The 123,748-nt window shown below is 43.2% G+C and overlaps 3 protein-coding genes across 6 annotated transcripts; 1 reads left to right on the top strand and 2 right to left on the bottom strand.

Annotated features, from left to right (window-relative positions):
• Nucleotides 1-15,006: 15,006 nt before the first annotated feature.
• On the bottom strand, nt 15,007-15,670 carry ARL14 (ARF like GTPase 14). Its single transcript, XM_065845037.2, has one exon. The coding sequence runs from the start codon at nt 15,589-15,591 to the stop codon at nt 15,007-15,009; it is 585 nt and encodes a 194-aa protein (XP_065701109.1). The 5' UTR covers nt 15,592-15,670.
• Nucleotides 15,423-23,759, top strand: B3GALNT1 (beta-1,3-N-acetylgalactosaminyltransferase 1 (Globoside blood group)). Of its 4 annotated transcripts, none has more exons than XM_071812740.1 (4): nt 15,423-15,739; nt 16,209-16,350; nt 17,240-17,480; nt 22,028-23,759. In XM_071812740.1, the coding sequence occupies exon 4, from the start codon at nt 22,105-22,107 to the stop codon at nt 23,062-23,064; it is 960 nt and encodes a 319-aa protein (XP_071668841.1). In that variant the 5' UTR covers nt 15,423-15,739; nt 16,209-16,350; nt 17,240-17,480; nt 22,028-22,104; the 3' UTR covers nt 23,065-23,759. The 4 variants fall into 4 exon arrangements, with proteins under 4 accessions (XP_071668841.1, XP_071668840.1, XP_065700434.1 ...); XM_071812739.1 differs by having other exon boundaries at nt 16,202-16,350; XM_065844362.2 differs by lacking the exons at nt 15,423-15,739; nt 16,209-16,350; nt 17,240-17,480 and adding an exon at nt 18,833-18,904.
• A 122-nt stretch (nt 23,760-23,881) lies between these two features.
• Nucleotides 23,882-114,512, bottom strand: PPM1L (protein phosphatase, Mg2+/Mn2+ dependent 1L). The gene is made up of 4 exons (XM_065844361.2): nt 113,618-114,512; nt 48,535-48,709; nt 35,714-35,875; nt 23,882-30,262 (listed from the first exon to the last, which is right to left on the bottom strand). The coding sequence occupies exons 1-4, from the start codon at nt 114,014-114,016 to the stop codon at nt 29,916-29,918; spliced, it is 1,083 nt and encodes a 360-aa protein (XP_065700433.1). The 5' UTR covers nt 114,017-114,512; the 3' UTR covers nt 23,882-29,915.
• Nucleotides 114,513-123,748: the final 9,236 nt, after the last annotated feature.

Raw genomic sequence — 123,748 nt, 5'->3', positions numbered from 1 at the left:
TGAAATTGCCCTAGCTGAACATACCTATTGTAATCACATAGTTGATACGATGGAAATCGCATTACACTGCCAACCACGCTCTAACAGTTTTTGCTGAACCACAGCTTTTTACATAACGAGGGTATGAAATCCAGAAAGAGATACCTAAAAATAACAAAGGTTTAACTAAATAACTGTTACAAGAGATGTGGAAATTCAGGATGTGGCACTATGAATCTGTTATTCTGACTGGCTCACCTAGTTGTACATTTAAAGTCCAACTCCTTCTGAGGACGTTATGTGCCAATTTGAGGAAAGATGAGAATTTTAATGAGTAAATTTGCTTTGCAATCTTATGTACAAATATAAATAAAAGTATTGAAAAGTTACTATTACATAATGACATAAGGTCATTGTTCTCAAAATTAAAAGGTATTTTATAGCTCTATCAATAATTTGCTGGTTAGTTGTAGCATCACTTCCTTTGAAAAACAATTTTAGTGTCCCTGAGAAACATTTTTTTCAGAATGAGTTTTAGAATTTTGTGACCCCAAAAAAACTTTCATTGTGAGTCAGTCTGGTTAAAGCACAACTGAAGCTCTGCCTCAGCAGAACGTCATTTTTAATAATGAAATTGGACTCTAGTACATTGGTACTAGTGAGTTACATTCCTCACTATATCTTGAGATTATAACTAGTCAGGCTACAAAGGTAAAAAACTATATGGTGTCTCAACCCAGAAGTTTATGAAAGGAAATTAGAAAAACAAAATCAAACATTTTATTTCATCACTGCACTTTTCATAGCTACTTTTTCTGTATGTTTGCTAACCTGAACATGTATGTGCTCATCCCACCTCTACCACCTCCCACTGTGGCCCCTGTAGTACTGACTATGTAGCGTGCAGTTTGGGAAGGATGGAATCGGAAAGCCAGCACATTCTTCAGCGACCAGAACTGACTCAATGCCCTAACAAGTGACAATGACCTTTCAATGAAGTCATTTCTCCATTGACCTTCCCTCCGTGTTCTTGGAAAGCGATTGACAGAGACAAGGGCCTGAGCATTAGTGATGTCATTTTATGAGTAACCATTTGAAAATAACTGAGAATCACCACGTTGTGTTCCTTGGAGAATCTTCTTTCAAATCCAGACTTGACTTAAAATCACATTGCCGCATCATCAGATTTAATGTACCATTCTGGCAGGCACCTTTTTCTTACTCTGTACTTTCATATGAAATACAAGAACACTCTTCGCTCTTATTTAATTATGTATTTTCAGAGGAAGACTATCCTTCAGTGGTCTTTGATCTGTCTTTCTCATCTGGTAGCATCTGAAGAATAATTTAAAGTGTGACTTCAGTCAAGACATAATCAGGGATTAATCAAGTGCATTTTGTTTAACTGTAGTCTAATCTGTTTAGCTCTCAGAGGAACAATTACCATGTTATTTTTGTACTGGTTTGATTTTACCTGCCGACACTCGGAAGACCAATTTTGAAGCACAGACCAGTTCCCTTCTGAATTCATAATTTTGTGCCATTGGGCTGTCTTTAAACAAAACAAACCAACAAAACAACCAGATATTTTTTATTCTAAAGTAGTTTCTCCTAGAAGAACGTTTTGTCTAATTGTAGGTGCCTACAACATAATAAATTATGCATATAATGTAAATTCTATTGGTATGATAATGTTCAAATTTCACATGCTATTGCAGTACAAATTTCTGTATTTTTTCATAGTTTTTCATATTTCTCAGATTGGAAAATAACAGTGATGCAAATAGAAAGATGTGAATTAGGTTCTGCTCACCTTCCGATCCTTCAAGCAGTAACAGGGAAGATACTCAGAGATGTCTTAACCTCTCATTAAGGAGTGGCTCTAAATTGTATTTGCTCCTGAACATAAGGTTAGAGTACCTTGAGGTAGTTATAATTTATGTAGGATTTGAGCTGTCTGGCCATGTGTAGGTACTGGAAAGGAGATACAGTTGGCAAGGAGGAATTTCTCTCCACAATACAAGTTTCCAGTTGGTGTAAGAAGCCAATTTTTCAAAGTTTCGGACACAGAGGATATGCTGCATGGGCACTGCGCTTAGACATACAAAAACTGTGACTTGCCAGGCAGCTGCATCATAGAGAGGCCATTCTTATTGCAACAGCCATTTGGGTCTCTACAAAAGAAAAAAAAACAAACGCAGAATATGTAAATTTGAAATGACTTTTAACCTCTGTTGTTCCTCCCATATACACACACACAGAGCTTGATAGATTTGCGTTACAAATAGTTCTATACAAAGAGGTAACATGTTCATCATTTGTGAACTTTGTGCTTGATTATGTAATTAAAAAATGTGTAAATATCAAGTTATCTTGAAAATCTCTTTCAAATAATAATGAAGACTGATCTGAAATATTTTACTAATATATTTTGTCCTAAACATACATTTAGGTAAAATGAGTTACTGCAAATGGCTTTTCCTAGCCAGTAAACCTATATCCCTATTATAAGAAACAGAATATTATGTAAAGCTGAGAAGATTTGTGTTGCGCATAGAAAAATTCTCATTAATCCCGCGGTTTATCTGCTTTTTCAGACTCAAAATGAAATAGCTAGTATTAACAAAAAAGTAGACCACTGGTAGGATATTTTATGATAATCTTTCATCTGGAATGCAAACACAGCTATTTGTTTTCATTTTACACAGAACGTCTCCAAGTCTGGAATCCAACTGCACTTGCTGGACATTGGAACAGCCGTATCAAATAATACCTAAACTTAAACTGGGATCAGCTGTGAATATTGTGTCAGGTGAAAAAGACATAAAAAAACATCACACACAAACAGTAAATATACAAAATGGAGCTTCACATAACAGGGACTTTGATTTTGAAGGGACATTATTACAAAAAGTAACCTACATAAAATTGAACAGGACCAATCCAAGTAAAGCACTGTGGTTTTCTACATTAAGCACCTCAAGTTCTGTTGCACTTGTTTTCACTTTTCCCCCAAGTTCTCTGCTGTAGCTCCGTAGCATGAAAAGCCTTTTCTAGGAAGAGCTCAACGTGCTGACCCAGGTTTTCTGCTCAGTGAGCGGGCAGGTGGAGGCACAACGATAACAGAGAGTCAGCACAGAACCCTTGGCAGGAGCTCAGCAAACCCCACACTGTGCGGTACTGGGTCGTGATGCCACACTTGCCTTTCAGAATTCCCCCACTGAAGTAACTACAACCACAGGCTGCTTTCAGGGGAGACAAAGACATACTTTTGCAGAAGACAGCACGTTTTTTGAGGTTAAATCTGAACACTATTTCTGCATTTAATCTTATGTCAGGGTATCAGAATGATTTTTAGATGTGTCATTAAGCAGCTACTGCCTCTAGGATGTTGCCTTTTAGTACAGTACTTGATCTTGCCCGAGCCTCTATATTCTCTTCAACTGTATTCTTATTTTACTGTTTGAACTTCTTGAGCCAAACAGTAATTTTTTCACTCCCAGAAAATGTTCCCACAAAGTTAAAATTCCTTCCTGAGCAATTGCTTTGTTAGCGGATTCTTAATTGGTTGCTCAAATATGCTTTGCCCCAGTTGTATGCCATTTTGTAGTGAGAGCCTGTACAGTGAGGATGTGCAGCATCTACAACAAATTGTGCTCATGCTGACATTTCCTTGACTCTTTCTGTGTCTAGAGGCAGGTAAAAACAGCAGGATGATGGACCATTCATTGACGATACATCTGGCGTGGATGCATGTCATCCCTTTTGAGCTAGAAAGACACATTAATACTGCTGTCTTCTTGGATAAATTATTAACTCATAAATTACATCCAGCCTTCTACCCTGCTTCTCTTCGAACTTGGAAAAAAAATTTATATGCAATCATTTTAGCTTATTTTTTAACTTGTTTTTCAAATTGTTACCCTAACCTATTGGTTTAAAGTTGCTTTTTGATGGAAGTTTGCTCAAATCTTTTGGCTGACAGCAGGAAAAATTATTTGGACCACAAACATTTGAACAGGTCTCCTATATTTTGTCTGCCTTCAGTCTCACTCGGGTTGTTCTCTTATGCAGTGGGACACTGCTGTTGTGTTCAAACGCTGTAGAGTTCCAGGGCATGTGTCCCCTTTATTTTTCTGTGTCCATTCAGAACCACTGGTTACATTGTATTTTAGCTTTTTTGTATTCAGAAAAAAATACACTGTAGTTGGAATGGTACTTTATAGCAACAGAGTTTCACAGAGTAATGACCTGCACAGAATTGAAAATCAGCCTAAAATACCTTGAAGTGTCCAAAACAGTAGGATTCGATGCCTTTCCATTTATAGCACTGTAATCATGTTGTACAAGACACTAAAATTACTGAGAGATGTTCTCTATCTTGGTTTCAGGGCCAGCCTGGATCAGATGTTAATGAAGCCAAAGGCCTGTTGATGTCACTAGGCCAATTTAGTTTTAGTGCTCTCACTTGTTTAACACTGTCCCTCGCCAGACTGTGCTTACGTACGGCCTGAGTATTAGAGATGCCTTGAGGATCTCCTCCCACAAGCCCTGTTGGAATTTGAAACACCACATAACGAGCACTTTTTTTCTGCTTAAAGAGCTCTGGGTATTTTTCTTTTTCATTTTTTTGGACGCTACCGTATGATTAATTATAAGATAATGCACAGTATTCTGTTTCTTCAAAAGTAGAGACTGCAAAACAGATCCCCAGATGGTGCAAATTAAAGGTAGTTCCTCTGGCTTCAGCGGCCGTTTGCTGATTCACATCAGCTGAACATCTGCTCCTGTGATTAGAAAATAAACTGAGGGCTCCCACATGACTGCGAACACTAAGCAGGAGGCAGTGCTGTTAAAATTTATGATCAGTTTTAAAGCTCTCTCTGAAATAGTACATGAGCCTACTTCTGATCTCAGTTATTCTGATTTAATATGGCTTTTTATTTAATACAACCTTTGATTGTGGGATTGCTTTTAATTTACATTGGTGACGTTTTCTGCAGTTGAGCCTGTATACGTTCAGTTTCTAATGTGCTAGATCAGACCTTTTGCAGACAAATGTATATATCACGAAAAGACCATTGCCAAAAACATTTCTTGATACTAGAGCTGGAGTTGATCACAAAATCCATCAGCTGCAAGCAGCTCAAGGATATGAATCCGTCATGAATCAGCAGATTGTGGAGCTGCACTTTCCTGCCTTTGTCCTAGCTGCTCTACCTTCCAAACAGAACAATTTCCTACTAAAGGCAAGGGAAGAAAATTTCATTTGAGATAAAAAAGTGAGGAAATGCGTAGTAAAATGACCCATTTTGGTGTTCCCTGCGAGATTCAGAAATATATTGTTTCCATGCTAAAAAAACCCCTCTTCTTAAGAAGCCTCTAGGACAAAGTCATCCTCTGGTAGCACCACTGATTGTAAGACAGTGACAGAAAACTTGTCTTTCGCAGCTGCTTGTTTTGGGTGAGTTCCACGATGTTTCTAAAAGGAAAGGAAAACTTAACGTCTTGTGACAGGCCCGGGAACTCCAATATTCTGGATTCTGTTCCAATTGACTGTCTGCAGAAGGAAAAGTCACTTGCCCTCATATCCTTAGTTCCTCAGGCTTTCAAATGAAAGGAAGATCCTCAGAGCTGTGTTTTAAAAATTAATATATACAATATGCTTAGGTAATTAAATGCTAGTATGAGGTGCTAGGTAATACATGTTTCACATAGAAACACTAATAGGATCACAAAGCCAGAGATATTTACGGGAGCATCTAAAATTTAAGCTGCCTTATTTCTGGCTGTTAACACTGCCAGTGAGCAGAATTTAGCATCTAAAATGGCATCAAATCCACGATGCATTTTTATGCAACGAAAATGTAAATGTCCAGATGCAGATTGCCATTGTGAATGCCGTGTTTCAGGCTAATTTTGCAGGGAAACTGAAATACATGGCTGAATAAGAAATTTAGAAAGGCTGAAGGACTGATATTGAGTAGAGATGTGAAAATACCCTAAATATGCATATCTTTTTGTTACACTGTAATGAAGAAAATGAGCACTTCTGAGCAGCAGCGCTAACGAGGCCCATTCTCATAAGGATTTCTGACTGAGCTCTCCTTGATTTTCTGATATCTGATAAAGGATGATATTTGTTTCAGCTTTTCTTTTTTGGGGGAGAATAATGGCCACATAATTATCCTGAAATACATAGTATCATTGTAGGTTCAGGAACTCTATGGCTCTGTCAGATCACCCACATCAACCCTTTCTTTTAATGTCGATTACTTCTTGTTATGTTACAATCTCCCTTTGGTTCTGAACTGGTATTCAGGGCTGTTATAAATCACTACCAACTTAATGTGAAAAGCAACACGTTTTTTAAGGCTAATGGCAATTCCAGTTTAGGAATGTATAATTATAATCTAATAAACTAAGGGGTAACTTTTGTCCTTTCTCCATTGTGGTAATCTGAGCCTGTGAGATAGATATGATCAAATTTTGTAGTGTTCCTGCAGGAGAATAATGTAGGAGAATGGCAGCCTGGTGATCCTTGATACTGTAAGGATTCAGACTATTTTTTTCAGTAAAATATATTTGAGTAGACTATGAGTGACACTCACCTGCAACTTAGGAAGTAGAAAACTTATGTAAAGGTGGCTTGCACTCCCATCTGTTGCACAGAAGATGTTGAGACAGACTTACCTAACTATAGATATACTCTTGAGCTATAACTGATAGTGTACATTTCAGTTGAATGGTAAATATTGCTTTTTGTAAAAAATAAAAGTGAAAGGACAGAGAAAGAGGGAGAAGGGAAAGGGAAAACTCTCCTCATGGCCAACCAGGAGGAGAAACAAGACGAGTTACCCCAGTTTACCTCCCCTGTGCTCCTCTCCAGTGCAGTGCGTGTTCCTCCATAGAACCTTTCCCATAGAATCGAGGTAGTTTTTGTTTGGACCCTCTTAACCAACTATGGATTGTTCCAGCTTGTGGTGCTCTCAGTGCTGACCAGAGCACACTTTAATCAGGGGCCTTTGTTGCACACTAACAGGTTGTTAAGCTTTGGACACATATATATTATTGAGTTATGCTTATCAAATGTTGAAATGACTATTGTCTGCCTGTTTTTTCCCCTAGTATAAACCAATGGCTGCAAGCAAGAGGCAGGAAAAAGGAGGAAAGAATGGGTGTTTCCCATGCTGGTGGCAATGATAACCCACCCTTGAGAACTCACCATAACAGCCATCTGGGGCTTGAGCGTGACGGCACGAGGATTCTTGCACCAGGGAGGTAAGTTTGGCTATTGTCAGAGCGGGTCACGGGTCACAATGGTGCCATTACAGAACTGATCTTGAAGTCACTAACATGAAATGGTACCATGCACCACTGGCTTAACAGTCGAACATTATCCCCAGCTTTCTCCAAAATTATGTTCAATTTCCATTAACTTCAAAAGATGTTTTGAGTAAATGTCAGGCTTGTTGTTTTGTTAACTGTGGCTCATTATTCATCTTAAGCTACCCATGGTATGAAAATCTCTATTCCTTCTAAAGAGCAAATTGCAGGAGCGATTCCCAGGAGATACAAACACAGTTTTTAATCCTCTCAGCATTTACATGCTGTTAATAAAACAGAACCCTGTGAAGGAAGTAGGAAAAACTTAATACACCTTGTTGTATATTTGAATTACATTGCTAACATATTTAATGGGTTTTTAATTACGCTTAGTGAGGTTGGTAATACCAAGACCTCCAAATCAGAAGAAAAAGCATGGAGAGTGAGGTCCTGATGTAAATAATTGCATATGGAAGGTCTCCCTGTTCCAGAGGCAGTTGTGCGAGCCCCTTTGCCTGTCTGGTGGTACAGTCAACCCAGTGGGTTGGAAATGCTGTGAAAGGATGAAATGATCCAAAAAAAGAAGAAAAAGTTAAGGTCAGAGGCTGTACCGCTGTGATAGCTTCCTCACAGTGAGGGACTCCTTCAGTGCACAATACTGACTGAATTTAGTAGCTAAACAATTTTAGCAGAGGAGCCACAAGTACTCATTGAACTATGGGCCATCTAGCACTATTTTGTCTTTTTTTCAAAGCCAAAGACTGAAGTACAAATTCACAGAATAATAAGAATGGTGTATTCATCATACTAATCTGTCAATTTCTTCAAAATAATTTATCTTTAGAGAAATCTTCTGATTTTTTAAAAAATATTTAATTGCATAGAGGTTCAAGTTGAATTGGAAGGTTTACTTTTTAAGTGACTCACACCAGCATTTAAAAAATCAGATAAATGCAGTATTAAAGCAAATGCATTCCTTTGACACACTTCAAAGAAACAGCAGTTTAACGTCACTCACTGCTTTGGCCCGCAAAATACTGTACTTTTGAAATCTTTATGTGGAATGAAAACAAATGTAGATTTTACCTGAAATACAGAAATTTAAATGTAACAAATTGTTATTGTCAGGTTTGTTAATACTTAATATCTGAAAATAAGTCCCATCAATGTTGTAATTAGCCAGATTTTGTCTGAAAAGTGATGTAAAAGTTTTTTAGCGATGTGGTTTAAGCCTCTCAGAACAGAGAGTTCTCAAGCCTACGTTGTCCCCATTCACATTTCTAATACAACCAGAGTTTCATTTTTATTAACTGCAGTATGTCTTCTACGCCACAAGATGTCTCAGTGCGGAAATGCTAAACTTTATACAAGTGTTTTTATAATATTACTCCATTGAGGTAAAGATTTTCTAGTATTTGGCTTGGGTTTTCCACAGTACTTGACAGGGGCTTGTTAGGAGCACATGAGAAAGACAAGTGCATACAAATTTACCCATTCGCGTAGGCAATAAATGATTATTTTAAATGATCAGTGAACCAAATGACTCATTGGAAAATCTGAATCTTCAAAAGGGAAAGGAGCAATGTATAGCCCTTAATGAGCAGGTGATAGCTGAGAATTGTGAAGAACTAAGAATATGCCTTCCTAGGAAGGTTAAATGGTAGAACTATTTAAACTACTATATTTAATTTCCACAACATTTGGTTTTAATAAGATGTTCCATATTTTCAATTACCCATATTCAGGATTAATATTTTTTACAGTGACTATAAGGAGCCACCTATTTGCATAACATTTTCTCTAAGGTTACACTATCTTGGGGCCTAATGTTACTAAAGTCTATGAAACAGTTGCCTTTAGTCTGTAATACACGTTCAGAGAGAATACACATGAAGTTACACAAGTAGGAACACTCGTCTATGTTAGATGTTTTATTTTAAAATAAGAGAAGGCTTCTTAACGGAGTATTGTCACAGAGGGGAATACAAAAATCGCTCAAGCGTTGTGGGCCGGAACATGTTCTTTTTTTCTTCCTATTACTTTGTGTGTCTGCGTACAGTTAGTATTGGCTTTGCCCTGAGAACTTCTCTCACCTGTTTTTCTTATCTCTATCATTTTCCATTGTATTTCTGTAGCTTATCTTCCCTCACTTCCCCTCCTGCTTAACTCCTTATATACATTTTCTGTAGCATACTACTTCTTATTTTGCTTTACTTTAGATAAACCAGAGTAATTCCATCTGGATTTGTATGCACTCATGTTGGTCTGCAGTGTGTAAATAACTGATAAGTACATAAGCATTCATATTATCAACAGCTATATATATTTAGGCTGAACCTAAATCCTCAACAAAGGAAAAAAACACATGAAAAACCATTGCATTGTGTATGAATACAGCAGTGGAGGTCTGGGCACGAGATCAAACTGATGAGGAGACTAACATTTTATCATATATATATATCTGTTTAGAGAACGCCTTTACATTTTGTTTTGCACCCAAATAAGATGAGGGATTTTCACATGAACCTGTGATGGTTCTAAACTAAAACATAACTTTTCAGAACTATGAATCAGTTGAGAAAACATTGAGAGACTAGCATTCTTTAGTGATTTATGTGTATGCATTAGGTAAAGTAACTGGAAACTATTGATCGAAGCACAGTTACCTTTTAACAGCCAAGCACAATTTTAGGGGAGACGAGCCTTTGTTTGGATCAATGAAATTGCTGCTGTGGTTCCCAGCTATATTTGCTAAAAAGAAAAAAGATACGTGGCTCAAGTTTCAGAGCTAAATGGTTTATTTCAGCTCACAAAATTACTTATTTTACCAGATATTCCATGAGATTTGGGCTACTTAAAGCAGAAGTATGAGGTCTAGAAACTCTCCTCATCAGTTGGGTGGTATATGAAATGCAGAACACAAATATGATCTTTGCACCAAGGAAAGCACATTCTAAGGCTAAAATGGAACAGATGAATAAATATAGGGAGAACAAGGAAATAATAAAAGATATGAGCCGGAGCCTCATCATAAAACTAATAGCTGTTGTCAGGATTTCTGCACACATCACACGAAAGGAGCGCTTTAAGGAAGGACCTGAAAGAAAACAATGACATGGTTTTGCAAACATGCTTGGGTAGTTCCAAGTATAAGGGACAGCGTGAGAGCAAACAAAAACACTCAATGAAAATCTAACAGAAAGACCAGGAAAACTGGCATCACCCTTTTGATAACTGGTGAAGGATGAGGAAAGGGAGAAAGCTCTGCTGTGCAGAGACCTGCTGGGCAGGGGGACACAGATGACAGAGGGTGAGGGAGGTGTCTCTCAATTGCAGCCCAACTTAGCGCTAGATGTGCTACAGGCACACTGCAAACACGAGCAGTACAAGAACATTTGTCACAGCTAAAAACCAGAATATTGTAAAAAATGAAACACAAGCTAACGCACAATTTGTTAAAATTGCATGCGTTCAAAATAAGGTGTGTTTGGGCTTGTTAACTGTTTTATGAATTCATATTTGCAAATTTGGGGTGTGCTTTGTAAGGAGGGCCTCCACCCTCCAGAGTTTACATCCTAAATTACAGAGACTTGTCTAATCTAGCCTGTGTGATCTGAGGTGTATGTCCAGAATCTTTATGCGTGTGCTGAACAGGAATACTTGAGCTAATTATGAGTGGAAAAAGCCTAATTGCAGCAGCACAGAACTCAGCATGGGTCATTTACTTTGGGAGGAAAGCCTGCTTTGAGCAGCTTAATATGCAGACAGCGCTTCAAAGAATGGTCTTCTTTGACAGTAGACAGAGCTTGTTTGATATACGCAAGTCTTTGATTGTTTCAGTTAGCGTGTTAGAAGTGAGGAAGAGATGGCAACAGAGACATTTTGAGTAACTCTCCCAGCTCTACATTAGCTGATTTTGAAAAAGCCTTGTCCTGCATTCCTCATACACTACACTTGCCTTTGATTCTGCAGAGTATTCAGTTATTGGGAGAGCTGTCTCCCAGGCAAAGGACTATCCCAAGTTGCAATGGTTTCTTATGCTGCTCCGCACCTTCCCTTAAAATAGCATTTCATCAGGAACTATGTTCTGTGAGTTCCGTGACAGCCATTTCAAAACTTATAAATCTCATCATGGTCTTATCAACGAATGGTCAAAAGGCCAGTTCCGCATACTCTACATTTGTCAACTTGTAAATTGTCACATCCAAACACGTCCCAGTCGATAATCTCCTTGATAGGGCACAGGATGCAGCATGCCCCAGGTTTCCCAGATCCTACCCTTTGTGTTTCACAATCTCAGATATGTAACATTTATTTCTTCAGGGATGACTGTTCTGTCGTGAGCAGTCTGAAATAAACAGCGACAGCAAACTTTGTGTAAGAAATAGCAGCAGACACTGGAGGACTTCCACACTTCAGCTACGATATAGTTGTCATGCCTCTGCCACTTCATTGCAGTTGCACAAGACTGCCAGTATGCATCAATAAAAAGGGCAAGAAACACCAGGGTGATCAGGGTGGGATTTATTAGGAAAGCTAGTGGAAAAAGTTCCAAAACCTGAAGCAACATACACAGCTGAAGCGGGGCAAACTCTTTAAGGCCCTTTATCCTGTGCAAACTTTGTAACTCATAGACTTCGGTTCCACTGCCAAGGGGGCCAGCACTCTTAATATTCTGATTTCTCACCTTCTCAAAGCACGCCAAATGCTTCAACAATCCTAAAACTGCATTTAGTGAGCAACCTATATAAATATAATAAAATAAACCAAAATGTGTCCAGGAATAAATTATCCTTACAACTGTGGACTGTATTTTTAGCTCAAGTAGAATTCCAGTTTGTTGTGCTCTGAAACATCAAGGCAACTCTGCTCATTATATTGTTCAGCCAAGCAGTCAAAAGATCTAAAACCCTCCATAGCAGGATGAAGCTGTAAAACACGTTTATTGCTTTCTTGCTATTGATTTCAGTTCTTGCAAAATTGAGCCAAAAGTTCCACTTCCTCCACACTTTCCTGCCCACGGAATACGCTTTTTCGGGGATCCTTCTCGAAACACGCGGAGCAGACACGGAGATTCTTTACTCCAGGTGTAGGAAAGAAATTTAAGCAGTGGATTCCAAATCTTCTAACTCCTTATCCTAAGGAAGTCTCCCAGTACCCTACATACTCATGCCTATAGAAAAAGACCAACTAGCTCCAGGAGTAGAGAAACTAATTAAATCTCGGCTCCGTGGATTTATGTCCTCTTGTAGGCTCTCCTGCAGTTAAAATGGAACATTTGTCTCCGTGGGGATTAGTCTTCTGTACCTTATCAGCCTTGCCTGCACGGGGGGCACCACTATGGTCACTTTGCTCTGTCTCACTGATTTTTTTTAATTAAACTTCAGGCGTATAATTCCTTTGAGAACCTGCTCCTCTATCCAACCTGATTGATATTTGTTTTAAGGCTTAAAAACAGTAGGGGTCTCACTGGGCATTTCTTTAGGAAATGAAGCTCTTAGAAAAATCAATTTTTAAATACTTGATATTCTGTAAATTGAATGGAATAGAGTTTATTTATTTCCTTTGAAGAATAATGTAAAAGATTTTCTTCAAGTCAATATAAGTATCATTTAATCTACTTTGATAACCTGGGGAAGGGGCTGTGTGCCTGAAAGCTTATTGTCTTTTTCAGCTATATGAGCTGGTCTATTATACTACTTTGTTTCTCCCTTCAGAACTTGCTTCTTGTCTAATTAGAGACCCCAGTGCACTCTCATTAAATCTCTCAAGGAGTATTATTCCCTGGGGAAGTCCTGAGGCCGGTGAACTAGATTCAGATGTATAACAGACACATGATTAGATTAAACTAGTGGGAGAATATGTAACATACACATGCAAATGTTGATAAGTGTATTGATCTGAAATATTACATCTTTTAACACTGAATTGCTTGGTTTAGAAAAATAATGTGTTCATTTTTGCGGACTTTTAAAAACTTTTTTTTGGGACAGAAGATAATATTTTACATTGAGCCTAAATCATCAGACGAGGCAATGACAAGGCTAAATACTTGCTCTCCTTTTGGAAATGTAGTCTCAACATGACTCAGGATTTAGCCCATGGTAATGACTGTCAGTATTAATAACAGCTTCTCTTGAGAAACCTTCCTTTGTTTACTATTTCAGCAAATTCACCTGATGATTTTTTGTCTTTGAATAATATATGCATGAGACAACAGGGTACGTCTGGGTGCTTCTTGTGCTGCTTCATCCTTCGATAACTTGAAATTCCTGCCTGTTTATTAGTAAGAACTAAATGTAAATTTGTTATGTGAATTACTTGGCATGATCATTTTGTCACGGGAGAAGGGCTCACAAGCTGCCCCTTGTCACAACTTTTCAGAGGGCATAGCTGAGAAGTTTGTTTTGCCAAGGGACTGTTGAGGCACAAAGTGATTAAATGACTGGTCTGGGGTCAAAGATCATCATAGATATTGGGAAAAATAAAAATCCAGCTATCTAAGCAAGCACCTTAACCGCTGGAGCATCCTACATCTGCAGACATTGCTCAAGAAGGCAGAAATAACTGGACTGCATTTTCTGGGACTGTATATGCAATAATTAGATGGGCTCTTTTCTCTTGCTTTTAAAAGAGCAGGCCATATTAACTTTTCAGCCTTAGTGTTTAAACAGTTTTCATGGTTAATACAGTTCAATTAGTCTTCTAGTTATCAAACCTTCGTTGCTTTAATGTCATTCAGAATGCTAGTTCATTCCTTCATGAATCAGGAAATCTGAACAGAAATTCCATTTGGAATTTTTTTTTCTACACACCATAGTAATACGATGAGCAATTTTGTGCCACATGTCAAATTTAATCACACTTAAATTTATCAGGAACAAAATTTCAGGTGGCTTCAGTACAGGCAGAACAGGATCCATCAAAATCAATTTAAAAAATGACCAAGGAGCCAATCCCCTCCATTTCTTCCCCTGTTTATCCCCCACCCCAAAACCAATGGGGATCAGCGCTTGGCTGGACTGATCCCACACTGGCGTCCATCCCTCTGCTCTTGGCTGAGGATCGAATCCAGCAGCACAGACACCAAGAAATATGTGACAAAGGGACATCAGACCTACACCTTACACACAGCACTGGCTCTCAGCTTCGGCTGTGGCAGAGCAGATCCTGTCTGTTAAAATCTATTTGGAGTAATTGGTTCTAGAATGTGATAATATCCAACAACTATTTCAAATTCATAGGTTCTCTTGTACATAACTAAGAGGTTAAGCTCTAAAACGACTATACTTTCACATGAGAAAACCATACATGGAGCATTTATTATGGAAAAACATTTTATCTCCAGCTTTGCTTGCTGAATGAATGACCTTGCTATTTTACATCTTGACAAAATACTCGGTTTAAGCATTTTAAGCACTGCTCACCTATTTTAGCACTTGCTAAAATTCAGAAGCTCACATCCACCTTTTTCATCATTCAACAGCGACGCTTTGGAGCTGAATCACCCCGAGTATACCGTCACTAATAAAATGCTGCAGGGTAGTATCTCAGAAGCATCTGCAGGTATAACAGTATAGTTAAATATTGTCCAAGTTCTTTATAAATATTTACTCATAAGAGTTTACCAGTATTTTCAGATTTAGTCTGTCCAACGAAATACGCTGATTGAAGTTCACCAGAATTTGATGACAGGAATTCTTAGGGTGTTTTGATTTCCTTAAAGACTGTACCAGTCTCCTTTGATCTGCTGGAGTGTTTTGTGAATGTGATGAGTCTGTGGAGAGCTTCTGCCAAACCTTCTCCTGTGATAGCACAACAGGGTTGGACGTACCAGTTTCTGTCACTGCAGTTTTTCTTCACCTTGAATTTCCTGGTTATTTCCTCAGCGTTCAAAGCTCCAGGCAAATCCTGCTTGTTTGCTAGCACGATGACTGGTACGTTCTTTATAAATTCGTTCTTTAAAATGAGTTCAAATTCTTTCTTTGATTCTTCCAGACGTCGCTTATCAGAGCTGTCCACAACATAGAGCAGTCCATCTGCGTCTTCCAGGAAGTCGCACCAAACCTGCCTCATTTTCTGCTGTCCTCCAACATCCCAAAACGTCAAGGTGAAATCTTTCCCCATTTCAATCATATCAACATTAAAGCCGATTGTTGGAATTGTTAGAAAAGCATCATTATACTTGAACTTGTACAACAGCGTGGATTTCCCCGCAGAATCGAGTCCCAACATCGGTATGTTAGCTTGCTTCACTTTGGGGTGTTTGGTGTTCTGGAGGCCCATTTGTGCCGTGGTGCTCTCTGGTAAGCCTCCCAACTGGAATTCACTGCCTTCCGTCACGCCAGTTTTTGCCAGAAAAATGTCGTTCTTCCCCCGTGAGATGTAGCACAAAGAGCCAGGAAGAAGAAGCAGCAGCTTCGTGCTATGAAAAGTAAGTAAAAGCTCTGTACAAACACATGCTGGCTTTTATCAACGTGATAATAGGCAAACAGTATTTATGAATGTTCAGCGCCAAGCCTGTGGGCGGAACAACGATGAGTAACGTACCAAGTGGTCACAAGCGCAAAGGTTACAGTCTTTGAACATGTTTGAACGTTGATCCACACTTACATGACCGTTTAAGAGCTCTTTACATTGTAAAATCGTGTGTGCCTGGTTACGGTCCCTAATGCTGTGATCCGGGAGCTGCCGTGTCCCCTGTTTCAGTGTGTGCCCAGAGAGAAAAGATCCCTTTATTACTGCATCTGCTTTGGAAAAGAAATGAAATAGAAATGCAGGGGAAATCTTATGGTTCGTCCCTACTTAACCAATCCACAAAATGATGAGGTACCTGAATTATCGGTGCATCTCATCTCCCAGCAACAAATTAATCTCGGGACGTTTCTAATGTGAGTCTACAGGGGAACAACCACTCAATAAAACAATGAGCGAACTCCACTGAAAAACGTGCTCTGCTCTGACTGCCTCGGCCTCCATCAGCTGCTCTTCCTCCTCACCCATGCATGAAGTTGTCTGCTTTGATTACGCCAAGTTGTAAACTCGGTGAGTAACTCTGCATGGTGGAGACTAAATGTAGGTCTTACGATGTGGCCATTACTGTGATTCAGCTACTTGAAATTAAAAATTAGCTTCATTATGCTCTATTCTGCTGTTACCCACTGATCTAGGATGAAAATTTCCTTCAGGAGAGGAACAAGAAGGGGGGAAATAACTGAGCCTCAATCAAAAGATCATTTGTAGGGCAGCATTATAAACAGTAGAATAAAAACAGAGGATGTAGAAAATTTAGTGTAATATTATTTAATTCATGTCAAATCTCCATGTTTTGGACAGTTAGTAGATCTACGTTGGGTTGGTCCAACGCTCACCGAATATTGCAATAATTATTTGCCCTTATACCCAGAAGCACTAATATTAGTTATTGCCACTTGTCTTTGCTTCAAAAAGCACGTAATCAGCAAAAAAAGACGTAAAGATCTTCTGGCTGAGTGAGCCGCTGACTGATAGGGTAATCATTTTGATAATTGCGACATTGGTTGCTCAGGTATTACACATGTTGCGTAAAATGAAGGTCAGTCTTGACAGACAAGTTATCATCTGGTTTCTCTTGAAGCTTAAAGGGTTAGACCAGAACTAATTGGGGGCAATGGAAGAGGGCAGTGACACACTCACCGTTGTGCGTTTTTTCATGTTTAATAACGTGTATAGATTACAAGTAGGATTTGCTTCAGGAGCAGCTCATGACGTGTTAAATGAGAGAAGAAAGCATTTGCATTTCTTTATAAACAATGTAGCGCCGCCATTTAACCATTGCTCACAGTTCTCTGCTCTAGACGTTTGCTCCGACTGTATTCGATATTCATGGGCTCAACTTTAAAGAAATGGTTACGCGATGTTTGACTTTTTATGAGCTAATTACATTTATTTCCAGGACAGAACAACTCCCTTCTGAGGACTCCATGGTTTTGCAGTTTTTAACTATCCACATCAAACATGAGTTTGGTTCAGAGCACGATTTTGTGATGCAGAGCCGCTTCCAGCAATGATTTCCCGCATTACTTTGGTGTTTATCTACCAGCACGAGATGGAAACAGAGCTGTCCGCATCTGCACAAGATACAGCAGGACACGGCCTTCCTCACACCGGTTCTACATCTCCATTTGCACTAAGAGGTGAATATTTAAAGAGCAAGAAGTCTTGCTTTCATGTGTCCAAAGGTGTGTTTGCTCTGCTGGGTGAGGCTATCTTGCTTGTGCAGGGTTTGCCTATACATTTGGTTTAAAAAACCCACAGCAATAAACCAGAACTCAGATGATTTTCCATCAACTAATCTGAACTCAAACTTTGCACAACAAACCTTTTCTAAACTGCATAGGTTTACATAAACTATGTAGATTCCCAAGTTGTCCGGGCAGGATATTCCACCATGCTGTGTGCTTTTGTATCGCAGAATGTCAGGGGTTGGAAGGGACCTGGAAAGCTCATCCAGTGCAATCCCCCCATGGAGCAGGAACACCCAGCTGAGGTTCCACAGGAAGGTGTCCAGGCGGGTTTGAATGTCTGCAGAGAAGGAGACTCCACAACCTCCCTGGGCAGCCTGGGCCAGGCTCTGCCACCCTCACTGGGAAGAAGTTTCTTCTCAAATTTAAGTGGAACCTTTTCTGTTCCAGTTTGAACCCATTACCCCTTGTCCTACCGTTGGTTGTCACCGAGAAGAGCCTGGCTCCATCCTCCTGACACTGCCCCTTTCCATATTGATCCCCATGAATGTGGTCACCCCTCAGTCTCCTCTTCTCCAGCTCCAGAGCCCCAGCTCCCTCAGCCTTTCCTCACACGGGAGATGCTCCACTCCCTGCAGCATCTTGGTGGCTGCGCTGGACTCTCTCCAGCAGTTCCCTGTCCTTCTGGAGCTGAGGGGCCACAACTGGACACAATATTCCAGGTCCCTTTCCCCTACACTGCTCTCTAATAGCTCATTCCCCAACTTATACTGGAACCTGGGGTTGTTCCTACCCAGATGCAAGACTCTACACTTGCCCTTGTTACATTTCAACTCTCCAGCCCGTCCAGGTCTCTGGGTGGCATCACAGCCTCTAGCGTGTCAGCCACTCCTCCCAGCTTGGTGTCATCAGCAAACTTGCTGATAGTGCGCTCTATTCCCTCATCCAAGTCATCGATGAATACTTAAGTGGAACCTCCCGTGTTTCAGTTTGTATCCAGTTTGTAACGTTACAAAATATAATTAATGTCATAATTTATGGAGGCTTGCGGGGTGAACCCTCAGCACGATCAAGCCTGGAACCTGCACCAAGAGAGCAAGTTGAATTTGCAAACGCCGGTGTGTTCTTCCCTGGAACCCATATACCGGGATGTGTAAAGAAATGAACTCGCTGGAGCCCTGCGGGGCCACAGCCGCTTCCCGCCCCAGGCGCTGCGGGCGGCCGGGCCCAGCGGGCGGAGGCGGCCGCTGCTCGGAAGGGCCGGGAGGCACCGCCCCGCCCCGCCCCGCCCCGCCCCGCCGCGCCCCGCCCCGCCGGGCTGACAGAGGGAGGCGGTGGCAGCGGAAGCCGCGGGGACAAGGGGGACAACAGCGACGGTACCGGCGAGGGGTCAGCGCGGCTGCTCATGGCGGGGGTGCGGGGGATGGAGCGGCCTGCCGGGGGTGCCTCGTGTGGACACAACTGTGTCTGCGCTTTTTCCCTTTTGAAATAGCAAACGGTTACACGGCTTTTATTTTCCTATATGTTTTCTGCAGTGCGCAGATTTCTTCTTAAGGAATTCGACCTTTTGGGCTGTGCCCTCTTAATTAATCTATACGTTGTGAAGGGTTTCCTGCAACAGAGAATTAAGATCGTTTAGGCAATTTGAAGAGAGAGAAAGTCACTGTTAAAGGCTGTATAAAATACCTTTAAAAGGATTGTTGTACTCGGCTATCACAGCTCATGATCTTGCAAAAATTCCTCTGGTTCTCGTTGGCAGTGACCCAGGCAAAGAACATGAGGAAACAGGAACAGCAATAGATTTCCAAGTTGTTTCTGCTGGTAGCTTAAAAATATTTTTTTCTATGATTTAACGTTATAGATATGGTAGTAATCTTTAAATTAGACTATTCATTAGCTATCGTAATTATTAGAATTTAATCATAATGAGAATTTGCCACCTTTTTCCTGTCAAGGAATTCCCAAGCTCTAGCAGAGTGAGAAATGGATCTGACGTTCTAGAGCATGCTCAGTACACTCTTTGTTACAGTTCATTTGAAGTCAATCAGTTTTATCTGTCAGCACAATCTCAGACTTTGCTGTGTGGTTCCAGCAAGCCGCCAGCTTGCAGGAAAATCACGGATTTCCCTGGAAGGAGCGATTCTTGCCTGGGTGCAACTGGAAGCCAAAAGCTGCTGGGAAATAAAGCCTGGAAGCCGTGGGGACCTGTCCTGGGCATCACTGGAGCTCTGCAGCTGCAGCATCTCCAAGCTAAAGTGCCCGCTCGACTATCAGACCTCACCCCTTCAGCCTCGTTTCTTTAAGCATTTGAAAGAGGAAGAAAAGACGGTTTTCCTGTAAGGGCTGTGGTGAGGGTTTCCCCTTTAATTTTCCCGTATTCTCTCTGTGTTTGAAGTTCTGTGCTTAGTGACGGTGGCATATTCGCAGATTTTTCATTATGTAGCAGATCAGGCACTGATCTCCAGTTCTGTTCTTCAAAATGGCTTTTCTGTCCATAAGGAATCAAGGTCCTTCTAATCAGATTATTCTTCCATTAGGTAGTCAAGAACTGATCAAACTTCAGCATGCTTTAAATTGATCATCGAACCCTGAGAAATGTTACTTATATAACATCAAATATATAAGCACTGATCTATAACTCAGGTTATTTTCTTCCAGTATGTATTTTTCATATTGTTCACTGAAAGCCAGGCTGGTATATACAGAGAAAAACGGAGCATTTTAATTCTTTCGCTCCCATAAAGCTGAGAAGTAAGTATGAGATTGCAAATCTGATTTTTTTGTGGTTATAGCCAAGTTCCCTAAATGTAATCTGAGCACACCCAATGAGTTTCCTCTGCACCTGCCAAATTTATCTTCTCTTTTAACTGTGTTTGATTCTCAACCCAAAATTTTGGAGGTTTTACGTGTCTGTAAGATGGGACGTTGGTCACGTTAGGAAGTGAATCCTGTTAGGACTGAATCGTGTTGCCATGGAGCATTTTTGGAGCCACGCAGCTTTGAAAGAGATCAGTTCTTCTATTTTAGTAGCTGTTTGTGTAAAAGTGCTTTAATGATTTTAAGTGGTGCGCTCTGTATCGCTGGTGAAGGGTGCTCCAAATGCTTCTCTTAATGCATCATTAATTTAAAGTCAGATTGTACACAGAAATACAAGGCAAGTGGGCTCTGGCAATTTAAATTCTCCTGATTTCTAGCATGTGATGTTGGGCTTTGGATTTATTTTTAAAAAATGTAAAACATTTACAAGCCTTGTAGTGGTCATTTAAAATATCAGTTCAATAGTAATTAATTGTGTTTTGAAATGAGACCTTCCATCATCCTTACCTGTATCTTTGTGGATACCTTACAGTGCGGGGTAAATACTGCAAACATTAGAAATCGTTGGGAGCTCCCACAGTGGCAGCTTAATTATTTTGTAGTTATTTTGGCTTAAAGGTACATTATGTTCACAGCCAATGTAGTTCTAAAGAAATACAGCAAAGGCAAGTGCTGCTGAATGGGGGTTGAGGGCTGAGATTCTCTTTTTAAATCTAGTTTTGGGATTGTGTATAGATTTGAATAGTCCTGGCACTGTGGTACCATCTGCAGCGTGGACTCCACGGAGTTAGGCTCAGACCAAGGTTTGTGTCCCAGGCCAAAAAGCGGCTCGGCCTCATCTGCATCACTTGTGCCCGCGGGTGCTTTCAGTTTGTGTGGCTTTGCTGATGGAGCTGAGTGAATGTGGCTTTTCTTACAAAACTTCTTGAAGATTCAAAGCTCATCTGCTGCAACGGATTCCCTGCTGCTCCCGTTCTGTCAGCTGTAAAGCTGCTGCGCCAAAGTCAGTTGCGATGCCCCTTTGTTAAATCACTTGATTTATTTTCTAATATGTGCCTATTAACCCATTCCCGTATCACGCTGCGTGTTGCGGGAGCCGTTTCTCTGGGCAGCGCAGGAGCCGAGTCTGTCACGACACGTTGGTGTTTGCGGCTGCGGCTCTGACACTGCTCGTCAGGATGTGGCTTTGCTTGTTCTCAGTCAAAACTGAGGCCACGGGGCTGCTCCACCCTTACATGAGGGACGAAATAGTTCTTTGTACTTTTCTTTCCACCTGTTTTCTTGGCTGATCTGCTCCAGCTTATAAAAACCACCAGTTTTTAGAACTTCCTTTCTTTAAATCAAAACTTCTGAACGTCAATTTGATGAACACTTTTGTAGCCATTAGATTTTGTGCACAATATTCCCTCCTCGAGACTGAACGGAGTCGGAGATGTGTGGAGATCTCTGGGGTCCCAGTGCTCAGCGGGGCTTGTGCAGGTGAAATTTCTGAGGTGAAACCTCTACGGTTTCAATCAGTGTCATCAGCTCAGTGTTGTGCTCATTCTGTGACGCACAGAGACACGTGGGGTACAGGATGTTGTAACGGCCGCGCCAGCGCGTCTTGGATCTTGGACAAGAGGAGAAAAATATAATATTTGAATAACAGCATTCTGAATGCTACTTTTTCATTTCTTTTTCAGCAAGAGACATGCTGCAGGACTTGTGGTAGAGATTTTGGAGGTCGCTGACGCACTTCTGCAAAGTTCTAGTCAGTGTCATGTATATGCGAGCACTAAAATGGATTCTTTTGTTTCTCCTTGTATTTTCTGTCGTAACAACTTGGTACATAAGTTTTTCCCCCAACGCTGGGATTGAGCAGACAAACCTGATGTATTTCTATGAATACGAGCCAGTTTACAAGCAACGCTACCTCTTCACGTTGCGGGAGCACCTGAAATGCGAAGACATCGATCCGTTCCTGGTCATCTTGGTGACTTCGCATCCCGAGGACGTGAAATCAAGACAGGCCATCAGGATAACGTGGGGATCTCGGGACTCGTGGTGGGGACATCGAGTTCTAACCCTGTTCTTACTGGGGCAGGAGACTCGAAGAGAAGACGACGCTGCTGTGTTGTCAGTGGAAGATGAAAACGTCCTCTACGGTGACATAATTCGCCAGAATTTTCTGGACACCTACAACAATCTCACCTTGAAAACGATCATGGGCTTCAGGTGGGTCACCGAGTTCTGCTCTAACGCCAGATTCCTCATGAAAACCGACAGCGACGTCTTCATCAACACCCCGAACCTGGTCAAATCTCTTCTGAAGCTGAATTCCTCAGAAAATGTTTTTCTTGGTTATCCTCTTGTACATAACTTCCCCTACAGAGGCTTTTCCAAAAAGACGTACATCTCTTATGATGAGTATCCGTTCAAGACGTATCCTCCCTATTGCAGCGGGATGAGTTATATCCTGGATGGAAAACTGGCTCTGAGGATTTATGAACTGATGAGTCATGTCAAACCCATTAAATTTGAGGATGTTTATGTTGGAATTTGCTTAAATATGCTTAAAGTGAACATCAGTATTCCAGAGGATAATAAATTCTTTCTTTATAAAATTGATTTTGATATCTGTAAGTATCGACATTTGATTGCGGTACATGGCCTTACACCAAGTGAAATCATCAGGTTTTGGCAGGATTTATCAGCAGACACTTCAGTTACTTGCCTTTGATTCTGTATTTATCTATAAGCTTCAACCTATTTGCTGTAAAAATGTTTAAAGTCCAGGGCAACGCAACCCAAACCCAGAGCTGCCCATGGGACCTGGACCGCAGGCGGCGGTGCTGCCGGGCAGAACCACAACGGCAGAATTGCCCTGGAAAGTTCCCATATTCCTAAATAAAAACACTGAGCATTCACAATGCGCTTTCTCATGTACCTGCCCTGACGTGAAATGTCACCGAGCAAGAATGTTTATGCCAAGAAAGCAGCCTTGAAGATAATTCCCTAATTCCTAACTGGATTTTTCTTATTGTTTTTGCAACTGAATCATCCTTTGCCACCTTTAGGTGTTTGTTCTCTGCCCAACAACTTCCTTTGTTCAAAATATCAACTTTGATCCTCCCGAGGATTTTACAGCATTGAATTTAAACACGACACACCTCTGGAATTGTTTGCAGTATTACAAACCTGGGGACCCTGTGGGGTCTGCAGAAGCCGATGGGATATGCTGCAAATGTGATGCACATTGCGTGTGTATCTAGGAATGTAGATGTAGAAAACAGAATTGCTTGGGTGTCTGATAATGTTCGCGGGGTGAGTTTGTGTGTGGTGGAGTTATCAGACATCTCGTACATCAGGATAATCGAAATGCACAAATATACATCTGTGAACGGGCCCTGAGAGTGCTGGAACCACACAGGGAAGATCACAACAGATGCATTTAAATTGTGACTTTATATCTGTTTTTACAATAGTTCTCTTCAAATTTTAAAACGAAAAAAGAAAGAAATGCTGAGATTTGTGTTTCTTAAAGAGGACAAACTTCATTATGTCTGTAAAGATGGGTATTTTAATCACTTTATTCATATCTGCAAGGCCGAGTTTTCAGTAGTTTACACTTCTAATAGACAACAATACAGAATTGGCAATGGCATTAACATGATTATTCTTGACACGTCCACTACACAGCGCAGATGCTACAGGTGCCTCCCGGAGCTGCCACCTCCTGCTCCAGCGGGGCCGGTGCCGTATTTACACGGGGCTGCTCTTCACCTCGTCTCTTAGAGACAAATTACACCAGGTGCAGAAACCTCCAGGACCAACTTTGAGGTTTCACCGTGTTTTTTACGTTGTGATTATGGTCAGTATTGAGTTTTGCTCTGTACAACAACTGCACCTGGTTTTGTGATGGAATTATGGGGTGTGTTATTTGGTTTTTAGATATAAAAATGCAGTTTGGGGAGAATTCTCTCTAAACAAGTATTTCAGATGTCAGCGGTCTAAGAATGTATGTTAAGAAGATCAAAGTTTTTAAAAAATAGATTTATTTCGTTAAACTAAATAGCTAACGGTACAGTATTGCATAACTGAGGGCAGAATGCTGCTGTGGTTCTAGAAACGGGTGAAACTCCGGCTGTTCCTGTGCTTTTGGGATCTGTGATTCGGTTGCTGTGCTGTTGTCAGCTCCTGAGCGCTCTGGGAGAGATGTTTAACCCGCTCTTTGATCATTTGTACACCTTAAAAAACCCACCACCTCCTCTTTTTATACGCCTGCCATGTTAAATGTTTAGAAATACATTATTTTCGCAAGAACACCGATAGTCCAGCATGGCTTGTATTGCTTCCTCAAATAAATGTACTGATGAAAGAACCTGGGCAGCTAAAGCAGCCGGTGCTCCTGGCGAGGGAATAAGAACCAGGTATTACAGCAAAAGGGCTGCAAGAGAAATGCACCCACCACCAAACAAGGTGTTTTTAGTATTTGTGCCCCAGAATGATAACACTGCTCATGGTTTTCAAGGCATTTGCATTCATATTTGAGTCTGACCTTATTATTGCTTAAAAAACTGTAAAAATTCATAACTGAGCTAATGTTTCTGCTTTAAGCAAATATCAGGGAAGTTTCTTGTGCGAGCAGCCGTGCAAAGACTGTGAACTCATGTAAGGAAGCATTAAAGTCAGCAGTTGGCCCAAATTTTATTGCGTCTGCCTACAATATTGTACTGAGGATGAAGCTTCAACCACAGGCTGAGATTTCCCGAAATCCAAAGGTTCTTGTGCAAGCAAGTGGTTCATAGACAAATTAAATCAGGACTCCAAGCGCTTGTGATTTGGATGTGAAAAGTGTGGGGCTTTTTACCTTGAAAAGCCTAATAATAATAATGATAATAATAATTATAATAATAATCTCTTGGTCAGCGATATCTGGAAACCACAGCTGGGGGGGGAGCAAAAGGGTTTTACAGGGTAGGATGTCAAGCCTGGGGTGCCTGGATGGTATTTCAGAAGGGTTAAAAGGTTTAAATGTTTTGTGCGTTGAACAAACAGGTTCACAATAAGCCATGAAATAGTACGTGCTGCAAACTCAGGGGCTTTATTTATTCCTTATGATCGGTTCAGTACTAACAGGACATAGACGGTTTGCAACATTTTCCTAAGGTTTATCTTCTATTCCCTCATCCAAATCATTGATGAATATATTGAATAATATCTGCCTCCCTCAAAGTACCAATGCGTCTCCACAGGCTCAAAGGAACATAGGGCTGGCCATATAAACGCAGAAAAAAGTGCTTTATTTCCTTATTGCTCAACTCAGTCAGAGTTCTTCTGTAACACTGAGCTGACCTACTCACAAAAGTGCATTTCAGCTCTCTAGTCCAGAATTGTTCTTGATTTGAGCCTCTTTACTGATGGCTTTAGACGGACTTCGGCTGCACGTTTGGCTTAACGGAGCATCTGGCCTATTGTGTAGAACAAGAGACAACTGATGCCTTGAACTTCGTTACCTAAGGGTATTTTTTTTTTTGTAAACCAGCTGCTTACCTAAGCTGTATATAGCCAGCACTATATAAATGATTTAAAATTCAAATACCTTTAAACTTAATTGTAGCTATCTTTATAGACATGAGTCCTCAGGTGCAGAAGGGTGCGTTATGAATACACGGACACTGCCGAGGGGCAGCAGCTCTGGGCTGTGCGGCTGCCGAACCCCAGCAGAACATTCCCAATGTTAACCTTGCTATTCCCTACAGCCGGACTGCGGGATGGAGGCCTCAACACCTACCTTAGGAAATGAAAGGCTGGTGAGGGGTTTTTTTAGTATAATCACTTACTAAATGTTTCTCTGTAAAATAAGTATCAGCTGCATTAGCAATATATTATGATTATTTAAAGCATGTATTCTGCGAGGCAACAAAACTCCCTTATTTTCAAGATCGAGTGTTTGTGTAGGAAACACTGTTGTTCAGGCTTTAGTATTAACTTCCGTATTCTAAAATGTTCACTATTTTAAGTTTACCACATGTCAATGGTCAAATACTGTAAACACATCAGCAGCAGTTTTGGTACTGACCTTGTGTTCCCATGTCAGCAGACAATACATGATGTCAAATGGGATTTACTTTATCAAAACACTCAATAAAACGGGCTCATTCATTTAAAATTGTGAACTGTGCCAGGGGGATTTTAAGTCACAGGTTTTTCACTATTGACTTTACCAATCCTTCTGGTTATGGTGCTTAGGCTAGCCACTAGACGGAGCTGTGATCCCGCCTAACCAGGCCAGGATCTAGAGCCGGGATCCCGTCACTGCCAGGAGCTGCCAGCGGTGAAGGTCAAAGCCCTTTTGTCAGAGGAGTGAACAAACAGCCTTGTCCGAACCCGCCGGCACGTAATCAGTGATAAACTACCTGCTAGTCCATGGGCAGAATGGAAAACCTTTAACGTGTGCTACAGGGGAGTTAAACTCTTAGTTTACACCACCACTGCGAACAGCCCAAGTTCTTTCAAGTACTTTCAAGGTGACTCATTACAAGGCATGTTTTTTCCTATTAGACCATATGAAAGATGCTCTTTGGCAGCAACTTCATATATCAGTTTCCTGCCATTATAAACCATCATTGCTGGATGAACTGTCACTGATGGAGCTACTCTGGCTTAAACAAAAAACTTCCACAAATACATAGGGCAGGAATTCGGAAGCCACTTCAACCAAAAGGCATCTCCCCTTTTTTTGGGGAGGAGGCCAGGCCGGGCAGCAGGACCAGGATGGAGTCGGGGCTGCCGCACCTTGTGCTCGAGCGCCCGGGGATGTTCCTGCTACAGGCTCCGGCAGCTCCTCCCAGATGTAGGATCCACATTCCAGCAGTGGAGGATCAGACCCCAGATCATTTAAGTTGTGTAAGCAATCCATACACTGCTTAATCTTGTCATCCAACAGCTCTATGCATCACGACGGAATTTGGCTCAGATCAGCATGACTGGGAAGCTACAGGTATCTAGAACTGGATTAAAAACTTCTTAGAGACATCTAGCAGGGGACAGGTCGGCACTGCGCACGTGGAAGACGGAGCCCGTCACCTCCAGCAGCCCACCTTTACACCTATAGTGACTGCAAAGAGTGTTTTAAAGTAATATTAATATAACCAAAAGACCTCACCAGAGCTTACGGATGCCTTGGGCCAGGAGGAAGCTGCTGCCGAGGTGGGGGTGTTGCCGAGAAAACTGAAGGTGCTAGAACAACAATTGTTGCAGGTGCAGACAGTGCAAGGTTGAAGAGGGGCTGGTGCGGTGACTGGATGGGCCTGTGAGTGACGGAGTAAATGAATCCTGGGATAAATATCCTGCCAAGCCTGCCAGACAGTTCCATATCGCTCTGCACGGTGTGTTTTCCTAAGTCCCGTGCCGGGTTAGTGCTGGTGACCCTGCTCTACAGGCGTCCTCTGCTTTAGGGCTCTGGAGGCTGCTGGGGCAAATCCTCCTGTTCCTGGGCAGCTGTTTTACAAACACCTGGACTCCGTCCTACAAAGCGAAGCCAGCAGGACAGAAACATCACCTGTGAAGCAGAAGGGAAAGGCAAACGCCGCACGTACCACTGACCTCTGCCTGCAGTTCCAATCCTGCCGCCGTGGCCTTCTGAGGACGTGATTAAGCGCTCCCATGGAAATACCACACAAGGTTTTCATTTCACAGCGCTCTGACCTCAACTACCTTTTCAAAATAAGGTAACCTGCAGTTATTAACATTTTCTGTTAGCTGCTCAATTTAACTTCAAAGTTACATTTAAAATTCACCGAATGCACTCTTCGAGAGATTTTAAAAGTCCACAACCTGCCATCCTCTGAAGGACCAGAGCAGGGAACGCCGGACACTTGGATCCCTCTGCTCATCACTCGGCTGCTCCTCAGAGTCAAGGGGCTCTGCCGGCGTCTGTGATGAGAGGAGGTGCCCAAGGATCCAAACACGGTTTGAACAGCACTGGTAACAGCAACACATCCAAATTAAGAGCCATGATTATCTCCAAACAAACTAAAGGAGGGGAGCTTGTTGGGGGAAAGATAACCTAGGAACAAAAGTGACTAAGATGGGGATTCCTGCTCGAGCAGAAATTTGTGCCCTTTTGGTTTTGTCTGGAGGGACACCCTGCCCGCTCAGCACAACCACAACACGTGCCGGTATTTTAGGGACCAGCCACTTGCCCAAAACCGTTGCAGGTGGGTGACGAGAGCCAAGGAATGGTTAAACTAAGGAATATTGTGTCTTTACCCAAGAAACAGACAAGGGCAGTTAACGCATTCTATCCCTGATTCACCTTGGGACCCGAATACTGACAACTCCATCACCTTGAAAACACGAGACTCGAGCGGATCGTCCAGGACCACGTTTTGGTGGAGGGAACCCCAAGGGTTGTTGTACGACACGATACAGGCCAGCGAGCCACCCGAAATCCCAACCTCCAACAACAGACTGTCGTCATTTAAACTTACAGTAGTCACAGATTCCAAAATTCAATTAAATACTGGAAGTTAGATCTAAACACTTTTTTATCTAGATTTAACAGAAGCATTTATGTCTGGCATTTACACATTATACCAAAAAATGGTTTTTAAGTGGTCTTCCCCTCATTAACACCACAAATCAATCTGCAGTAGCACAAGGAAGTCTCTCAATAGGCTTCACTTCCATCTAGGTGGCTCTAAGGAACGCGCTCTTTTGTTTTCCAGACAATCATTAATGAAATGAATTTTATCTTGCATCACTTTCTGTACAGGCCTGTGAAAAGTCCTTGCCAAAAACCTGACAAAGGGCTGAATCTCGGTGAATGTCACATTCCTCGAGCCCAGCAGACCGAGGTTTTGATACAGGATCAGGATATTTCGCTGGAGTTTAACATTAGTTGGTTTGAATACAACATGGCATAGAAGAGATGTTTAAATTCGAGTAATGCACAGACTGAATAAACATGTGGCTTCAGGTAATTCGGTAACTCTACCTCATCACATGCTTGGCGGGGATTTATTAATATTTAAGGGGCGGGAGGTTAAACAAAGCGAGAGCCAGTTCTGTGGTAGCAGGTTAAGAGTTGGCTCCTCTTCCTCCTTCGTATCAATAACAGGCCAATAATCACAAACCTTTTCCTGTACAACCTGAGCACTGCAGATTAAAAAAGGAAAGAGACGAGAGACGCGAGAGCATGGTTCCGGAGTCGCGCCCGCGAGCGCCGGCAGCAGCGTCCCCGTCACTCGTGCCTCTGCGCGAACCTTCGACCGCCAGAAATGAGAAGCAAGGAGTCAAACGAAAAGTCTACACGGGATTTGTAAAGAAAACTCTGAAATGGGAGGTTACAGTTGGTTTCTAAGGAGCAGCAAGGTCACGGGCGACGGGTACACGTGAACGAACTGAATCCTTATCATCACTCAGAAAGTATTTATTGTATTGCTCCTTTTGCTAAGCAGGGAACAAAGACCAGAGGGATCTGTTCCTTTTGTGTAGAATCTTAACGGCATTTACTAGAGCTTTCTACTACGTTTAAAATGTACGAGTTTGTTCTAAGTTCAGAGTGCGGCAGAGCCCCAGCGGCAATTACTGTTCCTCTGTTTTGCTGCTATTCCTGAACTTCACCACCATCACGGTGATATTATCAGGACATCCTCTGTAAAAGGACTGTAGGACTATGCTCTTGGCACCAAAGTGCGGCTCATCCAAGCGTTCCTTGATGAACCGCACGGCTTCCTCGTTGCTGAACGCGTCCCACAGCCCGTCCGACGCCAGGATCATGAACTCCGGCTGCAGTTTGTCCAGGTCAAAGGTAAGAATGTCGGGGTCGGGAATGACAACGTTCAGGTTCTTCAGAGGGTAATCCCCCAAGGAGCGGGACATGGCCAGGATCCCCTGCACGCGCCACGAGCCGTTAAAGCTGATAAAACCACCTGGGGAGAAACAGCAACGTTTAGAGCGGTTCTTTTGGAAGTTCAAGCGTTTCTCCGGCTTCCTGCCAGACCCACCCCCAAATCCCCGCTGTGGTGCATGTGTCTTACGGAGCTCAAACTGCAGGAGGTGCGGGATGAGCCGGGTTGGGAATGGCTCCGCATTCAATCGGAGCGGCTCAGTGCTCCCCGTCCTCCCAGCACCAACCACACACAGGAATTCCTGTGCTGCACAAATCCCTGTGCAGGAAGGGAACCTTCAGATAAAAATACTGAAAGCAAATATTTATACGCTCGTGTTAGTAAACACCTCCTTTTTCTGCGTAGTTCACATTTTGCCCGTTTCAGAAGGAAACCCTGAAAACACCCTGGGGGAGGACTCACGTCTCACCTCAAGGCATAAAAAGAAGCAAGTGCACAAACATTCACAGGCTCTTCTGTCAAACTGCCTTGAATGAGCTGGGCCACAACGGGCCAAAAAACCACTGGGAACAAACCCATCGTGAACTTTTACTTCAAGTCAGAAAAATGCAAATGATTTTACCCTAGAAGGATGAAGGCTACTTCTAGCTGGAAATGTATTATTTAGGGGGTGCTTACAGTGAGGGTTTGCACTGAGATCGATGACCAACACTGGTCTGGTTGTACCAGGGAGGGAACTGCGTGGTGTTCAAGGGCAAAGAGTAAACCTGAGGCACCTTCGGTTCCTCTGCAGCTGCTGCCACCGGCCGCACTGCTCCTGTCATCGGAACCTGAACGAAAAGTCACTTCGGGACAAATAATTTGCAACTGTGGAACATTACAACGTATAACAAAATGATATCTGCAGGGTGTCTGCTTTGGTGTTGTTATAAATGTCTTTGTATTAATAGTTATCAGGATGTTTTAGCTGCGCTATTTGTCAGTCACCTAAACCTCAGGACAGCGTTTCCATTCCTGCTTGGCTGATCTAATCTGCAAATTCCTTCTGCTTTCAGCTGAAATCCATTTAAATCATTTAACGATTCCTTGTTGTTTAAAGCTCAAGACCAGCAGAAACCTCGTTCAGCTGCTGCCGAAGGTTCTGAGGGTGCCTGGGCTGGATGTCACACAGCGATGAGGCCCATGGTAAGTGCAGTGTAACCACGTGTACGTATCGGGATGACAGGGGAAGCAAAATGCAATTAAGAAGAGGCAGTTTTAAGTGGATATTTTACACACAATTAGAGGACAGCGATGCCCGCGTCCGTCACTGTTCCTGCCGAGGAGGCGGCTGCTGCTCCCATCTGCATGGGCTGTGCTTACGCACATAAAGTGACTTTTCGGAGGCACCTGGAAATGCCAACAGCACGAGCTGAATTCCTGTGGTTTGCTGAAGTGTCTGCTGGCACTTCTAATAGTTTTAGAAAGCTGATCATAAAGAATACATGAAAGAGCTGATGGGAAAGCAAACATTCTGCAGCACTGGCTGTCACCGGAGAAGAAAAGGCATTAAAGAAACAGAAGCTTTTTAGCAACCGCACAAACATTTTGCACGTTAGTGAGAGCGAAGCTCAGAGGATTATGTTCCTATCAGTGACAATCACCTTATGGCTCTGCAACCAAGTGATTCTTCGCAAACCCAAACCACAGCTGTTTCAAGGCCAGCGTCTTACCCTGATACTATAATTTCTACATCGCTCAAGCTGCCGATCAGAAGGAGATTCCTTGTGTTTCCTGGGAAACCAGCATCCTCGTGTGGCAGGACGTGCAGCCCACGTCCCACAGGAGCGGGTTAGAGTGGTGGGATGACACCTGGAATATGGTGTTTGATTTTGGTCCCCGCCACACAAAAAAGACGTGGACAGGCTGGAGGGGGCCCAGAGAAGGGCTGTAAAGATGGTCCAAGGACTGGGAAACTGCTGTGTGAGCTGAGAGAACTGGGCTGGTTCAAGAAAAGAGGCTGAGGGGAGACCTCAGCACCATGTGTGTAAAGGGTGGCGATGGAGAAGATGGAGACAGAATCCCAGAATCCCAGAATGTCAGGGATTGGAAGGGACCTGGAAAGCTCATCCAGTGCAATCCCCCCATGGAGCAGGAACACCCAGCTGAGGTTCCACAGCAAGGTGTCCAGGCGGGTTTGAATGTCTGCAGAGAAGGAGACTCCACAACTCCCTGGGCAGCCTGGGCCAGGCTCTGACACCCTCACCATGAAGAAGTTTAATCTCATATTTAAATGGAACCTCCTGTGTTCCAGTTTGCAGCCATTACCCTTTGTCCTATCATTGGTTGTCACCGAGAAGAGCCTGGCTCCATCCTCCTGACACTCACCCTTTATATATCTGTAAGCATTAATGAGGTCACCCCTCAGGCTCCTCTTCTCCAGCTCCAGAGCCCCAGCTCCCTCAGCCTTTCCTCACACGGGAGATGCTCCACTCCCTTCAGCATCTTGGTGGCTGCGCTGGACTCTCTCCAGCAGTTCCCTGTCCTTCTGGAGCTGAGGGGCCACAACTGGACACAATATTCCAGGTGTGGTCTCCCCAGGGCAGAGCAGAGGGGCAGGAGAACCTCTCTGACCTACTGACCACCCCCTTCTAACCCACCCCAGGTACCATTGGCCTTCCTGGCCACAAGGGCCCAGTGCTGGCTCATGGTCACCCTGCTGTCCCCAGGACCCCCAGGTCCCTTTCTCCCTTGTTACAACGGGTCACGTGGAAAAGACGTGGGGCAACGGGTCCAAGTCACTCCTGGGGACATTCCAATGGGACACAAGAGGGAAATACCTCATGACAAGAACAATCAGCCATTGGGACAATATCCCCAGGGAAGTGGTGGATTTCCTAGCACTGGGCACTTGTAAGATTCAGCCGGACCAGCTCATCTGGACCTTTTGCCAAGAAAGGCTGGACCAGATGATCCTTGTGGTCCCTTCCAACCGGGGATTCTGGGATTCTGATTCAATTTGCTGCAGGTTTGGGGACCCATGACCTCTCGCTGCGCTGCAGGGATTCTCATGAGAAACATGAGCGCTGGCTCCTGGGCCTTGAGCTGCTCCCGTCACGTCACACTGATAAATGGACATTTTTTTTCAGGCTGTGGGTTGACTAAGACTTTGTACACAGTTACTGGGAATGGGGAAAAAGAGAGGGGCTGAATTTATTCCCCATCCACCGATGGCTGACAGCAGAAACCTCCTTAACGTCCACCCCGGCAGCAAAAAATGACGGATTAGTTTAGACTTGTCACCTCGATGTTAACGCCCCGCTGAAACGCAAAGGCCAAGTCCCGCTTTTCTTTGAGCCGCCGTTTCAGGCTGCCTCCAATTGATTTATATCAAACCGAGGATTGAAGGGTATTTTCTCAACCGTGGCTATACGGATTTCACTTTGAAATGAAATATAATCCTACGAACACAAATGTGCTGTCACTTTATCTACGGGGCACTGGCTTGATGGTGTGATGCACAGCTGGAAAACCGAAATGTAACGTAACGATGTGGTTATTGTCGTTTTCTTCAGTTCTACATAAGAAAGTATCCAGATGGTGGAAAAAAGTCAGGTGCTTTTGTCACAGGAGCAATGTAGTTCAGTTCGAGTATTTTGCTTCCATTTTACACTTACTGTGTGTAAAGAAGGATGTTTCCATATGTAAAAGTATCCATCAGTCCTATAAACTGGGATGTATGTTTTGAACTGGGCTATGAGGCCACATCACTCATGATAATCCAGTGGGGCAACGGGTAACAGAGAAGGGAATTCATTAAGTCTCCACGCTAGACAGAATATTTCTTGTTTAGCTGCACAAAGTTATCATTTTAACTTATTAAAATAATTTCTCCAAAGTTGAAAATCCCTGCAAAAAGTCCAGGTTCCTTTTTCACGTTGCTGTTATAAAGACTCATTTCTACACCAAAAGAAATACCCCAATTTTTTCTTTGTTTTCTCCTATGTGCAGGCTGCCTTTAAGTGAACAACTGCACAGTGGCCCTGGATGTGGCTACGAGGGAAGCGATTTTACAGAATCCCAGAATGGACTGGGTTGGAAAAGCCCTCAGAGATCATCCAGTCCAACCCTTGGTCCAACTCCAGTCCATTGACCAGATCATGGCACTAAGTGCCATGGCCAATCTCAGTTTACAAACCTCCATGGCCGGTGAGTCCAGCACCTCCCTGGGCAGCCATTCCAATGCTGACCACTCTCTCTGCACAGAATTGCTTTCCCATCTCCAGCCTCAATTTCCCCTGGCAGAGTTGAAGCCCATGCCCCCTTGTCCTATTGCTGACTGCCTGGGAGAAGAGCCCAATCCCCACCTGGCTAGAACTGCCCTTCAGGTCGTTCTAGAGAGTGCTGAGCTCACCTCTAAGCCTCCTCTGCTCCAGACTGAACAAGCCCAGCTCCCTCAGCCTCTCCCCATAGGGCTTGTGCTCAAGTCCCTTCCCCAGTCTTGTTGCTCTTCTCTGGATTTAAATAACACCTCTCCCAAGTACAGAGTTGAAGCGAAGTGAGACTGAGATGTTCCTGTTCCTTTTGCTTAGGGTCTGTATATTAATATTTTCTCTTCCCCTTTGGGGAACGTCCATGCTGTGCGTGGCAGCGCAGGGATCCCCGCTGCTCTGACGCCGAAAGCAAACGGAGAGGAACAGGCACGTTGTGCGTACAGGCGTTTAGGCTGCTGGGGGCGTATTGATAAACCGCAGCTTTAAAGATTGTTTTACATTCAGGGAAAAACTTGTTATTTGCACTTTGCAGACAAAGAGTTGGAGGCGGCGCTGTCTCTGGGGGCAACGCGCATCGGTGGGTTTAACACAAACAGGAACCTTTTCTCCTTCATCAAATAATGTGCTGCCGCGGGGAGCCAAACCAGGAGTGGGTTCAAAAGAGAATTTGACAAATTCATGGAGAACTGGCTATTAAAATTGCTGATCCAAATGTAACTTGTAGCCCAGGAGGTCCCTAAACTGACAAGTGATGAAAGCGAGAAGGATTTATTGCAGAAAGGTTTCTGCTTCTTATATTCTTTCCCTAAGCTCTTGCTACAGTTTACATGTTTGTGCTCGTTAGCAGCGACTATATGGGAACAAAAAGCAGCTTGGATGAATTAGAGTCACACTCTGCTTATTTTAGGAACTAAATTCAAACCCAGCCTCTCGCATAAAGGCCGCTGATACGCTTGGGTGTGACGAAGCCTCTAACGCTGCGGCTCCTGCTCATTAATCTTCTCCCTGCAGAGATCACAAGGGAGCTGGAGGGGACGGTCACCGGTCGGTGACGATGAAGGCCGCTCTTCTTCCTCCCACACCACCTCATTAAGGGACAGGTCAATCTGCTCCCATTTCTCTGTCTGCACCACTGAAAAGTGCTGTATTAATAATGGAAGGTTTGATCTGCTGATGCCTCAGCCTGGTTCTTTTCAGCCTCCCCCGGGGGAAAAGTCTATATTATTGACAGAGAAAAAAGATGAACCTTCAATCCAAAGGTAAAATGTTAACGACTCACCGGCTCTTTTAATCCTCTTCCTCTCTTTCAGCTGGTAGGGCTTGTGGTCGTGGGACAGGGGGATGGCGTTGCCGTCCTTGTCACACAGGACTCCTCGCGAATCGCCAACGTTGGCCACCGTCAGTTCCTTGTCCGACAACAGCGCGATCAGACACGTTGTGCCTGGAAAAAATAGAAGGGAATGTGAGGCAAGACAAATATTAATATATGGCAGGGTATATATTTATACATACATATGCATTTGCGATTATACTGCAAGTTTTCTCCGGTTGCTGCCACACAGACCGGCACAATAAGGGACAGCAAAGTTTGGACCCCAAACTTTTTGGTCTTCTGTGCAGGTGGGGAAAAAAATGATTAGCAGGAAAATGTTCTTTTCATTAATAAGGACAGAGAGGGGCTGAGGTGGGAGGAGTGGTTCCCACTCTCCTTTTCCTAATGGCCAAGGACAGTGATGAACAGGTACAAACAGCCCCAGAGCCGGGTCGCTGCTCCATGAACCAAAACTGCTGCAGGGGACCCTGTGTGAATACATCAGAACTTGTTCCCCTCAACAACTGAGATCCCATTTTTTAGGTTTTTGTGTTGAAAAGAGGAAAAGATTTGGCATTTTTACTCAATCTTTAAATACACAGAAATTTTCCTCATTTAACTGATGTGGAATGGAACGAATTTGAGCAAAGCAGACCCCACTAACACCGCGCCGTTCCTGTATTTTCCCCTTCCAGCTCGTGCAAACTGTGTTCCTAAAAACTCCAACTATTCCTTGCATGGTCTTTGGGCCACATGCCACAATTCCATTGATATTTTAGAACAGGCAAGTTTGCAGATCTACACCAACATGAACATGAAAAGGGAACGTGCCTGGCGCTCAGTTGAGATTGCACAGCGCTCTTAGAATGGTGACAAAAGGCAACTCCAGTCCCCTTCGCCAGTCAATAAAATGAACTGCATGGCTTTCTTTTCCTTTTAAGTAGACAAAGCAACACGTCGCTGCTCGGGTGTTTTAATCAGACACGGTTTTAATGAATATTACTGGCAACGGGGCATTCCAGCATCTCCCCCCTGCATTTGCTCCTGGGCAGCTGTATTAGTGTATTAGGGTATAGGGTATTAGGGTATAAATCACTGTTCTGTGGTCTGAAAGTTAAATATTCCAGGCTGGCGCTTGTCTAACTCCAGAGTTGAAAACTACGCTTTGCTGTTTCCATGTCAGTAGTTGAATATCCCATGACTGGTATAAATAAAATAGCCAGTAATAAACAAGTTGTGTTTAGATGCGCTGTGTTCTGAAGATTTATTTTTAACTTAATGGTCTGTCTTTCCCAGCTCTAAACTAGGGCTATTTTTTTTGCAAAACAGGCATATATATGTATTTTATATATATGTATTATTTTTTGCAATTGACTGACACATTGCAGATCTAAATGGATGGAACCCCAGAGGACTTTGTTGTTAAAATACCAGTATCCAAACCACAAAGACAGCGAAATAAGGAGGGTACAAAGCACCGTAGTGGGGTGCAGCTGATCATTTCAGCACAACAAAATGAGATTTAGCATTCGAGGTCACCTCGTTCTCTACCTGAACAGAAGTCAGTAACTGCGCAATGCAGAAAGCTCTGCTTCATCCATAAGAACATCATAGCAACAAACAGCAGCCTCCCTTGGTGTTATTTAGGAAACTTTCCTTAAGGAACATTCCAGCAGGACAACGTGCGGGAGACCAGAGGGCTGGTGTGTGCTGGAGCGGCTCTGACATTCGGTCCAAACTTCGGAGAGAAAAGCAACAGCCGCCTTTGCAATGCGGGTTGAAAACAAAACCCATGAGAGGTGAAACGGGGGCAGAAGTGAAAGAATATGGAATATAGAACCAAAACCGGCTCCGGAGGGAGCGGGACCCACGAGGCTGCAAAACAAACCTCCGGGATCCACCAGCCAAGTGGTGGATAAATCGCTGTGAAGACCTGAGCTGCGGCTTCACCTCCAGCTGATACACGGTCTGTGAATTCAGGGACCCCCCCAGGTTGCATCCCCCTCTCTGACCCCAGCCCAGCAGGTATTTTTCCTACAGGCAGGAGTAAAAATCATACATTTCCTAGTAAGGAAAACACCGTGAATAACATCCTAGAGCCCCGGCACTCAGGAAGTAAAATGCTTCCCAAATAGAGTCATTATTACCACGACTTATATAGAAATAATAACTCTGAACACAGTCTTCTTGGTTCTACGATCTGTGTGAATGAAAGAGAATGAGCATGTGAAGCAGAAGATGATTTGGGAAGGATGGGTGGTTTGACGGTCCCTGATGGACGCTGGGCTGTCCCTAAGTCCCTGACCTCCCTACCGCCTGCCATTATGGGAGAGAGCAAACTTAGTTTACTTTGTTTTCTTTTCCATCTATTTTTATTTCAGTCATTTAACCTTGTGCGGAGTTAGAAAACATGGTGCTCTTGTCAGCCGCCTCAGATTTAATGCAATTGCACAATGGAAAAATTCCCAACATAAAGGGTCCAAAATTGAGAACACATGTTATATTAGTCCCTCGATGCAGCTGCCTGAATAATTCCCCGCTGAGCAGTTTACAAAGGAAATCACCAGAAAATTTAAAACCTGTGCTAAACTGGCTGCAGAGATTGGGGTTTTTTTTCATTTATTTGCCTTTTTTTTTCCCAGTCAGGTGAGATTATTGGTGTTGTATTTTACTATCGGACAAGGCACCTTGTAAAAGTCGAGGCTGCACCGGCTCTATCGGTTTTTAGATAACCGCTTTATCAACAGAAGGAGAAGTCACCAGAGTGCAAAGGAGACTTGATTAATACATCAAAAGGCGTTAGGAGAGCCCAGGCGTGATCCGGCTCAGCCTGTGGCTGCTGGAGATCTTGTGCGTTGTGTGTGGTGTCTAAAAAGCCCACGGACGCCCGGCTGCAAACACCCGCTGGGCAGCTGGGGCTGAGAGCAGAGCTCCTGGCCTCCGGATGGAGGAACTGGGTGAAATTCCCCCCCTTTCCTCGTTTCACCCGCTCCATTTAACTTGTGTGGTAAATCGCAGCAGGTGCTCCCCACAGCCCTTCGTTCACAGCATCACAGGGTGGTTTGGGTTGGAGGGACCTTCCCAGCTCCCCAGTGCCACCCCTGCCATGACAGGGACATCTTCACCAGCTCAGGTTGCTCAGAGCCCCGTCCAGCCTGGCCTGGGATGTCTCCAGGGATGGTTCATCCACCACCTCTCTGGGCAACCTGGGCCAGGCTCTCACCACCCTCAGGGCAACAATTCCTTCCTCATGGCCAGCCTGAATCTTTTAGTTTAAAACCATCACCCCTTGTCCTACCACGACAGGCCCTGCTCAAAAGCCTTTGTTCCCTCTTTCAAAGAATCACACAGAATCCCAGAATGTCAGGGGTTGGAAGGGACCTGGAAAGCTCATCCAGTGCAATCCCCCCATGGAGCAGGAACACCCAGCTGAGGTTCCACAGGAAGGTGTCCAGGCGGGTTTGAATGTCTGCACAGAAGGAGACTCCACAACCTCCCTGGGCAGCCTGGGCCAGGCTCTGACACCTTCACCAGGAAGAAGTTGCTTCTCAAATTTAAGTGGAACCTCTTGTGTTCCAGTTTGAACCCATTACCCCTTGTGCTATCATTGGTTGTCACCGAGAAGAGCCTGGCTCCATCCTCCTGACACTCCCCCTTTCCATATTGATCCCCATGAATGAGTCCCCCCTCAGTCTCCTCTTCTCCAGCTCCAGAGCCCCAGCTCCCTCAGCCTTTCCTCACACGGGAGATGCTCCACTCCCTTCAGCATCTTGGTGGCTGCGCTGGACTCTCTCCAGCAGTCCCCTGTCGTTTGCCGAGTTTTCCTTCTGTGTTCCAAGTCCCTCGCACCGCACAGGTTTCGGGCCATCAACACACGTAACCTGTTCCCTTCCCCTTCCCTTCCACAGACCCTGAACTTCTGCCCATCCCTCCTGCATGAGAACTCCCACCCCCCCACTGCCCTTAGCTCAGGCTTTTAAATTACGAAGTCCCCGGCCAAGGCTTTTCCTCCTGAACGAACGCAGCTCCCACAGGTGCCTTCTCACTGCTTTTTCTAGTCCTCTGTGGCTCTTCAGAGTCTCTTTCTCAGACAAAAATGAGAAGCGAAACTCCCCCCTCCTACGTTTCAACCATTGCTTTCCCATTTGCACAACACGTGTTGGGTGTTCTGCCATCGACCTGCTCTGGTGACTTCACTCATGTCTTCTCACTCCAGCATCTCCATCTGCAAAGCCAAACGTCTCCAACGCTCCCCACCTGCCTCTCCATCCCAAATAGGTCTCTTCTTCTCTCCACTAAAGGGTCAGCCTCTCTGTTTTGCAGATATTTATCTCAACGCTTTCACTGACCATCTCCCAATTTGGATGGGATGACCTCAGGAACAGAGACCATCATCCTTAACTTCAGAGAGACCAACACTGTCCTCTTGGCACCTGGCCTAAAAGCATTAAACCCCACGGGGCTAAAAGTTACATTAATTCCCACACAGGTAGGGCTTGTGAGAGCACCTCTGTATTAAACAGAAGTCTACGCAATAGATAATTAGTCTGATCTCACCTCTGGAGCGATTGCAGGTCAAGGAATTCAGTCCTTACTTGGCTGGACTGACGAAAAAACGAACAAAAACCAACTCAAAAATCCCCTTCTCATCTTTTTTTCCACAGTGCTCACGCTTGAATTCACACAATAATTAAGAACTAGTATTTTTGAGCTTGGGTAATCTCCAGAAGGAAACAGGATTACTCAGAATAGTGCAAAAAGTGGCATAAAAAACCCCATAGATTTATATTTACTCTCCACCAGCGGCTCACACTGCATGCAGCTTCTTTCGAATGCCATTCATTTCCACTTGCCTTACAGGGACTTTAAATCCTAAATAATAAGACTCCAGCAGTTTGGGGGGCAGATATGTGAGGTTTTTATCATTAATACAGCTGTCCCCTGTGCCCATCTGCCTCAGCTTCTCCTGCCGAGACCAGCCACGTGTCTCCTGAATTTCTGCTTTACATGCTCTGCACATACCCCCCAGACAATGCAAATAAAACTTTGATTATATCCATGGAATAGGCAAGATTGTGAAAAACACTGTAACTAAGTATGTGAGGGAGGGTAAAGGAGTCTTTTGCTTCCTGGTCAGCAGAAATATGAGTAACAAGTGGTGTGAGACCCATCAAGATCATGAAACGCCGCCTCCGTGCGCCCTCCAAGTGAACCGCTAATTCTTATCCAAAGCCATAAATCTAATTGCCCGCTGCTTATCTACGAGATAAGCAACGATGAAACGGAGCAGCAGAGGATCACGTTTCATTCAAAGAAACATGACGTTCTTAGAAACGCACTGATATCACTTGAAATCCTTAGTTTAATTTCCATCACTAAACTGCTTTATCAACAGAAGAAGTCACCAGAGTGCCCGTCTGCAAACGCGAAACATTTGAACGTCCGTCTTTTGGGGGGGTACAGGTGCCACCTTGGCAATCACCTCCTGGTATGTGGCTGGGTGAAAACAGCACAGTTTGGGGGAAAATTGGTATGAGATCAGCAAATCCAACAGGCAGCCGGAGCCCAGACCTTTCCATGGATGCACCCAAACTGCTGGCAGACAGCGGCTGAGCCCGTGATCCCAGAGCTGCCTGGAAAACCCACAGGGAGGGAGCAAAACGGACCGATATCCCAAACCCCACGGTTAGAAATGCATTATAGCATGAGGAAGAGCCAGTTTTTGCTTGTTTATGACCAGCTTCTTTACCTTAATGGCTTGTTACAGATCATGGATCATGTTTTTAAGAAACAGAACAGAAAGCTTCCTTTTGTTCTTGCTGCTTTTTTCCTCCCACATCTCCCCATGTATAATTCAAAGCCCAGGAAAGAATGGGAAAGGCGAACAGTGATGGATTGTGGCGTGCAAGGCGGTGTGTGTGCAAAGCTCTTGTGCATGCAAAGCTGTTCTGCATGCAAAGCCAGGCTTAGCATGAGCTGAACGCTGCTGCAAATGAGGAGAGCACAAGGGTAGCAGCACCCTTAGATCATAAATCCTGTGCATGTTCTTGTTATTGTGATATATCTTCTTCTCAATGATTCTTCTATTCAAATGTCTTCAAACGATCCCAAATATTAGCTTTTACATGAGGTACGGCAAAAGTAGGAGCAGCGAGACTGGAGATACTCATTTGAAGACTGAAATTTAGCAATCGCCGGTGTAATGAAGGGTTTTGCAAAGGTGTACGTGGTGATGGTTTCGTGCCGCTCCACCCGCCCGCAACGATGCTGTTGATGCTTGTCCGGGTAATGATGCAGGGAAATGGAATCAGGATCTCCAAAGGGTCTGTCAGGTTTGTAGGCAGAGCAAACTTCGCTGCCTTCGCGGCAGATCCCTCAGGTATTTATCTCTGTGTCCATCAGCGAGCGCCAAACCTCCACCAGGATGGATGCATTTCTGGAAGTGATGCTCTAGCCGCCTACGCTGGATTTCCAGCAAGCTGTGTCTTCAAATGCCATCTCTGTCTACTATCTTTTAAATAAATAATAATAATAATAAAGAGATAAATTCATACACGCACCTGATTGAGGAAGAACAGGGTGCTGACGGGGCCATCTCCAACGATGGTGCACGTCAACTGAATCTAAAGGTTTTCAAATGAAATCTAACAAACACTTATGCAAAATAAACCTCAAATAGTGGTTTTAAATCTCCAGAGCTTACATACTTTTAAAGTCTTCCATTAGGCCAAAGATACAAATGGAAGGTGGCGATCAGCTCACAGGAAAAACAAACCCTTTAAAACCCTTTAAAAAGCAACTTTTCCCAAATGCAGGAGACACCAAACTCCTGCCCTGGGCACAAACCTGACCCAATTCCACCGCAATTTCTGACTGAATTAAGTCAGAACCCAAAAATAAGTTTGCATTTAAGATGCTTTACAGACAGAATGGACAAGTACCCAGAAAGAAAATGGTCAGTTAGTCATAATTAGTATCAAAAACCATTAAAATGTTTAAAGAACATTTTCTCTTACACTTCTGAACCTCAGCACTCTGCAGGGATGCGTTGGTTCCTTCTCTTTCTGTGTGACTTCGGTAAGGGTGGAACTTTAAATTAATTTTGTAAATTACTACGAAGGTATAAACAGGAAAGGGAAGAGTACGTGGCATGTATACGGTAAGACTGAAAATAGTTACAAATGCTTGAGTAGGAACAAAATGCTTCATGTGATTGATCAAAAAACATCCCTAATGTACTGATACAGCCCTGTGGAGTCAGCACTGAACCTACGGAAGTTTTGGCAGGTATAGAAAAATATATATATCTGTGGTTTTACCAAATGCATTTACCAAATACCCTGAATCAAGTACTGCTGGCATTTACGATGGTTCCGAAATCTGACTGCTAGCTGACGAATTTAAATAGTTAAATACCCACTTCAGAAATTGATGGGGAAGTGAAGAATATTTCACAGGCAAGCAGGCACCTGTCACAGCGCTACTTCTGCTCCCAGCTTCTGCTGAAAGGTTATAATTATGGGAATAATAAAAGTGTATTTTAACGGAGGAAAAGAATGCAACACGCTTGGGCTGGCTGGAATCCATGCCTGCTGTTTACAAACACTGCCAATGTTATAGGAGGCTGGAAGACCACAATGTGGGGAATTAGAGTGTTGTATGGTTTGCACTGAAGCTACATCCTAAATGTACTTTAAATGGTTTTATGTCTACACATAGAGACCCTTAGGCTGGCGCTCAGCTCCTAACTAAGCTGCCGACTGGTATTTTATCAGTGAGCAAAAGCTAATTCACAGGCAACAGAAAAGAGCGGTGCCGTTAGGATACGGCTCTTCACACACTGAAGGAAATGCTGAAAATAAACCCACGAATCACAGCAGAAATTCCGGGTTCTTCCCACTGACCATCAAGGAGCTCTAGGAAAGTTGGCCAGAGTTTGATGTTGATAATGCAGATATTGAAAAGTAAGAGAGAGAAACTCTGCCCCTGGTGAGTGCCCGGGATTTCTGCTCCAGGTGCTGGTTCTCTGCAGAAAAACAGAGCAGTGACCGAGTTTAACACGTAGCTTTAATGTGTACGATAAATTAAATATGCCGAAGAAACACCGGGCATAAGGCAGAGATTAGACAGATTCAGAGGTAATTATCTGGCTATAAAGAGTAAAACTCCCTGCTGTATTCTCTGGAAAAAGCGCGACGCCAAGTTCTCACTGCAGCAACCAAGGGGCAGAGAAGGGAGTTGTTTCGAAGCACGTTCTTGAGATCAAATACCTACAAAATCATTTAAAAACGGAACCTGAGCGGGACAGAAAGCCCGCAGAGCGCTCTGCCTTTGCCTTTGCTGCAGAATGAAGCCTCTGGCTGTGTCAACGCGACTGTGACAAACCGGAAAATAAATGTATGGAGTGCTCCATCCTGCCAAGGGGAGCTCCCCATGGCACACAAAAAGCCAGCCTAGAAACACAACATTTACTAGGAGCATCACTCACCTGTATGTGCTTTTTCCTCAAAAAAAAGACATAATTTCTGGCTCTTCCTCACAGCTTTACAGCTCTCCTGGTTTTGTCCTCACATATTCTGTGCAACCCACTGCTTCGCAACTCTTGTTTTTAATCACATTTAGTGCATGGCTTTCCTCCCTGCTCTTTACATCCCTCCTAAAAACTTGTGTAAAGCTTTCCAACCATTTTTTAGGCTCGAGTCATTTCACATTTGGCAGCAGGGTTACTGCTGAGCATGAGCCACCTTGGGATAAACATCACAGCAACGTTCTCTTATTTCATCTTCACCGCGATGCAACATAATGATGACTTTACCTGGGAAAGCTCTTTGCAGTGGGCAAAAAACGATGTTCCCCAGCCAAGTATTTGTTATCCCAAATTATAGGATATATTTCCAATGCAATCTTACTGCTTTAATTTTCTCTCTGCTTTCTCTGGGGGGAAACACCTGCCTGTACTGCCTGAAAGGGAGCACGGTAATTGAAAGAGGAGCAGCATCAGCCCCTCGATGATTAATTTAATGTTTTCCCAGTGCGACCACACTACCACGGGCATTTGTGTGAAGCCGATGGATTTGCCAACCTCTTGGACTGAAGTTTAACCTTGGGTATTTTTGCTTTTCTGTACTTTTGTCCGAAACAGCAAATGCTCACGGGACTGGATCTACATGAGGTCGCAGTCCTGCAGCTGGGATGAGGGTCTGAGCCTTGGGTTTACGCTCAGAGCTGGTCTTCTGCAAAGCAGAGAAATATACTCGGTTTAATTCCTTATCTATTCATTACCTACTAAAAAGCACAAACCCCATCTCATCCAGAGACAGAGGACAGTGTGTCTTGGGGCTAACAGCTATATTTTATCATAGAATCACACAATGGTTTGGGTTGAAGGGACCTTCCCAGCTCCCCCAGTTCCCCCCTGCCATGAGCAGGGACATCTTCACCAGCTCAGGTTGCTCAGAGCCCCGTCCAGCCTGGCCTGGGATGTCTCCAGGGATGGTTCATCCACCACCTCTCTGGCCAAGCACCCTCACCACCCTCAGGGCCAACAATTCCTTCCTCAGGTCCAGTCTGTTATCTCAGCAGACCCCAAATTTTGTTGCTAGAATCAGCGTATTCAGGCAATTTGGGATGTGGACCGCCAGCAGAAAACCTTGCTGTAAGAAACACCGCGGTGCTGAGAGCGAGTGTCTCGAGGAATGGTGCACATCAACCGAATCTAAAGGTTTTCAAATGAAATCTAAAGCAAATTACACCCGTAGGGAGAGGGTGCAGCGTCCAGCCGTGAGCTTTTGGTCACCCCCGGGGGGGACACACATAGAGGACCAGCCACCCCTTGTCCTTGCAGGTGGCTCCAGGAAACGCAGGGAACCCTGGCAAATATTCACTAAGAAAACACATTTGGAGCTGACACCTGGCTCTGGATGCAGTGCCTAAATATCAATATCTCTCATGACTGTGGGGAAAAATGAAATTAATCTGTTTTGTCGCACAATAATGAAACGGAGAGGGACCATCCATTAAAGAAAAACCCTTCGACTGCAGTACAAAACCCACCAGAACCTCCACCTGGCACACCAGAGTTAAATGCAAACTGCCTTTAAATATCCAAAACTTGTATTTGCGCAGAGTAGTCACCGACTACCCCTGATGTTTGGAGATGCTACAAATCGAAGGAATAGGATTAACATCCAATAAAACTTTAGCAGCGAAAAAAATACTCTTGCACAAAATTAACCCAGCCTTAGCTAGTCAAGAATGCCACTTTTTAAACTAAGGGATTTAAAGATTACGAGGGGATTTGTACCCATCTGTCACTTTTGGCCTGCTTTCATTTTCTAAAGCTTCCTTAGTCAAACTTCACTAAAGATCTTGTCAACATTTGACTATTTTTAGATGAACTCATTTTATTTGGTAGCTCTGATACACTGAGTTCCTAACGGGAAAGATTTACAAGAAGAAGACCGGAGGATGCTGAGTTCATGGAAGCTCCACATTGTTAATACTGCACGTTGCTAGAAAGGCCAAATGAACACTCAGAAGTGTCCTGGAAGCCCAAACCATTTTAGTGCAGTTCTGTTTTATTCTGGCAAACAGATGCAGCTGAATTCTGCCCAATTTTGGGAGACATCCCCGGGGTGAGGGGCGTTACCTGTGGGTCAGCACCCTGCAAATCCTCAGAAAAGGCCTTTCCAGGAGGGATGGGGAAGGTTTTGGGGATGGAAAAGTTCTGCTCCCTTGCTGTGGAAGTGCCTCCCCACATGGATCTACTGACCCCTTGTATCACGCACCTTAAACATCTACATTTCTAGTTTCCCTGGCTGACACGGAGGATTCCAACTGCAGACGATCACAGAAATGAAACCCTTGGCCATGCTCTCCGGGCTGGGTTTGGTTGATGTCTCACGTAGCCTCCTGCCAGACAAAGTTGTATTTTCCCCTTACATCACAATCACTTTTATTTTCCTCATTCTGATTTTTCAAGATTGCTTTCTTCGTTTGGTACGTACCACCAGCAGCTCCATCTTCTCATTAAATTGACTTCGGTACAGAAGAACACTAATAAAGGAAAATATCACCAACACAACTGCTCGAGCGCTGAATAGCTGGAGCGGTTGGGATCGCCAACAGCTGCTGCAGTTGTATTTAACTGCCCATTTTCTGAGCTTTGCTCACAATCAGATCTTACTTCAAGAGCAGGTAGCACCATTTCCGCTTTTGTAGCAAACAAGTGACATGATTAGAATGACGAGTGGGCTCCTTCGCGGTGTTTTAATCTCCGGAGGTGTCTCTACCCAGTTGTGAAGCTGAAATTCCAGCTTTTTATTTACAGCAAGCTGTGCTCTGTCTCTGTTTTGAACGTGTGTATACGCTGGGACTTTTCTAAACTAGTTATTTATGTAGCCTCTCATTTCTACATGATTGTTTCAGTGCATTATATAAATCCCCAAATATGGGTTTCAAGCAGTTTTAATCTTGTTGTCCTTTGAGAACTCACACGACTTTGAGCTCCTTCAGTACGTGACACGTGTACCTGCAAACGGCACCGTACAGGGGTCCAGAGCATTAAAGATCAAAGCAGTTTAAGAGAATCAGGCTTATTTAGAATATAATTGATAAAGTAACAGAGCATTGTAATTACTTGAAGTTCCTAAAGCTCCCAGCGCTGTGAGTACCCTGAGCACACAGTCTGTGAATGGCATTTTAAGTTGCTCGGGCGCCTTTGAGATCAAAGTAGCTTAAGAGAATCGTCTCGCTAGTGAGTGGGAGTCTGAGTGGGAGTCTGAACAAAGCTGATAAGTAGTTTGAGCATTTTAACCACTTCAGGGGACTGCGGCAAAGTACAAAGAGGACGAAATAACACCAGCTGGTCAGTGCTTGCTTTTCCAGAGCTGAGATGAGAAACTCAGACGACATTAATTTTAGCAGGGTGCCACCTAAGCGAATAGGAGAGGGATCCGTTTGGGTTGGTGTCCGGCAAACACAACCTCAACAGCATGAAAAACCAGGTCTGGGTTTGAGGCTTCTGCCTAAAACAGCTGGGAGGAAAAGCTGGAGCTGAGTTCAGCTCAGTTCCCCAAGGGCACCATGGTGCCAGATACAGTCAGGGGAAAGATGGGACAACAAAGTGCCACCAGGGACTAAGAGAAACCCAGAAATGGGGACATACTAAGTATAAACTGTTTCTGTAGTACAAGGCTGCCCGAGGCTGGTTGGTAGGGCTGAGGATGAAAGGAGACGGTGTGTTGCAGCTCTCAGCCCCGAGCAGTTTAAAGTATCAGCTACAACTAAGAAAACCTCCACATTATTAAGACCTAAATATCAAAACTGAACCCCGCTGTCACCGCACTGCTAAAATCCCCCCAGCACTCCACACGTTGCCTGGTTTTGGCTATCCGTGGGCATCGTGTCACGTTTAAAAATCAGATTCTGTGAGGACGCATCACACTCTTAGCTCAGTGAGCCCAAAACCAAATTATCGGTGACGGAGAAAGCAGCAGAAACCAGGTTGCAGCACAATAAAGAGGTAGGGCCAGATCAATCAACATCGGTGCATTACAAAGGCCAAAGCAGCGCTAGAAAAACAACCGTCCTTTCAGTTAGTGTTCAATCACTGAAGTGGAAAAGCTTCTGTCTCAACTTGATTTTAGGAGAAAGAAACATTTCACTGAGCCCCCTCTTACCTCTGAGGACAAAGTGCAATTTGCCAGCACAAGCATTAGTATTTGAGAGAAAGCAAGCGAGCATTTTTTGCTTAGCAAAATGTAACTTTCAAAGAAACACACATGTACCTGCTTCATCGTAGGATACAGTCAATTTCTCCAGCATTTCTCGGTCGATGGATAGAATCTGCTGTTCCAGGATGGTCTGGTAGGACAGCACACTGTTCTCTTTGTCCTTCTCGTAGTCTTGCAGGTGTTGTTTGAGCACTTCGGGCAGGCGGGACTTCACGTATTCTGCTGCCGACTGTGCAGAAAAGAGGGAAAGGTTTCATTAATACACTTCCTTTTGAAAAGCTTTATGCATATCCATGACATTCTGTTTAATCTAAAGCATCCTCAAATGTAACTCTTCACAAAAAACCACTCTTCACATTAGTAACTCCTTGGTGCTTCTTCATCATTAACAATTGGGAAAATATAACTATGAAATATAATGCCTTTATTCTAAAGTACGAAGTGACAGAGTGGAATCGCTTCACCTGCTGTTGATACATAACTGGGCTTGGACAGGGAGAGAAGTGAAGCTTTAAGAACATTAAAAATGACATATATATATATATATATATATACACGCACATCCACACCCAGAAAATTCTTCTAAATTCTTTTCTCTGACTGCTGAAGGCCACAAGGGAACAGAAATTAACACAAGGTGGCATAGTTGTGCTGATCTCATGGAGCCTTGTGCAATAATGTCCATGGTAGGAAATACTAAGAGCGTGTGTCTCTGGAGTGGTGTTGTCCCCATATCCCGGCCACAGAGCCAAACACAAAGCAGCCTTCTGGTTTTTAAGCACCAGCATCCCTGTCCTGGGAATATTACACTCCCACTGGAATAGGAAGTCTGGTTTTGGCATGGCAAAGGAAGATGGATAATGGCAAAGGAAGATGGATAATAGCAAAGGAAGATGGATAATAGCAAAGGCTGTTGCTCCAGCTTTCCTGCCAACCTCGGGACGAAAGAGAAAAATAATGATAACAAGGTTATATTATTTCAGGCCAAGAACTGAGCCTAAGTTACCTCTACTCAGCAACAGGCTCTATCTAGGTTTATATTTAGTTTTCCAAAGTCAATTTGTGCTTAAATCTCAACGTTAGAATCTCACCAAAGTTGTGTTCCATCTTTCTGCAAGCTGAGCCATGTGAGACAAATGAAATTACTCCAGGAAAACCAAACTAAGGCTCCACATCAGTGCAGCATGGTCAATGTTACATTTTAATAGCGGCTGGCGTCCAAGGGAAAGCCAAAAATACACTGTATTCTAATTATTTTAGTCCGAGTTCAGTAGTTTGTATTTAATGCTTCTGTTGAGAAGAGGTTTCACTCTGGGGGAATGGAGGTTATTTTTGTCTTTTCCCTACGGTTGCAATTTGAAAGAGCAGAAAACAAAAGAAGAATCTATATATATTCAATTTTGGAAATATGTCTGTGCTAGTCAAGTATTTGTATAGTACTGGCTGTAAACATGTAAGGAAAAATACCCATCCCATCCCATCCCATCCCATCCCATCCCATCCCATCCCATCCCATCCCATCCCATCCCATCCCATCCCAAAGATCTTGCAGCCCAAGCAAAGACCAAGAGCCACAAAAACCTCCTATTTTCTGGCACGGAAGTATCAATTTATTTTATGAAGTTGAAACTGCAGCATCCTCCGTTAATCCGTTTTCAGGCTGAAGCACCCTTCTCCAAATTAAATTAAGGATTGACTTTAATACCTTAAGTGACTTTAGGGTATTTCACCCTACCATGGAAAACTAGTATTTCATATATATAGGATGAATTTTAAAATATCTACATACAATGAAATATACTTGGAGAGTTTATTCTGGAACAATCATATATATCTCTATTCACTAAAAAAAAACCCTATACATAAAAATCACATCAGGAAATCTTGAAATCAGGAAATCAGTAAACTGAACCTCAAAAGCCACCAGCATCCTTCCCTAACTACTGAATCTGCCCACATCTTTTAATTGATGACAAACATATATCCAAAGTCATTTTCTATAAATCACGCTCACTGCCTGCTAAAATTTGCCCCGTGTTTCTGAAGTGCATCCTTATGGGAGCGTCTTTGTAAGCGGGGAAGTAAAGGTCTAAAATGGTTAATTAAAGGCTTCTTTATGAAGTTACTTCAGAATCCAAGCGGTGGCTTGATGATGAGTCTTACAGAGTTATATTGGGTGATTTCGGAAAGGCTTTCAGCACAGAATGGAGTATTTTTGGGTGGAAAACCACCACATCCATAGGGGACAGTTGCGTCCCTGCTCATTTAATCACGTTTTGCAGGCTACTACAGCTCAGTGCATCCCATAGTCTGGCTACACCAACCTGCTCAGCCTTTGAAATCGAGGTTTTCCCCACAGCAAACACCTCCGTGGGCACACGTGTAAAGAGAAGTGAGCCGAATGCGCTGTGACACAACGTGTTAATGAAGACAGCGAGCGTTCAGCAGCTCCACCACCCCGTGAAAAACGAGGATGCAAACAAGAGCCACGACAAGATGAGGACTCTGGCACATCAGCCAGCTGAAGGATCTAATTAGATGGAACATTCATTATTGATAAATACAGATTCCCAATTTTAAAAACCCTTCATCGCCTCGGACCCGCATTCTGCACCAATTGCTGCGATTTACAGGGAGAGGAGGGAAAGCACAAGTTTATGATCTTGATATTCTCAAGACAATTTGCTCTGCCCGCAAACATCCAGAGACGGTGGGAAAATACAGGATCCAGTGCAGAGTGTGGTGTTGCTGGTGTAGCACACACCCCATGGAAGGACTTGAAAAATCATCCCAATTCCTCTGTCACATCTGGCTGCCCCCCCTTTTCCCGTGTTTCCCTTCAATGACACGTGGGTCACGATAAGAAGTTTCCTCCTTCAGAGATGATGAATTGCTGGGCAAGGGCTGAGCTCACCTTACGAAAAAGAGCAATTTCAACTTGGTTCATCTCAAGGGAAATGCTTTCTTAAGCAGGATCAAGTGAGCTCGACAAATAAAAGCCTGAGGTGGGTACAACAAATGAACACGGGTGGAAACCCCGGGGAGGATGGTGTAAAGTGGGGTTGACCTGGGGACCCTGTTAGACGTTGCCATAAGAATCGTGGAGGATACACAAAAGGAGCTGGAAGGAAATGAGTAGAGTTCAAAACGATAATATAATTTGGCAATAAGAAAGGCTCAGTAAATAACTCATAAGACTAGATTGCTAATACAGAGGATGTAATTTACTGAGAAGGAGGCTTTGGAAATAAGAAGTGCTCTGCACATCAGAACAGTATTTACTCTTCTGGGTCCAGTTTGTAAAAGGGAGACAGAACTGCCCAAAGTCATCACATAAAAAGAGAAGCAAAGGGGCACAGCACAGGCCCGCCAGCCACTGAACGAAAAACAGGGAGGCTGGGGGTTTGTAACCGGGAACTGGAACAATTAATCAAAGTGCCAGATGCCATCAAGTGCTGTCACTACTCAGACATGTCATAGGAAATATATCGGAGAGCATGGGTTGTCCAGTGACCTCGGAGTCTGTTGGTAGCAGTAGCCAGGACCACAGTGTGGGTGCGGGATGTTCCAGCACGGAGAAGCCTCCTAAGATAAGGAAGGCAACAGACAACTTGTGTGAAGGTGACGGTTAATTTGTCAGGGAGAAAACAGCATGAAGACAAAGGACTTTAAAGGAAGGACACTTCAAGATCCCTGAGGCTTGACAGTACAAAAGGACCCGGAGCTGCAACTCAAAGGAGAAAAGAAGGTACGAACAGCAAATATTTCATTTGGGAAATGATGGGAGTGAAAACTATCCCAATGCAAAAAAAACCACCCTAGGAATTACCCTGGCGAAGTCATCAGCCGCTCAGTCATCTCAGAATTCCATGTCAGTATCAAAGAAAAACAAACACTGAGAAACAAATGGAGACTAAAGTAAAAAATGACTCGGAGCTAGTAAAGGTAGCAAGGAAAGGACAAGTCCATTTGTAACAAGAAAAACCCTCACAAAATGTTGCTGTACTGCTCAGCAGAGTGGAAAAGCTATTGACAGATGATGCCATAAAAGCTGAAGTATTTAATGCCTTTTTTTTGCTACAGTACTCACTATCTTTACCTTGCTGCATTCAATGGGAAGCTAATATCAGAGGCGAATAACCAAAATCTCAAGACAGAATAGGGCAAGAACATGTTGGAAAGTGCTTATAAAGATGAGATATTTTCCAGCTGGCTGGGCCAGAAGAAATTCACTCAGGTATACACAGGTAATGGGCTGAAACAATCTCTTTAACGACCTCTGCCTTTGAAAATTCACAGAGACGCTATTTGGAAAGAGCAAATGTCGGGGCTACTTTGAAAACAGTATAAAGGGACAGAGACACAGAATTACAGACTAGTCAGTTTAACTTTGATGCCTAAAATTGGGATAAAAGATGAAATGATTTCTACGCACAGAAAAGCACCGAGATTTGAAGGCACGGGGAGCAAAGTGGTTTGTTCTCTGGGGGTGGAAGGAGACCTGCTAAGTCGGTTCCTACCAAGCGCCAACCAGGGAGCAAACGCTCCCTCGCTCATGCCAGCAAATGTGACCGTGCTTAAAAGTCATAGTAGCACTGATCACATCATCAGCACCCCCAAATCTTTCAGGCTCTTCTCTCAAGCCTTAGGGGATCTCAGAGAAATCGCCTCCCGTGTAAATTTGGATGCTGAACCCCATGCAGATTAAACGTTTTAAAGGAACCTTCCAGAATTCAGATGTGACTCCAGAGTCCCCCCGGACCCACCGTGTGTGTGGGTGCTCTTGGGGGGTGGGAGCCCCTCACTGCCACCAACCCACCTTCCATCACGGCTCAATCATTTTGACACTCATAGAAAAGATTTCCACTAGATTTGCTATTTGAAATGGATAACGATCCCATTGGGAATTTCACATTCCACATTTCAGACTCGCCCTCCTTCGCAAAAACACTTTTATATACAGGTTTCTGGACTCACATCTTGAAAAAGAAGAGCAAAACCACCCACACGATTCATTATTGTAGGAATGGTGCACTTACTTAGTTGGTATCTCCCGACAGCATGGTAAAAACCAGGGCATAACGAGGTTGTGGACAAGAAATGTGTTCCAGAGACTCTGTTAGTGAATTTTGTAGCAATGCTATGAGGCTTTCCTGTTTATTTCAAAAAGGTATGGTTCAAAAATACATACATATCTATATCTATATCTATATCTATATCTATATCTATATCTATATCTATATCTATATCTATATCTATATCTATATCTATATCTATATCTATATCTATATCTATATCTATATCTATATCTATATCTCTCTATCTCTATCCCTATCTCTATCTCTATCTCTATCTCTATCTCTATCTCTATCTCTATCTCTATCTCTATCTCTATCTCTATCTCTATCTCTATCTCTATCTCTATCTCTATCTAAATGAGATTGCTAGGTTAAAGAAATCACATCTCAGGATACATAAAAGACCTGAAAGTCAATGTCCCCACATCATTCTGGTCGAGATGTTCCTGCTGCCAGGGGCCACCAGGACAACTTCATGGGCACACTCACCCTGCCCAGTGCAGCAACGGGACTGTTTGTCCCCATTTTATTGTCGTTTCAAGAGTCATTTCTTGGCATCCTGATGCTCAATTGGGTGCTGACTATAGGAAGGAAATAGTTAAAGAACATTCTTTGGGTTCCTGCCTTCCTGAGAGCTCAACTGAGTGCAGACAAACCAGCTCCTCAGCCCATTGATGCTGTGATGCGGGCATGGCTGGTGCTGATTCGAGTGGATATCAAAATTCTGCCTCCAGGCCCACATGTGCCACTTCAGCTGATTCCGGAGAAATAGCGGGTACATCAGCCCCGGCTCTCGCCTCTCGGTATTTAGGATCAGATGCTTCTTCATCAGCACGAATCACGGATAACTGCGCTGGAGTCAGTGGGATTTTGCTGAGGCAAACCTCTTGGAATAAGGACACGAAGCTATGAATAGTTGTTCGAAAGGAAAACATCTGATAGCAAAACATCATCCGCTCTCCAGAGGATAACACAAGATCTACAAACGGCACCAAGACCAACATTTTGCCCTCTAAAGCAAGGAGCTATTTCGGGAACAAACAGGCCAACAGAAACCCATTAGTAGAGTTTTCCTGTAAGGCAAACTTTTAAATAGAAATAATAGGCTACATGTACTAAAAGTATATTTTTTTTCTCCAAAATAAATATTCAAGTAAATAATTTACTATTGATCAACATGTACCCTAGGAAAACCAAACGCACCGTTTAAAACAAGGTTACTAGTAAAAGCGTTATATCTGAAAACGTTTGGGGTACTCAGAAATCCTCCCCTAGGACTTTCAACGAGACCCAACACTGAAAGCACCACGGTTATTTTGCAAGCCCTGTACAATTTATTTCAATAGCAGGAATAATATTAGCCTCACAAACATCTTTGGTTAATCAGAAGCTATATAATCATGAGGAAATTAACCTGATTCCAAGGAGATGTATAAAGTTCAAATTAGTATTCAGGCTGGCTTGTCAGAGATAGATGAAATCCATAATTACAGTAATCCACAGCTGCTTCAACTGGAGAAAATAATGAATTGCCCAGTGAGAACTGGTGTCCATGAAACGGAAAGAAAAGCCCATCTGTTGTGGAGCTTTGCTCTCACTTCATGCTCTGAGGACCCAGAGCTTGATCGGCTTTGACACAGTCTATATGTGGGTTTATGGCTCTGAGCAATCCAAATAACCAAACAGAAAGGCTAAAAATAGTAAATGATGATTATTTATGGCTTTAAACTACGCACTTTCGTTTCTTCCCTGAGACAGCACTTCTCACTCACTTCTTAAATAGACTTCTTTAGATGTCCTTGAATGAGAAGCGAGGAAGTCAACGAAATTTGTAATGGAAAAATTACATGTTCTGTTCTCCCTCCCACTTCCCCTGCCATTAGTCATATAGAAACGTGTGACATTGCAGCGAATATATACGTGAACCCAGGGCATGGACCACGAGAGGTGAGAATCCATGCGAACCAATTCTTTTCCATCCTCCAGTGAGAGAGCGGTTAGTGAAATACTTGTACGAGTCATTTTCTTAATAACTAATTTTAATTAATGAAGTAAAATGAACAAAAGTATGCTCCGTGTGATATAGCCAAGCAGTCACTCGTTTTACAGATAAGGAAAGAAATGAAGCGCAGAGACGGGTTTCTCCAAGATTTCACAGCGACGGGGAGCGCTCTGGAATCTGCGCGCCTAATTAAGAGATTAATTTCATCAAGAGAAGGGGGAGCATTTTGATTATCTTGTCTGGCATCCTGAATCGGGACCATAGGACTTCCCTGGCTCATTGTTTGAATGAATAAGTCATTTTGAAAAATAGGCGACTGTTTCAGGGACAGCAGCTCATCCATAGCGCTTGGCAGTTAATTATCTGTACCGTTAGGGGATAAATTCACATACCACAGAAAATGTTCACATTCTTTCCAACCGGAATCCGCTATTATCTGTGACTTTCAGCCACTGAATCAAGTAAAATGCCTGCTCACCTACATTCTTCTTTCTCATGGAAACACATGCAAATTGATCAGATCACCCCATTATCTTCTCATTGATAAACTCAATAGATGGAGCTCATTGAATGGCACATTATTACAAGTCACATTATCCTGAACCCTTTCTAATCTTTTCAAGCATTCTCCTTTGAACACTCAGATTTTCCAGCTTTCTTCTTTAGGGGTAATCGTCACAGCAAGGCCACACACCACGGTGGAGGACTTAAAATACTAATATCAAAGCCCCTTCCTTACTTTTATTAACCATTTGCATTATGCTCACCATTGCCTTCAGATCTCAGGTACAGCTCATGTAGCCCCTTAATCTTCTTTTATGACCTACACTGTGCAGTACTATATACACAGATTTCACTGAAATGCATGCATTCACCCATCAAATTAGTCAAATTTCTCTGGGTGGTTAATTGAACGTCATTATTTATCACTTCTCCAGCCTTTGATGAAATTATTAAGTCACATCGCTACAAGGGCAAGAGGAAACAGCTTCAAGTTGCACCAGGGGACGTTGAGGTTGGATCTGGGGAACAATTTCTCCCCCAAAGGGCTGTGGGGCATTGGAACAGGCTGCCCAGGGCAGTGCTGGAGTCACCAGCCCTGGAGGGTTGGACAGACGGACATGAGGTTCTCAGGGACATGGGGCAGTGCCAGGGGTGGGTTAATGGTTGAACTCCATGATCCTTTCCAACCTAAATGATTCTCTGATTCTAAGAGCCACAATGGTTCTCCTTGTGAATACACCCACTCAACCACTTCCAGTTATAACTAACCTGAAGTCTATCACCCAACCCAAGTTCAATCCCTTTCATACGTACCTTATTGATTTAAAAGTATTCAAAACAGCACGTACATCACAGCAAAACACACGTTCTCCTTGTAAGTTTTGGCTAACCGCTAAGAAAACTATTATTATTGATGAAAACAATCAAATGCTTCGCTTCATACAGTGGAATCCTACTTGCGAGGAAATCAAGAATATTGTCGGTAATGAACTGGATGATGGGGCAGGGTGCACCCTCAGCTACATGATACAAAACTAGGAGGAGCGCTTGATCCACCAAAAGGATGCGGTGCCGCTTAGAGGGACACGGACATGCTGGAGAAATGGGCCAACAGGAACTTCATGTAGTTCAACAAAGGGAAGCGCAAAGTCCTGCCCCTGGGGTGGAACAAACACAGTCACCAGTACGCACTGGTGCTGGCCTCCCCAGTACAGAGACAGGGACATGAAGATGATGAAGGGACTGAAGCATCTGTCGTACGAGGAGAGGCTGAGAGAGCTGGGACTGTCAGCCCAGTGAAGAGAAGGCTCAGGGGGATCCTGTCCATGGGGACAAACACAACTGATGGAGCCGGGTTCCTCTCAGTGGTGCCCAGGGAATGGCCAAGAGGCAACGGGTACAAACTGAAATACAAGAAATTCCATTTAAACCTCAGAAATATTCAACGGGATGGCTGCTCCACCCAGAATATTTATTCTGGTTGATACACGCACCCAAAAAAAAGTTTAGTAAATATATTAAGAGTAATGAGAACATGAGGAGTTATTACCCCAATAAAAGGAAATGTGTCAGCAATTAAATTGCATATGCACAGACACAAACTCCGCAGCTTAATTGTGCTAGGAAGCCAATTATTATTCATGCCCTTTTTAGGAGAAGAATCAAGATTAGTGAGCAAATTAAACTGAAAATTAGCCACAGACAAAGCGCTTATTTTATAACACCCCCATCAGTTTTAACAACTAGGAAGCTGAAGCTTATTGTAAAGGTGATGTATTTCCTAAGTCCTGCACGACACAAAAGACAAGCCATAATTATGAATACCATATCCACACGGCCATACGCAAAGGACATTTATATTTGGCATTTGAGACTAATATCTCTGCTTGCCAAAAGGCACCATTTAGCTAATGGAACAAAGCAAAACACATTTGAATGAAATGCTAAAAAAAAAAAAAAATAGGTATGTCAAGTTTTAACCCAATTTTTATGCTAATTGGCTGTAACTATTAACACAGATGAGCTCAATATTAAATTAGGACATGTTAAAAACGGTTTAAAAATGCATGAAAATACTTGTCCATTACCAGTTAACAGCGTGGAAAAATCTAGGTCCCAAATTACAATTTCTGGTCGCAAGTGATTACTAAATATAAATCCCTATAGAGCCACACCAGCAGGGCCGGAAAAACTTCCCCCAAGGATGAACAGAAACATTTTCTTACGTTACTGGAATCAAACTTAAGCAATGGGGGATTGTTTCTTTCTATTGGCATAAAAAAGAAGTGAGAGAAGCAGAACACTGAAGATAATGGTCAAAATGTCACTAAAACAACGAACTTTACAAGAGTATTGAACTGCTTGTTTTGCAGGCTGGACACGACGCGTTTTCCGATATAGAAGAATACCGCGTTTTGTATTTTCCTGAGCTTATCGAGGTCAACATGAAGGTGAAAAATCAGTTTTGTAAAATGACTGTGAGTCTTTGCAACCTCCGAGAAGAAAACGAGGTTGAAACCTTTGCTATTGTAACCTTATGTCAATGCGCATCTTGCCATGAAAGCCTTCAGCAGCAATTAAAGCGCCTTAAAGCCACTCCAGGGGATTTCTACAGGTGCTCCTGTGCAGATGCTTCTCCAAACAGCAAGATGGTTTATGAAGAACCAGTTTTACCAGGAGCCTTTCACTCTGCTGCTTTAGCTGAGGGAAAAATGTATTTATAGCCTATTAGACTCAATTAAATAGCAAGATGCATTCTTCTTGCTTTACCACTGTTCTCTCCCTCCAAGCAAAGAACAAGTGAGTAGAGTGGAATATTTTAGTCTAAATGGTCTCTCCTGATTTAGAGACATCACTTTCTGCCAAGCAGAAATCATCACAAGAATTAGAAAGATTCAGTCTGGGCTGAAACACTCCAAGAATGAGTTTGTTACACTGGAGACCAAAAAGACTCCATTTTCACCTGCTTAGAATTTCACCGCAATTCAACCATCTGGTCAGAAACCTGTGTTCTATTTTCGATTCTTCTTATGCAAACACAAATAAAGAGCAGTTCAAATAATTTCATTTATCTAGAGAACCAAGTTAAGGAGCAAGATGTTGCTTTTCCCAGTGTAATAGTCACAGGTTTGGCAAACCTGTGTGTTGAAGATAGGTATCGTGTGTTTTAATAAGCAGATGTATAAGGGGTTTGGGGTTTTGTGATTTAATATGGGAAGCACAGCAGCAGCCACACAGGGGCTGCTCCAGGCACATTTTCCCCAAGACCCAGGTACCAACACTGAGTCCAACACTCCTGAATGAAACATTTATGCAAATGATTCCAGCACAACTACAAAACTTCAGAAATCTTAACGAGTGGAAAATAGACAATGATTTTCAAATAACTGTGGAGGGTCAACATATCAAGTACTATTATTTTGCCTTCCACAGTCACAAATCCCCCGCACGCCACCTGTTCTGTTCTGGAGCAGAAGCTTTGACCAGGTGTTGTCCCTTGGAGCCCAACAGCAAAGTCCTGTCCTGATAAGGCTTCTACTAAACGGGATAAGTTGAATGCTGGAAACAATTCTTAAACTTTCATTTAGGTCCCTGTTCCTCTTACGAATGACCTTAGAAAAATTCTGTATTAAGAAATCCCAGTAATAATTATCCTCATGTTCCACCCAGTGCGGTGATGAGGAGGAGATAAGAATCAAGATAAACCACTTGGGCGTGAGAAAGAAACATGAGGCTGCGGAGCCTGAGGGTTAATCTGAGCGGCTCTGCTGTGCCCCCCGCTCCAGGGATCCATGAATAGATGACACAACCACGATTTGTTCCGGTCGCACTTACCGGGGTCCCCCGCTGCCTCTTCAATAGGTGGAGCAAACCCTGCACACAAATGGTTAATGAAGACAATGTGGCCGTGGAGCCCTTCAAACAATTTACTGCCAGGGCCTGATGACATTTTCCTTTAGTGATGTATATGGAAATTAAAATTTGTGAAGGTAATGACTTTGAGATTCAATAGGCCCTGTTTAAATGGTTCTTTAGCTTCGGTCCTCTCCTTGCTTGGGCTTTGCAAAGCTGCTGTATTGACCCACGTTGCAAATAATGAGCTGGGAGCTACCGAGGAAAGCGCCGCATTCACCCTTTATGTAAAACTAATCCAGTGCCACTAAGAATAAAGCGAACTTTTGTCTCCTCTCCATGGGTGCTACTGCAACACCAGCCTGCCAGGAAAACAGATTTTTCATGCCCCCGTCAGACTTTGTGATCATGTGGGTGATAAGCAGCTGGAACATGAGATTATGGTATGACATAGTGTTTAAAAAGGCTACTGGAATCCTCGAGTGTATAAATAATAATGATTGATTGTAGGCAACTTATTATGGAATTGTTAATGGAAAACTGTGTCTAGTGGGATTTGAGAATGAAGAGAACAGCTGGGGGTTTAAGAAAACAAAAAGGAGACACAATTTTAAAGCTGCCCAAAGGTTCCAGCAGAAGCAGCGAGGACCTGTCTCATTTTCCCAAAGCGGAAAAACCAGAGATGTGTCTTCCACATAGGGGTGTTTGTTTAGTCAGGAGGAAGGTGTCACCCGCAAAGTCTCGAGGAGAACCAGGTTCCTCTGAAATCTCTACCGAGGAGAAAAAGAACCACCTCAGCAGCACCTCAACCCGCTCAGCTCCGTCCATCCTGCTCCACAAAGGGTCCCTACCTCGGGCTGCTGCGCCTCAGTGAGCTGTTTCATCTCCCAAGTTGGACTTAAAAACCGGCATTAAATCAACCACCTTCTTCAGTCAGAAAACAAACCTTCCAGAGTGGACAGAATTGATGACGGAGAGTAATTATATAAACCACTTAATTAAATGGCACAGACTCAAAGACAGGGACTTCATTAAACAGAAAAGCAGCCAGTTCAAATCCATAAATAGTTTCCAACGTGTGTTCATTTTCGAGGGCCATTTCACTACACAAACACAGCGAGCAGCACCCTTGAGAGGAGAAGCATCAATCAGGTCGCCAGTTATTTGTTCCCTCTATAAATGTATGTGGTTAAAGAAGAAAAGAAGTCATTTCTGTTGCCTGTGTGATCTCACTCCACACCGCAGAGCCAAGTTGCTCGCTTGGGTTTTTATGAGAAGTGGCTGCCCCTTCTGCACTGCCCTAAATTCCCATTTTCACCCCGGATCTCCATCGTGCTCCGACGCTTTGCCCACACACGTTCAGAATTGTGTCTCCATTGGGGGGTGTTTCTGTATTGCTCACATCACCTTAGTGCCTCACCAGCCAAATCACACCCCATTTTAAAAGAAGGGAAAATAAAAAGAGATAAGATGTAAGAAAAAAGAGCAAAGGGATACTAATTAAAGGGAGAAGAGTAAGGAAAGGGGAATGAAGTTCGAAAAAGAGAAAATCAATGCCAGGGAAATATAAGTTACTGCTTAAATAAGAGTTTCCTGAAACACAGTTCAAATATGATAGTCCACACTAATTTTGTTCCTCTAGCTCATTAGGACAAGGGGTTGTTAATCGCATTTATTTACAAGGCAAAAGGTCCAGTAGATTTCAGGCTATTTTCATCACGGAATTAGGTGGAGAAATGGGGGCTAAGCAAGGAAACCATCCAAGCAAATGACTTGTTGCCAAAACCCTGTGGCTGGGAGTGGGATCCAGCGTTCCAGTGAACACGTCTGTCCCTGTGTCAGCTGCCGGAGTTTAATGCAGAACAAACCAGAAAACCAAACAGGGGCAAACCACCCTCAAACAGGAGCCAAATCATTTCAGTACAACTTTGAATGTGTTTACCTAAGGGGAGGAAAGTGACTTCACGTTACGCTGATTTACAGACGTGAATAAGCAGCTCTGCTACGAGCCGAGACCTCTGCCAGCAACTTGCTGCCTTCTTCATCGACTCTACCCAAAAAATGCACATTCTGAGCCTTGGGATAACATTAAAGTACAGGTTATAGTCATCACTTTAGTAGTTTTTATATCTCTATACATCATCACACCGTACTACACCTAAACTGGGACATTTCAGCAGTATCAAACTTGAAAGTTAGAGCCGTGACCGGGTTTACTCCACATGGAGACAGAGCCAGCAGACTCTATAAAGTGAGACTGATTAAATGTTCAAACAGCTTCTTTTCCTTACTGCTTCACTTTGCAATTTCTCACTATTTTTAAGAGCAGCCACAGCACGGATTAAATGTCCATGATATCACACTAGAAGAACTTCAAAGACGCAACTGGAAGTTATTCTGCTTCTGTATTAGAACCTCCTTGAAAACGCTCCTGGTCTGAAGAGATAACAGTGCAGCTTTGATTTTAAGCCTTTTGTATTGCTCAGTGTGTTTGTATATTAAAGGGACACAGCCTGAAGTTTGGAGATTTCATGGCAAGCCTCGAGATGACAAAAGGCACATACCTTTTTATCAGGAGTACGTAGCGAAGCCACTTATGCAACAGAGCTTAATATTTTGGAAAGCTCCCCCAAAATATTCAACGTTTAACTTCCAGGAGTTTAAACAGAAATTGAAGCAAACCTCAGCCAACATTTTGAAAGAAAAACAGATTTGAAATGCAGAGAAGCCCAATAAATCCTCAAGGCTGGCTGTGCTTTCGTTTGGTGGGGAAATGGCTGCTCTGCGGAACAGCGAGTGCTGGCGGAGCCCCAGGACCTGAACCGCTGCTTGAACCCGTTGACCTCAGGCACAGGAACCCGAACCACCTGGTACAGCTGGGAACTGCTTTCAACACGCCCAGCATAATAAACTTGTTGAAATCTGCCTTGACTGAAGACAAACGAGCCATCGCCACCCTTGGGTGACGTATCCACAGAAAGGGCATCTCAGACATGGGGAAAATCGGTGTTTGATGGAGGCTGCACAGCTAAGAAACCAGAGCCCCAACTCATAACGATCGCCCCACAGCTCTTTGGTGAGTGCAGGCCCACAGCTGATGGAAACGTTCCTTCCAGGCGTATCTGCAGTGGAGTTATTGTTACAAAGCGGGTTATGCATCTCCTGCAGTCATCGGCTCGGAAATAGTCGCGTATCCTTTACCCCAGGGAACGTGCATCATCTTTTGGATCGTCACTTTTCGCTCTTCAGCGCGCAACGTGTCTTGTAAGAAGAAAAATATTGCTCAGATTTTCATCAAAAGCAACAGCAAAATATAATACGGCTGTTTCCTATGAACCAGATTAACAGGGCTAACAAGCAGCTTATCTTACAGCCTTCGCTTTCAAAAACCCCCTGAAATACCTGCCTCTTGTGAATAAATTACTCCTGTTTTTCTGATTCAGTTCGCTGGCAGCCTCCGAGGTACAGAGCTGGAAGGTGGTGAGATCAAGATCATTTTCTGAGCAAAAAGAGCTGGTAGCAAATCTGCCTTTTGCTGTCACTCGGTTTTTGATTTGTTATTTTTTGTATTCATTAAGTTTCTTTTCCCAAACTCTTGGGTGCTTGTTCTCTCTGGTAAGATGCTCTAATCTGTCTCTCAGCCTGGTGTCGAGCCCTAATTTCAGTATTAACCCCCGGAGGATGGATGAACTCCGGGTTTCCCTCTCCCCAATCTCATTATCTGCCAGGCCCTATTCTCTCCCCCGTTGTTTTTCTCATGCCACACAAGTGATGGCAGACCGAACGGCTTCGAGCACACTGAGCTGGACCTAGGAACCAAAATAGGCTGCACTAATAGCCTAGACTGGTACCAGAGGCACACACAGTGCTGAGTGCTGAATGTGCAATGAACCCCGGGCTTCACAAATTCCACTTCTCCTGCAGTGCATTTCCTCACTGCTGTACACTTCTAAAGTCCCTGTAAAATACACATATGTTATTTTTTCTCTGCAGAATGCTCGTATTAAATCAACACATTACTCGTACTTAGAGCCTACGTTTCAGTTTGTACAGTTTAAGGTAGAAAAAAACTATGTAGAGCAGAAACAGGTTTGCTGAGAGGCACGAACAAGCAGGTGTATTTTAAGGGAAAATTTCAAACCACGCAGGTGCCATCAAGGAAAACAGAGCCCAGAACAACCGAGGCAGATCAGCAGCATAGCAGGGGTGGCTCCGATCAGGTCGCATGGGCTGAGGTTTCTACCAACACGTTTCCCAGACATCTCCAACCACACTCCTGGCAGTAACTTCACCACCACTGACACTATCACTTCATGAAATTTTGCCTGCTTTAACGTAACCCTGCTGCTCATTGTTCCATCTGCATCTTTTGCGCAGAATTATTCCCATCCCACCTGAGTTTCACGATGGTTGCCCAAGGCAGGGATGACAGCAGAAACCAAACCAGCTGCAATCTTTATGCTGATGACTTGCCAATCTACCTGGACTCTCCAGAGCTTTCCGAACTCAAATCCATGTCAGACAAATGTAGCATTTACTTGGGGATATTCATAGTGGTGCAGGGTAAAGCAGTGGTAGCAGAGCTCGAAATCTTCTCCCCCAAGTCCCCTTCCCACCATCTTATCCCAGACACCAGAACCCCAGTATCATTCTTAGAAGGAGGTATCTGACTTGATATATATCTCTGACTTTATTATACTTAACTAAACCATGTCTAGACCTTCCCAATTCTTCCAGCACATCCTCTAAAAACACAGTTGCTTTTAAACCCATCCAGGTAACGTGTTCCTTCCAGGCATCGCACGATCTCATCTACCGGATCACCCTTCGTGCTGCCATCTGACTCCATTTGCAGCCAAATCCTGCTGCAATGTTGCTTCTCTCTCAATGCCCTGTGAGCTCTGTTTTGAGTATGTACTGAAGGGATGAACTGCGGTGAAACCAAAGGAGAAGAGCAAAGTGGAAAAACACGCTACTTGAAGTGTCTCAATAGATCGGGACAAAAATGTGAGAAAATAATTTAGGGCAGGAAAGTGCTGGAGTCAAGGCTTTGTGCACCAAAAAGTGGGCTGTTTCTTGGCAACAGGAGTTGGGACACAAACAGAGAACGAGAAAACAACATCTGAAAGAATCCCAGCGTCTGAGTGTGGCTGAAAGAAATGGTGCCAACACCGAGCGAAAAAAGCATCAAACAGGATTTGGGAATGTTGTGGGTGTGACAGAAACTCAGCTAAATAGAGAAAAATAAAATACCAACAGGAAATGTTGGGGGGGAAAAAAAACCTGGCAGACACATGGTGTGCAGAAGACTGAGAAACCAATTTTTGGAGCCGACGTAGTGGTATAACGCTGCAGCCAAAGAATAATGAGATTACTTTGAGAGAAAGTACATAGATAAAAAGGGAAGCCCAGCTACCAAAAAGCTTGTTACAGAAGAGATAAATCGTAGGTAGCTTTGATCAAGAGGTTAAAAGAAGGTGGAGGAGCTCGAGGCACTTGGTAAATGAGAGAACATCATCAATTGCCTGAACACGGCCAGAGCTGACTCCTCAACACTCATCCATCACGATGCCTTCCAGCGAGGTGGGTACCACAGATCGATGCACAGGCTATGGTGACATACAAAATGTCACCTCATTTCCCCAGAGAGAAAGAAAATCATGGATTAGAAGTTAACGCCGCTGCTGAGAGCATCACCAACTCCCGTGGGCAAATCCCCGGGTCCTGGCACGATACACCGCCCTGACGGGGATTAAGTCACTACAGAAACTCGGAGTCTATCGATTCCCTGTTTTCTGAGCAAAGCTTATTTGGTTGGGATGAGCACTGATAAGAGCACTAAGCTGGACTGTGCTCAAAAAGGAACCCGCGGTTCAGGGCGGCTTTGCCAGCTGCAAAGAGACAGAAAAAGCCCGGTGCCAATCGCTCTCCTGGTGTATTCGCCAGCTCAGGAGTTCAAAACCAGATTACTCTGCCTTGCTTGGCCTTTTGATAGAATCTTGGCTATTTTTAAGCTGTCCTATTATAGAAAGAAGCAAATCCGCTGCAAAATAAACCCTGAGAATGAGCCCTACCTGAAAGAGCTACGGATACTTACACAGAAAACCAAAAATATCCTAGAATGAAAACGCATGAATCTGAGAAGAAATTCATCTGCTGAGCTGAACGGAAGGCACGTGTTGCTTTCACAGGCACAAATGCTGCTTTTAGGAGACGTTTCATCTCATTTCCCACCTAAGATGCTCCACAAAATGTCAGCACAAAACATACAAGCAAAAAGCTCAAGAATTTAATCAAGGCGACTTCTGAACTTCTTATCTCAATTTCTGAGCCCATCAACTCCCTTTCCCTCGACGCAATGTTTTCAAAGAGAGCATTTTACTGAACTGGTAAATTGAATTTGCAAGAGCAATGACTGTTGGAAATGGTGATATAATGATATTATTGACGCTTGAGAAAATATTTTAACAAAATCTGGTTTTACAAAGTTTTGCAATAAACTCTACTGCCTGGAAATAACATAGAAATCAGACGGGATGAATGAATTCAAATACAAAACTATGTAATGAGTGTTTTCATTAGATATAATTACGTGAGATTATATTTTTAAGGAACTGCAGATTCAAGTACCTGAAAGGGAGAAATCTTTAATCCCATGAATTAAAGTAACAAAGAAACAAACATAAATTTGGCTTGATTATATTCCGCTGGCTAAAAAGCCATTTCACGAGAAGATACTTTATCAGCTACATCCACACACAGGTTATCCGGGGAGCTTCTCAGTAAATATCTTGTGTTTCTCTTCCACGAAGGTTATTTTGGTCACTATTCCAGTTCCACGTCCACATGAGGAATTAGGGGCTATTTTTCGGTAGCAGCGTGGTGTTTATCCTGCTATTTTTATTTCTCATTGCCATGCTTTCGCCCTTGGCCTCTTTGCTCAGCTTTCCCACTTTTATTCCTTCCTCCATCCTTTCTTAAAGCATCTAATTTTATTCTCCTTAAACTCCTTAAATCCTTTAACAACTTAAAACGTATGGGCTCTGCTTTTCAACATATGTGCCCAGGAAATGATGTGACTTTTGCTTAAAAACCAAGTTAGAAACCCATTCATTCAAATGTCTCCTAGTGGTTTAGCATCATGTACTTTTTGTAATGAAATCGATTACAAGAAAAATCTGTGCTGCTATTCGCTTACTAAATATTGCCAAAATAACAGGCAGGTTGTTTCTTTCTAAAAGGACTAATACTTATTTAGCTTTGAAAGGGACCTAATCAAATAATTTCCATGCAACTTTATCTGAGTCTTTATCTAGAAAACGGTTCGAGGTATAAATAGGACTGGGAATTCAGGGTCAGTCACATCTCTGACGTTTGGCTCTCCAGCCCTCTTGGGACTGTTTTCCTTTTCATTAAAGGTATCTAGCAGAAAAACATATGTCCGATTTGGCATTTTGTATTTTTAATAAAATACCAAACGTTATAACCATACAGAAGGGGAGCAAAAGCTTTCCCTTCATTATTTCCATAAGCTTCTCATTGTTTTTTGGTACCTTTTGACCAACTCCAGCCATGGAGGCGCCACAGGAGAAACCCAGTGCAGGCAAACCCTATTCTGGTCCTTCATCCGAGGTTTCTGCATCATGAGGAACTGAGAAAGGGAATATGAGAGGTTCCTCCTGGTGTAAGGAAACCACCAGTGTCCCCACAGACCCACCAGTGTCCCCGCAGATCCACCAGTGTCCTCACAGACCCACCAGTGTCCCCACAGATCCACTAGTGTCCCTACAGATCCACCAGTGTCCTCACAGACCCACCAGTGTCCTCACAGACCCACCAGTGTGCCCACAGACCCACCAGTGTCCCCACAGATCCACCAGTGTCCTCACAGACCCACCAGTGTCCCCACAGATCCACCAGTGTCCCTACAGATCCACCAGTGTTCTCACAGACCCACCAGTGTCCCCACAGACCCACCAGAGCCCCCACAGATTCACCAGTGTCCCCACAGACCCACCAGTGTCCTCCCAGACCCAGCAGTGTCCCCACAGATCCACCAGTGTCCCCACAGAGCCCACCGGTGGGAATTCCACAAACGGGATGGCAGCCAGAACCCTGTAAAATTCCATTCTGTGTTAATACGTGGAAACAGCTTCAGATCCTGAAGTCCGCGGCTGCTTTGCAGCGAAGAAATGAACCAACAAAGAAACCAAAAAGTGGTTTTTCCGAGGAATGGGTAAGTAATCAAACAAGTCCCACTTTCAGGGCTACATCTCTGCAAAGGTCACAGTGTGTGTATCTCCAAAAGAAAACCTCAACTTTATACCTTTGGCATAAATAAAATACATTGTGTGCTGATCCCACTGCCTTTTCTGACGGGAATAAATACTTAAAAGAATTATCTTGGATTTAAAAATAGAGTATTTGGGCCTGTCTGAAGGCTACGTGGCATCGTTATACATTGCAGAGTAAAGCCTGGCTTTGAGCTCTATGGCTCGTTTGCCTTATTGTGGGGAAATAAGGAGATCAATCAGGTCATAGAAAGATAAACCCAAGGAGGTGTAGTTAAATCATAGGCACTGTTTGCACAAAAATTTCCTGGTAGAAATATAGTGGCCAGTATTAAAAACTTAATATATTTGAAGGAGCAGTAATTATGGTCAGAGCAGTGGTCCAAGCACAACAAAATATCTGCTGTGTTCCTAAACCTTAGTAAAAGGGGGAAACAAACTCTTTGTACTGCACAGAATACAATAAACAAATAAAAATGTAATTTTGGGGGTAATTTACATATAGCTTCTAAAGAAAGTGCTTAGAGGATGCTATTCTGGAGGTATCATATTCTGGGGTGTAGTGTAATAATTATGGGCAGCATAGTTTAATTAATTCTTTCACAATTGCAGGTATGGAGGCTGCAGGATGTAGAACTGAAGAGAAAGCAGCTCGTCAGTCCACCTTACCTTGATTCATAAATCACAATAAACCCCATTGTATTTTAAACTGCTGGAACAGAAAATGCTTTATAAATAGATAAAACCCCTCTAAGTTTAGCGATCCTCTTTCAACAAGGAAGCCATGCAAAACATTATTCATATCAACATCCTATCCAAGGCTTTGTTTGCAGGTTTATTTTAGATGGGGGAAGATTTTTTACAAGGTTCCTCTTTGATGAAGCCCTTTTAGTATTATCTTAATAGACTTTGTTTTTTCTGGAGGTAGCGTCCATCACAGAAATGGACAGGATGTTTGTACATTTTGTATTTGAAAATGGAATTATTGTACCCTGGAACAAATAGCAGCGGCTGATGTTGAAAACACATGCTTTTCATGGGAGCTGCCAGAATAAAAGTTGGAATAGCACTGAACCCATCACCGGGGGAAAAAATATTCCTGGTCCAAAATGCAGCCTCTGGTAGGTTTTCACAGTCCTGCTGACAGGAACGGCCCACGAGGACCAACGTTGATAGAAGACTGGAAAAGAACAAGCTAGAAATGATCACAGACTCATGACCTTCTTAAACTGTAGGTGGCTTGGAGAAGGAGGGATGTGGGGAGACAGGAGCGCAACCACCATTTGTAACTGATAAAACACGGAGGAAACTGATAAAACACCTAGGAAACTGATAAAACACCTGTATTCAAACCAGCGTGGTCAGCAGGACAAGGGCAGTGATGCTTCCCCTGTACTCTGCATTGGGGAGGCCACACCTGGAGTATTGTGGTCAGTTCTGGGCCCCTCAGCTCAGGAAAGAGATTGAAGTGCTGGAGCGGGTCCAGAGAAGAGCAACAAGACTGGGGAAGGGACTTGAGCACAAGACCTGTGGGGAGAGGCTGAGGGAGCTGGGCTTGTTCAGTCTGGAGCAGAGGAGGCTTAGAGGTGAGCTCAGCACTCTCTAGAACGACCTGAAGGGCAGTTCTAGCCAGGGGGGATTGGGCTCTTCTCCCAGGCAGTCAGCAATAGGACAAGGGGGCATGGGCTTCAACTCTGCCAGGGGAAATTGAGGCTGGAGATTAGAAAGCAATTCTGTGCAGAGAGAGTGGTCAGCATTGGAATGGCTGCCCAGGGAGGTGCTGGACTCACCGGCCATGGAGGTTTGTAAACTGAGATTGGCCATGGCCCTTAGTGCCGTGATCTGGTCAATGGACTGGAGCTGGATCAAGGGTTGGACTGGATGATCTCTGAGGGCTTTTCCAACCCACTCCATTCTGGGATTCTGTGAAAGCCCCATGGCCACGCTTTTGTTGCAGCAGCAAAAATGCCCTTTTTTTTTTTTTCTCCATGCAGATGCAAGACGAGCGTGATTTAACAACGTTTCCTCATCAAAAGGGACAGTCCTGCTCCCTCCCACTGCCAGGCACACGTCCCCATGTTACTTCCATCCATGGCTGGGGACAGCGCTCGGTGCGGCTGACCAGAAGCTCACCGGGGAAAAATGAAGAACTGGCATGAGATTTTCAGCCACATCAGTGACCTGGTTAACGGGTTAATCCCGAGGTTACAAAGTACCTGACGACCTGGGTACCCACTGTCACTTCCCTGGCTGTTTCTCCATCCAGGGCTGTCGGTTGTGTCCCCATCCAGCATGGGGTTGTGACTCCCAGCTGAAACACCTCAATAGAGTTAAAAAGTGACCGTCAAAAAACGCAGAAAAAAATGTGCGTGCAAATAGTGAATTCTAAATCTGCATAACTAAGGGAAAATAACTTCATGTGCTACACATTCATTAGTTTCACAAACTTCAACCCGCTCCCTCTTGCCCTTCTCCCACACGCCTTGCTCCTTCCCCATGATTTAAGAGCATCTCGGCCTGCCCATCAGGGTAATAAGCAAGTTTGTTTCAAATCTCCCATCTCATTTATTTGTCTCTGGAAGAATTCCGAAGGTGTTTCCCAGTTTCTTTCTTTACAAATATTGATTCTGTATTCATTCCATCCTGCATTAATAAGTTCTTCATTACCTCATGACAGAACCATTCAAAGTTTTGTGTTAACAAATCCCACATTATCCCTATTGCTCCTCATATTACATCGTCTCTGAGCACCAGGAAATATTATTTTCAGCTTCATTTCCCTTGCCACTGAAGCCAATGAAGAGTTCTCTCTAATAACAGTATTTTCTAGGAAGGGACTTGCCAGCTTTTAGGAAGAGCCCTCATATTTCTGTAACAAGTCACCAGCAAATTTATGACACTTAAATCTTTTCATCATCATTGCCAGTGGTAGTTTTGTCCAAGAAAGCCTCCAAATAAGTATTAGCTGGACTGAAACACTGGATTGCTCTCGGGTACTTTTTCAAGATGCTAATTTATTGAGTCCACCCAGAATACAGAGCTTTGCTGTGTGTTGTAATAAACTGTATTATTGCTTAGTTGCATTGTATGTTACACACTTACCATGTCCAATATATAGCATGAGATGAAAGCAATATGAAGGAAAATCGACTTAAGTGAACGGTACCTCCAAATTATCTTTATTTTCCTTTCAGTGCAGCCTCGAGGGTTTGGAGGGAAATGTGAAGAAACACAGAAAAGCGAGTTTGCCCAGTGGAAAAATATTCCTTACAGAGTGAGGACATAAGAAGAAATCACAGATTTCTTTCGTGAATCTTAGTGGGAAAGAACTAGAAGAGTGGAGAGAGAGTACCCAGCTATAGGCTTCCGAAAGCATACATTCCAACATGGAATATACATATGGATAGCTGCTTTTCTAAAGCACATTCCCAAAGCTGGTCTCTACCAACTGCTGCCTCTCCTTCACGAAGGACAAGAACATCGAAGACCAAATATAAACCAAACATTCAGTGGGCCAGTGCTAATACAAGAGTTGTTGTGTTTCTTCTAAATCAAGAACCAGAGACCAGAGATCTTAAATGGGGGAGACATATATACGTATATATATATATAGAGAGAGAGAGAGATGAAGAGATCAGCGGGTGTTAAGAAGCAGTTATCTCACTCACTGAAGGATTTCAGGGGTAGTGACACTGGTATAAACTTCACATAACTGCTGACAAAAGTGAAAAAAAGCACCACGCTAGGAAAAAAAAGCAGAGGAGAAAAAACTCTGATGAAAGAATAGGGAATGATTTGTGAGCAAATGAAGGAAAAGTCACCTGGTGCAGTTAGAAAGGTCAATGGTAGAAGAGGAGATGGAGGCACAGCCAGTTAACTCGCTGCACTTGAACAGTCAGCAAAGGGCAATGAAAGGAGGGGATGTAAGAGCAGGTGGCTCAGCCCCGCGGCTGCGAGAGCTCCCGGAACAGCTCGGTTACACCGAGAGCTGCAGAGCTCCAGGTTCATCTCTGCACCGCCGGGGCTGCAAAACCAGTGGGAGAAAAGGGAGGTTGAAACCCCAGAGGAAAGACTTCCAGCCTTGGGCTGGGGTTTGCAGATCTGGTGGAGCATCAGCCGGGACGCCAAAGATTTCAGCTGCCTTCCAATACCGTGATGTGCGACCCCTCGTAGAGTTTTCAAAGGCTTGTGCTGGAGCAATATACCTGATGTAAACACCTTATTTACCAACCTTATTGCTGTGCAGAAGCCAGTAAGTCTCCAACAGAAAGGACAGAACGAAGCACATTAAAAGCAGTTATGAAAAATCTCATGTAAAAGCTGATTCTCAAGTTTTACAGTAAGAAGCTTCAGGGAATTCAAAAGTATTAAAAAGCTGTGTAGTGATGGCAAGTTGAGTAGGAATTTATCAAATAACACATCAGAAAACTACCATTCCAGGTCAATACTTCAGTCCTACCAGCATTTTACTACCAAGCAGGCTCTAAATTTCCTTATGGTTCCCCGCACTGGAAAAAAGGTTTATTCTGCATTTCAGTTCTAGCGCAGGTGATGAGGGGGAATGCGGCTTTTAGCCCAGGTTAGCAGCTTCAATTACATCCTTGTTACTTCAACCCGGTTTAGCTAACCCAGGCTAAGCAAAAGAAATTGCCCTCCACGTACAATTGGCATCCACCATGGTGGTGCTTGGGGAAAAGCCACGAAATTATTAATAATAAAGGGTGAAAATAAGAAGGATAAAGAAACTTCTCTTTAAAAATAAATGAATGCAAGTAACTACCTCCACATGTCTAAATTGTTATTCCCCTCATGAACAGCTTTCCACGGCTTATTGAAATTCACATATTGTCTCTGCGGTAGATGCAGTGTTGGAAAAATAATTACAGAAGATGACAAATGAAGTAAATTATACCCAAACTGTGGCTATAAAACAAAAAAAAAGCTGTCTGCCTCGTGTCTGATGGTTTGAGGTATTTTTAAGACTAGAAAGTTCGGAGGCTAATCCAATAAATATAATGGTATTCGCCAGTTTTAGAACCCATGTAACATCATTCTTCAATATACCACAACCCGCAGCATCTACAGGAAAATGTAATTTATCCTGGCGAAGAGAAAATCCTGCCCAAAGCCCTTCTAGAAAAGAACTGTGCGAGTTAAAATTTAATGAACTGACTGCAGGAAAAAGATTTTGAATTTATTACAAGTCCAGACTTACTTAAATGAAAGAGCTGTTTAATTCTGAGCTCTTGGGTAGCAGGTTCTGAGTTAGAAGATTAAAATCTTCGAGTTTGGACCTAAGGAGGCTCCGCAGATCAGCCGAGATGCATCTTGGTGACGATGCTGCTGGGATTGATTTTGCTCATATTATAGATACCTTGGACCAGCTCCTGGCGAATCACAGCAACGATGGCACTAATGGATTAAAAAGTAATTACACGTTCTCCTGCCTCCAGCAGGCAGATCTGCAAACAGGTGGTATTTATTACTTCTTCTCCGCTTCATTAAATACGGGTTATTATAGAAGGGAAACAACAGTGGTTTAAGTATTGTTTACATCTAACCCACAACTAGTTTTATGGATCAGAGGGAACGGAAGGTAAATCACTAGAATTATGGAAATTAAAATGAAAATGGCTTGGCACGAGGTATTCCTTACTATAGGCAAAGGTTGGCGTTACTGTTTTCTTTACTGGTTTACCTATAGGCTGAACCCCAGGCAAAACAGCGAAATAAATGGTGAATTTGGAGCGGAGAATATCACTTACTTGAAAGATTTGCTCTCGGGGTGACAAGGGCACAACCCTGTCCCATTGCTGTGCCCTCACCTCCTCCCTCCCCAAACCTCCCCTCCAGGAGCTGGAGATGAAATCACAACGCTGCACTTTAATATAATCAGATGCAATTATTATTATTATTTCTGCTGTTAACGTGAAATGAGCATCACATCGTACCTTAAACTGCCACCAGGGAAGAAAAGAAGGATACAAATGAAATCTAAAGCCACAGCTAACGGGGTGAATCGCTCAGGAGCTGAGCGTATGGGGGAAGCGCGGTACATGCCACAAGGACTGGGAACTTATCTCCAGTAGTTTTGAATTTAGGAGATTATAACCTTAATAACGTTCTTTTAATGCTGCTTGAGTACGTGCTTTTATAAACAAACTTAAAACATTTAAAGCAAAACAGGGAATTCAACGGCATTTTCCTACGCTTGCTATATTTGTGAGCACATACACCTCTTGCAGTTGCTCAGTTTATTGAGCATATACTGTACAATGTATAAAAATCACTAATCCTAGGGGGTTTTGTTCCTGATAAAAGCTGATGTGACCAAATTGCTGCTGATGTGTGATTCATGTGTCTGGTTTTCCTCCCTATATTTGAAATGGCAGAAACATTTAATTAATAAGTTTCAGAAGCAAAGTGAAAACCTTAGTGCAGACCTGAAGGATGCTGTAATAGAGTTAAGATTTGAATTTCAGATGTAATTTTTGTTTCAGATGTGAATGCAAAACCATGTATGAATACAGAACAGAGTATTTTGAACGTATAACTCATACATCTGAATGTGAATAAAGTATAAACGGAGCCCAAAGGCTGCGCTGCGGATACTCCTGTAAAGCATCGCCAATTCAGAGCAAAGAATCAACTACATAACTACGATTCCAGCTGCTGCTAACATACAGAATCTTAAAAAAATCTCCAAGATTTATTTCCACTTGCGAAATCCTTCATGCTAAAGAAATTCCAGTTGCCTCCGGGTCACGCTGTCACCCTTTGTTAGCTACGGTGAAACTGATTTCCACATCAGAGTAACCGGTTAAATTGTGTACTGGCCTTTTGAAGCCCATTTTGGATGTTTTTCCCCCCAAACTGTGATAACAGTTCTGCTTTGAGAGTTAAAAAGAAATGTCTGGAGAGAGCCTGGGCTGTTCCCAAAAGCAGCATCAATGCAGCAGGACGGGGTGGTAGGAGAGACCCGGCCCAAGCTCTGCAAGTTCTCCCAAAGGACAACGAACCCCGTACATCACGTAGAACATACAGAAATCATACAATAATTCTACACGGCCGTTACCTGGGCAATTCCAAAATGACACCTGGAAATGACGCTGCAGCATCCATGCAGACTGCAAAATCCACTGAAACTCGCACTGGTTTGCTGTGTTTGGGTTATTACCCAAGGTTTTGTAGATGCTACCTTAATATATGTTATCTCCATTTAATACCAAATAATTAGAGGACAGTGAAAAGAAGACTTTTTTGTTGGCTATTTTTGGTTTTATTTCGTTAATGTCAGTCATGGATTTCCTACATTAAAGAAGACCTAACGTGAAGGCATCTCAGGAAGACAAGAACAACTTGCGTCTCTGGCCATGCTTATATCTACTACAGCAACCCGCTACTTCTCTAATGCTACTTTTGCAATACAACGTTTAAAAGCCAGAAATGAAATTCTTCCCTCTATAAAATCACTCTAAAGATGGAGAAAGAGAAAAGGTCTGGGTTGTAGCCTGAAGCACAAACAACCATAGATTCAGCAACCCCATGGCCCTTCCTACCGCATCCAGAAAGTGCAGAAACACCAAAAGAGACTGAAACGATGCACGTGCCGCAGAGCCAAAGCACAGGGGAAGCTCTTGCTTCAGGAGTTTCCTCCCCAAAATACGGGATTTCTCCATCTACCCACACGCGAGCACCCACGATGGCATTTGGTGACACGGGGGTTACTGTGTCACACGCTCAGAAGTGACCTGGTAAAGATGCTGCTGATAGAAACACATCATAACACTGAGTATTTCAGATGCACTTTTTAGATATAGTATAACATACATACAAATGGTATATTCAGCAGAATATTCAGCAAATATACTACTAGGCAAGCGCTACACAAGTTCTTGTTTTATATACATTGTGACAAAATTTACCTTTCAAAAGCTGCCGTCTCTTTAAACTAAAAAGTCAAATGAGAGAAAAGAGACTGTTTATGGATAACAATGCACAGCTACTCCCAGAAAAGCCAGAGGAGATGCTCTTCTTTCTTTTTGATGATGAAAAACCCAAACAGCGTTCTCTGTTGGTTTTGACACCCCAGTAGGGCTAAAAAGGAGATGGTTTGTTTGGGTAAATTGGGGGATGGAGCTGTTGTGTTTTCCACCCTTGCCGCGAGCTGATGCGAATCTCAGCCTGGAAATGGCCCAGAAGACACGGTTTGTTATCCCCAGAACAACATTCGTTCTTAACTGTTACCAGTATCGCTTGGATAAGGCCATTGTTCTGGTCCATTTTTTGGTGATGATGTATTCACTATCAGTGTTTATGTCTGCACTGTCCATGGCTTTGATGGGACCGAAAGACACATTACACACTGATAGGCTTTAATCTACACAAGTACATTGAGAGAGACCGTGCAGCATTATGACTGCAAAAACAAAATAATGGGCTTAAATACAGTTGTTGAAGTCAGTAAATGGAATATAAAAATGACGAATTTCATGTATACAAAATCGCATCCACAATAAATCCACACTAACATGATACGTTTTAATAAATCCTTTATCAGTGCAAGTCTGGCATCGGGCTTTACTATCTCACTATTCAATACATGCATATAAATGAAATCAGCTTCATAATCTTAGTCCTTAGCTTGACACTAATTATTGATATGACTCCGCCATCTCAAGTCCCAGCATGGAAAACATTACCAATTATTTAGGCAAAATGCAAAACTATCCAGATGGATAAAGACAAACCGTGCAAAGCCATGCTCTCTATCATCCCTGATCAGCTTCCGCAACAAAAATCCCCCCCTAAATTGAAGGGTATTTATTGCAAAACCTCAAGGTGTTTTGCCTTCATCTACATCCTCTTATATGAGAAAAAGCAACACTTTTGAAGACCTTTAACATGGAAAACCTGCCAGAGCAACTATTACGCTGAACAAACAAGAATCCACCTGGAAAAACGATACAAAGAAAAATGAGCCATGTTCTGCACCTTAACACAACCCAGCCAGACCCCAAGCAGGACAAGCAGTACAGGAACTTGCAAGGCATGAAATACGTGTACACCCAGGCTGAACGTTTTCTGAATACCGACAATGGGCGCCAAGAAGACGTCAGGATTTGGAGCAATAACTGCTGAAATGACTCTTGCTCCAAAGCAGGAGGTTTTCCTGCAGAACTCCAGGCTTCAAGCAGGCTCCCGCTTCTTCCTTCATCTCCCAATTTGTAGCCTTACAGCTGCTTTTGCCTCACGGAAAGCGTTTCGGCAGCAGAGAGACTCGGTTCAAACTGGGACCACTTAGTCACTACAGCGGAGACAAGCAAGATGCATTTTATAGTGACAACTACCACCGTAATTGCTGACAGCACAGAGCTGATGATTTGTCAAGAGCAAAAAAAGATGTGTCGCTTCTTTAAGCCACTTTTTATAAACTTTAAAACCTCAATAATTTACTCCTACCTTCCTATCCGAAGTGTGTAGACAGCAGCTCCTATTGCAGCGGGAAGCTGTCCTTCCAGGAGGAAGCTGTCACACTGATAAATATGAACGTAAAATTACACTATTAATACTACCCAAGGGCAGATTTTTGCTGAATATCAACTGTCGGAGCTGCTCCACTGAATTTGAGACTGGAAACTGCCATAAACGGTACCAACAAAGGGATGTTCCCCTTCTGAAATGCTGAGGCAGGCAGGGGATGCGGGGATGTGTTTGCACGGGGGAGAAAAGGAAAGGAGAGCACCGGGAGAGGTAAAAACTAACGTCAAATTCACACATTCCATCCAGGTTCCATGTGTCTGGGCAGCCCATGATACAAACCTTGGTATTTCTACCACAGAAAGTCAAAAATCAAATATATGGAGAGGTATATACCATAGCGGTCTCTCAGCAGCCACCCATAAAGAATCATGGGGGAAGCTAAAATAATAATTAAAAGGTCAAAATAAGGGGGTGTAATAATTTTAGTGAAGCCTGGAGATTTTTAAGAGACTTTTGTGAACTTCGGGTTTTGGAAATACTCTGCTGCCTGTGGTTTTCCAGCTGCTCCCCTTTAGGAACACGACTACATATTCTTATATATTAGTATATTCAGTATAGCACAATAATGCTCATCTATCACGGTCAACTTGACAAGGGATATTTTCCTGCAAAACATGCAGGAAAAATAAGGGACAGTTCTTCATAAACTCTGTTTTATGGGCACACCTCTCGAAAGCGCCTCTAATAATGTACTATATTTTGGACTTCACCAAAGATTTACAACTCAGTTGTGAATGCAAGGAGTATTCGATATTTATGACCTGCAAGAAGCTTTGTGACAGACCTCCACCGAAAATAGGAACTGGAAATAGTTCTCCCCCAAAAACATAAACTAGGATACACACTTCATTTCAAGATAATCACTGCACCCTACTCAATATTGCTGCCAGGATGCTGGGGCTAACGAAGAGAAGAGGAACTTCTGCTTTAAACCAGCAGCCAGTTCTGGTCAGTGCCAATGAGAAAAGTTTCCTCTCTATATATCCACACAAATGGTCTTCAAAGAAACAGCTTTAGCTGCAAATTAACGGTGACGTTCGTCAAGAACAGATAGTCTGGCAATCAACTATCAGCTATTTCAAGAGTCAAATTCTTCCACAAACTCAACACAGGGTTGAATTTGCAACCCTACAACAGATCTCAGCCTGAAATCCGGTCAGGAATTTGGTGCTGGGAAGAAGGTTGTCAGATATTTTCTTCCCCAGCCCCTGCCCTCTCAAGACCTGGATATGAACGGTCATTAGGCTGAGCTACATCACAGCTTTAACCGCAGTGAAAGCCATTAACAGAAATGCTTCCCTCAAGAGCACAAAAATAGACGTACATTTCTATTATTGACAGAGATATGTCTTGCATGGTCAGCAAAGGCTTCACCTGTTCTTCCCTCTCACCTCCAGACTAATGGAGCGATACCAAAGCACTTCGCCTTTCTGCCTTCTCAGCTCCTCCAAGAGAAATATTAATGGCAAAGTAGGGAGTAAACACTCCAGTGATTCCTCTGCAGCTCCTTCCAACTAAATAAGTGCCTTAAAATATTTTTCCACCATATATTTCCAGGGCTTTGCTTGGGCTTCTCCTCAGTGACATTCCCAGGCTCATCTAAAAATGGGTTTGATGCTTGTGCAAAGCTGCCAGGCATGGGGACAGCAGCTTATTCTGGGGAAATAAAGTGTAATTTGTCTGAAACCTCTCTCCTGGAAGAAAAATGCCCTCTGAGGGGTGGTTTGGCAAGGTGGATTGTGTCTCTGAGCGTTCAACCTTCGGGCACCGCCGTCTGCTGACACAGCCTGTTCACCACCCTCAATCTCACACTATGAATAAAGGATACTGGGTGTCCTATGTGCTTGTATAGGGGAAATATAAGTAATATGCTCAAGGCACTGTTAAATATCCATTTACAAGTACTATGTTTATGCTTTTAATATGGGATGAAGGCAATACGGATGCCTTTCTATCTGCCTTGAATATCTATAGGCAATCACTGAAATTGCAGCAATACCGCGTGCTCACCCCCGCACATCACTGTGGAGCTTGGACTCTTTCATTGAGGCTTCCAAGGTTATTCCTTTCTTTGCTATAATGAGAAAATTAATTAAGTAGACTACTCTGTTCTCCCATAACATACAAAATACCTGTATGGTTTGAAAACAGCAGCAATGCGCAGTATTTTCTAATTTTACCCTGCTCTGAGTGTACAAGACGCTTGAAGAGAGAACTCATTCCGTGCTACGCAGTATAAAATAGAGTCTAAATCCCCAAGTACATGTAAAATGAATAGTCTCTAGTCTGCACATTCTAAAAATAGTTCACGTGTACATTATGCTATGAATAATTCCTGAGTTTATGAATACTGAAGTGCCTTTTAAAATTTAGACCGCATAGTCTGCAATTTGGACAAGCGATATTGCTGGGGGCACTTCTGCTCAGAAAGGGTAAGCCTGTATAATTTTCTCTTAATAGCATTGTTGCCAGCGCTCCATTTTTCAGGATAATTTGCTTCCGTTGATACAATACTTTACACATCCATATTCATGGAGGATACCAAGGGGGTGTTTTTCATTCATAACTCACTGATATCTTTATACCTGCCAATTACGACACCCAAAGTCAAAAGCGAGCAGGATCATGTCGTATCGTTAGTCTGTCCATAAGGGCTGGGGGGATGGAGCTGCCAAGGCCAACTGAGAGCAGCTAATGGAGCAGGAGGAGCTGCGAGAGGAGGATAAACCAGCAGCAGCTGCTTCCACCAGCCCAGGTCACCCCATGTTGTCCCCATGTCCCCAGCACCCTTTTCTGGATCTCAGTCTGTCTATAAAGCAGCACAGGCAAACAAAATTTCCTTAGACTCTTCAATAGGTAAATATGTATTCCAGATATAGACCATATCATTTTGTAGACATACAAACACAAAATACTTGGTTTAGTACAAGACGGACAAAATATCCTTGAAAAATTGATTTTAAAGGGACAGAAATAAACCCGGGCACCTATTTGATTCACCAAGTTAATCAGGAACTTGTTTTACTTGCAATAATTGCGTATCGATCTCAGCAATTACTGCTGATGAAGTTGGAGAGCTGGTTTAAACACATGCCAGGCAGCACTAACAGCACTGATTTCATCTCACGCAGCCTGACCACTGTGGAAACAAACGCCTTTTCAAGATGAAACTCTCCTGTTACTTGCTGAATTTCTCATCTTGATGAACTTAACTCACTCTTAGTTAGAAGCAATTTAAGAAGAGTCATGCTTTAATTGACAGCTAATAGCCCAAAGGCTTAATTGCCTCCTTACATGTGAAACAGAACTTTGTGGCTCAAAGAATATTAGTCTATAAATAGTAGGAATAAATGTCGTGCAGCGCTGCGTCATGCAATGGAGCTCAAAGCAAACACAACCGACTTGGTCCACTGGGCCCTTGTGGCCAGGAAGGCCAATGGTACCTGGGGTGGGTTAGAAGGGGGTGGTCAGTAGGTCAGAGAGGTTCTCCTGCCCCTCTGCTCTGCCCTGGGGAGACCACACCTGGAATATTGTGTCCAGTTGTGGCCCCTCAGTTCCAGAAGGACAGGGAACTGCTGGAGAGAGTCCAGCACAGCCACCAAGATGCTGAAGGGAGTGGAGCATCTCCCGTGTGAGGAAAGGCTGAGGGAGCTGGGGCTCTGGAGCTGGAGGAGGCTGAGGGGTGACCTCATGCATGTTTACAGATATCTAAAGGGTGAGTGTCAGGAGGATGGAGCCAGGCTCTTCTGGGTGACAACCAATGATAGCACAAGGGGTAATGGGTTCAAACTGGAACACAAGAGGTTCCACTTAAATTTGAGAAGAAACTTCTTCCCAGTGAGGGTGGCAGAGCCTGGCCCAGGCTGCCCAGGGAGGTTGTGGAGTCTCCTTCTCTGCAGACATTCAAACCCGCCTGGACACCTTCCTGTGGAACCTCAGCTGGGTGTTCCTGCTCCATGGGGGGAGTGCACTGGATGAGCTTTCCAGGGCCCTTCAACCCCTGACATTCTGGGATTCTGTGTGATTCCGTGATTCTGTCGTGTGAACAACGGGACAGACGCGCGATGTCAAACTCGAGCAGCTGAAAAATATACCACAGGAGTTCCTGGGGAATGTATGCCTTTGGGTGCACCAAAAACCCCAAACTCAGTGAGTGTTTTTGGTAAAGAAAGCAATATCCAGGTCACTAGCAGTGACACCTCTTGGCTTGTCCCAGCACTGGTGTGGCCAGCAGGCCCAGGGCAGTGACCGTCCCTGGACTGGGCACTGGGGTGGAAAACCTCAAATCATGGGGGCAGTTCTAGGCCCCTCGCTACAAGAAAGACCTTGAGGTGCTGCAGTAGTTTAGATTGGATATTAGGAACAATTTCTTCCCCAAAGGGCTGTGAGGCATTGGAACAGGCCACCCAGGGCAGTGCTGCAGTCACCGTCCCTGGAGGGGTCGAACATTGGAGACGAGGTTCTGCAGGACACTGGTTCGAGGTGGACTTGGAAGTGCTGGGTTAGCGGTTGGACTCGATCTTAAAGGCCTTTTCCAACCTAAACGCTCCCATGATGTACAACTGAGCTGTCAAGCTGTCGGGGAGCGTTAACAAGGCAGATTATTCAACTCGCAACAAATTAAAGAATAGTGAGCGTTTATATAATAGATGCACCAAAAAGGACTATAACAGTAATGGTGCTTCCCACAGTCTTTGCATAATCACAGTCTTAAAAAGCCATTCTCTTTTCATTTATTCTTTTCTTCTGAAAGCCACAATTATTCCAACAACTCAACATGCTATGCCCTAGCAATTTGTAAACGAAAAACTGAAACGCTGTTCATCAAGACAGGCAAATTAAAACAGGCTGTATTTATCACACTGTTTGTACAAAGTAAAGAAAAACTGGATGTTTACCTCACTGAACACAACGAAAGCCGCCCCAAAGCTGTAGCTTGAGCTGATTCTGGAAGTCATTCATAGCAGCTCCTGTCAAACAACTTTTTAAAGCTTTTATCCTTATCCTTTTAAAAAAAATTTAAACTCCTCAAGAGAAAAAAAGCCCGTAAATTTACAATTGACCTTCCTCCTAGAAGATGTTGCACTTAAATCACAAAACGTTCATTGAGATAAGTGTGATCCGAAGTAAATAAACCAATCACTATCCATTTCAGGCCCCCAAATAATAAAATCAACCATGTACAACTAATTGGGATGTGGCACAGATAAATCAAAGAAGTGAGAGAAAGCGCATGATGCCGAGGACGGGGACACCTGGGATTTGGGGCTCTATAGAAACAGCTCTAGAATTGGACCTGTATCTCCTTGAATACAGAACTCTGATAATTAATTCCTGCTGGTGATAGTAAAGGAGAAATAACTTCATTCCCTTCTGCCGCTGATTTTCTTTTCGCTTGCCCTATAATCACACACTTCAGTGCCACTTTTGAGTACCTAATAAAAGCACACATGAATTCAAAGAGACGGATTGCAGACAGATCAAACAATATTAACCCATAATCTCTTGCCTCGTATCCCAGATCAGAAAAATCTATCTTGCACGTGTCTGTGGTTTTGTTACAGAAGTGTGTAAAGAGAAAGGTTGAAGTTTGCTCTGAATCAGCAGGGCTTACGGGGTATTCAGTTATTCATGCCGGAGAATTCGGTAGTAAATAATTAGCCATTTGCTGACTAAAGTAAACAGATATAATAAAACCCTAACACAACATAAATAATTACTGCAGGTGAGCGTTTCCAGCAGGTACATCCAGCCTCACTCCAGCATTGCTTTTCTACCTTGGCAGGTAACTACCAGGATACAACAGGATTCCTTCGTCCTCTGGATGGAAGAATAAGGTTGTAGCTCTGAAACAGACACGCGGGACTCTTGTAAACTGTCTCGTTAATGGTTTTTATATTTGCATATATATGTGTCCACAGATTATAGCCTGCCACACTTTGAGATGTTACCCAGCTACCATGACTAATTCATTCTCCTCACTTGGCTGCCCCTGCTCCACAGAGGAGACACTACTTCTTCTAATAAAATTAAAATCTTTCCCTCACCCATCCTGGATGTTTTGTCTAAATGTTTAAAAAATGGCATTGTAATAGCCCCCAAATCTATTGGTTTAGTTGCTAATGTTTCTGCTGACCCAGATCTATTCAGGACTTAAGTAAACCGTAATCGAAGTTTAAAGCACTAATAGGGCTCGTCCCCTCTTACATGAATCCACACAAAACAGGCATATTTAAAATCCTTTAGGTGATGCAGTAGGATTAAAAGCTCCTCTTTGAAATCTGAAACCGTTATTATTTTTCAGTTGGGTCCAATTCTCTGAAGGAAAAGCAGTGATTATCAGGTACCACTCACTACAAACCTTGGCAAGACCTGTTCTGTTGTTGTGAATGTGGAAGATGAGAAGGCTAAAAAAACCTCTCACATTCGAACCTGCCCAATAAATCTCAAACCACTAGAGAAGAGGTAACAGACAGCAGAATGTTTCTCCCATTTTTCTTCCTACTGTTGCACATGAAAACCACTTAGGAACATACATTAAAGGATCAATAATATATCCCAAAACATGCTGTCTGATCAAATCTTGGGCAGTGTCCTGCTGCCTGTAACCCAAAACAGAGCGAGAGAAGCTCCTGACCCCGCAAGATCCCGATTTTGAGCCCGCAGAGATTGTGCCAACACCTTGCCGGTACCTACACACCGGGGATTTGCAGCACAACCTACTTTCCTCTTTGGAAATGACACAAAACTCGTTTGGGCCGCCCCCCAAGCGCACGGTGACATAGATGGCTCTGCCCAGAATAGACGTGACGGGGGCTGTGGAGCCGGGACAGACGCGTGACCGACATGGCCTTTGAAATGAGAACACGGGGCAGGTGGGGGGAAAGCAGCCATGCCCGAAATTGGGCTTGCACCTGCAAAAAATTGCGTGTCCGGTCGTTGTGAAAGCAGCCGCTTCGCAACACGGGTCTGCCCGTTCCCTTAGTCAAAAATAAATGAAATTCTTTAGGATTATTCTTAAGCTACTGGAGCCCTAATGGTGATGGCAAGGGACAGGCGCTCCTCCATGCAAACCTCTCCCTGGGACAGGGTCCATCGCCCTGCTCCCCCCTCACCTCCTCTCTACACTTCTCCAAGTTTCAAAAGCCTTTTTAAAACTTCATCACAGTCCGGTGGGGGAGGTCAAGATGAAGTTTGGGCTAAGAATTCACTCACACGACATTTCTGTGTCAAAATCACTTCATTTGTTGTCAGGACAATGACGAAGACGGAGTGAAATCCTAGAAGACTTCAATTTTGTGACTCAAAACTTCTTTGATCACGAGTTATGATGTGATTAAAGATGGCTCTAATGACTCCTAGTGAGAGAAAGCTTGATTTTTGATCGTTTAAGCCTTTGCAGAGCCTGCTGAAGAACAGTTATCATCTAATATTAATACTTCAAGCTATTTCTGGTTTACTAAAGGGATCCAAGAGAAACGACCCTCCAGGATCACCATGGCAGTGAAGTCCGATCAGACTTCGCTGCAGTGAACAGGAAGGCGCAAAAGCCAGAGCATTTCACAAACGCAGTTAAAACTCAAGGCAACTGTAAAAAGAATTTCAAGGCCATTGATAAAGTGGCATTTCATTCTCAAAAGCTTCATTTCTACGTGGAAAAGTATGTTATTTAGCGCCTCAATCCTGTCTAATTTAAAGCGAACTAAAGTAAACTTGCCCTTAATTGATCTGTTCCACAGCTTTATGTTCACCATACCTGCATAGTATTAATTAATAAACAGAGCTTCCAATAAAAATATGCAAAAGAAACTGTATTGGGCACTCATTTATCACTTGATTTGGCCGTAGTTAACAACGTCAATTCAGCTTTTTAAGCCAGTCCCAGTTACTTTTGGAAACGCACTCAACCCACTGTGCGAACCACAGGTATTAACACCTGAAAAGGTACAAAGCCGAGAAGGTGGATTCAAAATTCCAGCTCCTTCCAGAACCGAACACTTGATGGGCATTAAGAACAATCTCTCCAGTTTCAGCTCAGCAGCCTAAAACCAACTGTCCCCACAGGCAAAGCAGCTTCCAAGTCGGTAACAAAATGAACTTCATTAGGTCTAATGAGACCAATTGCGTAGTTAACTACATACAGACAATCCTTATTTTGGATTATTCATTGAAAAATCTGTTTGTTTAAAATTTTTGAATCGATAGCACGCATGTTTTAACCCAGAGGGCGGTATCTCCAGGTGTATTTGTATGCAGACATTTGCAGTGCTAGGAAGAGCTTTTCCCTTTGCTTCACAGCTGGGGAAATGAAGCAGACAAAGGTTAAATAATGACCCAAGGTCACGCAGGAGCTCTTGCAATGGAGTGTGGCTTATCCAATACACACACTAGGAATAGGCTGGTAAAGTTAACATACAAATGAATTTATTTGGGGGAAAATACCCCGTGTAACACGATAAAATGCTCAGATTCTTCCTTCTAAAAAATCACTTTGTGCACTTCTCTTCCTTTCAGCCTCGGTTTGCTCACCTGAGGTTGAACATGCACAACACTCCACTCCAACATTTTGAAACTTCAAACATAGCAAGGAGGTTGAAACGCTAAACCTTTTGAAAAAAGGGGGAAGAAACCTAATGACAAGAGGTAATGCCATGCACAGTCTTATATTAGATTTACTGCACGTATGCAAGCTTTTATCCTAATGCTGTGCTTTATATCTGATTTATTTTTGAATTTGTTACCAATTCAACGTTACACTCCTGACCTGCGGATCCCAAGATCTGCCTTTAAAGGACGAACTTGTCCAAATTGCCCTTTTTTTGACAGTTTAACAGAAAAAACTAAAGAATTTAAGGCAGCAGTGGTGTTTATATTATGCATTTGTAAGATTACAAAAAGAAAAAACTTCTGATAATACATAACGTTTAATTAATGAAATAATTCTATGTATTCAGGGTTAAAATGTTGGCTGGGAGTGTTTACTCCCAGCCACTTAATTCCTTCAGTTTAATAGCACAAAAGGAAACGGGTTGATATGTAAATATAAAAACAGCGCAACATCGCAGCAGGAACAAGAATGTCAGGAGGAAATGGAGATTCTCACTCATCAATAGGAAACAGCAAAGATAGGGACAACCTCACTGATCCACGCTGATGCCCTCACAGGCAGAGGATTTTATATACTCTAAATAAAAAATACCCACATCCAAATGGAAAGCCATGAAAGGATTCATTCCCAGAGTGGGAATAAAGTCTTGTCCTTATTATGCAGCTTTATTTCACTACGTAAGTCCAAAAGTGTTTGCTTTTCACAACCTGAAGCCACTCACAATTAAATGTCACCCCGTAGTTTTCTACTCCTCACATTTTCCTGCCTATGGGAGAGCTGGTTTTTAATATTTTGTATCATCAAACATTTAGCTGGGTACTTACATGGTCCTCAACCCTGTGATATCTAATTTGTGCCCATCTGTCTTGAAATGATTAGGGCCTAATCTAGTGAATTGATTGGACTCGTGTTGGATTCTTTCTGAATTACAACGATCAAACATCGGCAGAAGCTCTGGAAGATGCTGGTCCCGTAACAGAGATCGGGAGGAGGGAGACGTTCAGATCCGATGCAGGGAGCAGCGCTTCTCCAGCACTGACTGGATATTTAAATACTTATTTTTCTCCCAGTTCTGAAACACTGAATGTCACTATATGCTACCTCTGCACCAAGCTCACCAGATGGCATTTAGCTTCTATATGGGGATGTAATTAAAACAGACCCTTGGAGAGAGTGACATTAAGATGAATTGACTCTCATCTTCTCTAAATGCCTAGGTAAAAACCAGTTTTTAAACAAGTTATCTAACAACCAAAGCCCTCTTCTGAATGCTACTAATTCAATAAAATGCTCTTTTGTCCAAAGAGCCACGTCTGCCTCCGAGTGGGCTGACGTTCCAGCGCCAGAACAAGGGGGCGAAGAGGGCGAAAAGCTCTGCAGAACAATTGCCTTCTACGAAGACGCCACGCCAGGCAGGCGCATTTCGGTTCTGTTTGCTGGTTCTCGTTTCACACACATAATGCGTTGTTCTTTTTTTGCTTTCTCTCCTTTTAGTCCCCAAGCATGACTGCTGGGGAAATGCCTGTGGTTTCTGCAAAGAGATAGAGTCGTTCAGCTAACTGGGGGCCCAGGACTTCATCGAATTAGCAGAGCGCTACTGAGAGCTGATGAGTCTATCGGCGTGATCTAATTAGGAATCCACAAAGTGTCAAAGCTCTGTAAGGCAATTCCACACTCTCTTCCCATCTGAGAACTGTTGAACATGAAACAGTTGGATGCACAGTACAAGTGGATCGCGTATTTGTAGACAACTTTACAAATAGCTACAAAACAGAGGATTTATTCATTTGGCATTATGTATAAAAAATTTAACTATACCTTTTACCCCCTTACTAAGTGATAAACTAGTATAGTCAATCTAGCCAGGCAATGGATAATGACTTTCTCAGCAAAGGAATAAATCAGGATGCAAGGAGCACAGTCAGATGTTGCTATGACAGTGAGCAGCTCATGTGTAAAGCTGATGAAAAACTAAAATATTTGAATATGTTTTGCAGTGGCTTTAAAAAATATTTCATTATATTACTGTTTGTACCTATTTCTGTATCAGACCCCGTTCTCTGAACTGTGTTGAGCTCTTCCGTAAGGGAAAGCGGGACAGTACCTGATACAAGAGGAGCCATATGAGCTGGATCTGAGCACAGATCCAAGACCAACAGCCTTAGAAGCTCAACCAGAGAGCAGGAGAACTCGGGATTAACAACATGTCCGGAAAAACAGGAGCCAAGACCAGATTAACAACCACGAACGGCCCAGAGAAAGTGCCTCACTACTTAGTTTGAAGCAGTTGTACTTATTAATCCACTGGGAAACAGCATCACAAAAAAAGACAAACCATACCTAGTCCAAGGAGATGAATGAGCATGTGTCAAGGTGTTGCAAAATTTAGCCCTTGAATATATCGACTGTCAAGGGCATTATAATAGTAACAGTGATAGATGATCAGGGCTTGGCCAGGACACTGATATCTCAGCTCTGAGAGAACAAAGGGGGAAATGTGCACATTTTACCTTTAGCTGTAGAAGAAGAAATAGAAGTTCTGAGAGGAAGGTTTCCAGGGACTCACCCAGAACACGGGGAGAGAAAAACTAAGAACAAAAAGTGCTGAAAGAGAAGCGTGAAAGAGAGGAAGGAGATCACCCGGGGCCCAGGGAAGGACGAGACAGAAGCACCAGGAGGTCGAAACTCTGAGCCAGTTGGGGTCATTGGATCGGAGAATCTGAAGTTTCAGGAAGATGCTGGCAAGGATGTGATCATTCGCAAAACTTGTGTAAAACAAGAATGAGGATATTGAAATTGAATAGAAGCTTTTGCTATCGAAATAACTGTAGAAAAACCAGGCTACGGAACAGACCACAACAGTGAGGAAAAGCTACATGAAAATGTATCTCACTTGTTTCTCCTCTCATGTTGAAGACAGTAACTATTTTCAGTATCTCTGTATTTAAGGTGTGGAGCATTTGTGGGGACCGCCCTATGTACCAGGAGACAGGCAGCTCCATCATCAATATGAGCTTTGGAGGGACTATAAGGCAGGAGATGGGATCCCTGCAAGTGTTCTTGGAAACCGCAGGAATCGTATCTAAAGGTCACTCCATGTTCTTCACATTCTTTAACCTCGATGACTCCGTTGACGTGCTCTGTTGAGACACAGAGGTTAAAGAATATGGAATATCATTGACTCAGGTGTGATAGAAATGGATGACAAACACCTACCTCTAAATACACCACTAGAAAGCGTTTCTTGCCTACTGACATTTTTAGATATGTTTACAGCATTTTTTCTGAGCTATCAAACCAGTTTTCATAAATGTAATTGAGTTCCTGTGCCTGCAGTCTCTGTTTCATTACTGGTGCTCTAGCAACGTGGTTTAATCCCTCACTCTCCAAATTCTTTACAAAACAAGATGCTTACAACAAATGATAATCCTTATTGACAAGCAACCCATTAAAAACAAGATGATATTCCCAGGAGGCTTATATGGGGGGAAAAAAATTGGTTTCTTTAGGGTCTGGAAAGAAAATTTATAAAACAACACTAATAAACCCAACCTATTTGCTCTAGAATAGTTACTTTGAAGTGTAATTGATTTTGCAGGGAATCAATTGTAGAATTAGAGGTTCATTATTTGTTGTCTTAGCCCTTCCAAAATGTTGGCTTCCTACCAGGTTGAACGGATTCTAAGAAAATAGCAACTCCAATTTAAAATCCCTCTTTGAGTCTTTATCATTGTGAAGCCGTTACCATTGTCACCCCTCAAATTTGTCATCTGAAGCCATTTCAGCACATACAGGGATTCTTATCAAGTCGTTGATCTATTTCTCTCGCCTAACAGCTTGAATTAATGCTTTATGCCATCCAACATGACTTAACACAAAGACACCTCTTTTGTGGCTGGTACTCGACCAACAAAAGGATAAAGTCTTCTTTATGATGTTCGCTGCTATTTCCACGAGCAGTTCTGCAAATTAAACGGTGATCAAGAGAAACTCCTATGTATGCTCTGTCGGAGGATTGTCTTCAATTTTTGTTTTAAAACAAAGTGAGAATAGACAGTCACCTTCATTTTTATAAACATAATAAGCAACCTCTTCCCCTTTGAAAGGTGCATTAGCTGGGCAGTGAACCGGACGGGACCTCGCACGCTCCCTAAGCTAAATATTTATAATGTAGACAGACAGTGCAATCTATTTTCGGGACAAAACTTCAGCCTCCAAAACTTGCTGCATCAATGTCATCACTGGTTTAAAATTAATTGTCAGCAATGGTCTGAAGAGACCTTTTGGAGCACAGACGAGGCAGATAAATAAACGCAGCAAATACTGTGCTCTGAAGTGGGAATAATGGAGCATGCTAAGAAATCCATCTGCTCAGCTGTTTATAAGCTTTTTGCCACCTTTGGCAGGATCAGCAACCCCACTTCACCTAAAGATACGTGGAGGAAAAATTTAGCTCAATATTATTTACGTAACTCCCGATGATTTTCAAGTGAACTCGTTAGATGTGAAGCGTTTCTTTTCCTGGCTCACTTTGCAAAGGGATGCGGCCAAAAAAGCGAGCGCCTGTACAGAGCCACAAATCTTCAATCTTGGACCGAGCGTGGTTGCTCTGGGAGGCCCCAGGTGTCACCACCAGCAGTTTGGGGCCAACAAGAGAGGGGAATTTCTGCTCTGGCAGTGCCAGACCCCTCAGCGTCACTGGGATGAACGCTCACCGTACACTGCACCAAACAGGCTTTTCAAAGGGGTTTGCAAACACGGTTCCCTTTCGGCCAGTTTGGGAACTTGTTTTTAACTTGCATTGAAACACAAATGAGGAGCAGCCCATCTTTTCTCAGTGGAAGGACCATCTAATTTATAAATAGAACAATCTGAACTGCATTGTCTGTCTTTTACATTATTATTCTCGAAATGTTTCCCTTTGATTTTGCTCTGCCTGATTTTAGTCGGAGTTCTGAAGCAACCAGGAATCTTTAGCATCAGCTATTAAACTATCCCATAACTTGGACTAATTCCATGGACTAATTCCACTTAAACCAACGAAAATACACCTTACAAAGACCCCCAAACCAATCATGGAATAGCTTTAGTCCCTTGGGTCTGAAACTCATCAGGTCTGAGCTGATTGCCACCCACCACTCAGTTCCCTTTGCCACAGAGAAGTAAAACTAATTAACCCACCTTATTACTACAAGAAAATGCAGTGTCTGTGTCCTTATTTATAAAACTTACAGCTATTATTAGATACTCTTTGACTTTTCCCTCTAATTTTTGCGATTCTGAAGAGACAACAGAAAGGAAACATCAAATGGGATGCTTGCTTTTACATTAAAGGAATTAAAAATTAATAAATATGGCTGAGATGATGGCAAACAGGTCATGAAAGCCCATTTGGAATCACGTTTTCGATTACAAAATGAAAATAAACCATAATACCGAGAATCTGTGAAATGCAACCAATGAGGCCAAGAGAAGGAAAGTTTTCTTAACAAATGTAATAATATATCATTTTAGTAAGACTGAAATTTACTGATATGTTAAGTATGGGATTGAAATGGAGGCAGCACCAGAGCCCTGGCTTCAGCTCCTCCTAACAAAATTTATAGCAAGATCGCATTCAGGTAAACATAAATTAGCAATGCCTACATATGGTATGGGGTATTAGGCATTCTGCAAATAGATAATGTAAAAACGACAGAATAAAAAGGTGTAGATTTTATTTATTGATTATTTGGGAGTTTATTGGTATCACCTTGCTTTAGAGCTGAGCCAGATGTGCCATGGCCCACACAGAAGCAGCACCACCTGAGCTCCTGCATCCCCTGCTGTCTGCAGCTCATGTATCCCCAGTAACTCCCGTTCCAAGCCCTGGTGTCACACAGCCCCTCTTCTCTTCTGGTGACAGTTTTTCTAGGAACACATTGCTCTATTAGCCACCCTCTGTCTGTAAAAGGCCACTGCTTACTTCACTAAATATAAAGCATTTGTTAACAATAAGAACGCTGCACAAATTCCAAGATGAACAAACAGATTACAGCTTTCTTTTAAGCACAACGGTGGTTTCAGGATGTAAGATTTAGCTTAACATGAGCAACACACAGACATCGAGGGAGGTATTTCATAGAGAAGACGTTCTGCGAGTTGGTTTTAAGTGAGCCCAGAACTGCCCGATTACTGCACATCACTTGAGTTTCTATGGGTTTTGTGACAGGTTGCCTGGAGTCGGTGCCAGGAGACCTGTGTATCTTTTCCAACTGAATTTATGGTGCTCCAAATATAAAGGCTTTGCAATGCTATATTTTACTTGCCTTTTAATGGCTGGAAGGAGAGAAGTGCTGTTCCTCCTGCTGCCAAGATTCTTCAGCTCCAAAAGTGCAGCAGCTACTTTTAGATCAGAGAGTCCTCAGATTCAACCCCCACAAAGTTTCTTCTCTATATATTACATCTGTTTTGGAGCGTTGTAATGCTGTGAACTCCGTAATGAATATTAATATAGCCTTTGGGGAGATTTCTTCTGTTTCTACTATGCCTCCTGTATTCTGAAGCACTTTGAAATCTCCAATAGCAGTTTATCATATCAGAGAAAAGCAATTCATTGTGGCCCAGCACAATGGCTGCAAACACAAACCCACGTACTCAAAACCACCTTAATTACCTCCCCTGCCTTCCTCCCATGAAATATATTCTTTCACAAGACGTGAACTATGGCTGACTCGTCCTGCTGTACTTTAAAAAACCACAGAGCAAAGCAGCCCTGCTCGTCTCCCACACCTCTGGAACGTTTCTAAAGAATGAATTACTCCTCTCGTGGTTTCCCAGACTGACTCAAAAGCACAAGCTGTTTAATATCCAACACCAGACATACAAAGGAAAAAAGGAGAACACAGCAAGGGGTCAGCGGTGAATACTTGTGACACCAAAGCCCGAGGAGCTAAGCTGGTCTTCAGAGGCAGCCAAGGCTTTGAAAAGGAATAGGAAAAATATTTCTAACAACACACGGGTGTAAAAACCACATGGAAAGATTGGGGAGGTAGGAAACAGCAGAGAGTGAGTCACAGAAATACCTGAAGATTGCCCCAAGGAACCTAACCTGAAGCCCTCGCATGGAAAGCCAGGCTCTTTATGTCATGTTTACACAAGTGCCTGGAAGGACAACGTGCAGTGAAACCCAGTGAAGCGCTGTCCCTGCCCCACGTCCCCTCTGTCCTTCCCATCGGCTCCAGGGCGAGCTCACGCCTGTAGATACCAGCTGAAAAACACAGGTTTTATCCATTCACCTTCCCGAAGCAGCTCCTGACAGTGCATGAAGTGTCAGGGCAGGAGGAAAGGAAGGTCGGGGCAGAAACGAGGGGAAACGGCCTCTTTCAGATCAGCCTGACACCCCGACTCACATCCTGGTGCCTTCTGCTAAAGCACCGTGCTGTTCAGCAGATGGGCTGCTATGTGCCCCTCGGCAAGAAGGACAAACCACTGTGGAGTCTCAGTCGTCCCGCTGGAATAAATCAGTGTATTTTGTCCTTTAGAGTGAAACAGCCATGAGCAGGAGCTGAGACGAGAAGCTGGAACAGGTGAAGCCCCAGTATGTTGCTCCCTTGCCCAGCCTGGGCTCACCTGGGCTCAGATCTCGGTGAGCACCAGCTGGTGTCTTTGAACTAGTTGGTTTTCCACAGCTCGTTAGAAAAAGTGCTCTCATCTTGGTGGAGAAGCTCTGCAGGGTTTTATTTTGCTTGTTTGCTATGATATAGCAGGTTATAAACAAAAGCCAACCCCACAAAAACACCCATCTTGCAGCTTAGAGAGGTAACGCTGCATAAAACAACCTCATTTCAGCCTGGTCGGCCGACAAGGTGCTGGGTTTTTATTAGGACAGTACCCAGGGGGGACTGTAGAATTAGGAATGTCCCCCCCCCTTTTTTTGTAGCACAGTGAAGCTGTGGAAGAAGCAAAGTCCATGGAGAGTTAAGGGAACATTGAGTCAGAAAACTTTCAACTCCAATGGTCTGAGTGTCCAGAAAAAGAAGAAAAGCAGCAGGGGAGGCAGAAGGTGCCTGTGCTGGTGAAAAGGGCAGATCCAGTCTAAAACACCCCGCGCTAGAGGATTTTTCAGACCTGTATATTGATGCAAAGTAATTTAGTGCGAACAAATTAGACGTCAATCTACCAGAACTTCTGCATAGAAATCAGCCTTAAGAAAGTGCAGGCTGTGGAACGCGGGTTAGAGCTATTTCTGATGCGCTTGGAAAGAAACCTACTCTGACTCTACATACAGAGCAGGAGGTTTTACATACAGCAAATTTCCTGATGACACCTGGTCTGACCTCGGCCGGTATCACTCCATGTCCAGAAATGTTCTACCATAATTGTTTTTTCTTCTTCTTTTTAAAGAAGGCACAACATACACCACTAAGAGTCACCAAAATACATGTATTTACCATATTAAAGGTTTCCTAAAGCTTTCAGACAAATGTTTTGGCATAAAAATTCAGAATTATTAGGGCAATTTTCTTTCTACTAGCACCTAGAACTAATCAGAACCTGTTACATACTTTAAGTGCTCTTGTGAAGGTAGCATTTTCATGGAGCTTTCAGCCACACAGTTTGATTCTGTTCACGAGTCACTTGACGATGGGGTAAGAACAGCCAAACCGAAGCAAATGTCCCGTTGTGCCTCTTGAAACCTTTTGCTGCCTCCAGTGGAATAGCAAGTTGCTTTTTGAAGTTTCCTGTATTTCATTCTTGTCACAAATGGCATCTGAATGTAGCATGGAACCTAAATGAAGTATTGAAATTTTTGCTGTGTTAAGTCTCAGGCAAACATTTTCTGCCCAAAATCACACCGAGAATTTTTATTTCTGTATGTAAAGACTAGGACTTGTAAGCAGGCGTGCATGCCTGTTTGTGTATAAATATTACATGTACCTGACACATATTCCTCGTCTTAGTGACTAGCAGGCTAAATGAAAAGACATCACCTGAGAAAGCTGACAAATCAATTTCTTGTAACGCTGAGTCAGCTCAGGATGGTCCCTCTCTCCAGACGCCGCATCTCTAACTGAACAGCAGGAGGAGGATGATTGTGGGCACACAGACTTGGTCACGGAGAAAGAATTAAGTTGCATTTACTTGTGCCATTCGTGGTAAAAAGAAGCTGTGACCTTTCTGATAAGACATAGCAAGGACTACTTCTTGGAAAGCATTTATATACCTCTATATATAAAATCCTACCTTGGAAGAAATACATATTTAATTTCATGTATTTTAAGAGTACCAACTGGATCTTAATGCATCACAAAGCAAATTTTCTTCCCTGCAAGGCAGTTCCAGGGGAGTGATCACTGTGACCACCGCTTGAACGTGTCCTCACATATTCAAGACACTACACGGGGTTAAATAGAATATAGTAAAACATTTTCTCCTGATTACAAACAGGACACTTCAAAGTTTATGGAGGAGAAAGCAAGAAGCAGATGGGGAATAACATCACATGAACTCAGGCGAGAGCGGCTTGCAACAGGTTGCATCTGAGAGATGTCCTGACCTAGAGAAAAATCTCAAACTGGAAAATAGTCACATGAAAAATTCTGCACAAAACACTAGAGGGGTTTGTAGTCAGTGTTGCAGTGGGAGGGCAGAGCAACTTCCCAGCTGGGGGATCCACCGCAGTGAGCACCCTGCAGAGATCCATCGACTCCCTCGCAGCGCTGCCCACTGGCTGCAGATTTTCCGTGTGCAAAAGGCTCTGCAGAGCAGCCTGAGCTTCAGCATTCGACTTTGATTTTGAAACGACTTTTTCCTACTCAGTCACCCAACAGATTCTGCAAACAAACAGGTGTTTGTGTCACAGGACAAATTAGAGCATTTTAGTTAATTATACAACACTTACCAGTTCCTTTTTCTGTTGTAGCTATATATAACATTTTGAGGTCTATTAGAATAGCAAGACCATCATTTTTTCTCCTTTATTGAACTGCAAACTGAAGAAAACTGCTTCTGTCCAGTGACAATACCGTCAAATTACATGCGAGTTCTGTTTCAGCTTCTGCTTTTATGAAAAAAATAAGATTAATCCAAACTACTTGGCTTCTTTTTCCCAGACAGAGTCGCTCTGCTAGCAAGTGTCATTCAGTTTGCACCACAGCTGCAATGGTCATTCCAAAAGGTGTATTTCCATGTCTTAGAATCTTAGAATACGATGTTTTCTTGCAACACAGCTGCTCAGTTGTTAAATTCAAGAAATAGTCTCCCAACCAGAAGGAAACAGCTGCAGGATTTCTGCAAAGTTGTTCAGAAATGTAAAAATATAATAATCATGGTTTTGGCCCAGTAAATAAGAATTAAGTTCGGACTGAAAAGCTGCAGTTATTAGAGATTAACAGCCTTTATAATATGGCAAAAGTTTCTCGTCTGTCTTCCCTCAGTATGTAAAGAATTGAAAGCAAAAAGCAAATGAGCCCTGAGTGCTGGAGGAGACCAACGGAATCGATATTTACCATGGGAAGGTCGTTACCTCACAACCAGACTAAAAAGCTTTATAGGCCCGATGGAGATCAAATAATCACAGAGCATGACTATAGTCACATTTTAGAACTGCATCATTTCTCTAAAGAGAAGTCTATTAAGATGGCGTTAAGATTGGACTCATAAATCCAATAGGAAACACAAAACTATTTTAAAGGATCATGTTTACATTAGATACTCAAAATATTGTGAAAGCAAATTGTGGTTTCCACAATGAAAGAATGAGTGAAACAAGTTGTTATACACCACCACTCCATTTCCATGGCAGATTTAATAAACACGGCGAATGCCGAACTCTGACGTGTTAACACAGCTTCACAGAGGCACCAAAAAACCCCATTGCCTACGTTTGCACTTGGAGCAATTTAAAATAACAAATCTACAAGACCCTCTTGACTAAGAGACCTAAACAACAATAAAGCTCACAGATCCTCCTTCATCTGCTACGTAGTCTATTTTGACTTCTCCATTCCCGACATTTGGCTCTGGTAAATTTTGTCGACGAGCAGCTGTAGCCTTCAAATAGCAAATTTTCACCAACAACTCTTGCTCTTTTTCACTTGGTGAAATACCACAATGTTTCCTTCAAGTATTCTGATCTTTTTGCTAATGAAATCTCCATCTTTTCTTTAAGTGGGAAGAAATCATTGTTAAGTGGGTTCTCAAGGCATCTTCTGCCAGCCAAAGGACTAAAGGGACCATTTGGGAGAACCATGAGGGGATGGATCGCCAGTCCTGGACATCCTAACAAAAAGCAGAGGTGAACTGGGTGCAGCTGCACACCACTGCACTTCTGATCCTCTTAGTGCTCTTCCTCATCTCTTTTCTTACATACTCACATTAAATCTTTCATGTTTTGGTCTAAAAGTTGTGTTTCTGTTTCATCGAGATGAATGCCTTGCAAGTAAAGAAGCCTTGAGAACTTTGATCTGCAGTGGGAAAGGCAGCGGGTGCACCAGGATGACAACCGGGGAGAGATGAATTATTCAGCCAACATAAATCTACAATTTTTACTGTATGGGCAACTTAAAAAATGTATGAACTTCACTCTAAGCAACTATCATGAAGTGGGAGCAAAAAGTTACTCCAACAAACTCTCCAATCTCCTCCTTTGCCTTATTCCTCGTTGGCAAAAATGTGTTAATTGTAATGGTTCCTATTTTGATGAATAAAGACGTGTTTGAGCCTAGTTATGGTGATTTAAAATTCACGGTCTGAAACTGCAATTACTTTTGCACCAACCTAAGAAATCCAGCCTGCACTGACACGACAAGGATTCCAGCCTAACCACCTCCTACAGTCAAATCACAAGCAAGTTGTGGACCTATAAGCAACAAAAGCAAAACGTCACTGATCTTAAACATATACACATATACAAACAGGTTTCATTTTAAAGAAGACCTCTCTTAGCTGTTAATAAACCTCTATTAAATATACTTTCAGGGTACATTTTCAGGTAACATTTATGGTTATTGCCTGCTTTCTGCTTTAAAAGAACAGCAGCATTTTGGAGCCTGACCTCCTACTATTTACATACACACTATGATCAAACATGCAGAACATTTCTCCCCGTATTTGACTCATTAAATGACTGTGGACACAAATTCCTTGTCCAGAAAGAAAGAGGAATTACTAACTCTGACGAAATCCAGATACAGTGCTGGTTTGTTCTTTGCAACATTCCTGATTCATTTTCCAAACCCATCGAGATCCAGATTGTCAAATTCAGACTGGAATTCGGTTTTCAAGACAGGATACGAGGGTTTAAAGCCTGGACTTAAAAAGCTGTATATAGAAGAACAAAACCTAATATCCATAGAATGAGTAATTAGCACTAAATTCCCTCATACAGCAGAACGTGAAACAGCACTTTTCTCCTCTCTCACTCGCTAGAAATCCCATTCCTTCCTAATGAACAATGATCCGGTTTCATGCACAAATACCAAGTATTAACTCCTGCAAGAACTAACAAATATTTCATTTTGAGCAGTTAAACATTTCAGTGTTGATGCTGGCAAAAAAGAAGAGGAATTAAGTAGGTCTGGTGGAGACAGCAGAAGATATATTTACACTGAAGATAATCTACGCTAGTGTTCTGAAGTGCTAATTTTAAGAGCTTCTTTGCCTACTGCTGGCATGTGGCTGTTGTGTGATGGAGACCCACACGGGCTAATTTTACACATCTTGATCCAGCCTCAAGGAGCGGTGGAACTGCTACACAAGCCTTGGCGCTCGGGCCAGTTCAGACAAGCTCGCACATGCCACCGGCACCGCGGTGACGTTGTCCAAACTCCCACACCCTGATCCGACGGTGCATTCCACTGCAATGCTTCTCCTCTTCTTAAGAAGCACTTAGAACGAGTGTTAAATCCACTGTAGCCTCAGAATTCTGTATAAGATGCTCTTTTTTCTCCTGATAAAGAACTCACATGGTGAAGCAGAGTTGGCTCTCTGCAAATCTTAAGTGCATTATTAAGCTGTACAGCAATTAGAAGAAAGATACTGGTACCCAAGGCTTTGCAATTGTTCTTATATCACCTCTCAGGCCAATATGGGAATACCAAAGGTTATGAAATACACAGAAATATACTAAAAGCCTGTGCATCTTGCTCACACAATAGCCATCTTTTTTACTTTTGTCCCAAACCACATAGAACGTTTCTATCAAGAGCTTTGGAAACAACACAACTGGAAACAAAAGAGGCTGATGAATACCTAAGAAAACTCAGAAATTTGTCTTCACAGCTTCTTCCACACACGCAGATGTTTTTGTGTTGTCACTGCTGTTGTCTGGGTGGGTGGGTGGTGTTTTCATTAGGGGGTCCTGGAGAAAGAGCCGTTGAGCTGCAGGAGCAGTGGTGTCCCCGATGGTTCCACGCAAGCGCACACAAAGCCACCTTCCAGCACTGAATTCAGTATATGGGTCCGTCTTGATCCTTGTTTCAACCTTTGTTTCAGGCTCAAACAGACAAATGAACTGATTTTGGTTTTCTCTATAAAGGAAGGGAAAATACTTGTTGCACTTGTACCTTTCAAACTTCCCCTCAAATCTCGCTTTGGACTGACAAGATCTTCAGTTTCTATCCTTTCATAAATGAAGAAGTCAAGCTCTTTTTATGCTGTGAAGGGTGTCCCACCACGCTACGAATTCTGCTAAGGAAAGGGGAAAACAGGGATAAGAAAACCTGCACTTACACGTCCCCTGTCAGGAACATGGCCCATGGATCACCAGGTACCTGACAGGTAGGTGAGGTGTGCACCAGGCAGGTAAACTCATCCTTACTTTGGTCCTGTTGGAATACAGCTGTAATTTAAAATATCTCAAGTTCATGCAAATGAGAGATCATTAACATGTTTACTAATTCCAAGTGGTTCAAATGGTCTCAAATATTGAAAGTTATCGTATTTGTAATAGGAAGGTTGCACAACAGGAACAGGTCAAGGACTCTGACCTTCATCTGGTGGCACCATTGGCCTTATATCTCTTACTGACGTGCAGGAAACAGTGATAACTCCTGAAGGAGCCCAGATGCTTCTTTGATTCATCAACCTAAAGCACCATAGCTGAAGAGTTACAAGGAAAAACTGCAGAGCACTGGGGGCATGAATCTGGGGCCAGAGCGTTCAAAATCCAGATGCAACGAGGTGCTTGCACAAGCTCCTGAGGTACATCAGTGGGAACTGTGCAACCCAGGACACGGCATCTGCAGAGATACTTTGGTAAAAAACCCTTTCCTGGAGTGTTTTGACTCATCTTCTTCCTTTAAAGAGCTTCATGACAGGCTTGTGAACTCCAACACTTGAATAAGTTCTTGGGTGTTACAGTATTGCAGTGGAGACACCAATGGCGATGCATTTTGAAACTGTTTATGGGGGAATCTAAGTTTGGTTTCCTCTCCTCGTGTGGCTATACAGAAGCATGGTAAAACACAGCCTGCCCCCATTTTAATTCATTTAATTTCCTTTTATTGTTCCCAGTTCATCCCACTTCCCCTTCCAATGCCCCTCACTGCTAAGGGCAGTTTTCTTGCAATAGAGCGCTTTAATTCAAGAAAGGTCAGGTGGTCTTAAATGTTTTATTAACGTAACTTTGAAAGGCAAAACCACTTAACTAGATCTTCTGTGGCATTTTCATGAAAGGAATCTAAAAAAACCCTGCATTCCCTAATTCAACTTTTCTTTCCTTATTTAAATCAGAAAACACTACCCACATTCACTTCCAGCTTCCACATGGCTGCTGTGGTCACATCCCCAGCCTCTTAGAAGAAGTTGGTCTCCTGGATCAAAAGCTTCCAGAAGATTTTAGTCTTCCAGGTCATTTATTTAACTCTCAACACCAGAAAATTAGAGAGAAGTCAGAATTCTGCCTCAGGAACCGGCGTCGCAACACCTGCAGCAGTTAAATTGCAAGCAATGGATCGTTTGCAGTGACTCTTCTTCACGTTGCTCAAGAGAGGACAAATTATGCCAAGTTTTAAAGTCTTGCCATTAGCTCCTTACACTGAAAGACTTGTTGGCAAAGAAAGGGAACATCAGGTTCCCCTTCAGAGAAGCAGGTGAGCACAGAGATTATGTTCAGCTTCTGCCCCTATTGAGCATCACAGAAAAGGGCTGGAAGCTCTGGGGTTTAGTTGGTTACGTGGCTGGGTAGACCCCTTCCCCCTCCAGCGATGACTGATGAAGCATCAGACTCACAGGTCACACGTGTGATGAGTTCATGACGTCCACAGTTGAGTTTCAGCAATAAAATCACCCAGCAGCACTGGGAGTTCGCTCAGTGAGAAACCAGCTGTGCTCCTCGCGCCCAGCAGCGCCGGTCGGTGTCTAACAGCTGCCCAGCTTCTCGCACTCATGCCTTGCTACTTACATCACTTTTTAAAGCAAAAATTATGTTTCAGAACAGAACGCTGAAAGAATTAATTTGCAACGTGACAAACAGCAGCACAGCGCTTGCCCCAAGTTCAGATCGGGGTTTCTCACAGTGACAGGGACACGGCGGCAAGCACCAAGATGCACGGTACCGATGTGAAATAAGCACTGATGCTGCTGGATTTGAGGTGCCGCTACTTTCTTAATAACCACATTAAGAAAAGAAACTGAAGGCTGCAAAACCCAGCAGGTAGGTGATGGTGTCACATTAAACAAGAGAAGGCACATGGTTAACGGTGTCGGTGTCTGACAGGGAGAATAAAGGAGCAGTTGCACCTGGGAGAGGAGGAGACGGGGACTATAAAGTTCTATTTTCAGCTGCATTACTGACTTGTATCAGATCAGCCAAGGGACATAAGCAGAAATTTAAGCCTGTAAAATGATCTGAAAACACCTGTTTGCAGAGGTATAGTATGTTTTTGTGACACGCTTTGGAAATACTTTGAATCAGAAGCACAGTGAGGTCCACTTAAAGCCGCTGTGACAGTCAAGATTCTAAGTTCTCAATCTATATATAAAAAAAATCTCAATTAAATGGTGTTTGTGACTGAAATTGTATATAGTTAGCTCTCCTATCAACCGGGATGCTGGGAAATTCAGTAACAAAACATTCCAGTAAAAATATCTCTCTTCACTATAATACGTTTGAGGTTACAGCCTTTCATATTATTCATCAACATGATTTTCACCTTCCTTCACAGTCAGGTTTTCCCTTAACGAGACGCACAGCCCGCATGCCAAAAAAGCTTTTAGAACCTACATTTGAAACGACTAATTCCAATATGCAGCTGGATACGCTTTCTTTTGGCTCTTCTGCCACAGCATCACCGTGTTGTTTGGAGAAGCAGCTCTCTCCATTGCCAGCCTCCAAGGTTTACATGAACACTTTAGAATATACAAATTCCAACTCGCACCACTTAAAAGCGCAGAGTCCAAAACCCAACACATCCCAAGAGATACTCTGATTTACTCAGAGTATTTTTCTCATCATCACACACAGACCTGCAACAGGGACCAGCGTGCAGCGACTGCCTTGAGCTGCTCTACGACCCCAGCAGGCACACTCGTTCTGTTCTTCATGGGGAGGCCTCTTCTTTAGTTTCTTGTTCTGCTTTTATTTACAGTTCCCATATCCACACAGAAACATGACCAAAAAAAGCATCAAAGGCAAAAAAATCATAGTAAATACCATTCTCATTTTCAGAAACTATGCAAAATATAGTGTGAATTGGCATATCAGGATACATAACTGCTAAAATAAATACTAAAGCAAGAAAAAAGAATTCAGATTGATGACTTAAATGTTTGTTAATTTAAGCCATCACAGAGAGCGTTTATTTAAAGCAGTGATGGAAATAATTCCATCCCGGAGGCAAGAGATTGCTCCTGCCCTCCAAGTTAAAAATAATATCACCATTAACCTCAGCAACAATCTTCTAATTGCCAAAGATTACAAATCTTTTATGCAACATTCATCCACTGAGAATTCAATCACTCTGCTTTGCCTTCCAAACCCGCTACTGCCATAGTAGCTGTAAGGAAAGTCCCTTTTAAACAAAAAGTCAAACTTATGTGATGTATTTTATATGAAAGCATAAAATATTTTGCAGAATGAAGAAGCCTGTCATACTAACCTCTGTGTAAATTAATGTAGCACCTCACATTACGATTTATGCATGAAACATGGGCAAGAAACGGGGCTGCTTGGAGCTCTTCTCTGGCACGTTGATGCCAATTGGCGCTACGGGTAGGCAGCTGGTCCTGCGTTTTGTTCCCGAAGCCCCGAGCAATAAGGACTGTGGAGATGTGCCAGCAAAGCAGGGACGGGCAGCAGAAACAAAGGGGGCAAAGTTTAGTTTTCAGAGCACCCCGAGTTACAAAACTCTCAGTGCTCTTTCCAGAACTATGAAGAAAGGCTGCCAAAATGAACACTCGTTTTCTCTGTTTCAAACACGCACAGAGATAAACCAGCATTCATCCTAAACCATGGCAATAACCCTCACACACAAATCTCTCGCATTTTGGATCTCATATAAAAAATGGTACAATGAAATAGAGTTGTTTTCCTATAGCTGCACGATGATTTTTGCTAGGACAGATTGTTATTAAACACACCCAATCTTCCAGCAGTCTAAAATTAAGGCAAGCTACAATGCAAAACCACACACAATTCTCCCTTTTCCCCTCTACTCACATTTTTGCCTTCAAGTCCCGAGCTCCCCTTCTCGTCTCCCTCACCCCCCTCCTGCATCAGAGCCCCTGAGCCTTGTTATTCCAGGAAGAACACTGAATGCTTCCAATTGCATGGCCAGAAAAGGTAGTGACAGCTTTTTTTCTTCAAGCAGTCAGTAAAAATGTACTTTCCTTGTCTTGGTTCAGAAATCCCAGCAGAATCCTGCCCACAGACAAGGGGCTGAGTCCTCATGGCAGCAGCTGTGAGCAGGTGTCTGAGCATCACGGGCCCAGGACCAGGTGATCATTATCATGGGCCTCTCACAATAAAATCTTGCTTAATCTCAATTAGAGGAGAACATGAGTTATTACATGCACTGTAATCCTGTGTATGACTTCGGTCAGTTCGGTGTCTCCCAATTTAATGAGATTGTCTCCTTACCAATGTTGCTGCTTCTCTCCTCCTTATTAACTAGACACTGTTTTTATCTATCCTGTAGTGATTTTCCTGGTCCTCCCTGTGTTGTTTCCCTTTTCTTCCACACCAATAAAGGGCTCAACTTACGAAGATCAATATACTATGTTATACTATATATATATCAACATACTATGAATATACTATGTTAAATGGGATCATCCAGACTCTTGTCCAACCTCCCCGCTTCTCAGCAGAAATAAACCCGCTGTAATCACATCACACAGATGTCAGATTAAAACAAAACCCAAACCACACACACAAAATGCCCACTCAAACAACAAAACCCAACAACATTAAAAAGCACCTTCACCATCCTACTTAGTGTCCTGTACATCACTAAACAGACCTGGGCAATTAAAAAAAAAACCAACAAAAACCTAGAAAAATTAGAAAAGAAATCCACACCCAAATGCAGGAAAGCAGATGAAAGCTCAGGGTTATGAACATTAAAAAGCTAAGGAGACAAGCAGTTTCCATCCTCCCCGTAGTCCAACACTAAGTTTCCACACAGCCTTGGAGATACATTTTATTTAATGCCGATTGCAGCCAGATATTTCAATAGCTGTTTCAGTGTGTGTTTGGAGGAAACACAGCAAAAGTACTAAAAGTGTGGGACAGGCATAGGCTACCTGCAATTAAATCATGTTCCCATGTAAAGTTTAAAGAAAATGCAAGCGAGCTGTGGTAGACCAGAGAACTACAGCATGGGCCACGCATTTTCACTTCTCACAAGAAATGTTTTATGCCCTCCAGCAGTTTTCTATCCGGTAGAGAACGGAAAAGTAAAGAGATTTATTACATTAAAAAGTGTATTGATTGAAAGCAGTACTGTATGACAGTTTCGGCTATTATAACAGGACTTAATAAAATCAAATGTTTACCCCTGAAGGGGATTTTGAAAAAACTAAATAAGCCTTTTCAACATTTATGACAATGAGAAAATTTGCAAGGGTTAACATTTTAGCACTGAAAGTAAAAGCAAATAAATGTTCATTTCTTCGGGAGAGCTTTGAGGTTTGCCGACATGACGTGCTATGGATAATTGCATTGTGGCTTAGCAGTTAAAACACGTACTTTGATTGTCTGGCTGGAGATGTCAGCTGCTCGCACAGCTGTGAATCAGACAAGGTCGGAGATGATGAGAGCCGGCAATGTTTCAGCATCATAATCAATTTGTATCAGCAGCAGGACTGGTACTCAGCGCTGCCACGCAGCTCCCACAAGTTCATTATGGCACCCGTCTGAAGAAACGATGATCCTCCCTGTCCCCTCGGCCGCTTCTATCACACGACAACTGGGACCCTGAGCCCCATCCCAGCCCTGTGCCACACGCAACCACTCAACAGCCGCTTTCCCACAGGAACTTTTCTACAAGAGTAGAAAGAAAGATAGATTTTTTCCATTCAGGTTATTCTATGGCATGCAAATTACTCTAGATCTGTAAGCCTGGTCTTCAGTACTTTCCATTCTTTTTATTTCATGAATGCAATCAAGACAGTTCACTGATGAGGAACAGCTTTGCCATCTAAATATCAGGCCTTACGGCATATAAGGTTAATTATTTAAGTTACAGGGCGTTTCAAGAAGATGGACCCGATTTCAAAGCAGTATATTTCACAATGGCAACACGCTACAATTACACAAAAGCTTACAAATGGTTAAATGAGTTATCAAGCATTTAATCATTCAAAACGTTACGCCCCACCCTTTCAGATGGTATGAGTTTCATTCATGGGCGTTCCACGGTTGCAGGAACGTAGTGATTTCAAATCGGGTTCATCTTTTTGAAACACCCTGTACAACTGACGCACTCTCTCTCGTCTCCTCTGCTTACCCCAACTCAAGCATTTCTTAGCATTCTGGCATCTGCCAACCATTTCCTTGTAAATTGCAATGACATTTAGATTTTCTAAAGCTGTGCTGCTTTCAAATGAAACCTCTACACTTGGCAAAGTTTTAAACTGACTTAGTAAAACATTAGGTGAAGTGTTTAACACCAGCTCAACAACAGGAGTAAAAGCACACAAACAGCCTCAATGAAATAAATTCTCCAACTTATTGCAACTATTAATTTTGCATACAACTTTTAATAGCCCATAGAGCACGAGTTGTCTGTATGTACATCTTTGTCAGGAGGGAAACTTCCTTTTGGGCTTGGCTTATCTGTCAGCTTTGTTGTCTTCTTACCTTCAGGGTGAACTGAAACTCTACAGGGCTAATAAAGACAAAGAGTCATTAAATCTTCACGATCTTGTACGTGGAAGATCTCTTGGGCTGACCATGAAGCAGAGAAACTGGTCTGTCCAGCTGGACTGGTATCCAGTAACAGAGTCACTGGTGGTGAATGGTGACGAATAAGTGAACCTGATGAGAAAGTCAGCAACCGAAGGGAACTGAGAGTTATAAAAGTTGTTTTAAAGAAAAAGTGCGGGCAAATGGAGCACAGGTTGTTGAGGTAGAGCGACCCCTGATCAAATGAAGATACAAGGTTCACGGGATGCTCGGGTACCAAAGCACAGTCACACGATGGCCTGGACAACAGGGGACATGGGCATGAGGACATTTGCTTTGCAGGGACACAGAGTAAGGAGGGTGGCAGCAAGGCCCAAGGGGTGGGTGAGTTCACTTGAACCTTAAGTTTTTAACAAACATGACAGTTACGAAGCGGAGCCAGAGGCGTGTGCCTTTCTGTGCATAATTATAGCAGCTGCTGCCCTTAAATTAGTTTTGGAAACTTTCCTTTCAAGGGCATAGATTCAAACCAAAGGGCACTGCAGAAGTATTTTGTTCCTTTTCTTAGATCTATCAGTATCTATGTCGTGCTTAAAGCAAAGAGCAAGTCCTGAACCTTGAGACCCAAGGAACATTAGCGCCTGTTACCTTTGGATCGCCCTTCTGAGTCACAAAACTTGACCAAGCTTGCATGTGACGATTTCCGAAGAGATCAGTATGTTCAAAGGCCTTCCTACAGGGTCAAGAGTGCTGCGGAGAATTGCAGCCACCAACAAAAACTAGATGGGGCAAAACAAGGTGTCCCCATGCCAGGTGATTGTTTAAGAAGTGAAACTGTCAGAAGCCGAAACTCAGTTTTACGGAACAAGTTACACCAGAATCATCCGGATTCCTAACAACAGGGAGGAAGGACAAACACTACTCCGGTCCAACGGACCTACTGAAAGTACCACACTCAAGACAGAGCCGGAGCAATCTGCTGTTTTCACTAACCCCACATGACAGAAGAATCCAAATGTTCTTTCACACTATTAAACACTATTAAAAATGTCCAAGTTCCTGGCTTGCAGAATGGAATCGATCAAAATCCCACTGCCCCAAAACTGTATTTAAATTTGTTTATTATACATCCAGGCTTTTAGCAAGCAGTATCACTAGCACAAATCAGCACATTCTTAAGCCATTTAAGACGTTGCTCATTCCTGAGCCTCGACCCATCTTTCGAGGTTGTGAGGTACCTCAGGACACGGCCCCAGGAGCACTAGCGCAGGGTATCAAGTTAAAAAGCGTCAGGCACTCAAACAACTGCGGTCCGAACATTCCTGTTCGGGAGCCATGAAATATCCTCCCCATCCACGGCGATGGAAAAGCTGCTGAGCATCGCCTATGGAGCAAGAGCACGTATGCAAACACTTCCTACGGAGTAACCTGAGTTACTCAAGTTCATGGAGAAACTTAAATGACTTCCATAATCTGAAACCATCTAAGAATTCAAAATGGATTTAATTAAACCGGTGGCAATCAGTTGGCTGCCTGTGCGCCCAAACACAGAAGCACCGATGCAAGCTAAGCCGGCAGACTACATTTAAAATTAATTGACTTTTTGATTTTTATAGAAATTGAAAAAGACTCAATTCTACACCCAATGATACAGCGGTGAACGGCAGCGATAAGAGTTCCCACTTCCAATTACATATTTTTACACCATTTTAATCAATTTTAAGCCAGTTTTGAACAGCAAATGAGCATATAGCGTAGACCTAAAAATCAAATAAGCATGGTTTGGTAGGGTGAAAATCATAACCCTGCAACACAATACCCAAGAATCAAAACTCGGACAAACTAAACAAAATGACAGAAATGTTCCTATATATCATTTTGGCTCATATTTTAGGCCACCGGTGTGGAATTTATAAGCAGATTTGAGAGCTGTATATCAACATGACCTCACCTTGTAAATATTTACCCAAACATTTAGGCCACTTTGCAGAGGACTCTAGATTAGAAACTGAAGGAAATTACTATAAAAGGAAAACCATCCCAGCAGTTTCTTATTAAAAACTGCAAAGCCACAAAGACTTCACCTTCCAATGAGGCTATAACATCCCAAAACCTGAAAGGTGGTGTTTGATTTATTCTTTTATTTTGTAAGATCCCAAGTCATCGATCCTTAGTGGCCTTTATGCAAAAGTATGATAGATAAATTTTCATCACTAGGTTTGCTTAAGTAATTCAGTATCAGAGGAACAGGTTTTGAATTAGAATTAGCAGATCCAGTTAAATTTAGAAAATAAAAGTGTTAGCTTGCCTTTATTTCAACATGGCATAAACACCTTCTGCTAACAGGATCGGAAACTAAGGGAAAAAGAAAAAATTCAAAGATCATCAAAATAAAAATATTAGCTCATTAGTTCATATTTGGTAGAAGGCAAACGTTATCTTCCAACCGCCAACTATCACCTCCAATTAAATGGAATAAATTTCCCTCTATTGATGCCTGAAAAGAAGCTCATCATCACAGCCCAGCATAACCCAGGTGAGTTCAGGTGCTCCGTTTGTGAAGGGATCAAAAATTGTGTGAACTGGTATGAACACAAGTGTACAGTCTGATTTACAGCTTCCCTGCCCACATCCTCAAACGTCTGGTAAATTTATGGCAGTTTAGCCGTTCGCCTTCACCGAGGACTACGTCACCTCATATTCTTTAAGGGAGGAGAACAGGCACGTGTGTTCTCACCGCGGTTCAGAAGCTCCTTCCCAACTTAACCTCACCGCAACCCGTTCGTTGCTGCGGGCCTGGAGACGACAGCGACTTCACCCCAATGAACGAGGGAGGAATTCATCTCGCTTGCAAGTCCCTGGATTCTCAATGCACAGCAGGCTTGTTTAAACACAGCTGGCACAGCGCCCTCCGCTCCAGGCCCTACCTCAGCACTCACGTTTCCATAGTCCCACACAAAGCCGGGAAGAACTTTCACCACTATCTTCTGACTTTTCCTTTTTGTCTTTGCAAGTTAATCAGTAACCAGAGACTTCTGCCAACAGTTCTTGCAACTGATTTCAAGTTCCTGCGGCACACGAAGCACGACATGGGTCTGTAGGTGGTTACAAACATTAGCCATTTATACAGCAAATTCCCTCTTTTCACATTTAAGCTCCCCAATCTTTCCCTACACTATGAATAATAACAAAAAGTGTATTTCACATACTGCAACACTAGATCAGCAACTCTAAACCCAATTATATAATGCAAAATGCTCTTCACCACACCTACAGGTCATAAGGAACAAGCCTTGCCCTGTTCCTGTTTAAGGAGGCCAAGAGAAATAAAAAAGACATTTTTTATGAGACAGTTACTGAGCTTTAATTTCCTACTGTCATTATTCACATCAGTTTATGACTGCAAACAAGCACAGGCAGCATATAGGGTGCTATCTATTACTATAATTATTTGTAAATTCTTCACCTCATAGGGTTAAGACAAAAACAATGATATGCAACATGGCCATAACCATAAAAGTGCAGATGGCAGCTGAGCTACTTTGTTCTTGCCTAATACGGAGATCTCATTAAACTGAGTGCTTAAACCTTAAATATTTGAGGAAAGAACCTGTTAGTAAATGCTAGTTAAATAATTAAATCTTTCTGATTAAGCATCCATCCTTTCCTTGGCTCTGCTTTCAAGCTCATTGTTTGTTATTATATCATTCACGTTGTTTGCCACTTCTCAGTCTTCCAGTCTAAACGGTCCCAAACTTCTAAACAAAAGGAAAAGGGAAGACAACTCCCCCCCCAAAAGCACTCACACCATCTTTAAGCCTTATAAAGAAGCTGATGAGAGAACAGACAAATACTTTCTTGTCTTCTTTTTTCATTCTATGTTAGATCACCTTGAAGAATCCTTTGGCCAGGATCATTCGGTGAGATGACAGGCAGAAACTTTTCAAGTCTTCTACTTTGCCCTCCACCTGTTCTGCATTATTATTATTATTACTCATTCTTCAAGAAACAAATGAGCGTTTCACAAGTAATTGCAGCAGCTGACCAGGTTCTCAGCTGTAACACTGAGTATCAATAATTGTCTTTGCTTATTGCTTTCTCATCAAGCCAGCCACAAAACTGAAGTAAACGGCTGCCAACCTAGTCAGGCTAAAACTGCAAGATGGAAAAGGAAAGGACAGAACAGAAAAGTAGAATTTATGCAAAATGTTGGCAATATTGAAGCAAAACTCAGAAATCTTCCTAAATTATCATTACACAGTAATTCATATTACTTGAATCACGCTTCCCTGTCCTTCCACTTCAACATGATATGGCAGGAAGTAATTAATGGAGACACACTCCCTTGTATATAGCTGGAAAGAATGAACCTTGCATCTCATTTGTGGTATTGTCTGTCTGGAAAAATGATTTTTCCCCATATAGAACAGTTTGTTTCGCATGTGATGTCAGAGATTAGCAGTTCTTTGTTCTTTAAATATGCATAAAGAAATTTAACGGGAGCCCACACGGAAAATTAAACCTTCACAAAGGTTTAGCTGTGTAGGTCGCTGAAGTGTTGCACACAGCCGCTTCTTTTTAAAAAAATAAAAATAAAACGAGACACCCAGAAAACCAATTCAAATGGAGAACTGAAACTCACTATTACCCACTACAGATTAAATAAGAGCACTGATTTTTGCTGTTTCTTTTCCCTCCCTTCTTTTCTACTCAAAAGTAGAAAACCTGCTTAGATTAACAGCTATTTTTCAGAATTTACTTTTTGCTGCGTGCACAGCACATGGTTCATGTTCTTCTGATCAGTTTTACGGAAAATCTGAACCTAGAAACTAGCTCTGTCCCCTGTGATTATGCACATATTTCTGTAGGACTAAAGGCCACTAAGAACATCTGGGGATTTCACTGAAAGATACCAGATGCTGACACCTTTTAAAACATTGACTTCAGGTAGGTTTGGAGGGAGATCTGTGAAACCTTTCCAAATGACAGGCAGCACCTAAAAGCCTCATACTTTGCTGCTGAATCAATAAGAACAAGTTTTGTGACAAATCAGGACACAAAAGACAAATGAGCTTCTCAAAGATCCAGCATTATCATTAACGTATCTTACGGATGTCATTCCAAGATCCACAAAAAACCCAACCAAATATATATATACGGCATGTTCCTGCAATTTAGCTATTTTCTGTGTTAGTTTTGGATTTTTTTCATACACTGAGTTTGCAATCAAGTGTAAGGCAAGATACATATATGACACAAAATTAAAGAACGATCCCCCTTTCACAATGCTGACGTCTGTGTGTGTGTGTATCATACTTCAACCTGTAACAATCTCAGAATACTGTTTAAAAACGTGATACGCGTATCTCCACAAACTTGTTTTTGCTATTCGGTTCAGATGAGGAAAACTCAGCTGAAACAAAGAGGAAGGAGGCAGAAGATGGAGCAGAAGCACCTTGTGTCCAAAGACTCAGAAAACAAAAGACCCAGACATACCAAACAGGCTGATGAGCAAATATTCCTTCAGAAGACACGTCCCGGTTTGCGGTACATTCATATTTCTACCTGCATTCCTCGAAGGCCAAGGAACAGCGACCTGGCACAACCACGCCAGTAAGAGTTGGCACAACTGTTCCCCAGTTGAAATCAGACACAAAGAGGCAAACACGGCTCAGTCGCCCCTGGAATTTTTTATGAAGCCAACAGTTCTCAATATCCAAAGTGTTTGCGTTAGTTTAAAGGGGACAAAACACCAGAGACTGTGAGACAGCAGCAGCACAGATAACTGAGTCCCTTTATAACCCTGCAGGCAACATAGGAGCAGCTTTTTGATTACCTGCCTAAGGCCTGGAATTTTCAGGCAGCATTTACAGGTTCAGAGGGGCGCAGCTGCCACCCCTTAGCATCTGGTCAGCGCCAAAGCTTTTCTAGGAAGGACTCTGACTCCTTGATCTGTGAAAGCAGCTGCAGAACAGCCCAGCTCCCTTACCCTCCCCGGCAGGAGCGCTCCGTGAAAAACTTCAGCATTTCTCTCCAGCTTCCATCATCCCAGCAAAACCCGTAAGGTTATCTCATACCCAACAGAACAGTTGCTAGAGCAAATTTGTCACACAAGGGCAAATTCTGTGTCCTTTTCTACGGTTATGAAACATGTGCTTTGTGCTATATAAAAGCTACATGGCAGAACCACAATCCTAAAGGAAGGGGAAGCTGCGGTTTCAACATTTGTCATCCGTAATAAATGAAGTATCCCATCAAGCTGTAATACTAATTACATAGCACAACCTAACGACAATCACCCTGCCTGAAGAAATTAAGAGGTTAAACAGAAGAAAAATTTCAAAATGACAGTTTTCCTGGGAAACGGACAAGTATGACAGCACAGTTGTAATGACTGAAAAAACACATGCAATTCACAAACATAATACTCATTTTCAGCGACTTGCTGCTCCTCGCTTGTGAGTGAATTACTGCAAAGCCACATTTTACACAGACCAGCTTTAGGAGGGCACCTCTGTACCCAGTGCTGGGGGAGAGGGGGAGACCAGCCCTGTGCCAAAATCAGCTCACACCACGCTTGGCTGTAACAAAAGATGACTCCAGGGAGTTCGTGCTCATCATCGTTATTCTATGCACGTTAGGAGCCACCTCCAACGGCTTTTACTTCAATTAAACCTTTACTACGGTAAAGGGCAGAGGGGGTATAAACACATTTATACCGTGCTGATCGCCAAAGGTGTGATGAGAGACAGAGGGAATCCCTATTTAGGGACACATCACCCCTCCCAAAAAAAAGCAAGGACAAAACCCCCAAACAATGTCTCAAAATTACCCCACAAACCTCGTAGGTGAGAATATATCCATTCCTTGCCATGTAACCATCCTCCCCCACCACCGCCCTTTTATTTTATTTTCCAGCTGAGCACTTGCCTCTCCTCCGTGCCCATCAAATATCCCGAAGATGGAAGGGTGAGTCTTGTTCACCAGGTCGGTGATCACTTCGAACCTGTCCTCCATGTGATCCCTCCGGCCTTGGATGGAGTAGACGGCCACATTGTGGCTCTTGAACTCCCAGGTCTTGGAGAACTCGGCGTCCAGCACGTCCAGCCCCCCGAGCCTGTCATTCTGCATTATCTCGGCCACCTTGCCCTTCACCATCTTCACCGCATCCCTGCTGGACTTAACAATGGTTTTCACCTCATCCGTGTGGAAGAAATAACTCCACAGGGCCAGGCTGATGCACAGCAAGAACAAGGTCTCCGGTCTAAGCAAGAAGTAACGCATGATCCGACCCAGCAGAGACAGCAAAGTCATTGTATCCTCTATCATTTATTATCGAGACCGTGCAGCCCCACACCATGCACCGCGCACCCCGGCGGCTGGGAAGGCTCCGAGCCGAGGCGGCGAGTCAGTTCATGCTCCGCTGGGGCGCAGGCGGCGGGCGGGCAGCGCCGAGTCCCGCTCCCCGCCGCTCCCTCCTCCCGGCGCCGGCCTGGGGGGGCCGCTCCCCGCTCTCGCCCGGCGGCCACCGGCGCGTCCGGGCTCCGCAGCGTCCCGTCCCTCGGGCGGGGGGAGCCGCGCCGCTCGGAGCGGGCCCGGCGCGGCTCGGAAGGCTCAGCCGTTGCCGCACCCCCCGCGGCCGCGGGCCCCCCTCAGAGCCCGAGCCCGCTGCGGGCGTCCCTAGGCCGCTGCTCCGCCTGCGGGCCCCGCGGGAGGCCGCCGCGCTCCGCCGCTCTCGCCGCTCACCTCGCGGGCCGCAGCGACGTGGTGCCTCGCAGGGCCGCCCGCGGGTACCTGTCTGCCGTGTCCCCCACGCCTTGCGCCGGCCCTCCCCCGGGGCGGAGCCGCCGCCACCACCGCCTCCTCGCCCGGCCCCCGCCGCCCGACTACAAGTCCCGGCGGGCTACGCGGGGCGGGGGCGCCCGCACGGGGTGGCGGGGGCGGCGCGAAGGTTTCTGGGAGTTGTAGTCCGGCGGGGCCCGGGGAGCGGGGAGCCGGGGCAGAAAGAGCAGCGCAGGCCGAGCTGCTACACACACTCCGGGATGGAAAGGTTGGACTGCAGCTCATCGTGCTGCGAAAGCCGGGGTGACCCTGTAACCCCCCACCCCACTTCTGCTAAAAACCCTGGGAAACCAAGAAACAAAACAGTGCCGTGTTTTTTTCTATAAGATAACCTTACAAGACCGAATGTAATCAAGCAGTCTCCAGTTACATTCACAGGTGAAGCGGAGCAGAATTTCTGAATTATCAAACTGATGGTAGAGTTTGCCTCGACAGTTTTAATGGGGGAAAAACCCCCAAACCCGCTCAAAATGTGTATTCGCTTTCTCTGACCTGTTTCTGTAAGCCGTTGTTTTTATGCTGGCTGATAAGCAATGGAAATTACAAGCTGTGACAGCATGAGCAGAAGTTTGCCGGAATATCAGCAATTCAGCCCGAGCTGCACATGAGCTGGAGCTGTTTTCAGCCAGCTGGCAGATTGGGGGCCTGAAAACTGACAAAATTCATCAACCAGCCTCAGAAAAGTATGACAGCTGATATAATAGTCAAACACATAGGAGTGGTGTTGAAAATGAATTAGCAAACCACAAAACCAGTCTGAAATTTCGAGTGGAAAATGTAATCGGCTGCCTTTCAGCCATGGGTCAGGTACCTGACTTCCGAGTCCTTCAGCAGCTCCCACTTCCTTAGGACTTTTGGTAACAGAAATCGCATGTAAATGTACATAAACTATTGTTTTGCTAGATTTTTCAAAGATCAGCTTAGAGTAAATTATATAAACCCAAGCCCAGTCAAACCAAGGTTAATTATTTAAGCCTTTTTGTGTCTGATTCTCACACCTGAGAAGCAGGGAAGTTAATGCCAGATGCTGTATATAATGATGATACCGCTCTAAATCTCAGACGTATGTAACATTTCATTAGTATTTCAAAGGACTATCCAAAGTTGTACCTGTCAGGCCTGAAGGAACTCTTGCCTTTGTGTTCCCATCATCACCGTCCGCTTGAGTTGAGCTGCAGGATCTTTACCTGAAAAGGCCAAAACACGTGTTGGTGAGTTTGGTAACACGGTAACAAAACAGACTTTGCAGCGTCTGGAGCTTTTGATGCCACCTGAACAGCAAACTTAACGATTACTTCCAGGAAACGTGGGACTAATAATGGCAAACAGAGGCTGCAATAATTCGCACCTATGCGATAATATTTTTGCTACCACAAACTTTGTAGCTACATCAAGCCTGAAGCTTTTTGGTCAGGCTGAGTCCCCGTTTTGTGCATAGAGCTTTTCTAGCAATATTTATCTGTTTAAACAGAGCCTCAGCTCTATCTGGGACACCCACATTACAACACAGAGCCCTCAGCACAGTCCATTTGTCTTTTTGCTCCATCTGCTGCAGCAACTCCCCTTTGAGTTGTTCCTTGTACCGCCTGGAAGCCGCATGTGGCCGCTGAGCAAAATTGGCTCTGGAATGATTGTGTTTGTTTATAATAATGACTGTATTACGGCTTCTATAAATTCTATTTAATTTTATGTTTAACGAAAGATAAATATGAAAATATGGAGAATACTTCTCACTACTGCCAACATGAGTTATTTTATCCTCATTTTAATGAAATACAAATATGTATGTACTGGCAGGGAACAGTGACTTGTATGAAAGTTGTGTTCCACTGGTGGCAAGTTGAATTCAGACTACGGAATTTCGAAGTGGAATAAAATGGTTTAAAGCCAGAAAGAGCACAAGTCAGTCTTCCAGCCCCCAGCGTGCATCTCCTCATTGTTATTTCAGTTGCCAAGAACTGGTATCTGTACACTGCCCAACAACTTTCTCCAAAGATGTACAGGATCCTCCCTGCACTAAATGCCCCCAGAAGCAGAAGATGCACCCTACTGCCCTGAAGCAGCCCATAAGCAAAATGATTATTGGTGCCTATCTTCCATTACATTATGCATATTTTATACCGCAAGAGAAATCAAGTTGGTTCTGAAAGCATCTTGGCTGTGAAAATATGATCTGAACCACTCTGGAGCTGCAGAGTGTCTCAAGTTTTCCTTTCTGAATGGGAGGTAAATGGAACAATAGGGTACAGGCAAAGTCTTGCTCTGCTAAACAGATGCAAAGGGGCAGCAATTGTCATAATGACAGGGCCATCTCAAAGTGATCCATGTAAATATTCAGCCCTTGCAATGGAAGTGTCCACTAACTAAATGTTAATTATCCAGGTATTAAGTACAAGTTCTACAGCAAGGTACCATTAAGTGCAAAGGTCAAAGCAAGGTGGAGACAGCAGTGGTCTGATCCAGAGCGACTCCAAAACCCCACTTACGGGTTTCATTCTGCAATCCCAGGCTGAAGCGTGTCCTGCTTCATCTGGCCAGTCTCCCCAGGGGAGAAACAACTTCAAGGTCCAAACACATTCTTTTAAACATAATAAAAAGATCACAAACATTTGGGATAGCGGTTGTTATTGAAAGATTTCATTTTGGGTTCTTTTGGAGGGAGACCTCTGACTTTCGTTCATTTGTAAAAGGAGAAAAGCGACCCCTGAGTGAGCGTCACCAATAAACTTAATAATTAACGCAGTATGTAATAAACTGAACTGGTGGGGAAAACCATTTCTTGCTCAACAGCTCCTCCTACTGTTTACATGACGCTTTCAAGGAATAATTTGTTCTCATACCTTGGCCACAGAGCAAATAATCCGCTAAAATAAACATGTATTGATCGTCTGTTTAGTGTTATAATGCTCAGGAATTGGGTGTATGTTGCCTGATATGGGATAAAACTGGAAATTATTTTAGGTCCAGGAGAAAAAAAAGCAGCATGCAACATTCATGGGCAATTTTCTTGCTACCCAGAATTAAAATACAGAATAAGATATTGGAAAAAGCCCTCGCTTTTTGCTAGGCTGCACAATACCAACATTGTTAGCATTATAATTTCTTGCTTATAATAGAGAGCCAATGTTTTTTTGATTGCGAGAAGCCTCATTTTGTAAAGATACTTAAAATGATAAATAGTAATAACAATAAAAAATTATTTCATTTACTCTATATGCAAACTGAATTTACTATCATTTTACCCTGGGGATGAACAGTGACGACACAATACTGGATGGGTCATCAGTTTTACTGCACTATGTTACTAACATGAAGCATTTAGCTTGATGGAAATGTCCTTGTAAAAATACTACCAAAATCTGTAAAATTTGTGTTCGACAATATTTTCTGTGATGCTCAAATGTGGAGCATGGTTCTGCTATTATTTACGATATGCTGCTGACTCTTTGAAAAGTCTTCTCGGGAATTTCAGGTTCAAACAGTGTTTTTAGCACAAGGCAGAAGTGCACACTAATGCAGGTTACTGCAGGTCGGTCCTTCCATTGCAGGTCACAACACCAAAACCTTATCAAAATGTTCCCCGAAGCCTACAGAGATATCTCCCTTTTCTTCTGTCCATATAGAAAATCCTAATAGGAAAAAATAGCACTGTAAAAGTGTATTTTTGCATGTCAGGAATAAAACCGCAATGCAGTAAAATCTCTTGTGCTTTTCTTTTGAGATATTCCGAAGAAAAATAGGTTTAGACTATTCAGGATGTTCTCTGGCCACGATAGACGCAGCTCTCCAGAGGAATAACAGTACAGAATATCATCAACAGCTTTCTACAACAGTTTTGATAACAGTTAAATGAAGTTTGAGGTTTTTCTGCCAATTGCTTTTATTTTTCTTTCCATCTCAGTTGATATAAACACTTCCTAATGTTGTTTCCAGAATTTTATGTCGCAGCAAATGCCAATAATTGCAGGTAAATTCTGCCTTCTCCCTGGTAAACCCATGAGAAACATGATTACGGGAATTTTGCTCAACTTGCACCTCCATTGAAGAGGAACATTTGCAGATGTCAAATGAAAATAGCAATTTTCCACCCAACTTGCTCTTTTCTATTTTCCACGATTCTCAATTCCCATTCCTCATTATAGCACATCTCCGCGTGTAAAGTCTGATTTTCATTTATTTCCTGGCAACATAAAGTGACCCTAATGTCAGTGAGAATGGGAATCGCAGGGTGCAGGGAGGTTTCTGGAAAATGGAGGGTCATGTTTAGCAACAAATTTGATTTAAACATAAGATTCTGCTGTGGAAAAGTGTGCAGCAAAGCCCAGCAGTGAAGCTGTGGAGCTGAGGAACATCGTGGGTGAATGAGGAAGGTTAAATATCTGCAGACAGATAACATCAGAATGGAAATCCCAGACCTGGGTTGTTAGTGTTAAGGTATAGAATTTCTGATTATAAGTATATAATTTGGAGTAAATTATAGCCCAAACTAACATTATTTTAAGAAAACAAAAATTTCCCAAGTAAACTAAGGGATGTTGTTTTTCAGTGTTTACTTGTTCTTATTTACTTTCAATATCAGATCGATGTTTTGATTCTGAGTCCAGCTCTTAAGGGCATGAACATACTCATGGCAATTCTCACTGATTTATTCTGAGGTTTCCCTGGTTAGTTCCTCTGTATCATAATTATTCAAACCACATTTTTCCCTGTCAGTTCTCAGAGATGAACTCACTGAGAATTGGAGCATGACTGAAATATTGCCAAAAAAGCCCGGCAGATAAAGCTGAAGCTGATCCCGACTGCCAAAGCTGCTGTCTAAAGTATTCTTTCATTTAAATAGCAGCATAACTTTGCATCAGGGCTGAGTGAAGATATATTTGGAAATGTTTGCAAAGTGTTTGCTGGTGAATTAAAGCATCACGAACTTAGCACTTTTATGAAGAAATCCAAAATATGCAAGGGAAATATAAATAGAAGTTAAGCAATTTAGAATCCCTTTGAATTAGCTAAAAGCTGGCAGCAGTCTTATTAAATCTTTCTCAGATTCGAACACAAATTGATAAAAATCAACAGCAAAGCAATCTTAATTTTCACGTTCATTAATTTTTACTTGGTTTAGCAGATGTTTCGTGCCTCTTTTTGTAGACTATTTAATTTGCATTAAGCCACAGACTGCAAACTTGATTTATGCATTGTAATTCCGTGCATTTCTACTTTTTTCAGATAGATTTGTATGCAAAATACTATGGGCTGCATTCTGGACCAGATCTTTAGGTCACCCGAGCTAGGCTTGTACCAAAACTGAGAGAGGAACTGAGGTTACCGGTGCCTTTAGTTCTTGTGACTTGCTCTAAAACTAAAATGAACTATGGACTGGGCCGACTGTGCAATTTAAAACAGACCCCAAGTTGCACTCAGTTTCATGACTCTTCAAGAGGTTAATTACAACCACAGTGAATTTTAAAGGTGCAGGAGTGATCCAACCCTGACGCCTTCCCTTGACCATACTCTACATACCCTAGAAATACTTGTAAAAGACACGATAGAGATAACTCAGCTCTGGACTACTTCAGATTTCCTTGAGCAAGCCAAGTAAATGGGTTTTCTGACTGCTTTATGGTGCCTGAATGGCACAAAGCAGGCAGCTCGTGTTCCTTTTGTCTCTGGGAATATGTGATTGATTCTCATAGTCTGCTCATTTTCATACGCAGCCTCGGGACAAGGCTCCTTTACATCAATTCCAAAGTTTCACTTATTTTCCCAAACTTTGGTGATGGAGATAGAGAAATATTCAAACAAGGACAGCGGAAGAATCTTGTATTGGGGTATGGAGAATTTGGTAAGGCTTTCCCCATTTTTTAAATTATAGTGTTTGTATTCATGTCCAGTGCTTGAAATTTGCTTGAAATGGGTCTGTTGATGGATAAAGATGAAGGATTTGTACCTCTAGGGCTGAAATGGGACATGTATTTTATAAGCAGCAGGAAAAGGAAGAGACTCAGACTTTCTCTAAAGAGCTGGCACAGAAAAGTGAAGGAGCATTGCTGGTGTCCACTGGGTACAGCCATAACGTTCCTTCAAGAGAAATACAAAAGCGCAGAAAGAACTACAAAAGCAATTAAAAATCAACCAAACAAACACCAAAACCCACACACACCACCAACAAAAACCAAGCCACCAACAACAGAAGACAAAACAAACAAACCAAACACATACTCAAACCCCCAGAAATTAACTGTTAGGGACACTTGCAGAAGAAGACTTTGAAAACATTCTGTGTTGGGTAATAGGATAAGCTGCTTAGAGATATTTAGACGTATACGCCCCACTGAATCATCCAAGAAAGTTTGGTTCGTAAGAACTGGATGCAATAAGTGATAATTCCCATACACAACTCCTACACAAGGATGCTTTTAGTAACATCTATTCTTCTTGTGTGCCTGCAGTGACAAACACATTTCTTTCTTGTTTGTTCCCCATCTTCTCATGGGCAATATGTCTGGTGAGATCCAAACGGCATGGTTTGCACTAAAATAGTTGCAGAGGTTGGTACCTTCAGCTGTCAGAACCGTCCCCTTCCTTCCTTCCTTCCTTCCTTCCTTCCTTCCTTCCTTCCTTCCTTCCTTCCTTCCTTCCTTCCTTCCTTCCTTCCTTCCTTCCTTCCCTCCTTCCTTCCTTCCCTCCTTCCTTCCTTCCCTCCTTCCTTCCTTCCCTCCCTCCCTCCCTCCCTCCCTCCTTCCCTCCCTCCTTCCCTCCCTCCTTCCTTCCTTCCTTCCTTCCTTCCTTCCTTCCTTCCTTCCTTCCTTCCTTCCTTCCCTCCCTCCTTCCCTCCCTCCCTCCTTCCCTCCCTCCTTCCCTCCCTCCTTCCTTCCCTCCTTCCCTCCCTCCTTCCCTCCCTCCTTCCCTCCCTCCTTCCTTCCTTCCTTCCTTCCTTCCTTCCTTCCTTCCTTCCTTCCTTCCTTCCTTCCTTCCTTCCCTTCCTTCCTTCCTTCCTTCCTTCCTTCCTTCCTTCCTTCCTTCCTTCCTTCCTTCCTTCCCTCCCTCCTTCCTTCCCTCCCTCCCTCCTTCCTTCCCTCCCTCCTTCCCTCCCTCCTTCCCTCCTTCCTTCCCTCCCTCCTTCCTTCCCTCCTTCCCTCCCTCCTTCCCTCCTTCCTTCCCTCCCTCCTTCCTTCCCTCCTTCCTTCCTTCCCTCCTTCCTTCCTTCCTCCCTCCTTCCCTCCTTCCTTCTCTCCTTCCTTCCCTCCCTCCTTCCCTCCCTCCTTCCCTCCCTCTTTCCCTCCTTCCTTCCCACTTTGTGAAACACACACACACCGCAGCACCATCTGCTTCACCACAATGCACATTTTCCTGCATAGGAGCTGTATTTTAATGGGGAAAATCGTCTGACTACAAGAGATTTTATGTCTTTGTTTTAATTTTCTTTTATGTCTCCTCTTTCCCCCCCACCCAGTTCCCACATCAGTCCTCAGTCTCCTGAGGCAACAAACTGTGAAACTGACACCAGATGTGGGAATGAGTTGCAAACAGCTGCGGGCTTCCCCACTGCTGCTTCCAGCTCTCCAGGATTCATGTCTACACGTGCATACGGAAGAAGCTGGTGATAGCAAGACAGTATTAAATTCAGTTTTCGTCCCTGGAGCTCCACTGCTTTCAGCATCCCCACAGCTCACAAAATCTGCCACAATCACAGTATCTGCTTAGAGAGGGCAGAATGACTGGCAGCTGCCTTCAGCTGATGAAAAAGAAGTGAACAAAGGATGAGAGGGCAAGTCGAAAGAATGGAATGTATTTACACAGATCCCTCCGCAGGAGGCTGTTTATCAGATGTTATGAACTGATTTATTTATAGCTAATGACTTCTCCAAAACATTGTTCTCTGCTGACCTTTATGCTTAGATTGAAAGTCAGGAGACCTACTCTGCTGAGTAAATGAAATAATTTTAAACTAAAATACAAGGGAAAAAAAGGCTTCTTGCTGTATTGTGAATCCATTGGTAACTACTGTATCTTGAGCTTTTTTACCTTATTATCATTGATAATAAGGTAGTATTCTCCAGAACAGCCAGTAAACCTGGTACACTAAAAGAGAATAACCACAACTTGATTTAATACAGGAGCTGAGGACGTTTAGCCAGTAATCCGATCAGCTGCTTATACTGTCAGCTCCTTATACAGAGGTGCTGCCTCTGTGGCCTGTGCAGTGCCCGATGTGTTTATAATGCTCCACAAATAAGGAACAGGGATTTGCACTTTTCCAGGCTTACGTAATTAGTCATTGCTTCCTACAAAAATACAGAAAGCAAGAATCAGGCTATTTCACCCGCCAGATCCTGCCTCTCTGACTGTCAAACCCACGCACACTAACATGTTTGAACTTGGTTTACAGAACTGAGATGTTTGCACCCAGAGAGGCTTGTGCCCTTTCTTTGATTGCCATCTCTGCTCCCCCGAGTAGCTTCCAACAGCAAAATGTAACGAGGTTCAGTAGTACAGAAAATGCCAGAGTCATCTGTGCCCCAAAGAGACACCAAATCTACCTCCCGCTGCTGTCAAGCCCCGTGCTGTGGGACTGAAGACACGTGGTTTACAGTCGGCTCCTCACGGTCAGCAATGCCTGTCAGTGCTTTCAAACCGGGATGCGTCAGGAACCCAAGTGGGTCCCGTCACCTTTTCCTCTCGCGATGCTAATGAGACTCCGTGCTCTGCAAGCGCACAGCGGAGACACGAAAGACGTTGATGAATCTTGTTTGTTGTTGCCCATAGGAGTTACAAAGGAGACCTTTGCAGTAAATGGAAAGTGATGCTGTTCTCTGGAGGGATGGCACAGTATTTCCCATGCTCTTGCTGGAGGAGGAGGGGAAGGGTTTGCTCCCTTCACAACACCCAGCCCATGCTCCTGCTCCAAGTCCCGGCTTCCCCTTGTGCCCCTGCACTTCTGGTTGCCCCTGGTTTGGTTCTGGGGTGGCTCAGGGAGGCCAGGGTCACTGCGGTTTGGCTTGTACAGGAAGGGCACCAAACACACCCCGCTCTGCCACCAGAAGTGACAGCACAAAGAAAAAGCACCCCCTCCTCTGCAGACTCTCGTAACATTTCTCCTTTAACTTTAAAGCATAATGAATGTACCTGAGGATGGGCAGGTCAGCTGAGTAGAAACATCTCAATGTTAGAATCAATCCTGTGCTTTAGAAGTGAAGCCAGATAACCATGTGCAGATAAAAC

The sequence above is a fragment of the Patagioenas fasciata genome, chromosome 9 (assembly GCF_037038585.1).
Source record: "Patagioenas fasciata isolate bPatFas1 chromosome 9, bPatFas1.hap1, whole genome shotgun sequence".
Classification (NCBI taxonomy): Eukaryota; Metazoa; Chordata; class Aves; order Columbiformes; family Columbidae; genus Patagioenas; species Patagioenas fasciata.
Note: the sequence above shows the minus strand (reverse complement) of the source record. Positions and strands in the feature narration are given on the sequence as shown.

Coding starts and splice junctions, on each gene's coding strand:
- ARL14 (XM_065845037.2), bottom strand. CDS start 15,591: ATGGGCCTCCAGAACACCAAACACCCCAAAGTGAAGCAAGCTAACATA.
- B3GALNT1 (XM_071812740.1), top strand. CDS start 22,105: ATGTATATGCGAGCACTAAAATGGATTCTTTTGTTTCTCCTTGTATTT.
- PPM1L (XM_065844361.2), bottom strand. CDS start 114,016: ATGATAGAGGATACAATGACTTTGCTGTCTCTGCTGGGTCGGATCATG. Junction 48,710..113,617: donor TTGATGGGCACGGAGGAGAG/GCAAGTGCTCAG, acceptor TTTTCTGCACAG/TCGGCAGCAGAATACGTGAA. Junction 30,263..35,713: donor GAAGAGGATTAAAAGAGCCG/GTGAGTCGTTAA, acceptor GTTTCTCCCCAG/GTGGTTTTATCAGCTTTAAC.